The following is a 144,179-nucleotide window of genomic DNA, read 5'->3' on the forward strand; positions in this document are numbered from 1 at the left end:
TACTGTCATCTACCAACATTTGCTTATTTCCGATCTGATGAAGAAGGGCAACCTTTGAAAGCTAATCAAGAATGTATTAAGTTATGTCCAATAAAAAAGGTATCTTATTTTCTTTTCCATGTTTTATTTCTGTTGATTACCTTTAAATTTTTTTGAATAGATGTTCACGTGCTAATTTTCCCATTACTGTGTGGCCATTAGAGTTGGACCCTACTGCCTTTATTTTGTAGACAGTAAAGACTCACGTGGTAACAACGTGCACTAATCAGTTAGCTTGCGGAAATGTAGCTACACCAAATGATTAGCACAGAACACTACTTCTCTCTGCCCCCAGCCCTTCCTCAGAACTAAAAAATAAAATGTATTTTTTAGAGAGTGAATAGCATGCGCACATGAAAAATTGCTACGGGATAGCTAAGGAGCTCTTTTACTAAGCTGTGGTTGGGCTAATGCACAGGTAAAAAGCGCCAAATTGATCCTACTGCAGAGGTAGCGTGGGCACCCTGCAGTAGTTTTGAAGTTGGCACGCACAGTTTCCCATGGTAGAAAATAATGTTCTATTTTCTATCGCAGGGGGCATTCTCGGCAGTAATCGGCAGCATGGCCACATTGTCGCATGTTGCTTGACTACCACAGGAGTGGCGCGTGAGCCCTTATTGCCAAGTAAATAGGTGGCATTAAGGGCTCAGGAAGTAAATAGCTATGTTCTATTTTTCATTTTAGCGCTCGGCCATTTACTACCCCATTAAAAAAAAGACCTTTTTCCCAGCCACAGTAAAAAATGGCCCAGCGTGCGCAATTTCAAGTACTCACACTAGCACAGGCCACTTTTTACTGTGGCTTAGTAAAAGGACCCCTGAATGTGCTCCATGATGCACCTTTTTAAGTTGCTGTAAGCATGCTTAAGTGCTTACCACAATTTAGTAAAAGGGCCTTTTTATTCGTTAATATATTTATTCATTGTATTATTGGTATTTATTTTTATTAATATCACCACATATAATAATTATCTCGCATGATTTTGACTAGATTTCAACTTGTTTTTTATATATGTATTTTGGTTTATGTTTTCTGTACATGTGTTTATACAGACTCCTGACACAGACATTATGTGAAACATAGCTATGTTAATAAACTTCATTTTCTCAAACTCTTCTTGTGGCTGCTTTGCTTCTCTTTGTAGGTAATAAGCAAAGCACAGCAGCTTTACAAAACAGCTTTGAATAATAATTTTGTAGTTCAGATCATCTTTTTAGTTTTTAGCTCTAGGTGCTATCAGCATTTTCAGATAATTCCCCAAACAGTGGCCATGAGTAAATGAGAGAGATGGTGATTTATATAAATGCAGAAGGAATGTTTATAAGAAAAGATGGTTTACTGCTTAGTAGCCTATTGCTGTGACCATTAGACCAGCACTTACTCGTCCCAGTCCTCAGGGCATACCCAGCCAGTTAGGTTTTCCATATATCCACAATGAATATGCATGAGATAGATTTGCATACCAAGGAGGTAGTGTAGACAATTTTATCTCATGCATATTCATTGTAGACATGTTGAAAACCTAACTGGTTCAGTATGCCCTGAGTACTGGGTTGAGAACCACTGCATTAGACCATTACCTTGCAAGTATAGATATAGAAGCAGAAAAATGTAGGGAGATAAAGACCATATGGCCTATCCAATCTGCCCATCCATGCCATCTACTCTCCCTATCACTCCCTTAGAGATCCTATGTACTTGCCCCATGCTTTCTTGAATTCAGATACAGTTTTTATCTTCACCACATCCACCAGGAAGCCATTTCACGAATGCACCACCCTTTCCATGAAGAAGTATTTCCTCAGGTTACTTCTGAGTTTGTCTCCTTTCACCTTCATCCTATGTCCACTCATTCCAGAGCTTTCTTTTAATAGAAAGAGACTCGCCTCCTGTGCATTTATTCCATGTAGGCATTTAAATGTCTCTTTCATATTTCCCCTTTCCTGCCCTTCTTCCAAAATATACATATTGATATCTTGAAGTCTGTTCCCATACGCTTTGTGACAAAGACCTCTGACCATTTTATTAGCCGCCCTATAGACCAGCTCCATCCCGTTTATATCTTTTTAAAGGTTCATTTTCCAGAATTGTATGCAATATTCTAAATGAGATCTTACCAGAGTCTTATATAGGGGCATCATCAGCTCCTTTTCCTACTGGTCATTTCTCTCCATATGTGCCCAAGCATCCTTCTAACTTTCATCATCACTTTTTCTACCTGTTTGACCACCTTAAAGTCATCACATACGACCACACCCAAGTACCACTCCTCTTTCATGTATAAAAGTTCTTCTCCCCCTAAATTGTACCATTGTTTCAGGTTTTTGCAGCCTAAATGCATGACCCTGTATTTTTTAGCATTAAATCTTAGCTGTCAAATTCTGGACCATTCTTCAACCTTTGTTAGGTCCTTCCTCATGTTATCCACACCAATGTGTTAAATGTTTCAGACAAATCCATCTACTTGCTCCCATGATATAACTGAATTCTATTATTCTGTCTCACTGTATTTTTAAATGTATGCTACATTGAACCCAAGTTTGGGATAATGTGCGATATAAATGTAAAAAAAAAAGCCCCTTACTTCTAATAATCTTTTTGCTATTGTTTTCAATAGTGTTTGCTATTCTTTTGGTGAACCAGTGTGGTGGCAATCTCTACCTACTAGCTTCAGCCCATATAACGGGCTCACCCCATCTCCTGTTTTATCTAACCTCTATGGTAAAAAGGGTGGAGGAAGTGTGGGTGCAGGGAAGAGGGAAAAAAAGATTGGTAAGGGGATCATACATGGAGGAGTGGGAAAGGGAAAGGGGAAATAGAGTACATGGGATAGAAGGGGATGGAGAGGAGAGGGGTACATGCTTAATTTTGTATTAAGAACAGTACAGAAGAAAATGATTTATCTTTACTGCTTATAGAATCTGGCTTTCTAGGGAGGGAGTCAAGGTAACTTTGGCATGGCAAGAGCAGGACAGGTTGGGGGTTGAGGCGGAGGAGATTACTTGAGGCGGGGATGGGCGGGGACAGATTAGATTCCGGTGATGACAGGCGGGGATGGGTTAGATTTCTGTCTCCATGCAACTCTTTATTCCTTCTTTCACTAATATACCTGAAAAAAAATTCTTGTCTCCCTTCCTTACATTTCTAGCCATTGGTCCTTCCACTTGTGCTTTTGCCAGACGTATATCTCTCTTGGCTTCTTTCAGTTTCATCTGGTATTCCTCTCTGTGTTCTTCTTCTTTAGTTTTTCTATATTTCATGAACACCAACTCTTTTGTCTTTATTTTTTCAGCCACTTGCTTGGAGAACCATATCGGTTTCCTTTTCTTCTTGTTTTTATTTGCTCTTCTCACATAAAGACCAGTGACATATTTATAGCCATAGGCGCCGACTCCGTGGGTGCTGTGGGTGCTCAAGCACCCCCAATAATTTGGCAGTGGCACGTGACAACGGTGACGTGACAGCTCCCTCCCTGCACTGTCCGTTCCGACTCCTGACTCCTTGCCCTGCTGGCTGCACCGCTGTCTGTGCTGTCCGTCATAGGCGCCCCGTATAAGAGGCTTGGGAAGACTAAGCCTCTCCAGCCCGCCCCGCCCCGCCGCCGCCCCACCGCCGCCGTACCTTTAAATATTATAGTTTTGCTGGAGTCGCGGGCAGCCGGCATTGAAGACATCGGCAGGCTTATGCCGGTTCCAACAGCCTTCCCTTCCCTCGTTGCAAGTCGGATGATGGCTCCGCCCTCTTCTGACGTATTTCCTGTTTCTACGAGGGCGGAGCCATCATCCGACTTGCAACGAGGGAAGGGAAGGCTGTTGGAACCGGCATAAGCCTGCCAATGTCTTCAATGCCGGCTGCCCGCGACTCCAGCAAAACTATAATATTTAAAGGTACGGGGGGGGGGGGGGGCGGAAGGAAACAGGGCAGACGGGAGAGGAGAGGAGGGTTGCTGCACATGGTGGAGGAAGGGGAGAGGAGGGTTGCTGGATGGAGGGAAGCGGAGAGGAGGGTTGCTGGACATGGTGGAAGAAGGGGAGAGGAGAGGGCAGGGGAGAGGAGGGTTGCTGGATGGAGGGAAGGGGAGAGGAGGGTTGCTGGACATGGTGGAAGAAGGGGAGAGGAGGGTTGCTGGATATGGTGGAAGAAGGGGAGAGGAGGGTTGCTGGATGGAGGGAAGGGGAGAGGAGGGTTGCTGGACATGGTGGAAGAAGGGGAGAGGAGGGTTGCTGGATGGAGGGAAGGGGAGAGGAGGGTTGCTGGACATGGTGGAAGAAGGGGAGAGGAGAGGGCAGGGGAGAGGAGGGTTGCTGGATGGAGGGAAGGGGAGAGGAGGGTTGCTGGACATGGTGGAAGAAGGGGAGAGGAGAGGGCAGGGGAGAGGAGAGTTGCTGGATGGAGGGAAGGGGAGAGGAGGGTTGCTGGACATGGAGGGGGAGGGAGGAGTGAGGAACGAGATGAGATAACAGAAAAGGAAGAGAGTAGAAAAACTGCACATGGATGAAGAAAATAGGCAAAAGCTGGATCCACTGGACAGTCAAGTTTGCGGAGGACCCAGCTTTTACTTATGGATGTAGGACAAGAAATGAAGAAGAAAGGCGGAAAGTAAACGAATAAATGGAAAGGAAGCCCTGGAAACGGAGTTAAGAGGACAGATAGCAGCAGAATCGGATACTGGGCCAGCACAATCAGAAAAACAAAGTCACCAGACAACAAAGGTAGAAAAGATCATTTTATTTTCATTATAGTGTTTGGAATATGTCCACTTTGAGAATTAGGTGTTCAACATTAAAAGTTGATTTACTTATTTATGACATTTTATCCCATATTAAACATGAATTAGGGTGTTTTGTGGCTCTACATGAGAATTGTGATATTATGATCCCTTGTTTCAATATTGTTGACGGTCTGCATTTTCCGTATGGGTGGTATATTGGTGTATTAGGTTCTGCCCAGTGTAATATTTATGGTACAGTAAGGTTCAGAGTGTGTTTTTGCACAAAGTTGTGCATAGTGTTTTGCAGTTGAGCGATTGTGGTTAGTATATGCTTTGAGCAACCACTTTATTCTTTGACATATGATACATAGCTAATATCTAAATTTAATAAAAGGTATTAATTGTGACATTTATTTTTTTTTTCTGTGTGTGATCAGACAAATATGGATTTAAGCCCCACCCCTAACCCCGCCCCCTTTAGCCTCCCCAAACAGTTGGGCCACCGATCGCCTATGCTGTCCGTCCACCCACTCGCTCCGCCTCCTACCTGGCTCCTTCCTTCAATGCTCCGGACTGACTCTCTGTGTGCAGATACTGCCTTCGTTCGCCATCGGAAGCTTTCCCTCTGGCTCTGCTCTTTCCGGTTCCGCATAGGTGGGATGATCAATCAATCATCACCATGCTGCAACAGAGAGGCAGAGCACAGAGGAGCTTCCGGTCCCGAAGCGGAGCCACCGTCGCGAAGCCGAAGAAGCCCGAACTTAGGCAGTGGTGGGGTGGGCCGGTGGCACCGCGTGTGACGGCGTGATCATGTCCTCGGTCCTCCTGTCCTATCTCTTCCGAGTCCCGGGCCGGCTCCCGCTCCAGTCCCTGATGCTCCCTGCCATGGCCCGCCCTGCACAGCTTCATTGTTCAACTTCCTGTCCCGCATAGGCGGGAATCGCGGGATGCTGCAGCCTGCAGACAGCAGAGGGAGAGCTCGGGAGCATGAAGGCAGCTGCTGTGTGGTCAGTGGTGTGCTTACTAGCGGTCCGGATTGAAGGGCAGAGACTGAGAGTGAGCCAGAGAGGACGAGGTACAGGGAAAGGTGCCAGCCCAGCCCCAGATGACGTAGGTAAGGTTATTTATTTAGGTGTGTAGACATATAAATCTGCATTACAGTGTGTTAAGCCTAAAGCTTAATGTAGTTCAGTAGAAGGGCCCCCTAGTCTAATTAGCTTGTACAAAGGTGGTTATTGGTGAATTTATTATAAAAGAATAACAGTAAGTTTGCTGATTCATAATCCAGTGTGAGCATTTGAACCCAATAATTTCACAGAACCCATATCCCTGTGGTGCTGGTGAGGCTGGAATTCGCAGTGCTTTCTCAGGAGGGAGCCTGGAACTGGGAGGGATGGAGGGGGGGGGGGGGGGCTGGAATGTGGGGGGAGGGGGGAGGAGAGGGTGCGGGGGTGCGGTGGGGAATGCACCACCTGTAAAAAAAAAATTTCAGCACCCCCAATCATTTTGAAAAGTTGGCTCCTATGTTTTTAGCTCCTTTCAGCCTGGACCACTGCCTTTCCACTTCTCGTATGTCCTCCCAGCCCATCAACTCTCTTCAGGTACCCAGAAGGATCTGGGAATTTGTTCTTACCCCTTCCTCCAAGACCTCCTTCAGGAGAATATCTCCAAATGCATTAGGTTTACACATGACATGATAATAACAAACATTACCCCTAAGAGTAGGTTCCTGGGATATGATCTCAGGTCCAGATGCACTAACTGCACAGTAAAAGCTCTTCCCTTAATAATCCCCAGTTGTTGCTTAGCGATTCTGAAAAAAACTGGCTTTCATGAAGGAAATCGCATGCAAATGAGCTGCTCACTCTTAGCTCATTCGCATGCGATTTCCTTCCTAGGGGGGGAAGCCAGTAGGTCAGCTGAGCATGCGCAGAGCAGCCAAGTGTTAAGCGTGGCTGCTCTGCGCATGCCACAAACGGCTTCATACACGCAGACAAGCTGCGAGTATAATAGCCGTCTACAGCCTTTTTTTTGTTTACCTTGATCCTGTTTAAAATGCTTCTGCAAGACGCATCTTGTAGCCATGCTTCACCTCCTTTCCCAGGAAGGCTCCAATATCAATTGCCACAGAAGTGCCTGTCAATCACAGCACATTTAGCTGACACCGGTGACACTGGTGTCAGCTAAACTTGCTGTGATTGGCTGAGAGAGACCAGCTGGAACGGCTCTAAAAGAAAAATCAAGTGCTCTTTCAAGCTGCTGGACATCGGGAGGAACAAGAACCAACAGAACAACTTCCTTGCACCAGCAACAGACGATCTGTAGCTCACAGCAGCCCCAGCCAGACATTATCGAGAGGCAAAGACCTCCTGTCAGATTTTCCACGGTAAAGGTAGGGACTGCTTTTGTGCATGGGGTCAGAAAATGGCTAAGCATCGCCTTGCATGCACATTATAATAGTAATTAGCTCATTATAATAGCTATTAGCTCATTTGCATTCTGTTTTTGTTAGGTGCTACTGTGACAGGAAAACGGCTCGGAGAACCCTTTTGTGCACGTCTCATTTTACTACTCGCTCGCTAAACCGGCTAGAACTAGCTTAAAAACCACGTTGCTGGCTCATTAGGTTTAGTACATCTGGCCCTCAGTGTCTCATGTTTACTACCAAATTTTCTCCTTCCGTGTATATAATCTAGTGCTCTTGATGAACTGTAACCAGGTGAGAAGGTTATTTATTGTACTTAGTTTTATTTAAAAAAAAAAAAAAAAGAGACACAGAGACAAAGTAAAAATATATCTGGAAACCAGCATGTCCACAAAGTTACTGCAATATTGATTGATTAGGTTGTTCATACTGGAATAAGACAAATATCTTATTTCCAAATGTATCCCCATGGTAGCATGCTAACTGTGTGCATCATAACTGTATATATCCTGAAAACTGAAATTTCATTAAAAATAATCAGAAGATACAAAACCTGAACATTAACATGTCACTCAATTTCTTTCTCTTTGCTCCTCTCACTTCATAATCTTATCCTTTCCCATCTCTATTCCTTTAATCTTCCTGAGAACACATGAAACATTCTAAATGATACCAATTTGTATTTTGTTATTTAGCTGAACTAATGTCAGGCACCTAAAAAATGTAACATGATCCTAATTCAGGTTTTAAGATATATCCTGTGTGTGGTTATTGTTATTCTGCAATAACTTTTCAGAGAAGCTTGCTACATGTTTATAATTTTCTTCTTAAAGTTGACTTAGAGGGGCATAATTGAACGGCGCCGGCCAAATAGCTGGCCGGCCATCTTCGGGGCCAGCGCCGCAAGGGGGCGGAGCCAACTGTATTTTCGAAATACGTTTGGAGCCAGCTAAATCGATCGCTGGGTGTAGAGGAGATGGCTTGCTTCGTTTTTCAGCCATAATGGAAACCGGGCCCGGCCATCTCAAACCCGGCAAAATGCAAGGCATTTTGTTGTGGGAGGAGCCAGCATTTGTAGTGCACTGGCCCCCCTCACATGCCAGGACACCAACCGGGCACCCAAGGGGGCACTTCTAAAAAGTAAAAAAAATAATAATAATAATAACAATAGCTCCCAGGTACATAGCTCCCTTACCTTGTGTGCTGAGCCCCCCAAATCCCCCCCAAAACCCACTACCCACAACTTTACAACACTACCAAAGCACTAAGGGGTGAAGGGGGGCACCTACATGTGGGTACAGTGGGTTTTGGGGGGGGGGGGTTGGAGGGCTCCCATTTACCACCACAAGGGTAACAGGTAGGGGGGATGGGCCTGGGTCCACCTGCCTGAAGTGCACAGCACCCACTAAAAACTGCTCCAGGGACTTGTATTCTGCTGTCAGGGAGCTGGGTATGACATTTCAGGCTGGCATAGAGGCTGGCAAAAAAGTTTTTTTTGGGGGTGGGAGGGGGTTGGTGACCACTGGGGGAGTAAGGAGAGGTCATCCCCGATTCCCTCCGGTGGTCATTTGGTCAGTTGGGGCCCCTTTTTGAAGCTTGGTCGTGAAAAAAAAGGGACCAAGTAAAGTCAGCGAAATGCTCGTCAAGCTTGGCTTTTTTTTTCCATTATCAGGCAAAGCCTGCCATCTCGTGAGCACGCCCCTGTCCCACCCCCGTCCTGCCTTCACTACCCTACCGACAAGCCCCCTTGAAGTTTTGCCGGCTCCGTGATGGAAAGCAGTTGGCGCCGGCCAAAATTGGTTTTCAATTATACCGATTTGGCCGGGTTCAGGAGATCGCCGCCCATCTCCCGGTTTGTGTCGGAAGATGGCTGGGGATCTCTTTCGAAAATGAGCTGGATAGAGCACACTTGAGATTGAACCTTGGTTTTCACTAAAAATCTACTTATATGCTGAAGTTACCTATGAGAGATATTTATCAGTATTGTTGTGAAAATCTTACGCTGCCAGCATCTGTCAGGGGTTTCACTCAATTAAAGGAGGTTGCCTGGACAATTACCCCTCCCCCATTACCCCCTCCCCCTCCTTTACAAATCCATGTTAGCAGTTACTGGTGTGGTAATGCCAGGGCTTTCTTAGAGGGGCTACTTGGGGGTACTGAGTACCGGCATCTTTTCTATTGTCTGCTAAAATGACCCATGGTCCCCAAGTTTTAATGAAAGAGCTCAGGGTCTACACAACATTTCTGCCTTGTCATAGATTCTACGACTGGTTGCAGGGAGCCTGGCTATTGAGGGGTGGGTTCCTCAGTGATCACCCCACCCCTGAAGGATGGCCTGTCAGTTGAGTAGTGGCACCTTTTTTGCTAGAAATAAAGCACTGGGTAATGCTGACACAGCCCATTGAAAGTGAATAACTGTGTCGGCATTGCTGTGCAGTAGCTGCTAAAGCGGCTTTGTAAAAGGCAGGGGCGTAGCCACGGGTGGGCCCGGGTGGGCCTGGGCCCACCCAATTTCGGGTCAGGCCCGCCCAGCAGCAAAGTTCCTGACGGCGATTCCAGTCGCAGCGATTCCCACACGCTGCCTGCCAGTGCCGGCTGCCGCTCAATCTCCTTGCGCTACTAAGCGCTAGCCCGGAAGTCTCTCCTCTACAGGAGAGACTTCCGGGTTAGCGCTTAGTAGCGCAAGGAGATTGTTAAGCGGCAGCCGGCAGGCAGAGTGTGGGAATTGCTGCGACTGGAATCGCCGTCAGGAGCTTTGCTGCTGGGTGGCCCTGCAAGGAGGGTGAGATGCTGCAGCTGCACGGGGGGGGGGGGGGGGGGGGGAAGATGTTGCATGGGGGAGGGAAGACGGGAGGACACAGCAGCTGCACAGGGGGAAGGGAAGATGGAAAGAAAGATGCTGCACAGGGGGGAGGGAAGATGGAAAGATGAGGCTTGGTTGGTGGGTGAGGGAGATGCAGCAAAGGGGTGGAGGGTTGAGAAAGGGAGAAGTCTTGGCTGTGCATGAGGTGGAGGGGAGGGAGACATGCTACATACAGAGGGGATAGGTAGGGAGGGGGAGAAATGGTAGGCATAGGGGTGGAGAGGAGGGAGAAATGGTGGGTATAGTGGTGGAGGGAGGGCGGAGCAGAGAAAATTTTGTGCCCACCCACTTTGGGCTCAGGCCCACCCAAAACTGGCTGTCTGGCTACGCCACTGGTAAAAGGGGGAGTTAGTTTGTAAAAAAAAACCTCAGTCTCGATAGAAGATGCTTGTTCTATCTCTATGTCAAACCAGTCTCTTACCTTCTTTTGTTTCTCCCTCCTCAAAATGCTGGCTGTGACTCAATATTGCCAGAGGCAGTTCATTGTAATAAAAAGTTTCTGTCTGTTACACAGTTGGAGAACTCTAACTTTGCATTCAGTAGCTGTATTATACTTGCCATGTGTGTTTTTTTTTTTTTTTTAAAATATTGCATAAACAGATACTAGTAGCTGTGTTTTTTGTTTAAACAACAGTATCTCCGAAGCCCTTTGGCTTTTAAACTATTCTATTTCTCTACCAAAGAAATAAGTGCTGATTTATGATGGAAATGTTTCTAGAAATGTTGCCAACTAGGATCACATGATGACCTTAATTTGAAAAACAACCTTCCTTGTTCTATATAGTGCAACAAAAGTTAGTCGCTAATTCGGCAGGTAGCTTCCATGTTACAAGTATATGTGTAAGTGCACTAAGGCACTATTCCATAATTTGGGCCTAAGGGGGGATTCATCAAGCAGCATTATGGCCTTAACACGTCTTAAGGGAATTAGCGTGCGCTAAAGGCTAAAACTCATAGGTATAGAATGGGCTTGTATCATTTAGCGCATGATAATTCACTTAGGGGCCCTTTTACTAAGCTGCGTTAAAAAGGGCCTTGCACTAGTGGTGGAGGCTGTTTTTTTACCGCAGCAGGTAAAAAGGCTAAAAAAAACCATGGCTATGCGGTAAGATTACTCTTACCAGATGACCAGATGGCCTGGATTGGCCGCTGTCGTGGACAGGATGCTGGGCTTGATGGACCCTTGGTCTTTTCCCAGTATGGCGTTACTTATGTACTTATGTGGGGGGAGCACTTACCGCCACCCATTGAGGTGGCGGTAAGTGCTCCCATGCTAACCCGGTGGTACCACCACTTAGTAAAAGGGCCCCTTAATGTGCGTTAAGGCCATAACACCACTTGATGAATTCGCCCTTAAGTGTTCTAGCATGTAACTGTATGGGAGTGTTCTTGTAGGAGGGGCAGGGGCAGGCTTAAGTGTATTGCCAAGCCATGCACAACTATTAGAATAATGTCGGTTGCATGCACAGGATACCATATTTAGATATGCATCAGTGGCGTACCGAGGGCAGGGTGGTAGGGACGGTCTGCCCCGGATGCACGCTGCTAGGTGGGTGCAGAAAGCAGCTGCACGGCTTTCGTCTCCGCTGGTTCCCTGCTCCCTCTGCCACGGAAAAGGAATGTTCCAGGGCAGAGGGAGCAGGGAACCAGCGGAACCGACAGCTGCGAGGCTGCTCCCAGCTGGCTGTCGGAGTTTATGTGGGTCTTAGCTGAAAGTATGACGCAGCATGAAGCAGGTTCCCTTACACCCTCCAATCCTCTCCCTCTCCCCGGTCCCAATTCCCTTCCCCCTGATGACAGGAATCTTTTGACCAGGCCCTCACCACCTGCACAGGGGGCGCCGGTATCCATTTTGAGAAAGGAACCACATTTAGCAGGAGCGAGTGGGCAACTCTCCTGCTCATAGGACCCTCTCGATCATGAGAGATTGAAAAGGTAGACCCAAGTAGGCCTATAGGATGGTGGAGGGCCTTAGGAGATTTTTGGGTGGGAGGAGAAAGCTGATTGTGGAGGGAGAGGGGGGGGGGTGCTAGAAGCCCAGATGCCATTACCCAGAAGCTAAGTGGGCATCAGCCAATATTCAGATCAGTGCCTAGTCATCCCAGCAGCTAAAGTTAGGACAGCTTTTTTGCTGTCCTAAGTTTAGCCACTAAAGCTGTCCTAACTTTAGCCATTTTCTAAACCATTTGTCAGTGAGAATATCACTGCTCAAGCTCCACCCACAGACCACCCTAGCACTAATCAGAGAGAGCAGGGGTAGAAGTACTGCTGAATATCAGCAGGTAGGCAGGTACACATGATTTAACCTGGTGGTAAAATCATTTTGAATATCAGATCTCCAATTTCCGACACAAGTACACCCTAGACAAATTATTCCATAAGCAGATTGTTTTCATTTGAAAGCAGACCAGGGATATGGTGCAGTTAGCCCATAAAGGTCTGTAGGACAGGCTCAGGAAGTTCTGATGTTTTTAGCTGCTCTGAATATATTAGCAATCTGTAGCATTTTGTTAGTATCATTCTTGTTACCATCACTGAAGTCCTAGTTGCTGGATCTGGTTGTCATGACATCCGCCAGCACTACAATGTATTAGAGATATGTACACTGGAAAATTTTGTTTTGCTTGGATTTTTTTTTCACATTTTTCATTTTGCTGTACTGCATGCTACTTTGCCACAGCACTCACTAAAATTAACCTGAACTGCCAAAATGGGGGGGGGGGGGGGGGGGGGGGGGGGGGTTAGGGGGACCCTCCACCCTCCTAGATGGGACCATCCTCTGTAGCCCCCCTGGAGCCCCTCAGATCACCCTCCCTCCCCCCTCCTCCAGTTGTGTGTTCTCACTAAAAGAGGTAAGAGTGATCCCAGTATCGCCTGACACATTGGTGTCATACTAACTCTTATGGAGTGTCTGCTGCCTGAATCTGGCACCATTTTGAAATTACAATGACAGGTCAGAATGACTTTGAGATCATTTCTTCCTTCTTTGGCCTTACTGATGGGGTAAGAGACAGGGAAGGATGGAGTCATAGCTGGGCCTGATAGAGGAAGATGGAATGACAACAAACCTGGTGAAGCTTAGGTTTATTTTTTTGTGACAGGCTTCTGTTTCGTGGGGAGGGGGAGACTAGGGACTAGCAGCATATTTAGTAAAAAGAAATGAAACACAAATGACAATTTTATCTTTTTTTTTTTTTTTTTGCTTCATTGTCAAAAGAAAAGGGAATAGGAAATTCTTCTTATTCTGTTTCAAATGAAAGCACATCCCTTTCATGGATTGCTGGCAAGTTAAAAAGGGCAAGAGCATAGAGACAGGTTATTCTCAACATACATTGCTGATTCATTCATGAATGTTTTAGAGTAAATAACAGTGAACATGTGCAGCTTTGAAGATACAGAAGAATCAGTTGCACATAAAAAATAGATTTGATCCCACCGATGTTCAACTGTTTCTGGTAACCGGCATTGAATATCTGGGTTTTTCAATGCCGGCTAGCACCTGACTGGTTAAATCAATATTCAGACTTAACCAGCCATGGCTTAGCAGGCAAATATAAGCCTGCTTTTTATGTGGCCTTATTTGGCCGCTAATCCTGGTCAGTTAAGTTCCTGTAATAAAAAGGATTTTGGAGATTGCTTTTCAACTCTCAGCCTTGACCAACAAGTGCACTCGGGGTCTGTATTTGTGATTAGAAGTAATTCTGTTTACAAATGATTGTTTAACTTTGTTTGTGTGAAAATAAGTTGGAATGTAGAAGATAAGACACAGCTCTAATTAATTTGGTATGTGAAGGGGGAGGTGGAGCCTGTTTCTAGTTCAGACTGGCCACCTGGACTGAGAAACATGTGACCACATTCCCACAGTAAGGCTTGTTTACCTAAACAGAGAAATTCTCAAGCATTCTGTAATTTTCCTTAGCTCTGAACATGAGTTCTAAGCCTAATAAAAAGGGGAGTTTTTTTCAGTGAAATGGGGAGCTCGTCTGTGAGTAATGTACATACTGTGTAGAGAACCATGTTTCCTGGTCAAAGAAACTCCTGGCTTTCGCTGTGAAACCGCTAATAAGAAAATAGCGTTGGAGACTGCCTTGAAACAGCAATTTAGTGAAACACGGATCTATGTCGGTGACATTGGGTCTCCATCATGTATCGTTTACTGTGGCTGAAAAGCTAAGTATTCATTTGGAGTTTAAAGACAACAATAAGGGTGGAGAAACTAAAATAAATGATATAACTGAATATTATAAAGAAACTGAACATTATAAAGAAAAAATAAATAAAAATAAAAAATTTGGATTGATGAAGATTGCGGTACTGCCTCTTTAAATATGCTTGGCTCATAATAATCACTAGCCACTATAGAGGCAGGTACGCTGATCTGATGATCCTATTAAAGCGCTTTGACTATCTAGACCGTCGTGATACAACAAGGAAGTGTTTCATGTGAAGCTGAGTATAGTGAGATTCATTGATTTATATATTCCTATGGGCATCTTTACCATTTAGCATGCTCCTATTTTTAACACGCGACTAAAAACGCCAGCGCACCTACGTAAAAGACCCCCTTAAACCTTCATTTTCAATAAGCACTAATTTAGACTGTGAGCCCTTCAGGTGCTGAAAAAAACTTACTGTACATGTATATAACTTGCATTGAAGTAATGAGAAGTATATGAAACCCAAAGCCTCCCTATACTTACCAATATTATCACAATTATTATAGCAGTTTACAATATTAAGAATGTGTTAACAGAGAACCTTCTGTTTTTCAGTAACATGTAAAACTGGACAGAAATGCAATATAAATACATCCCTTCAATATGTTTGTCTTGTAAGGGTCTGCTTTGCGGAGGCTTTTCTCCCACTTTGTGTCTGGTAAAATAGTAAATGAGACCCCAAGAGATTTATTCAGTAAAGACTTCCATAGGCACAGAAAGAAAAAAAAAAGCAGCAAAGCCCTAAACCTCTGACAACGCTGACTGCTTTCTCAGTGATACAGTTTTAAAATTATTGAAAATATGTAGTTTAGAAATCGTAAGACAATTTATCAGAATTTTGCATTGCCCTTTTTATAAACTTCTGAATAAAGAGTAGTTCTTCTCTGGCATTTTTCAAGTTCCCATGAGTCATTTGAAAAGGTCAATCCCTTATTCACCTCTGGATATTGGCGATGATATTGAGCTTAATGTGAGGAGATATATAGATGTCAACCCATAGCGGCTGTCAAACTAGTTTAATCCTCATTAAGTTGCACTGCTAATTCAGCATGTTCAAAGCAACAGGAGCACAATGGAAAATGTCACCTTATGTCTTCAGAGGACTTTAAATGGCATGCTAGTTCTTGGTACAAGTCAATGATGTACTTGATTCTCTCTGTTTCCCTAGAGCATACATCATTTACAAAGATCAGTAGGGTCACTGAAGGTTTGTTAGCAACTCTTCAGAATTAGAAAGAGTGTAAAGGGTACCTGATGAAGGTAAAAGCCTGGCAAGTCAAAAATAATGATGTCATGTATCTGGCTCTGGTTTCATATCATAATTTTTTTTTCAGTAATTGTCAACAAGTGTAGAGACTATGAGCCCATTTTAAGAAAGTGCCCAGTTATGTAGCAAATCAGCTAAAAAATGCACTATAAGAGGGAAATATTATCACAAACTGCCTAGGGCATTAGGGCAGGAAGGCACCTATTTAAGCCTGTGTATGAAAGACATGGAGGGGCATGTTCGAAAGGGACGTCCAAGTTGCAATTTGGACATCCTTGCAAAACAGTGAAATCCAGGGGTGGGGAAACCCATATTTTCGAAACAAGATGGACGTCCATCTTTCGTTTTGAAAATACTGTCTGAGATGTACAAAACCTTAAATTCAGATGTCCCTAGACAAGAATGTTTCTGACTTTCGGCGATTTTTGAAACCAAGGATTTCCATGTGAAAAAATGTCCTAATGCAAGCCATTTGGGCGTGGGAGGAGCCAACATTTGTAGTTCACTGTTCCCCCTGACATGCCAGGACAGCAACCGGGCACCCTAGGGGGCACTGCAGTGGATTTCATAAATTGCTCCGAGGTACATAGCTCCCTTACCTTGTGTGCTGAGACCCCCAAAACCCACTACCCCCAACTGCACAGCACTACCATAGCCGTTATGGGTGAAGGGGGCACCTTGATGTGGGTACAGTGGGGTTGTGGTAGGTTATGCAGAGCTTGCTGTTTCCTCCACAAATGTAACAAGTAGTGGGGGTATGGGCCTGGGTCCGCCTGTCTGAACTGCACTGCAGTACCCACTAAAACTACACCAAGGACCTGCATGTGCTGTCATGGACCTGAGTATGACTTCTGAGGCTGGCATAGAGGCTGGCATGACCTATTTTTAAAGATGTTTTTTGAGGGTGGAAGGGGGTTAGTGACCACTGGGGGCGTAACGGGAGGTCATCCCCGATTCTCTCCGGTAGGCACCTTTTTGTGCCTTATTCGTAATAAAAACATGTCCGGGTGAAAACGTCTAAGTGTTCGTCAGGGACGTCCTTGTTTTTTTCGATTATGGGTCAAGGACGTCCAAGTGTAAGGCACGCCCAAGCCCCGCCTTCGCTACGCCTTCGACACGCCCCATTGAACTTTGGCCATCCTTACGACGGAGTGCAGTTGGAGACATCCTAAATAGGGTTTCGATTATACTGATTTGGACGTCTCTGGGAGAAGGACGTCCATCTTCCGATTTATGTCAAAAGATGGATGTCCTTCTCTTTTGAAAATGAGCCCAATGGTCACCTGATATTCAGGGCTATTTAGCCAATTATCTCTCACTGAATATTTCCATTGACCTTTTAGTGCATTGCCAGCTAAGGGGTCCTTTTACTAAGCTGCAGTAAAAGGGGGCCTGTGTTGGCATCAGCACATGTTTTTGACACGTGCTGAGGCCCCCATTTACCGTAGTGGGTAAAAGGCTGTTTTAAGAAATGGCCATGTAGCAAGTGAAGCATTTGCCGTGTGGCCATTTTGGGGGGAAGCACTTACCGCCACCCATTGAGGTGGTGGTAAGGGCTCACGTGCTAACCTGGCGGTAACTGGGCAGTGCACTGCACTGCCCAATTACCGCCGGTACACACCTGCGCTACAAAAATAAAATTGTAGCACCAGAAATGGAGTGCACTGGGGGTGGGAACTACTGCCGGGCTGCTGCCAAAAATAAACCGGATAGTCAATGTCAGTCACTGGAAACGACCCAGCATTGAATATTCAGGCTCAGCGTTGACCGCGGGAGGCAGCCTGGCTAACTAATAATGCCTAGATTTTGGGTGATGTCATTTACACCTGCTTGGGTTCAGACCCAACAGTTAGCACTAATGATGACTCTGCTCATGCTCCAACTAAATTCCATCCCATACATTTTTACTGTTCTGTGAGGGGCCATTTTTTAAAGCTATGCTAGTACATGGGCTTAGTGTGTCCTAATGTAGGACATTCTCACATGCTAAGCCCATATCTAGCACAGCCGTAAATTTGACCTTTTTCAATTGCATCTTTATCTGGTCGTGTGCTGCCACAGAAAAATATTTAGCTCAGCAGCACTTACTGCCTCCTGATTAGGAAGCACTAAGGGCCCCTATGTTAAGTTATCATTGTTCAGTTTGGGTCCTTTTTCCAAGCTGCAGCAAATGGGGGGGGGGGGGCTGTGGTGGCGTTGACATGTGGATTTGCCGCGCACTGAGGCCTCTTTTTACCACAGCGGGTAAAATGTTGTTTTTGACCCCAAAAAAGAAATGGATCTGTGCTAATCACGGGATTGGCATACAACCATTGGGTGACGATAAGGGCTCCCATGCTAACCCGATAGTAACTGGTCAGCACACAGTGCTGCCCGATTACCGCTGGGTAAGTCCCGGCGCTACAAAAATATTTTTGGCTTGCTGGAAATAGCATGTGTTCAGGGTGGGAACTACCACCAAGCTCCTGTGGTAGCCTGGCAGTAGTCCCAATTTGGCATGCAGCAAAGTAGCAGTAACTCTTTTGCCGCTTTGTAAAAGGCCCCCTTTGTGAGCTAATGTCAGCGCACTGGCTGAATAATCTTTCCACACCCATTCTCCACTACCCACATACATTTTTACAATACTGCATGGTTAACGCACATGAATGGCAAAATTAGCGGAAAACGCTGTACCTCATCCTGCATTAGGCCTTTTTCCCTGCATTAAGCATGTGTTACCATTTAACACAGTTTAATAACAGGACCTCTTAGTTACTTGCTTGTGAATCCCACCCATAATCTGCCCTCTGTGTAAGAGATGTGCAGTGGTGTGCTGGAGGGGGCTCGCATCGGCTTGCGAGAGCCATTTTTTAAGTTTTTAAGAATTTTGGGAGCTGGTTGTTAAAGTAGCCCCCCCCCCCCATGGCTTGTTTAACAACCGGCTCCCCAAAACAACCCTTGCCCCCTCCTGAACTCCTTTTTACTGTGCTGGAGGGGATACCGAGCCCAACCAGCCAAATAAACAGACTGCTGCCACTCCATGCTGCTTGTTTCTGGCTCTGAACAGCATGCTGGGACTTCTCAAGCACTGAGCATATGTGAGAAGTCCCGGCTTGCTGCTCAGAGCCAGAAAGAAGCAGCGGGGAACTATGGCAGTCTATTTGACTGGCGAGGCTCGGCATTCCTGCCAGCAAAGGTATGCCTAATGCACCTGCATGGCGGAGGGGGTGGGGAGATGAAAGGAATGATTTCCCCTCCCCCAAATTGCAGGGCTAGCTATGCCTGAAGAGAGATTCCATTGTTAAAAATTTACCAGCATACCACTGGAGATGTGTGTATTTAGGGGGGGGGTCTTTTACAAAGGCGCGCTGGCATTTTTAGCACTCGCTAATGATTAGCGCATGCTAAATGCTAGTGATGCTTATAGGCATATATGAATATCTCTAGCATTCAGCACATGCATATTAATGAACACGCTAAAAACACTAGCACGCCTTTGAAAAAGGACCCCCAGAGAATAGCGCGTAGGTGGAATTTTGGTATATATGGGCCTATGTGCCACTATTCTTTTATGTATGTAAGTGAACTGTAATTGTGAATGCTTTATAGCATTTCTCTGTATACGACTGAATATAATACTGTAAGTTGCATTAAAAATGGGAAGCCCTGGAGAATTATGATCATAGGCTGAATTTGAGACTTTCACATTTTCCCAAGTCTCCAGTACTTTCCCCTTTGAAGAATGTCAAAAAATATCTAAGAGAAATCTTGCAGATCCCTACTGAAAATTTACCCACCAATTGTGAAGGCTTTTTATGTTGACTCTGGAACTCCAGGAGCTAGGAAGGCAAGTGGACAAGGAGATGAGGCTAGTTTCGATCTTACAGGCTTTTTGGAAAGCTCATTCCCTGTGATATCTAAAGCAACTTTGATAGCCTCTTTTGCCCTGGAATATGATCAAAATTGGATTCTTCATTTCTATTTTCGATTTAAAGAAGTGAGGTTTCTGGGTCATTCAGTTTTGACATTTCTTTTTTTTTTTTTAGTTCCAATATATTTTTTTATTTATTTTATAAAGAGATAACAAGGCTAACTAAAAACACAATTAGCCTGTATAACAACATAACAGGAAGGAAGCATCGTATACATGTTCAAGAACAAAATTGGGTAATGATTATTGACATAACATAACATAGCATAATGGTCACAGATGATTACAGTGTATCATTGCTTTGCATGGTTATTATTATGAATTTGGTCATATAAAGGAGTCCATATTTTATTATATTTAATAGTTGCGTTGAGTTTTTCAGCTATTCATATTTAGCTATAATGCATACAGAATTCCACCATGTTAAATAAGTTGCTTTGGATAAGTCTTTTCAACAAAAGAAACTAGATCTTAAAGCTTGATGTAAGAGAATATCCAAAAGTTGTGCTTTACGTTTTCCTCATCTGTTAGTCTTGTCTCTTGCAGGTAGTCAACATCCACCCTGTGATGTTTCAGAGCTGATAATATTTTAGTATGCTTCATTGGGGTGGATATCCCTCCGACATTCCATGTTGCTATATACAGCGCACCACTAGCCATCAGACTGAACCACCAATCTGCATAAGGTGCGGGTATGGAGAGAGCCTAATTTGCATATTGTCCCAACCTCTAACCCAGTTTTTTCCCTTTTATGAAGTAGAGGAACCAGAAGGCTCCATAACTGAGAGCACTTGTACTTTACCCAAGGAAAGAGGCTGCTGGATCAATTGGTACGTAACAACCAATTAGTGGCACTATTTGGCTTTAATTAGAATTTATGTGCACAACTTTCTAGGCATATTCTATAACGCAGTGCACATAAATTCTAATACACACAGCTGAAAAGAGGGCATATGCCATGGGCGTGGAATAGGTGGGTTGTGGGTGTTTCAAAAAAACTACGTGCAGTATTATGGAATATACTCGATCTGCACCTAAGTTAGGCTCAGGTATTTAGGCCTAGTTTTAGTTGGCCTAAATAGGTGCACCTAATTTTTAGGCACAAGAACAGTTTGTGAGTGCATTCTATAAACTATGCCTAACTTTAGGCTTAGTTTATAGAATTGCGTTAGCTGTGTGGTTTTATGGCACTGATTTTTAAGGAGTCATATACAGAATTTCCCCCCCAAGTTTATAGAATATCATCAGTTATAATGCCGTTGTATCGCTCCATGGTGCGACCGCACCTGGAGTATTGTGTTCAGTACTGGTCTCCGTATCTCAAAAAAGATATAGTAGAATTGGAAAAGGTACAGCGAAGGGCGACGAAAATGATAGTGGGGATGGGACGACTTTCCTATGAAGAGAGGCTGAGAAGGCTAGGGCTTTTCAGCTTGGAGAAGAGACGGCTGAGGGGAGATATGATAGAAGTGTATAAAATAATGAGTGGAATGGATCGGGTGGATGTGAAGCGACTGTTCACGCTATCCAAAAATAATAGGACTAGAGGGCATGAGTTGAAGCTACAGTGTGGTAAATTTAAAACGAATCGGAGAAAATTTTTCTTCACCCAACGTGTAATTAGACTCTGGAATTCGTTGCCGGAGAACGTGGTACGGGCGGTTAGCTTGACGGAGTTTAAAAAGGGGTTAGATAGATTCCTAAAGGACAAGTCCATAGACCGCTATTAAATGGACTTGGAAAAATTCCGCATTTTTAGGTATAACTTGTCTGGAATGTTTTTACGTTTGGGGAGCGTGCCAGGTGCCCTTGACCTGGATTGGCCACTGTCGGTGACAGGATGCTGGGCTAGATGGACCTTTGGTCTTTCCCAGTATGGCACTACTTATGTACTTATGTACTTAGTTACACATGCAACTGACAGTATTTAGATGCAAGCATTTACAAATGCTCACGCCTAAAGTTTGGTGCTCAAATATTGACTTATTCTAATATTCTATAATTGTTTCAGTGTTCTAGAATACTTGCTTAGTGCTCATGATTTTTGCTTCTATCTTTTAGTGCAGTGTAAGTATACACTGTCCTACTGGTATTGTTCCATTTTTTCTGGTATTGGGACAGAGGAGCTCAGTGCTACCAAAAGATCTTGATTGTGATTAAGAGATTTATGGCCAGAAAAAAAAGTACAAAAAGTATGCAACAAGTTTGATGGCCCTGTTTAAAAATAGCATGTCTTTTGACCAAGGTCTTAAATTCTTCTCATTTCGAGAAGGGAGAAAGATCCATGAAAAAGTGCAAATAAAATCTTCTACAAACACTGCTACAGGACTTCTGACATTAAGGACTAAACTAAAGTTCAAATAGTAACAGATTACAGCAAATCGCTGGGGTGCTGAGCAGCTTATTTTGGGTCTTCTCAAACCATTCCTTCTACTTCATTAGCTCCTCAAAATGAATGTCAGGATTTCTTAGTCCATGTCATCCTATTCCTGGCAATGAGGTTAATGAGCACTCACTGTAGATAGAAAAGAGCTTTTTCTTTTAAGTCTCTTTTTCAACACAGTTTTCTAGTTCAAGTATATTATCACGACCAAACCAAAGGAGATTAATTCAAAAAAAAATGTACTTTATTCACTGTGCTGTCACATTCATCATGACCTCTTTAAATTACTCAGCCCAGTGTGGAAATCAAAGAAACTCTGCAATCTTTTAGCAAATTTTAATGTTGAATACTGAAGTTTTCAATGCTTTACCAACTGTGGACAATATGTGCTAGGAATTACTGATACAAGATTCTAACCAGTATGACAGAAAAGGAGAAATTTGGGTAAATGAAAATATTTGGTAATAATTCGGGGGCCCCTTTACTAAAGTGTGGTAGATTTTTGCATTTTTCGTGCATTAGGTGCAAGCATTAGTGCACGGTAAGTGCAAAGACTGTGAAATAAGCCCCTAATTCTGTAAACTTGCATGCACAGTTGCATGCTTATTCCCGGATTCTATATAGGTCGCCAAAGTTTTGGCATGGATCCCAGATCCACGTGTGAACTAATTAGCTAATGAACCATTACCAGTCAATAATTGGTGTTAATTGGCACTCATTTGGGTTATGCACAGATCTGCCCTGTGATCTATTCTATAACATACACACCTAGATTTTATAGTGCAACTCAAAAGGGATGTGGCCATGGATGGATCAAAGAGTGTTCCCAGAAGTTAGGTGCAATGTTCTAGACCAGAGGTAGGCAACTCCGGTCCTTGAGAGCCGCAGGCAGGTCAGGTTTTCAGGATATCCACAATGAATATGCAGGAGATAGATTTGCATACCATGGAGGCAGTGCTTGCAAATCTATCTCCTGCATATTCATTGTGGATATCCTGAAAACCTGACCTGCCTGCGGCTCTCGAGGACCGGAGTTGCCTACCCCTGTTATAGACTATCAATTGCACACCCAACTGCCATAAATTGGATGCCGTTCTTTAACAGGCAGTATTTTCAAATCTCTTTACTGGAACCCACTCATCAAGATAATATCCACTTTAACAGGTCCAGATTAACTCCCCACTTTAACCACACATATATATCAAAAGATTTTCAAAATTAGCATCTCTTGCCTCAGTAGTGCACTAACTTCTTCATCGTCTTAATTATTTCTTTTATAAATGTATATTAAATATTTGTAAAGATAAGTACTTTAATATACATTTATAAAAGAAATAATTAAGCCAATGAAGAAGTTAGTGCTGTGGGGATTACCCTAAAAATCATTGTGGGACAATTATGCACTACTGAGGCAAAAGATGCTAATTTTGAAAATCTTTTGATAAATATATGTGTGGTTAAAGTGGGGAGTTAATCTGGACCTGTTAAAGTGGATATTATATAAATTGGATGCCAACATTTATACCAGATTTTGGCAGGCATAAATGCTGATGCCTAAAGTTAGTGATGGGGATATCCTGAAAAAGTTGTACAGCTGGCATATAGAAGAGCCAAATATAATAACAGACAACTTCTATTACAAGCAAGTTCTCAGGAGGATGATTTAACAAAAATACAAATATGTGTTCTTAAACACACACAACAATCCAGCAAAGTGTTACAAATTTTGAAAGAGTTCTGGACTATTGTTCAAACCCTCCCAATTTTTGCAGACACAAGGATCAGGTTTGCGTTTAGTAGGGGGCGCAATTTAAAAGAATTATTATGTCCATCAAAATGATCTAATGACGATTCCACCGGGGCAAATTTTGAAGGGCATAAAAAATGTAATGCCTGTGTGATCTGATGATTGAAACTACTACTTTCACACATCCGTCAACTAAAGAAATTTATGAATTGAAGATCAATACCACAAGCAAATCGGAGTTCGTAGTTTATTGCATCATTTGTCCATGCAATAAAATTTATGTTGGTCAAACTACAAGGACATTTTTCGTCAGACTTGTGGAACATAAAAGTGCGATTAAAACTGTTAAAAGCACCTCCCCTTTAGCACTACATTGTGAGGAATACGGACACCAGTTTAACACCCTTTGCTGTCTGGTATTACAGCAGATCTTTGGACATAGCAGCTCACTGAAACGCCGAGCCTTACTTCGTAAAGAACAGAAGTGGATCTTTAAATTGAAAGCTTCTGTACCTAATGGGTTAAATTCTAAGATCGAATGGGTCCATTTTCTATAGTCATGATGTTTTTTAAGTGACTCCTTTTCTAAGATAGATGGTAACGTTAGTAGGAGGGATTTAGAGCATGACGGATCACGTCAAAAGTCCTTTAATAAACCCGCCATTTTCCAAGAACAGCGTCTCATTTGCGACCGCCGGCAAGATTGAGCGGAGGTAGGCACACTGTTGTTGATAAGAAAATTACAATAGTTTGGTTCTTAATACGATGTTATCCTTGATTTTCAGAATACTTGGTCTGTGATCCTGAAGCAGAAGCAATTCGAAACGCTGGCCTGTCGTTGATCACAGTCAACGTTCGCAGAAAGGCATTGAGCCCAAGATTACCAAGCTAAGTTTGAAAGCGTTTGTTACAATTTACTTGTATAAAATACTTTTACAAGTTCCATTTTGGAGGTTTTTTAGCCGATGATGAGGAAGTCCAACTCCGACTAAACTACATGTTGTAGTGAAGCAGGAGTTTGCTCGAGGCTTTTTCCTCCTTACACACATGTGTGCAATATTCATTTAGCAACAAAAAGAAGTGGAAAAAGAAACCAACTTCAAGAGATCAGTCCAAACACCAGGATAAGATGCTCCAAATACAGCTTTATTTGGACCTTACACGGTCCGTGTTTCGGCTTTAAAAAGCCTTCATCAGGGGTCTACAAAATAACATATATATAGTAAATGAATTTAAAATCAAAACAGACAACATTTAAAAATATATACATTAAAAAAATATATATACATAAAAAACACAATAAATTTAATGTTTATATTGATAAAATCAATTGATGAATTTGTTAAAAATATTATAACAAATATGGTAATAATTGAATTTAAATATCATCATAGATTAAGCACACTAACTATATAGATAGTAGGGGAAAAGAATAGATAAAAGCAAATAAAGAGACAAAAAGAGAAGAACCTCTGTAACATAACATGCCTCAAAATTGGTACATCTAATAATCACTAAAATAATATATTACATTTGTCAACTGTTTGTAAAAATATATGTTTGTAAAAAAAATATGTATATAAAAATATAAATATTCAGCAGAACAATAACATCCAAATGGCGAAGGAAAATGATGTAATAAGGTATTCCTTTGTTCCTACATAACATTCCTAGTTTGTAGTAAGCTAACATAAGAAGTAAACCTTCCCATGTTAATAACAGAAATACACTTCCATTTCATATGGATCTGATTATTTCATTAGTGGGTCAAATTCAGCCCATATTATGCACAGACCATGTAACATAACGGGTGATCCAACCCATAGTAATAACTCAGAGGTGCGTAAAGAAATGAAAATGTCAAAACATTTTGGCGCCAAAAGGTTTCCTTTTAAATAGTGTGGAACAAAAACGTGGCCAGATCTAATAGGATATGCATAGTCTCCAAAAGCTTGATTGGCAGACATAATAGTAAGTAAAATTTGAATCGCCAACCATTTTGAAATCGTCAGTACGAGACAGTATACCTCCCCTGATCAAGGTATGTTTAATTTTTGCATTTTTATGGTGTGTTACTTTCTTCTTCTTTTATACAATTTTTTATACATTTCTTTACACACCTCTGAGTTATTACTATGGGTTGCCACTGTACCCACATATAGGTGCCCCCTTCACCCATAAGGGCTATGGTAGTGGTGTACAGTTGGGGATAGTGGGTCTTGGGTGGGTTTTGGGGGCTTAGCAGACAAGATAAGGGAGCAGTGGTGAGATGTGCACCTGGGAGCATTTTATGAAGTCCACTGTTGCTTCCCTGGGATGTTAGGGGGACTAGTCTACTAAAATGCTGGCATGCCCCTCTATATATTCAAGGTGCGGGCTTGGAATTACTGCAGGCAATGGAGAAGGGAGGCGGTGATGTTCTGAGCAGTTCAGGTATTTGCAAAGAGGCAACATTGATCTTAACCATACCTTGGAATGTAGCCAGGGGAAATGCTTAGTAATTTGGTTTTTAAAGTCCAGTACCTAATATTTAACAGGCACTTCTATTCATTAAAGACATGCATCAGATGGATGTGTTTCACTCCTGTAAAATTATTTCGAAGTTTTACTGCTAAGGAAGCTTCAGCAAGATAACAGAGCTTTAGAGATAGTGTACATTATAGATATGAACATTAACTCACAAGTTATAGTGGTGGTTTCAATTAGCAGTTTCTGATCCTGGTGTCCTTTGTTCCAATTGATGCAGATCTCTGGAGGTTTTTCAGTTGCACATCCAGCTTATTTCACAAGCAAAGAGAGTCAAAGATCAAAGGCTTCCAGCAATAGAGAAACAAATGGCTGTACATAGCACTTCTATGTGATTTTCTTTGGAAACTTAATGCAGAGGGGGGTTGATAGTTGACTTTAGTTTTAAGGAATCTAACAGATTCAGAATTGTAGAAATATAGTTAAATAAAACTTTAACTGAGAGATTGTAGGTATGAACTTTATAGTTTCTGGTTCTGATATCCTTGGATGGTCCAATTGATGCAGGTTGCTGTAGGCTTTTTCTTTGTTGTCCAGGAGGAGGGTTAGATGTAAATATAGATCCAGCACCAATCACAGGGCATGAGGAAAGTTATTTGTAATATGAAAGGAAGATATCTCATATCCCTTCTTCTCAATTCACTTCATTGACTCCCTGTTTCCATATACAATTCATACTGATTTACAAGTGTGGTCATTCTACAGATCCTCAGCATCTCTGCTGTCTTATCTGTCCCGTTCCCTCCCACTCAGCTCATCAGGTAAGTCTCTCTTATCTGTACTCTTCTCCTCCACTACCAACTTCAGACTCTATTTCTTCCATGATGTTGCACTGTATACCTGGAATAGATTTCCTGAGTTGGCACATCATGCTTTGTCACTGTTAAAAAATCCAGGCTAAAAGTTTACCTTTTTGAGGCCGCTTTTAACTACTAACCTTAAATTCACCTGCTTAATACTCATAATAAATGTAACTCCCTATTGTTTTTTTTTGTTAAATTTGTACCCCGCGCTTTCCCACTCATGGCAGGCTCAATGCAGCAGACAATGGAGGGTTAAGTGACTTGCCCAGAGTCACAAGGAGCTGCCTGTGCTGGGAATCAAACTCAGTTCCTCAGGACCAAAGTCCACCACCCTAACCACTAGGCCACTCCTCCACTATTGTGCAATAGTGTGCTCTGTTCTTGCTCAATGTTGTGCACAATGACAATCCTGCCACTGAAAGGAAAAAAAAAATTAAAAACCCCTGAATGAAGAAAAATATCCCAGAATGAACACAGGAAACTAAAGAAAATAAAAGTTTTTGTCATTTACAGCCTATTAAATATACATTAGTGTTGGTGTATGCCCCTGTGTGTCTTGGGCTGTTGATAAAGCAGACAGCTCCCTCTGTTTTTCTGTTACTGCTCTTTTGGAATCTCACCTTGTTGGAGATTTGGCACACACATGTATTTATATTTCAATGGGAATTTTTATGTAGCTGTGTCCCGATGAAAATATTTCTCTAAATTTATCAATGAATGTATCTCTGTAATTTCACTTTTTACTTTATCTTCTAAATTACCCTTTTATCCACAGTTCATTCTTAAATATATATTCTGCTTTTGATTCTTTTATATTTTGCATTCTACTTTCATATTGATCTTTTTTTTTTCCATTTTGACTAAGCTATATAGACCATTTTGGCTAAAATCCATACATTTATGCCAACCATGCCAGCCCCAAACTGCTGTTAAATGAATGGTATAAAACAGGACCAGCGATGTGAATACATGACCATTGTTTCAGCTTGAAACGTTGCTGCAAGGCTTATTAATCCTTTCTGTGAGTCTGTAGACAAGTCAGGAGGCAGTTTTCAAGATGTGATTCATCATGTCATATAATTCTTGCTCTGTAGCCCAGAGCTAGAAAGAACTGGTGATCTATATTCTTCATTCTATACTGTAGGGAACCTTGGTTTTAAATCAGCAACTTTTGCTAAGCCTTCAGAAAAAAACAGTCTGCCTGTTCATTGATCCTTAAAGATGGGCTGAAGTGTTAAGACATGCAATTTATATATATATATTTTATCATAAGGCCTTTGCCTGTCTCTTTGTCATCTGCACAGGCACACAGACACAGGAGAAGAAGAAATGCTTCACAGCTTAGCAATGCAAAGCAAAAAAATATCCACTAGGGATGACCAAAAAGGAATGGGACTAGAAGTTGATGTTGCTACTTCATCTTCGCAACAACAAGAAGAGGGTCCAAAGCACAAACCAAAATCCAAATAGCAAAGAAAGAAGTACCAGGGGCCTTCACAAGCAGGACAAAAACCTTTTATTCTATATATCCAAACTATATACCATAGGCGCGATATGGGCCGAGTTTCGGCACGAAGCGCCTGCCTCAGGGGTCATTCAATATTAATCGTCTGAACTTGTGACACCCACTGATAGCTGAATTCCAAATAAAACTTAAACCAAGTCCGCGCAAAATAGCATGTATGATCTACCTGTACTTACACTTAGAATGACATAGACGCTGCGATCCTGTGTACAGCAAGCAGGTAGATCAGGGCCTTGTGTCATCCTCAGAAATGGGGCAGAATGGCTGTGACTGAATTTTATTATTATTACAAAGCAGTGCACCTCCATATATTGATGGAGTGGTTTTCCCGCTCCACCAAGGTGTGGGTGAGGATGGAACAGTCTTGGATGGGCTCCTTTCCATTATGGGTGGTTCCTTGGCTCCCATTTTCAGAAATATTAGCTTGCATTCAAAGGGTACCCACTAGTATGGCGGGCCCTCTCAGGACCTGGTATGCTTTTAGGCAAAACATTTTCCCAGAGTGCTCTTGTTTATTGCAGACGTCTATTTGGTATGCCCTGAGTTTTGGGCCTGGGTATCTGGATGGGACGTTTTGCCAACAGAAGGCTCAGGGTCTTTTGACTTTGGGGCAAGTTCAGGAGGAGGGGGAATTCCTTTCCTAACAAGACCTGAAGGAGGAATATAGATTACCCGCCCCTCAGATATTTCATTATTGGCAGCTCAGAAATGACATCTCTTACACAGCATGTAAAGAGATTGGTTTGGATGAGACACTCTTAGAGAGAGCTATGATGGGAGGTGGGGGTAGGGGTTGTATCTCCTGCATATATCAGGCACTGATTTTGACTTCTTCCCCCCTCGATTATTTTATTTATTTTTATTTTAGTTACATTTGTACCCCACGCTTTCCCACTCATGGCAGGCTCAATGTGGCTTACATATACAGGTACTTATTTGTACCTGGGGCAATGGAGGGTTAAGTGACTTGCCCAGAGTCACAGGGAGCTGTGCCTCAAGTGGGAATTGAACTCTGTTCCTCAGTTCCCCAGGACCAGAGTCTACTACCCTAACCACTAGGCCACTCCTCCACTCACCTTCAGTGTTGAGAGCAAGACCTGGGGTGGGTTATGAGCGGATGAAATGGGAAATTAATTTTAAATATGTATTTAACATTTCAGTGAGCACTATGTTACTTCAAAATGGGCATAAATGTTATAACATTTGTATTATACTATGTAATGCCTTCAGCAAATATTTAAAAATGGCAATGGCCTATGTTGGTGGAACTGTGGTCATACTGGGAACATGTTTCATATTTGGTGGACTTGCCCTCTCATTCAAACTTACTGGTTAGCCATCAGTGGATCTTGAGAATACCATATCCAATGAAGGCAGATTATTGTCTCCTACATCATAAACCTGTGGGGATTAAGCCTTATCAACACAGATTTGCTGCACACCTGTTTACTGCTGCCCGCTTCGCACTGACAGCAACCTGGAAGAAACCAGTGACCTCGGGTTTTGGATATGCTCCGGCACAAGCTGGATTACTTTTGCCTGATGTTGGAGTTGACGGCCGTAAAGAATGGACACCTTGCTAAATTTCATCGTATTTGGAATTGCTATCAAACCTGGAAGTCTGGCACACCTGGCTGACTTATGTAAGGGTCCTTTTGTGGTACCTGTTGTGGATCCCTTTGGCATATTGAACTACACTTCGGGATCTTCAGATCAAAGCAAAAAAATCAAGTACAAGATCAAACTAAACCCAGCCTTCCCCCACCCCCCCCCCTGCTGTTCTGCTTTAGCTTCCCCAAAGAGCCATGTGAGGATCACACCTGTGATACACAGATTCTGAATATAAATATTTACCTGGAATGGAATGTCAAGAAATTGTGAATAAGCATTTTATTCCTATGGGAGAATATTACAGTTTACCCATTATAGATTTACCCCTTTAAAATAAACTGATGACTTTCATCTTGAAGTGATCATTGCTAATTTCAGTTCCAAGACATTACAGTTCTAACTTTTTAAAATATATTTTCTGGTTTCTAAGCTGCCCAGCTTTCAATAGCTCTGCAATAACTGGACTTTATTAATGTTAAATTACCATGCAGTTTATAATGAATTAGGGCTATGCAGTTTATTCTTTTTATAGCATGATCAGAAGCCTTCACCAGCATTTAGGTTGTTCAACTGAATGAAGCAAAATGATTAAAGGGGGCTGAGGGGAGGGGGTGTTTCTTAGAAGTTAATAACCCTGCTTGAGAGTGGACACTAAATTAGGGGAAGAAATAACCAGCCTTAATAGAATTATTGATGCTGCAATTGAGCTCTATATTAGTTTTCCTACCACATTATTACAGTCAGTCTGCAAAATGTTACAGATGAATCGATGGTGGTTAGTGAAACCAGTACATTAGTCATAGTGGAAACCTCCTGTTAATGGCAGCTGATGAGGTGTCACTTAACTACCATGACAAGAGTCCCTTAAAATAAATGAGCAGGAAGTTGAAGACAATCCCTTTTTCTCCTGCTTTTGGTTTCTGTGTTAGATTTTGAAACTTACTTTTTCCAAATATAAGCTCAGGGTGAGTTATCATTTCCTTTCCCAAATGGACATACAATCTAAGTCAGTGGTATTCAGTCCTAGACCTTGAGAGCCACCAAAGGTCAGGTTTTCAAGATATTCCTAAAGAATATGTATGAAGTAGGTTTGCATGCATGTTATCTCCATTGTATGCAAATCTGTCTCATGCATATTCATGAGGAATATACTGAAAATCTGAGGCGGAGCCTGCAGGGCTGTGGAATGGCTACCTGAGCTTGCTGCTTTCCCTACCCACATCATATTTATGCTAACAGCTCCTTGATTCTTCTGAATTTTTTGGTACCTTCATAGTTCCATGTCTACTGGTAAGCAAAATAAAATCAAAATGGCTTTTGGAGCCCAAGGAGGTGGGAAGCAACCAAAACAAAATCTCCCCACTCCACTGAAGATGGTGTCACCGAGGGAGCTGCAGGAGATTGTTGACCTGATAATGGCAGAACTGGGAATTATTAAATCCATGATACAAGATAGCTCTCAGATTTACAAGAGATGGTGAACATGGCAGTATAACTCACTGTGAGTGTGGAGAGAGCTTCTCAAGTTGAGGTGCAGGTCTCTGTGCTTGAAGATGATGTGCAGCAATGGCGGATGGATCACGAGGCCCTTGTGCCACTGTGTAAAGAGTTGATGGATGCTAATAATCAAAGTCGCTGTAATAATATCACGATTTTAGGCCTTATTTTCAGGGAGATACTCCAGTGTCATTCATGGAAGAGTTTTTACCAAAATTATTACAGCTTAACTTTAAATATCCTTTTGAGGTGGAGCGGGACCATTGGATTCTGAAGTGGCGTTTCTAGCACGAGACACACGTGCAGCCTTTCATTTTAAAAGTGCTCTGTCACAATCAAGTTCTGGATATTTTCACCAAAGCGAAGGTTATGCCTAATCTCCAGTGGAATGGAGCATCTATCAGAATTGTTCCAGATTTTGAACATCAAATGGCACAGTTACGGAAGCAATTGTTGTCTTTGCTTTTACAGTTGAAGCAATTGGGTGCTCAATATGTAATTTGACTTGGTTACATTGTTTCTCTACTGTTGCATAATGTGTGCTTGTATTTGATTTGATGTTTGGGTGGGTTGGGAGGGAGGGATGGAGTTTGGATTTTGTTTCTTTGTCTGTTGCACAGTTTCAGTATTTTGCCTTTACTGATATGAGTGCATACTGTTGTGTTCTTTTATTATATGTATGTAATAAATTCCTTTAACTAAAGAGAACTTAAAGGAATATACTGAAAATGTGACCCATTGGTAGCCCTCAAGGACTGGGAATGAATACCATTGGTCTAAATTGAACCTGAGACAATCATCTACAGAGGATTACCCTGTTGGTATGTCAAGATGGGAGCTTAGAATATCTTTTCCAGAAACAGAGGGAGCAATTGGGGAAAGAGACACATACTACAAACTCTGAGAGGGAATAGGACAAAGGAAGATCTAGAAGACAAGCTTACCAGGAGTTGAGTTGGACCCAGAATGGGCTGGAAGAAGTGAGATACTCCCTCTTAAGGAGTGAGTATCAGGATTATGCTATACTAGTAGAGTATGGAAAATCCTGGATTGTGAGACTCAGATGAAATCAGAAGAGATAATGCAGTGTTGAAAAATTATTTTAGGGATAGCAACACATTTTTGGATGGGGAAGGGGGTCAAACAAGCCATTCTTTGGCCCCACACCCAAGCTCATAAATTGTTGATGCTGTTATGGACAAAATATTGGTTAGGATTGTCCCAGTGGTCTGTCCCATTCTGCTGCCTAGGCATTATTTAATCTAATATAATTGAATTTAACTCAGCACTAATATTTTGTTTTTAACAAAAACATTCTGGTTCAAGAAAATTAGAATATAAATAAAATCAAACATAGAAAATAAAATGGTTAGCACAATACAAACAAATGTATACATAATAGACAATTCATAACAATCAAGTCCAAACCTTCTTTCCTGCCCAGTTCACAAACTTTCAACCAACAATGAAAACAATTCAAACCAATACAAGTCAAAATCACCATTTCTGAAGCTCCATCCTAGAACAGAAAACAGTAGAGCTGCAAAATCTTCAGGTACAATGTACAGATAGTTTGTCTTTGAAAATTGCCCACAAGGCGTATGGGCTATGTGTCCATGACTTTGCACCTGTAATTTGTGTGAGTTAAAGCTTTGCTGTAAACTAATGCACATTAATTTGAAAATCAAGTGTGTGTTTCCCTAATCTACCCTCTCCCTGTATCCTGGGAATGCTTTCCCTTAGTTCAGTTACAAGTACAGAAGTCAGTGTATATAGCTCCAAAGAGAATGTTAAATTTCAGCCAGCCCAGTTTACCTAGGTAAATGACTTTCAAAATAGTCTTCCCCATGGTTCACCTCATGGCTTTTTTTTTTGGCTGGTATTTTTATTGCCCTGTATTAGTTTCAGAAATTAAGAAGGGGTAGGGTTGGATTGGGAACAAATAGGTTTTTTTCTTTCTATGATAAGTTCCATGCAGCCTTACCCCTATTGCTACTATTCTCTGAATGCTGGCAAGCAAGGGAGGAATTGAAGTAGGAAGCAAAAGGTTGTTTACTGCTGAATGAGATTTAGGAACAGCAAAAAAAAAGAAAAAAAAAGGAGGGGGACACAATGCTTTCACAGTAAATCAAGGGAAACAAAGGAGTGGACTTGAAATGTTCTAAGATCAATCAGACAAAAATGAAGTCCAAATTTCTTAATATGTATTCTTGGTGTTTTGTCTAAAATTTTTGCCAGTAAATTGCCAACCTGAAGCCTACCATTGATTTTTATCACAAGCCTGGTGGTTTTGCATAGGTGCATTTTGTCAGTTCCTAACACTATTGACCCCTGAGGAAGGCTTTATGCTGAAACATGGCACGTGTTGGGTCCAGATGTTTTACGCCTGTGGCTGGTCAAGAGTGTACAAGTATTATTGAAGAATAAAGAGCTTTTAAGTTTGGACTTCATTTTTGCCTGAATGAGTTCTAGAGATGTTAGCCTTCATGGGAACATCTTTTGACCTAGGAAATAATAGAGATGATGAAATTTGTGTGATTCAGGAAGATACTGAAAATGTAGGGGCCTTTTTATCAAAGGGTGGAAGGGCTAGTGTCAGCTTGGCGCATGGTGTATCAGCCCTACCGCTGGACTTGCCCAGGAACCCTTGGTATTTCTGGGCTAGAAAATAAACTTTTTATTTTCTAATGCCAGGGGTGTGCCTGGCAGTAATCAGGCAGCACCCCATGCTGCCAGATTACCGCAGGGTTACTGCCGGAGCCCTCACTGCATCCTAAATAGGAGACAGTAAGGGTTGCAGCAGTAAATGGCTGCATGGCAATTTTTAAATTACCGTACAGCCATTTAATGCCTCGTTAGGAACAAGGTGGCCTCAGCGCATGGCAAACCCACTCGTTAATGCCACCGTGGGTCACCTTTTACTGCTGTGTGGTAAAAGGGCCTCTTAGTTGTTTAAATAATTGGAAGAATTTTATGGTATGCATAATGAAGTAGAAAAGGGTTAAGAGATGCAATACTTATGTACTTATGTAACTCAGATGTTGCCTGAATTACTGATGTTTTTAATTTTTTGTCTTGGTGAAGTCATTGCTTTAAAAATATAGGTTTTCTAGAGAATCCCAGTGCAGGTCTACAAAATCCTGAATGGTATAAAGACTAGGGGACACTTAAGAAGTTACATGGAAATACTTTTAAAACAAATAGGAGGAAATATTTTTTTTTCACTCAATGAATAGTTAAACTCTGGAACTCTTTGTCAGAGGATGTAGTAACAATGGATAGAGTATCTGGGTTTTAAAAAAAGGTTTGGACAAGTTCCTGGAGGAAAAGTCCATAGTCTGCCATTGAGACAGACATGAGGAAGCTACTGCTTGCCTTGGGATAGATAACATGGAATATTGCTCCTATTTGGGTTTCTGCCAGGTACTTGTAACCTGGATTGGTCACTGTTGGAAACAGGATTCTGGGCTAGATGGACCATTGGTCTGACCAGGTATGGCTATTCTTATGCTTAGATTGCAGCCTTTATTTTAAAAGAGCCCTATTTGTGTTTTCAAATACTCTGACCAAACCAAGTGAAATTTGGAGTGGAGTAAAGTGAACCCTATATCAGTTTTGGGTCACTAATTAACACCATTATAGGGTTCCTAGTGTGATGAATATGTGTTCAAAAGAATACCATGAGCCAATAAATTTCAAGTATGTACCGTCCACATTATAACTATTAGAAATAATGACTGCAGTCTTTAGTCGGTCCAAGCAACCCCCAAGTTTCCAAAACCACAATCAAACATGGGCAGAATATCCAATAGTAATAGATGCACTTAAGTCTAAGCGCCTTCCATTTGTGTTTTTTTGACATGCATAAACCAGCATTTAGACATATAGATTGCACCCATTCAGAAATTAGAGAGCAGATTCCAGGTGGAGGAAGCTATGATTATCTTGTCACTCAAATATTTAGGCCCAATGCCATGGAAAGTCTTAAAAATCAAAGACAGCATTTTAAAATGAATCCTGTACTCCAAAAGGAACCAATCCAGGGCCTAAAGTAATACGGTGATTCTGTCCTTAGTCTTAACATATGTCATACTCTTGTAGCAAAATTTAAATTTAATTAAATTAATCATATAATAATTTCACATACTCTGGCCATCAGATTGTTTGGAACTGAGCTGAGGACAAAAATCTCCTTATCACAGTATATGGAAAGAGTGGATCAAATTAGGACATTTCTTCTTACAAACATATTCATACATTTCTGATTTAAATCTTGCTATCTCTGACCCACTTTGACATGCATAGCAAATAGGAGAGAAGAGAACATTCCACAGATGTGCTGTGCCTTCAGTTCTTCAGGCCTTCTTTACAAGGAAGAATTGAAATGTGTATGTGCCATACTCTACAAGGGATAGGGGAGGGCAGAAGAAAGAGGGCTGTAAATAATATATATTCAATTCATTTTTGCCTTTGGTGTGACAGAATCAAAAAGGTTAGCATAAGCAAATTACTTTGCCCAATGAAAATTAATGGCATCCTTGAGCAAATGCTATTAGTCGAGGTCTCATTGTGAAAAGATGATATCTAAAATATTCAGTGTACTCAAATGAAGGTCAAAAAATGCATTTATTTGAAGGGCATAGAATGAGGGGATCACAAGTGAAATAAGATCAGATATGTAAGAGGCTGAATGATGCTGAAAACCTCATAATCCATTGATTACCTGCATGAATGAGTCCCCTAACAGGCCTGCTCCTAATGACAGAACCCGTTAGGCTAGCTTTATGGGTTTTCAGTTCTTATACAGACAGCTGAAGAGGCCAAAAAATGAAATGCAGTGCTAATATGATCTTATTCATCTGTGCAGCCATCCTGAAATGTCCCCTAGGAAGCATGGCAGAGGTTCTCGAAATTTACTACGAGTTCTCATTAGTTTTTTGAGCTTTTCTGTATAGTGAATTTGTATTTTGTCTTGAGATTTATTATCTGGTCAGGGTCTTGGGATTTCCTTCAATCCATCTGATTCATCAAAACTGTTAAACAATGCTTGACATCTTATGAGAAGCACTTCTGAAAAACAAAGACAATACCATTCTGTTTTTTTTACTAGAGATCTCAAGGGGTAGTCTCAAATTATAATTCTTAGAGTCAGGTCAGGCAATACAATAAACTTGGTATAGACCTAGAGGGCTCTATTTAAACCTTTTACATGCAACATCCAGCTATTATTTGGGTTTTGTTCATGTATTTTTCAGTAGCAGCTCAAGGTAAGTTATACTCAGGTACTTACAGTATTTCCTTGTCCCTGAAGGACTCACATTTAAGGTCTGTACTTGAGGCAATGCAGAATTAAGGGGTCCTTTTACCAAGCTGCAGGAAAAAGGGCCCTGCGGTAGCAGCAGGGGCCATTTTTCCTGCAAACTAGGACCCTTTTTATCGCAGTGGGTAAAAAGCACCAAAAACGAAATGGCCACATAGTAAGAAAACTCTTACCGTGTGGCCATGTAGTGGAGAGCCCTTACCGCCAGCCATTGAGGTGGTGGTAAGGGCTCCCATGGTAACCCTGCAGTAACTGGGCAGTGCACGACGATGACTGATTACTGCCGGGCTACTTCCGCACTAACCATTTCCTGGGGGAGTTTCCCCTGGAATTGGTGTGCTCTCAACCCAGAATTATCCCTGGCGGCTGTGTTGGGCAGCGGTAGTCCCAGAATAGCACGCGGTAAGTCTGTGTTGGGCTTACTGCCACTCTGTAAAAGGGCCCTTAAGTGACTTGCCCAAGATCACAGGGAGCAGCACTGGGATTTGAAGCAGGAACTCCTGGATGTCAAGGCTGGTGCTCTTACCACTATGCCAGGGCCGGTCAAACCCGGTAAGCAGGGTAAGCGCCGCAGGGGGGTGCCTGCCTTCAAGGGTGCCACTGCGGTGCTGCACCGCCATACCGCACCACCCTTGGTGCTTTAAATCTTTAATTTACCTCCGTTCCAGCAGCCGCATCATTTGAAAGCCCTGCCCCGTCTCTAGCCTTCCCTCCCTTCATGAGTTTGTTCCGCAGTCCCGCCTTCTGATGTCATTTCCTTGAGGGTGGGACTGCAGAATGAACTCACAAAGGGAGGGAAGGCTAGAGATGGGGCAAGGCTTTCAAATGACGCAGCTGCTGGAATGGAGGTAAATTAAAGATTTAAAGCACCAAGGGCGGTGGGGGATGGGGCGAAGGAGAATCGCTGGACAGGGGCAGGGTGGGAGAAGAAAAAAAGGAGATGCTGGGGGGGGGGGGGGGGGGGGCGGGTGCCAGAGGGGAGGCGCGCGGGTGCCAACTCATAGTCTGCAGGGGGGCGCCAGAGACCCTAGGACCAGCCCTGCACTATGCTACTCCTCCACTCCTACAGCTTTTTCACTAGACATGCCCAGATCAGTCACACTAATCAAATATCAGCAGTAACATCAAAATGCTTCAGAACACTATGGAAACTGAGAAGAATAAGAGACTATTTCCCTAGACAATCTTTCCGAATACTGTTAAAAAAACCCGACACTATTGCAACTAGACTATTGCAATGCAACATACGTAGGGTGCAAGGAAAACACACTAAAATCACTGCAAACAGTTCAAAACATGGCAGCAAGACTGATTTCAAGAAAACGAAATATGAAAGAGGAACCCCACCACCTGAAACACTACATTGGCTACAAGTCAAGGCAAGACTATTTTTCAATGCGCGCACCCTAATTTTCAAGATACTATTCGGAATGGCACCCGAATATATGCTTAACATGATCGAATTATCCTCAAGAAATGCCAGCCCAGAAGACAGAAACTACCTACTCCTATATCTACCCAACTGCAAAAACACTATCTACAAAACTATCTATACAGCAGGATTTAGCTACCTGGGTTCCAGATGGTGACACTCAATACCAAAAACCATAAGAAGCATCATAAATCTCCTCCAATTCAGAAAAGAAATGAAAACCTACCTCTTCAAAAAATTCTACAGCTATTCTCAAAGATATTGTTGCCTTCCTTTCAAATCTACTTCTTCAAAAACTATAGGGTTCTTTTACTAAGCTACGTTAGGGCCCACATGCACTCAATGTGCGCCAATTCTGAGCTACCTCCCGGCTACCATGTCTGCCGGGTGGTAATTTCATTTTTGGCGTATGTCCTCAATGCACGCCAGAAAAATTTTATATTTTCTGGTGCACGGCGCTACCGGGCGGTAAAAGGCATTTGACACGTGTAGACCCTTACCGCCTGGTTAACGCATGAGACCTTACCACTAAGTCAATGTCTGGCAGTAAGGTCTGAGACCCAAAATGGACGTATGTCAATTTTTATTTTGCTGCACATCCATTTTTGGCCAAAATAAAAAAATGGCATTTTTATTGGTGCACAGCAAAATGATTCTGCGTGTGTCCAAAACACATGCCTACACTACAGCGGACCATTTTTCAGTACACCTTAGTAAAAGGATCCCTATATGAATAAACATCACCAAAACTGTACAACTGAACACAAAAACTACCATTATCTTTTCCACTTCAAATCTATCTCTTCAAAAATTCTATGAATAACCACACGAACTATAGATGTCATCTCAAGATTGCACAACACTATTGTAACTCCATCAAAATGTAAATTGTAAGCCACTTTGAACTGAAACTTGTTTTTGGATAATAGTAGGATACAAGAATGCATAAATAAATAAATAGTATGCTGTACAAAGCATTTTACCCCATAGACATGTCCAGGGTAATTTTACAGTAGGTCCTGTTGGTTAAGTGTTCACCTGGAATTTGGGCCACATAACTGTGCATCTTTGTTTTATAAACTAAGAGGTGAGAGGTGCCCATTTTATAAAATACTAGTAAAAAAGGCCCGTTTCTGGAACGAATGAAACGGGCGCTAGCAAGGTTTTCCTGGGAGTGTGTATGTTTGAGAGAGAGAGCCAGAGTGAATGTGCGGGTGTGTGACAGAATGAGACTGTCTGTGTGACAGTGTGTGTGTGAGAATGAGAGTGTGTGACAGGGCCCCCTCCCCTGTTCCTAATGCCCCTCACCCCGTTCCCTCCCCTCCTTTTCCTCCTCCTTCCCACACTTTGGATTCCTTAAGGCTTTCAAAAGTCTATGTACCCCCGTGGCCCTAACGCCCAGTATCCGGATACCCCACCACTTTCCTCCTCACCCCCCCCCCCAAGATGTAATACTTTCACGTCCTTCATTTTTTTAAAAAAGTGTCCTATCTACCCTGTGTACAAATGCCCAGCATTCAGATTGTGTTCCTCTCGTAAATTTTCATTTCTTTCATTCATTCAGAACTTGCCCCCCCCTGAACACTTTTGGTTCCTTCAGTCTTTTAAAACTGTCCTATGTACCCTGTGTGCTAATGGCCAGCATTGAGATTGTTTTCCTGTCCCAAATTTGCATGTCTTTCAGTCATTCACAACTCCCCCCCTCTCCAGTTTAACACTTTCGTTTCCTTCAGTCTTTTAAAACTCTCCTATCTACCCTGTGTCCTAATGGCCAGCATTCAGATTGTTTTCCTTTCCCAAATGTTCATGTCTTTCAGTCGTTCAGAACTCCCCCCCCTCCCCCCATTTAACACTTTTGGTTCCTTCAGTCTTTTAAAACTCTCCTATCAACCCTGTGTCCTAATGGCCAGCACTCAGATTGTTTTGCTTTGCCAAATTGTCTGTCACTGAGGTCAGTGCGTGCCTGCCTAGCAGGCCACTTCCGGCAGGCACGGTCCCAAGCACATCCTGTTGGAGGTGAGAATTATTATATAGGAAGTGAATCTCTTGCAAATATGTGAGTACAGATTTATGCACGCACATTTTTACATGATATGTGCACTAAGGTGCATGCATGTGGATAATCACAAAATGACTTCCAAAGCTCACAATTTTGGTAAACCATATCCTGACTTGAAGGTTCCAGAAGGTTTTTTTCTACCCAGGGCAAAAGGAGAGACCAGGAAAACATGAGCTGGGCCTGTTCACAAATACTCTGGCATTGTAATCAAAGTATATCCTTCCTCACAGACGTAAGAGCGTACAGGAGATACATTCAGAAGCCACAGCCATAGGTATAGGGAAGAGGGAGTAAGAGGAGGTACTTACCCCCCTCCCAGATTTCTTAGCCACTCATTGCTGTCTGCTAGTGCTGCTATTCCCCTGTAATTGAGCATTCTATTGAGTAGCATAAAAAATTACTTTGCCCCCCGCTTCAGAGAAATTCCTCCCTACATTACTGGTCACAGCTTAGCCACAGAGTGTGTGGAAGGGGCCTGGAGAGTGCCAGAAAGATTAAGGCTATTGATTATGGGCTAAGTTGTAGTACTAGATGAAACCACAATCCTACATAGGCACAGAACTGGCAGATATGCCCACTATGCCATTGGCACATTCCTGGTGTCTTATCCAGCACTAAAACAAGATTGTAATAGCCAGGAGGTGCTAAATGAGTGGGTTGCAACAATGAGTAGCTATATAAGAATCTTACCACAATATCCCCTGGATTCTATATATGGTGACTAAAGTTATGTGTGCAATCAGCATGTGTAGCTGATTTGCAGGCATAACTTAATTGATTGACAAGCCAATCAGTGCTGATAATTGAATGTTAACAAGCAATTATTGGTACTAATTGGACTAATTAGAATTTATGCACGCTGTTCACTAAGCGTATTCTATAAGGTAGTTGTCAGGATTGCTGAGATGTCAGGATTGATAGACATACTTAGATTAATATGAAACCAGCTTCTGATAGCTCCCCCCCCCCCCTCAGGAATCCCTGAGGATGGCAGATGGACCAAATGTTGCCCAGCTGCCTGCTAGCCCTTTGTTTCTCAAGTACCCCTAATTAACACACCTTTGTCCTCTTTGGGCATCTGGGACCAGAGCTCTCTGAGAACAATGAAAGCCAGACAGATAGGCTCCAAAACTAGGGACTTCAAAGATTAAACTTGTGAAAGTACTCACCTTCCTTATATCAGGAAATTAAACTGAAGTTTACAAAGGAAATAGCAGATAACAAAGGCTGGGAAGAAAAGAAGTTATTTGATCCCTCTCTGGTCCTGTTAGGTATATAAAAGTCAGAGCACATGGCTCTGCTCTCTTCTTCTTCTTTCTCTACACACCCCCATCTTTAGTCACCATAGCACATGGCTCTGCACTTCTCTTTCTTTCTCTGCATACCCCCATCTTTAGCCCCCAGAGCACCTGGCTCTACTCCTCCCTTCTCCTTCAGCCCTACTCCAAGGCTTTCTCTCTTTTTCCTCTGATCACCCCTATCCTTACTTTTCTCTCATTGATTCCCATCTAAACACAAACACAGTTACAGCATTGCAATATTTATCTGTACTAAGTGCTGTGAACCTATATATGTAAATACAATATACTTTCTATATATATCCAAACCTGTGTGGATTGTGGATTGTTGGGAACCCACTGCCTCTACGGACTGGACCTGGGACCATACCTAGACAACAAATGCTGACAGTAGTCAACATAAATTCTACCATGCAAATCTCCAAACGGGGTGTGGCCATGGGAGGAGCATGGCAGGTCATGGACATTCCTACAATTTATGCATAGTGTTATAGAATATGCCTTATCTGCACCTAAATTAGGCGTGGGTATTTATACCAGGTTTTATTTGACATAAATGGCCATGGCTATATTTAGTTGCAGGAACAACCGCTAAGCATGTTCTATAAACCGCATCTAACTTTAGGTGAGGTTTATAGAATTCTGCTATGCAAGTGTTTTTTCAGCGCTGATTTTTTAGGCATTATGGACCAGATTCTATATATTATGTCTAAAAAATTGGCGTTGAAATGAAATTCACATAGGCGCATTCTATACTTTATAGAATAAGCCTAAATTTCCAATGGCTTATAGAATACGCTGAGTGCCGGACCATGCAACTAAATCTAGTTACAGTCAATTACACCAAGTAAAACTTGGTGTAAATCCCAACACTTAAATTAGGCACAGAGCAGGTGTTTTCTATAACAACAAGCACAGATTTTAGAAACACCCATGCCCATTCCATGCCCATAACCATGCCCAATTTTCAACTATGCAACTTATATTTACACACACCACATTACAGAATACGCTTAGTAAGTAGTGCACATACATTCTAATTAATGACAATTAGTGTTGTTAATTGGTTGTTAACATCTAATTACCTGCATTGATCAGTTTGTTAACTAATTCAGTTATGCACATTGTTATGGAATACGCTTCGATTTCCACACAGAAACTTTGGCGCAATATATTGAATCCCAGGGTATATATAGAATTTGGTCCTATATTCTCAACCATCCCCAAGATGGCACTGTCTATACAGTGCATCCATGCCCAGCCTATTCCCTTCAAATAAGTATACCTAATCCACAACCTATCCTGAGAGGAGAACATTGCAAATTAAGGTAGTTTTTGCCCTGACTTTTTTTTTTTTTTAACATCAGTTGCTCTGCCTGATTTATTTAAAAAGACAGTGTTTGGTTCCTGTAATTTTATATTTCATTGTTAACTGTTGGATTTCTTTCTGTACCTTTCTTTTTACCTCCACTTCAAAGAGTATAATTAGCCTCTGTATAGATCCACTCATTACTCAGCTTAATTGAAATTGATAGATGTGTTTGCTGTTGCTTGGTAGAGAAATCAAGAAAGTCAATAAGTCACATTTTAGTTATCTGTGTACAGTTCTGGAGATTGCACCTTCAAAAAAATGTAAACAGGATGGAGTTGGTCCAGAGAGTGCTACTACAGTTCTCAGTGGTCTTTGTCATAAAGCATATAGGGTCAGACTTAAATATCTCAATATGTGTATTTTGGAAGAAAGACGGGAGAGGAGAGAAATGATAGAGACATTTAAATACCTCTGTGGCATAAATGGAAAGGAGTGAATCTCTTTTAATTGAAAGAAGCTCTGGAATGAGAGAGCATAGGCTAAGGGTGGTATATGCATGGAATGACCTCCTGGTAGGTGTGGTGGAGATGAAGTATGTATCTAAAGTCAAGAAAATGTGGGGCAAGTACAAAAGATCTTGGAAGGAGAGGAAGGAATAGTAGATGGTATAGATGGACAGACATGATAGGCCATATGGTCATTATCTGCTAACATTTTCTCTGATAAGATCCTTGATAGGCTTTTCCAGTGGTATCCTATTGAAAGACATAACCATTGACTGACTGAAGGGATGGGTTGATATTTTTCCTGATGTGATAGAGACTGTGTTGAGAACCTTCATTTAAGCAGAAAAAAGAAAGGACCATACATTCTATTAAGGGATCAGGGAAGGGACACAACTTTTTGATGGGTGTCTGGGACATGCAAGCAAGATGGGAATAAGGCCAACTAACATGGCTTGAAGGATATTCTTTAACTAAAATGAATTTTCTCTCTCTTTCTTTTTCTCTCCAATTACAGGCAGCAAGGCTGAATATGTGTTCATGGTTATGCACCAGTGCTAGCACTTAACTTTAAATGTTGGCTGGCCCAGCTGAATATCAGTCCCAAATTTGTTATTTTTCACAAAGCTGTTATCATGTCTTCTTTGTTTCATGGGAGCTCAAATCAATTGTGACCGAAAGCAGGTGATAGGCTATGTACATTGAAGGGCTGAGAGTTGAATCTCCTGTGTCTTTTCATACAGAATCTTCTCAAGGAAACTCCCATCCATGCTCAAACTCACCTCTAGTGTACTTCTAGGATGTTCCTAACGGATGTGCAGAAGCTCAGGCAGCTGGGAAAAACTTATTCTAGCATTTGACAGTTAAGGAACGCACTCCAAAGGTGAAAGTTAGGCTGAGTAGTAGTTGGTAAGTCTTGTCCAGGTCCTGGCACTCCCATGTATTCTTGTTATGTTAGGGAACAGGGGTTGCCTAAGAAATAAGATGGGAGAGTTAGAATATATTGCACTAAATGAAAAAACGGTGACAAAAACTGAATGCAATAATCAAGATGAGGTCACACCATGGAGCGATACAGGGGCATTATATTATTCTTCGTCTTATTTAACATCCCTTTCCTAATAATTCCTAGCATCCAGTTTGCATTTGTGGCACACTGGGCCAAAATATTTAGCATATTATCTACAATGATACCTAGATCTTTTTCTTGGGTGCTGGATTATTTTTCTCACTTTGCATTTGTATACATTAAATTTAATCTACCATTTGGATTCCAAGTCTTCCAATTTCCTAAGGTCTTCACAGTCCACGTGTGTTTTAACAATCTTGAATAATTTTGTGTCATTTGCAAACGTAATCACCTCACCTGTCATTCTGATTTCCAGATCATTTATAAATATGTTAAATAGCACCGGTCCCAGTACAGGTCCCTGTGGCACTTCACTATTCACCCTCCTCCATTGAGAGAAATGGCCATTTAACCCTACCTTCTATTTTCTGTCCAATAACCAATTCCTAATCCACAACAGAACATTGCCTCCTATCCCATGACTCTAATTTTCTTAGGAGTCTCTCATGAGGAACTTTGTCATAATCTTTCTGAAAATCTAGATATACTACATCAACTAACTCGCTTTTATTGACACGTTTATTCACTCATTCAAAGAAATGAACAAATTGGTGAGGCAAAACTTCCCTTGGTTGTATCCATGCTGACTCTGACCCATTAAACTACTTTTATCTATGTGTTCCGTAATTTTATTCTTTATAATAGTTTCAAATATTTTGCCCAGCACTGAAGTCAGGGCTTACTGTTCTGTAATTTCCCAGATCACACATGGAAACCCTTTTTAAAAATCAGCATTATATTGGCCACCTTCCAATCTTAAGGTACTATTTATGATTTTAATGATAGATTACAGATTACTAACAGTAGACAGGGATGGCGGGGAGGAAAGACAGAGGAAGGAGTTGCACACGGATGTAGGGGAAGGGTGAGAGAAGAAATTATACTTGGACATCCTGCTGAATATTTATCCCTCCTAGTTTTACCTTTGGGGGAAAGTTGTCAGAAATAAGAGATGTTTCTGAGAGAGAGAGAGAGAGAGAGAGAGAGAGAGTGAGAGAGAGAGAGAGAGAGAGAGAGAGAACATATTGCTTGCATTAATACATCAGCACTTCAATAATACAACAAACACTCAACAGGTTAAAAAAAAAAGGTTTTTTATTGTCCTCTCATTTGTTTCAGGCTGTACAGACCTCTGGCCATCTTTCTATCTGTTTAGAAAGGGGTTCTTTAACCAACTCCTCAATCAGCAGAACATTCAAAGGACTGTATTAGCACCGTAATCCTTTTTCAGATTTACAGGAATTTATGGCAAACGTCTATTGTCTCTCTACTTGCCTACATCAACCAGCTCTCAGTGTGCTGCTGGATCCTTCTCTAATTACTGAAACACCCATGTGTGGCCTTAGGCTTCAGCAATACGAAAACCAAACAAACATTATTAAAAATCTGGCCTCTGGCAACATCCCTGTTGGAAATCCTGGCTCAGATGACAGGACAGAGTAGTATAGGATGGCATATCCAAACTCATAGCATTCACATACATGAAAAAGTTTTACAAAACAACAAAATAAGAGACATGTGTTTTCTTATTCCCCTGGATTTGCCTGTTTTCTGCTTTGTTGTATGCCTATTTTGTATCAAAATGTCTGGTAGAGAATGACACGGGGAGGGGGACCCACAGTAACCACGGGGATGGGGGATAGATTCCATGGGGATGGGGCGGGGATGGGGACAGAGCCCTTGAGGACGGGGACAAACTTTGTCCCCGTGTCACTTTCTACTTTGAAGCCTGTTAATGAACTGGATGTTATTTATGTTTGATTGATGTAGACAATATTTTTATTTTTTGGAAAAACAAGCAACCATGCTGGCCACAGCTAGCAAAATTTGCATGGTGGATCCTGTACATCCTTCTACCTGCACATTTTCTAAGAAGACATTTTCTATTGCAGGAGGGACTGTGGAAGGCAGAAGAGCTAGACTGAATCCTGAGGTTATTGATGACTTCTTATTCATCCACAGATTAAAAAATCATAGGGCAAATTTTTCTTCCACTAGGGCATACAGAGCGGGTTGTATTTTGTACTCCTGGACATTTTAACAGGGTGGGTTAGGATTCCTTGGGATAGTAGAAGTCAGCTATTGTTGGGGTTGGAAGGGTAGAGGGTGGTGGTGGTGGTGGTGGTGGGGTTATTATAGTTGCTCATTGTTATTATTGTTTTCTATTTGTAATTTATACACAACAGTTGCACAGCATATTGTTCTTTTTTTATACTTTAACAAAAAGATTTACATATAAAATCATTAGTGTTCGAGGTTTCTGCAGTTGAGGACAGAGCCCATGGGGATGGGGACAGAACCTGCGGGGACGGGATGGGGATGGAGGCAGAACCACAGGGACGGGAACAAATTTTATCCCCGTGTCATTCTCTAATGTCTGGTTCAGAAAGGGATTTTCTACCCATTTACCAACTTTAAAGGAACAATCTTAGACCTTAATTTCCCAACAGAATTTTGCAGAGTTCTGCTGTAATGACTTCCTCCTTTCAGTATTAGTGGAGCATGTCATGAAGCACTGCTCCTTTTCTGTCTTCTATTTCTAGCTTTTGGAGAGTTTTATTCTAAGCTATTGCCAGAGTAAATGGAAAATGATTTAAGGGAGGGAAATATGAAGCCTTTTCTGTATATCCTGTTTTATAGGAAGAAAAGGCCTTTTGTAAAATTGCATGCCTGCATACTCAGACTGCTCCTGTAACAACAAAATAGTCAATAAAACCCAAATAAAACTAAAATTCCCACAAAAAATGAAAATGTTCTGGCTGTATGTCCCTATTATTTATAAACACACAATTTATAAATGACACGTGAAGGCATATTTTCAAAGTACTTAGACTTACAAAGTTATACAGAGGGGCATTTTTGATATAACGACTAAATGGCATCAGAGAAATTTATGGGAAAATATCCAAAGTCAAAGGTCCATAATTGAAAAAAATAGATAAATGGTTTGAGAGATTTCAAAATACTGCAAATATACATCTACAACTAGTACATCCTGGAAGCGAGGCGAGAAACGTCTCCACTGTTCGAAAATATACCAAGTAAAACTTCCAACTGAAAACGTCAGTGAGATGTTCCTTTGGTAGCGCCTAGGTGTTCCCGTGACATTCAACACATCTATATATAACATTGCACGTGGAAGAATGTCTCACACTGTGTAAACATGTCCCTCCATAGAGAGCCAAATTACTTTATAGAGGAGACACAACTCCTGGTCCACCTGTGCCTGAGGCACAGGAGGCTGTTTTCCAAATACCATCACCACCTACCCCCTAGAAATGTCTCCCTGTGAGTCTGGAGACAGATCAGAGATACCCTGGCAAGGTAAGTGTCAGCATTGCCCCCCTGGAGCACAGCAGCATTCATGTACTGTATTCTGGTTGCAATACCTGTAATTGCTATCTCATCAATGCAATGTGTTGCAGTATTTCCCATTCAGCATTAATTGCATTTCTAAATGTGGCAACAGAGAAATAAGGAACTGAGAGTTAAAAAGGCATTGCTGAAATCTGAATGTATGCCCCCCCCCCCCCAATCATGCCAACCATAATGAGGGACTGCACAGACCTACACCCATTCCTCCCTTATCCTGTCCACCACTTTTATAGTGCTGGGAACGTTGACAGCACCTTCCTAAAATACAGCCAGATGGCCACTTACACACCATCCCCACATCCATGCACATGCTGCACAGAGAGGCCAATATGCCACCCCCGTCCCCATGGCCACCTCAGCTCACATTCCACCTTTTCCCGTGTAATGCATAGCCCCTCCCTCCACCAGGGCCCCATACCCCCCATCTGCCTGTTACCATCTTTCACAGCCTATGTGATGAGCATTGCACAACTGCTATGAAAACATAATAATGTAAGGGAAGGCATCTGAACCCTGTCTGTACCAGCTTATGTGTTGAAGGCAGTTTGGAGTGCACCGGGAGGCTGAATCACTCTGGTGCCAGTACTGGTGAATCCAGTGTGAAAACCTAGTGCTGATCCGGTGCATGATGGAGTACCACAACCAGAGCACACCTATAACACCGCTCCCAAATCAAGGGCTGGGAATACATCTAACCTCCTTAGAATGAGCTCACAAACCTTATGTGTGTTGGACCCAATCCACAACCTATAAGATGACATAGAAAGGAACAAGGGAGGGGGAACCCTTTGCTCACACAACAACCTTCTTAGCACAATGCAGCCATAACATCAGGACAAATAAAACAGTTACTACAAACACCCACTGTGGGAGTCAAACACATAACTCTGAATTCAGAGTAGCCCCTCTGATCACATTGCTTCCAGGGTTCCCTACTATGTCATCTCATTGTTGCAACCAGGTAACAACAACTGACCACAGCTGTCCCTGCCGCCCATCAGCTAGCTGAACCATTATGCAAGACATGCAGGATGTCCTGATCTTACCTGCCAACTGTTTCCACACACAGTAAGCCCTCTAGCTGTCTCCCAGCCAGGTAAAAACCAGCCAGCCATCCACCAGACAAGCGAAGACCAGCTAACCATCCACCAGGCAGGCGAAGACCAGCCAGTTGTCTACTAGCTAGGTGAAGACCAGCCAGCCATCCACTAGCCAGATGAAGCCCAGCCAGCCATCAACCATGAACACTGGAGGCTGGTGGATATGAAGGCTGTGGACTGGGAGGTACCACACATCCCACCCAAGAGGAGAACCAAGGGAAAGAGGAAGAACAGGCCCACCCATCTGCAGGAAGTCCCAGCTGGGAAGGCCAGGGATCCAGCCTCCTGCCCTAGCCATGAGGACCCACATTTGCAGCTCTTGCAGCAAGTTGCTACAACATAGATTGCTATGTTGCAGGAGCTGCAGGCCCAGCACCTGATTCTGGGCCAAATGTTGGCATGGTTCCAGAGGCTGGCAGTGGAGTGCAGGCCCCTTCAATGAGAAATATGAACATTATCCCTTCCCCTGATGTTTTTGGGATTAGTTAGAAAATGTTGACTATAAATCTTATATATCGTTTGGCATACAAAGGTCTGTGTCTCCACTTTGTCCAATATGTGTGGATACACTGATATGCAAGGCTGATGGGTGCTTTGGTGCCACCACTACTACGCAAGCCTGGGGAAAGGGAGACTGCATAATGGTGGTGGTGGTGGTGGGGGGGGGTTGGAACACAGGACTGCAATCTCTCTTACCACTCCCTTGTGGCAGGTCATAGCTATAGGCCATCATGGAGTGGGGCCTTTCCCAAGCAAAAGCTTCAGGCCAGATATTGGCCTGCTAGGTCCTGGGGGCAGGGCAGCCCCTCTGTTAGCAAGGAGATGGGCGAGATACCTGTCAGCGAAACATGTGCAGGGAATGTTGCTGCTGCATGCACGTGTCTTCAGATAGATCCCTGGCCCAGCTCATCCCGAAAAGGGGGGGGGGGGGGCAGACAGTAGCTGGCTTCTTAAATCTGCTGGGGAGAGGATCCACTACCACCAGATAACCTACACCCATCAGCTCAGCCAGTGTCACCCTGGGGATTTGAGGAAGGTCTGGAATGTTGAAGCTTTAAAGAAAATGACCCCTTACTGTTGGTACAGTGACCTGGACATAGCAATACAAAGCAGGTCACAGTATGGGGCAGACTGTTCACCTACTTCACCATAGAACTCTATAGTCATCTGTGCCCTGGGGTGGGGGTGGAGTGGGGGCATCAACTTTTGCTACAATACCTATGTTGCCACCAGATATGTGGTGTCAGCAAATGCTGGAGTCGATGGGGCTACATGGTCTGTGACAAAAGCTTTGGTGGCTACCTGGCCATGCTGGATAGTGGAATCTGGTTTGCATCACAGGTATCCTGTGCGGATTACGGTAAACTGGCGGATGACTGGAACAAAGAGCTCCCATTTCAGTTACAGCCATCCAAGCTTCAGGCATTTATTCTTTCTATTCCTAAGCGCACACCTAATGCTCTTCAATGTGAACTTCTTTACAAATTTGCACTCCAGTTATACTTTTCTCCATGCTGCTCGAGCTGGACTGCACACGACTGGACACTGTTCAAAATGTGACCTCCCTGATGCTACATTAGGCCATACATTTTGGTCTTACTTAACAGTTTTTGAGTGACCTTCTCGATGGTTTTCACAGATTATGGACCTTTGAATGTTCAATGCCTGCCAGCACTGTTGTTTGATGAGTATATATTTGATGGGCCTGTACAACAGGAATGTAAAGATTATCTATGCCTGGTGATTTTGATGGGTCTCAAAACCATATTATTTTCTTGGCTGTCTCCTGGGGCGCCCTCTTGTCAGCATTGGCTCTCTTATATGATTTACTAAAGGTGAATGGATGGACTCCAAATGCATGATTTTTCCAATGCACTGGGAAAATGTTTCTGTCATGTTTTGGAGCCCTTTTAGCAGACCCTTACTTCTGAGGCCAGAAGTTGGTTGCTTAATTGTTGAATTAATCTTCACTACCTGTTTTATTTTTTCTTCATTGCATATTTGCTCATCTAACGTCTTATTATTTGTCATTTACAGGACCATTCTTGAGGAGTGGGGGGAGGGGGGCTTGAAAAAGTTGCTGGAAGTAATATGTCTATGACTTTTGCTTTGTCTTTGGGTTTGTAATCTTATTTGTCACTATTTTTGGTTGAAATAATAAAAATGATGTAAACACATATAGGTGCCCTGCTGTGGCCAGGTAGAGGGCCACATATACTGAAGTGGGTTACAGTTAGCCTACTTGAAACATTTCCCTGTCTGTTCCTTACAAGAGACCTGCCCCATAAACCCCCATGATCCTGCAGCCCAACACCCTTTTGCCACATGTCATAGAGCTGTACACATTAAAGATATGTTGTCTTGCACTAGCAACCCACCTGGTACCAACCAGCAGATATGGCTAGGCTGTGTCTAGACTATAGTTTAATCTCTGTTTCACATGTTTCCTTACCCACAAACAACTTGGCTGAGCACCTTGAAAGACATGCAAACAGCTGCATCATATTTAGATATTAACATTTCTACAGCAATGGTATACGTTGGTGAGGAGGGAAGAAAAATCAACCCTGTACAACTGTGGGGGATATAAACATGGGGCAGGAGTCAAAGGAACCATTAGACACATGTTTATTTTATCACAATTGTTAACAGTCTGGTACTAAGCAGCAGGGGAGATGCCCATATGAACAAATAGCCTCAATCTGGGATCAGCAGGACACAGGCCAGGGGAATAGTGTACGCACCAGGCCGGAGCCACCTGCAGGGGATGAAGAGCAGGAACTGGATACCCCCCCCTTCCGGAATATGTTGGGTCTGTGAGAGGCCCCACCTCTGGCCAGATTTAAAATGGGTTGCAGGATTGGAGAGAAGGTTCAAAATTGCACAACTATAGAGGATTGTAGGAGTGTGTTCACTGCTCTGGGAATGACAGGCAGTACATACATATGGTCCCCCCTGACCCTTGGAATGGGTGGGCACCTGAGAAAAAGGGAATGGGGTTCACCACACAAACAGGGATGGAGCCTACTGGGGAAACATATAAGGTACAAAACAGGAGCCAAGTCAACAGATGTAGACCCATGTGCAGCCTGTAAAGATAGACATATAAAACAGAAGAACAGGCATAAGATAGGGACCCCTTTACCCTGATTCCAGTAGAGAAATTGGTGCATAGATCCATTCCCAGGGCCTCTTCCCTTACTCCCCCCCCCTCCTTGCAGGCAGCCACAACTGGGTGTGTCTAGTTGAGAGCAAGACATTTGTACATAGGCTGGAAACAGTTGGTATCAGTATCACAGTCCACTGTATCACAGTATCACATTCTACAGCGTCAGAGTCCACTGCTGTCCCTTGTGTTTCTGTTGACCAGTTCCAGTGCTCTATCCTGTCCTGCATCCAGGTCCTGCAAAAAGCAAGGAGTCCTTGATTAGCAGATACATAGGGCAGAACATGTCTCAGGTCTGCTTCCTAGCAGAAGGGGAAGGTTGGAATGAGAGGTCTGTGTTTACCTGCAGAATATGGCAAAAGCTGAATCCATCTGGTTCAAGGCTTTCTAGGTGCAGCTGGCTGATTTTAAGGGGAGAGAATGGAAGGCAACAGTGTCAGGTAAGGAAAGTTCAAGGCAGAATGAAAAGCCACCTCCCACCTTGGTACCATTATAGGAAGCTGGAGTTTCCAAAGCAGATTCTAAATAACAGCTACAGCAATCTCCTTAAACATTTATGCATATGGGTCATAATCAAATGCAAATATCTATATCACTAACAATCTCCTAAAACATTTTCTGTTGTGGATCATAAATGAAAAAAAACAAAATGTCCATCTCCAAAATGTCTAGTCCTGCCCTAGATGTTCCCAGGGGCGTATTTAAATGTTCATCTCAGGATTTTCAACTTTTCACACACCATACTGAGAATGGCATTCAACCACGAGGAAAATTTCACTGATGGTGAAATTGAACTTCTGGTAAAGGAGATAGCCAAAAGGAACTCCAATCTATTTACCCCTAAGGGCCAGAGGCTGGCAGCCATCACAAAGGTCCCTCACAGCCTCCCACTCTCTTGAGGCTGTGAGGGACCCCATCAATTCAGTCTACCACTATAACTGTGAAATGGAAGACTGCAAGCAAAAGTGGTGGCAGTTAAAGCGGGAGGTGAGGCACAAGGCTGGAGCAAACAGCACAGAGCAGCACACCATCAACCTTACTTCCCTGGAGTGGATGGTGCATAGCCTCCTGCTCCAGGAGGGGATCCATGAGATTGAGAGACAGGACACTTCAGCACAGCCTGAGGAGTCAGGTAAGTTTTGGCCCAGGAAGCTGTGTTGTCTGTTGTGATTCACTCTCTCTTCCATAAGTGGGTCAGTGTGGGGTTCTTCTCTGGGAGGTAAGTGGGGGAGGGGGTAAGAAGGCACACCAGAAGTCATGCTGAAAGGCTGGTTATCAGGGGCCATGACCCAAAATACCAACATGGAGTAGCAGTTTGTCAGCAGGTGGGGGGCTCAGATAGGTGGGTGAAGACCTCGGTACTTGTTATAGTTTGGAGTCTCCTTTCGCTTCCTCCACCTTGACCCATCACCAACAATTGCATATCTGCTTTCCACACCTCTGTGCTCTTGTCACTATACCCTCTGCACCCCTTCCACAGTCCTTCTATGTCTACCTACCTACCTACCTGTGTTGCTTTTTGGTACATTGATCTCTGAGGTAGACAATGCTCCATAACACTTGGCTCCAGCAGTGTTGCATCTAGATGTACATCTTTGAGTTGGGTGACAGTGACATTCCTCACCATCTGTGGGCTGGATGTGCACATGTAGGGGTATGTACATGAATGCTGCAAAACAGTGGCAGGTTAGGTAGAGAAACAAACAAACACATGTCCTTCATTTTCCCTATGCAGGAGATGACACAGACTCAGAAGTCGAGGCAGGCCCTAGAGGCCATCAGCCCAAAGCATCCTCAAAGGCAAGTTGAAGAGACATCAACTGTGGCAGCATCACCCATACATGAGGCCAGGGGAGGTGAAGAGCAGGTAGGAGATGAGACCTTCCAGAGGCAGGTGGAAGTGGCTGAGGCTGCAGTACTGGATCCCACCCCCAAAGCCTTTGCTGATGTGCCCCATGAGGGTGAAGAGCCACAAGAGGAGGCACAGTAGGCCCATCACAGACCTTCTAGGCAGAGATGGTAGCTGCTGTGACTCACTAACCAGCTCCTTAGCCACAACGTGCAGCTTGGTGATTATCGCAGCCAGAAGTTGAATCTGCTCTGGGAGAAGGTAGAGGCACAAAGAGAATGTGGCCAACTGCTCAGAAGGTTAACATAACCAGCTAAGTTGCAACACCGTGCCAACTCCATCACTGGAATGCCCACAAAATAGCTGGTTTCGGCTTGGGTGCTAACCGGGCATTTTCAGTGGCACTATCCAATTAAGTACTGCTAAAAGTGCCTGGTTAGCCCCGGATAGGCAGGTTAAACAGCCAGGAGCCTTTTTGAATATTGGGCCTGTAAATTGTTTGCCCTTGCAGTGTTCTCAGCCTTCTCCAAATTAAAGTGCATGTTAACAGAATCTTTTATTGTTGAGATTGAGGCAGCTTGAATTGAGGAAACTTGCATTTATAAATGTAGTAAATGTTTATCCAAATGAGAACAGCTGTTATCGACACTTGCAAATTTCTCTACTGTCTCTAAAGAGAAAGTTGCCATCTGTGCAGATGAGAATTTAAACATCCCTTCTACTAGGTTAATTGCTAACCATAGATCTTTCAATGTTATCTCTTGAGTAGATACATTGCCACTGGGAAATTATGGGATCTCTATAAGAGTTATAGCTTTCGGCATTGGAGCAATGTCCAATCTCCCTTCCTTATCAAAATGGCAATTAGGGGTTGATGTTACACACAGCTCAAGCTCAGATCTACTCCCAAGGATTTCTGGAAGAGGAGGAGGAGTTTGTTTCATGGATCTTAAAGAACCTCCAGGAAGGGATCCAGTAGTCAGAGCAGGCCTTTCTCCCACATTAGTGGGAGTCAAATGTTTGTCTATAACTCTACCAAGTTGTGCAGCAGTGGGTTGTGGTTTGCCTTTGTTTCACCATCTCCTATAGACTGGTAAAGTAAAGCTATTTACTTGAATTCAGATGACCACTTGTGCAAGAATATTAAAACTGTTTCAATGCTGTTCTGGCAGTACTCCAAGAGGCACCCAAGGGGCATAGTGTACCCCTTAGGTCACATCCTGCGGCTGTGTGCCACAGCACAATAGACCAGTAAGTCCACTCGATGATGACAGAGAAAGGTGCCAGATACACTGTCTGCTCACACGTCATGCCAGAAACTCTGGGACTTCACACTGTCTGTAGTCCATGCTCTTTCCCAAGTCTCCACAGCACTGCTGGGTTATTCTAGACTGGTAAGTCCCTTCGATGACATCAGAGGAAAGTGCCTGATAGACAGCATGCTCATGTGGCACACCAGAACCTCCAGGACTTCATATTATCAATAGTCTATACTTTTCCCCCAACATTTTTAGGACTTATCACTTAGGTTTCCTTTTATAAAATTCCCCCAATTTTGTTTATGGAACTATCAAATTGAGCCTGATTTTTTTTTTAAATTAATAAAAACAAACAAAAACATTGTCTGTATTTGTGATAGCTGGATAAATCTTATGACATATTTGTAATGGAACCCACTCACAACTGATCCAATTGGTGTTCCCCACCCACCACATCTCCCTAATCTGTCATACTGTGAGAGACTGAATGTCCATCAAACCCAGCATCTTGTTTCTAACAGTGTCCAGCCTGGGTCACAAGTACATGGCAAGATTCCAAAGAGTAACACAGATTTTATGCTATTTATCCTAGAAATATGCAGTAGATTTCTCAAAGTCCACCTTAATAATGGCTTATGGATTTTCTTTTATGAAATTATCCAAGCCTTTTTAAAACTCTGCTAAGCTAACTGCTTTCATTGCATTCTCTGGCAATGCATGCCAGAGTTTAATTACATATTGAGTGAAGAAATATCTTGTGCATCACCCAGCTATTACAACACATACAACCTGGCCAATTTGCTATTCAGGCTCGTCATTGAAAGTCTGTGCTGTCTGGATAATTTCTGGATTTGCATTGACTCTGCCCTTGGACCGCTCTGGCACTAATTGGATAGTACCATGGTGGTTTGCCCGAGTATTCAACAACTCTGTCCAGTTAAGGTAAGTACCACTAAATATCTGGGTTTGACTCAGTCACCATGATTTAACTGGGTAGGAGCATCATCTGTTCAGTTAAATAGTTTTAAAAATCGGCAGAGCAAGATGGCGGCACCAACAGCTCGTTAATGACTCCCCTGAATTTGTTGGTGTTATCCTCTTTTCCTCGTTTTTGAACTTTTTCTTCTTACCTGGAAAGGTTATGCCTCATACTAAGAGGAAAGGAACCGATAGAGCCGGAGTTCAGCCGGCTCTGACTTCAACGCCGACCCAACAAACGCTGGAGAGTTTCATTATGAGGCAATCCACTAGTGAAGTGATTGGAAACCCCGCTGATCTGTCGGCACAAGGAGAAGCCGGGATCTTGTCCCCTCCGACGCTCATACCACCTCCGCAACCGGCTATACTCGGCTGTGATGCCGGATCCCTATCCCGCAAAGATGAGAAAAGGGCGGTATGTCTGAACCCTGTAGCCGAGCCGATAGCCGAGGCCCTTTTTACAACTGAGGCCGGCGGTCTTGCTATGGCGCAAAGACCGGGAACAACTGTGAAGGTAACGCTGGAGGCTATATGGGAATCACTCCAGCGTTTGGATCAAGCTGTGATGAGCTCCACGAGCAAAATAGAAACTTTAGTAAATAATGTTCAGGACTTAAATGTTTCATTTGCATCGATGAAGGTGGAGATTAATGAAAAAATAATATCCTTGAATGAAGAAAATGTAAAATTGAAAGAAATTTCTACTACACTTATAAAGGATAATGCACTGATTCACAATAGACTGGAACACTTTGAAAACTACAACCGAAGGTTAAACCTTCGATTGTTGAATTTTTCTTATACTTCAGTGTATTCTCTGTTTGAATTATTCAAACGATATTTAATTGAGAACTTAAAATTTTCCCCTGAAAATATTCCGCCTCTAAATAAAATATTTTTTCTACCAATAAAGAAAGAAAGAGAAGAGTTACATACACAAAAACAAGGAGAACTGAATGTTTCAGAACTGCTGGAAATTTCACTAACATCATCCTTAGTGGAGAGACAAACTTTATTGGTATCATTTGTTTTCCAGCAGGATCTTGATTCTGTGTGGAAAATGGCTTTAAAAAACTTACAAGTACCCTTTTATGGTGGAAAAATCTGGGTATTCCCAGACGTAACAAAACAGACCCAAGCAAGGAGAAAAGATTTTTTGGCATTACGGACTGCTACTTTGGCTTTGGGAGCTACATTTAATCTAAACTATCCATGCAAGTGTAATGTTAAATATTTGGGTGTTAAATATCTTTTCTTTATGCCTGAGCATTTAAAACAATTTATCGAGCAAAAAAAATATTATAATGTTATCGGGAGCCAAACAAATTGATCCAGGATTAATGAATTAGAATTAATTTGGTGGATAATTGTGTTAAGCTTTACTTATATGGTCTGTGCCAGAGCCGGTGGTGGGAGGCGGGGATAGTGCTGGGCAGACTTATACGGTCTGTGCCAGAGCCGGTGGTTGGGAGGCGGGGCTAGTGCTGGACAGACTTATACTGTCTGTGCCTTGAAGAGCACAGGTACAAATCAAAGTAGGGTATACACAAAAGTAGCACACATGAGTTGTCTTGTTGGGCAGACTGGATGGACTGTGCAGGTCTTTTTCTGCTGTCATCTACTATGTAATGCTCTATTTGAAATAATCTTATCTCCTGAGTTTAAATGGCTCTAACCCCCCAATTGGTGGTCTAATACAAGATATGATAAAAAGGAAATGTGTGATAGATTAAGGGACTATATTTTCTTTTCTTGTAAAGTATTGTTTTTCTTTTTTTTTTCCTTTTTACTTAATGATTTGATTTCTTGGTATTATGTATTCTGTTTTTCTTACTCAAGTGTTATGCTTGTAAAAACTTGAAATGAATAAATATAAATAAATAACATAGTTTAAAAAATCAACTCCAATCAATTCCTGCCTAACGTCTCATGCTTTATCTTCATATGCCCACCTTCCAGCTGTCACATGGAAACAGATAAACTTTAATTTATCTCAGTTTTTATGCTCTCCTCATGGCAGTATCTCATCCTGATGCACTGATCAGATAATCCCCATAAGAACCAAGAATTTTGAATCAGCAGCCACTCCCTATTTAGTTAAACTTGTGGCCTAACCAACTCTTTGGAGGCTGTAAGAGCAGCAGTCTGGAATAAGTGAAATCTCTCTCTCCTGGTTGGAGGGTAGGCCATCCTAACCTCCTTTCACTACATATACACATGCTGAAGGTAAATGCTAAAGAAAGCCCATAATAGAGAGATGATGAGTCCCAGAAGAGAGATGCTTTGGGGATAAACTAGGAGTGGCCTAGTGGTTAGAGCACCAGTCTTGAAATCCCAAGGTGGCCAGTTCAAATCCCACCATTGCCCCTTGTGATCTTGGGCAAGCCACCTATCCCTCTGTTGCCACAGGTACAAACAGATTGTGAGGCTTCCTGGGACAGAGGAATATCTGGTGTACCTGACTGTAACTCACCTTGAGCTACTGCTGAAAAAGGTGTGAGTAAAATTCAAAATAAATAATACTTTCTCTTTAGATTTTGACATTAACCGTATGTAGGGAAAAAAATAGCAGCTCAATCAGAGTTTCCACACAGTGTACCACCTAGCAAGGTACCATCTTGGAACCCCTGATCAACAGGGTTTTATAAAGTGAGAAATTTCTAAATATTTCAGGTATCTGTTGTTAGTATAAAAATCGCACTAATTGGTACTTGTAACTAGTTTGATTCTGGTAAGCCATCTGAAAAAACAAAAAGAAAAATAAATGCTGAATAGGTGATTGGCACACCATTTCTGCTTTCTTTTCTCCTTTTAGGCATAACATAAAAACAAAATGTTCCCAAATGTAGCTGTCATTCTTGATCACATGCACCAAAGGAGGTATTTTTCCAAGCAGGAAAACATTTGTTAAAGCACTTCTTGTGTCAGGATTATACACTAGAGAAACCTGTCTGTCAGTTAACTTTTCTTTGCCAAGTTTTGAGGATAAAACAGCAGTAATTCTGTGAAACAATGGAAAAAAAAAGAATGATGGGGCTACTTGTTTGTAAAGATAAAGTAGAAAATCATTATTTACAGTTATAAAATGGGTGAATAAAATTTAAGAAAAACAATGGAGCAATTCTATAAAATAAGCACTAACACTGATGCATTTGTTAGAATACTAATCAGAAGGCAGAAAACGCGTTTCAAATGTGATAGAGCATTATTCCAACAGATTCAAGATAACACAAAGACTGACATGAATCATGCTTCGTCAATGGGCTGCATCAGGGGTCACAGTGCTCCGGTCAATCATATATAACACTTGTTCTTAAAGAGAAAAACGCAACCAGTAACAATTGTAAACAACTGCTGGGCATGCTTCAGGTTCCATTGGACTCCATGGGAATATCCTCAGGCTCAGCTTCAATTGAGGGCTCTGCCATATCCATGGTTTCTAGACCAGGCCAATGGAGACAGAATCTGAGCCTGATCTGGAACCCATGGATATGGCAGAGCCCTTAATTGAAGCTGAGCCAGAGGATATATCTATGGAGTCCTAGGGAACCTGAAGCATGCATAGCGGTTGTTTATGAGTGTTCCTGGGTGCTTGTCTTCTCTTTAAGAACAAGTGTTATATGAATGACCAGACCATTTTGGCCACTGATGCAGCCCATTGATAGGGCAAAATGTGATTCATGTCAGGCTTTGAGTTATCTTTACTTTGTTGGAATAAAGCTCTACCACATTTGAGATGTGTTTTCTGCCTTCTGATTGGACTGCTTGGTGCTGCTTGCAGATTAGTTTACTCTCCTTTATTTTATCTTATGCGCTAGAATACTGGCATAGATTCCCACATTTACACCATCTTTATACATGGTGTAAATGATGGTGCCTAAATAATGTCACATTTTCATGTAACCTATTGTCCCCTGGATCCTTTTCTCTCGAGTTGGTTGAAGATACCTTCTTTGGGACTATTACCTCTCCTTATTTTCTACTGACCCCCCCCCCCCCCCCCACACTTGAAGAGGGTGCCCTATAGTCATGGCCAGTTACCTCAAGCTTGCTGCAATACGATGAGGTGGTTCAGAGTCACTAAGCTCGTGCACTTGACCTGAGGCTAGTGCAGGGAATAAACTAAATTACAGAATTTAAAAAAAATTAAAAAGAGGGACACACACCGGTATTGTTTCATTAAAACTGTATTTCTTTGAAGTAAAAAAGTTAAAGTTGTAAAATGTAACAATAGAATGTCAGTGACAAAACAATATTTTCAAATAACCAAATTATTTTACTAGTGACTTTACAAGAACCCACTTCATGAAGACATAGAGGGGCATTTTCAAACATGGACACCCATATGTAAGGACGGTGCCACGAAGGGGCGGGGAAACCTATATTAGCAAAACAACATGGGCGTCCATCTTTCGTTTTGATAATACAGTCAGGGATGCCCAAATCTCAACATTTAGGTCAACCTTAGAGATTGTCGGCCTAAATGTTGAGATCGTCAACCTTAGAGATGGTTGTCCCCAGTTTTCGGCGATAATGGAAACCGAGGACGCCCATCTCAAAAATGACCAAATCCAAGCCCCTTGGTTGTAGGAGGAGCCAGCATTCTTGGTGCACTGGTCCCCCTTACATGCCAGGACACCAACCGGGCACCCTAGGGGGCACTGCAGTGGACTTCAGAAATAGCTCCCAGGTACTTAGCTCCCTTACCTTGGGTGCTGAGCCCCCCAAACCCCCCCAAACCCCACTCCCCACAACTGTACACCATTACCATAGCCCTTAGGTATGAAGGGGGGGCACCTACATGTGGGTACAGTGGGTTTTGGGTGTGTTTTGGAGGGCTCACATTTACCACCACAAGTGTAACAGGTGGAGGGTGTGGGATGGGCCTGGGTCCGCCTGCCTGAAGTGCACTGCACCCACTAAACACTGCTCCAGGTACCTGCATACTGCTGTGATGGAGCTGGGTATGATATTTGAGGCTGGCATAGAGGCTGGCAAAAAATGTTTTTTCATAATTGTTTTTTGGGTGGGAGGGGGTTGGTGACCACTGGGGTAGTGAGAGGAGGTCATCCCCGATTCCCTCTGATGGTCATCTGGTAAGTTTGGGCACCTTTTCGAGGCTTGGTCGTGAAAAAAAAGGGACCAAGTAAAGTCGACCAAATGCTCGTGAGGGACGCCCTTCTTTTTTCCATTATCGGCCGAGGACGCCCATCTGTTAACCACACCTCCGTCCCGCCTTCAGTATACTTCCGTCACGCCCCTGGGAACTTTGGTCGTCCCCGTGACAGAAAGCAGTTGAGGACGCCCAAAATCAATTTTCGATTATGCTGAATTGGGCGACCCCGAGAGAAGGATGCCCATCTCCCGATTTGTGTCAGAAGATGGGCATCCTTCCCTTTTGAAAATAAGCCTGATAAGCATTTACCAAGGAACAATTCCAATCAGATAAATATTTATCAGTTATGTTGTCTCTCTAATCCCACAAATTCTTAAACTTTCTTCTTCCCCTTTTCAAGAAAATGATTCTTTGTGATATTTTTATTTTGCAGGCCACCCCAGCATTCTCCTCTGAAAACTGCACTTCAGCATTTAAGGTAAGTAAAATTTAAGTAAGCTTTTCAAACACCGCAAAGTCCCATTTCTCACACATGCAAGTATTCACTTAGCTGGAATCTGTCTTGACTTAGGTTTTGGTCTTTCTTGAAAAGGTGGGACCTTTTGTTTCACACCGCTCCAATGTTGTCTCTGGAATGTTGACCTACTACTGTTAATAAACACAACTCAAAAAGCGAGTCTAAATCCCTGTCTTATCCAGATACACTTTCTATTTGGAAAAGGGAATCCCTTGGGCTTCTAGCTATTTAAAATCAAAACAAAACTGAAAACACAGATTCTGAATTGAGGAATCTATCTTTTTAATTATTTACCTAAACTAGGAAGGGTACAGGTTTTCTTTCTGGATGCTTGCACACTTTGCTTTCACATCCACACTTATGCCATTTAATCTTTGTATTACACCTTTCACTCAGGCTATATGGACCCAATTTCAGTATAATAGTATTAGAAGAAATATTTTTTAAAATCAAACCACTTCCCAGGTTTCTCACTTCAACCTTTCAATATCACCTTTTTAAGAAAACAACACAGTCACTCACTACTATTTCACTTAGCTTCTTTGAAGCTTTAACCCTCACTGTCACAAAGAGCTCACAAACATGCACTCACTCACTCAGACATCTTCAGCTCCTCTCACCACAACCTCAGCTGCTGTTGCCAGGAGAGACAGAGACTTGGAGTCACCAGCTGATCTCCAGTGGCCAATCATAATACTGTTCACAAACCTTTTAAATGTATGGAACTTAACTGTAAGGTCCAATGTCTCCATTTTGATCACATTAAAATCAATGAGAAAAGGTCATTTTTGTCAAATTTAACACATTATCCTCAAAAATTATCTTTAAAAACATGTTCTCTGAGAGATCATTAAATGCCATATTTCATATTTTTCTCATAAATTTAGCTCCACAAAAACAGGCAATACATTTTCTCAAATCATTACCCCCAAATCCCCCCAAAAGCCACAGATGTCCCCTCCAAAAATATTTAATAACATCTCGAGTATACTTCCAAATAATTCCTGTCCAAGAAAACCAATTTTAAAAGCCAGAATTACCCCAAATCTAAATCTTCTCATTTCCCCTAAGAAATGATTTATGCCAAAAATTTTAAAACACTACCCCACCACAAGCAGTTCTTAGAAGCCCATAACCACAAAATAATTTCACTAAAAATGAACCCCTAAGCTCCCAGCCTAACGCATTCCAAATTCATATGCAGATGATTTTTTTTTTACTCATACGTTACACAGATCTGCATTTAATTGATTTAACACCAATTCAAGAGTGTCTTCATGAGGTTGCTAGGTGGCCTAATGAACATAATCTTGTTCTTAATCCAGACAATATAACCACACTCGGATCTACTTCACTAAAATTAAGAGATAACTCACACCACAACAGTGAAGATTCAACAACGTTCTCTTTTGAGGGAGGAAAGGGATCTCATCATACTGTGGCAGCTGGAACACACATTTCTTAGAAGCTTCTAAGAAATGTGTGTTCCAGTTGCCACAGTATGATGAGATCCCTTTCCTCCCTTAATCCAGACAAGACAATAGTCATTTTGATCACAATCTCTAAACGAGTAGGATTGTAAACAGTCCACTACCCTACAGTCTAATGCAAACATATATGGCTCATGACATGGTACTTAGAACACACTAGTATATAATATTTTGAATGTTGTTCAGAGTTTTTTTTTTTAAACAAATAATGCTTTTTAATCTTGTAATATCTATAGAGGTAGTTGTCAGCATACTACAATTTATAAAGATGGTAATTATTTAACTTGTCATTTTTAAAGGACAGAATTCTGTTGTTGTACACCAAGCTTCTTAGTTGTTATAACCCAGTTGGTGAGTTTTTCTAAATCCATCATCTTTTATTACACTCTTTCATATTGATACAATTTCTTTTGAAAGGCACTGTATAAAAGATGATTTATTCACATCATTGGAGGTAATACACACTTTTTTCCTAGTTCATAAATTTCCAAATTATTTTTTGGGATTTATTTAATTTTTCCCAAGTTATATAACACTTTAGAGAACAATCAATATGCATGTTCACTTTATCAAAGTATACTTTTCTTGGGTTCATCCAAAGATATATTTTCTCAAACATTCTTTCACTTTTACATAGCTCCCTTACCTTGTGTGCTGAGCCCCCCAACCCCCTCCCAAAACCCACTACCCAAAAATGTACACCACTACCATAGCCCTTACAGATGAAGGGGGCACCTAGATGTGAGTACAGTGGGTTTGTGGTGGATATTGAAGGGCTCACATTTACCACCACAAGTGTAAATGGTAGGGGGGATGGGCCTGGGTCCACCTGCCTGAAGTGCACTGCACCCACTAAAATTGCTCCAGGTACCTGCATACTGTTGTGATGGACCTGAGTATGACATTTGAGGCTGGCATAAAGGCTGGCACAAAATATTTTTTAAGAGTTTTTTTGAGTGTGGGAGGAGGTTAGTGACCACTGGGGGAGTAAGAGGATGTGATACCCAATTCTCTCCGGTGGTCATCTGGTCAGTTTGGGCACCTTTTGGTGGTTTGTTCATAAGAAAAACAGGACCAGGTAAAATCATCCATGTGCTCATCAGGGACGCCCTTTTTTCCATTATAGGTCGAGGACGCCCATGTGTTAGGCACACCCAAGTCATGCCTTTGCTATGCCTCCGACACGTCCCTGGGAACTTTGGTTGTCCCCGCGACGGAAAGCAGTTGGAGACGCCCAAAATTGGCTTTCGATTATGCTGATTTGGGCGACCCTGTGAGAAGGACGCCCATCTTCCGATTTGTGTCGAAAGATGGGCGTCCTCTTTCAAAAATGAGCCTGTTAATCACTAGTATACTTCCTCACTAAGACAATTCATCACTGGGATGCTTCATCACTGAGACATTTCATGAGCTAGACATTTCATATCTGAGACATTTTAATGATATTAAAGTCATATTTGAAAATAATGGTCCCCCCATGCAGAAAGGAATTTTAGAGGTTAAATGTTAGTATATTAAATAAGATGGAAATGATTAAATGCTGTCTTTACCAGGTGCAGGAAACTGTTATTAGACATAAGCATGTTTGGAAGAAAACAGGAAAGTGAATACAATGTATGCAGATGTCTGAGCATATAGATAAAGTATGGAATAATGTATGATAGTTCCACATTCCTATAAATGTTAGATTTTTCCTGGAACCACTAGCAGTGTTGGAACATACCCTGGATCTCCTGAACTTGCAGATATAAGCAGAATCAAGCCAATTTTTCAAAGTTTGTGTCCCATGATTTGTGATATAACCAGTTAATTTATGACAATGCATTCTTAATAAAAGAGCAGAGGACCTGAGGGATTTTGAGGCAATTCTGGGTGAGCTCACTGTCATTATCTGGGACCCTCAGGCTTTCTCTCAAAGACTTATGTTTTTTATTAGTGGTATGTGTGTATTTTCTATCCTTTGGCCTTCTAGAGATGGAGTAAAGAGCCGGGTATGTTGCCTGCTCCGGAGGGGTCTTAGGCAATCAATTTCATCAACAAGACACTTCATCATTAGGGAATTTTATCAGTGAGACATGTCATCAACTGGACATTTTATTAATGAGACATTTCATCACCGAGAAACTTCATAACTGGGACATTTCATCACCAAGACACCATCAATGGGACACTTTGTCACTGAAACAATTTATCACGGGGCTATTTCATCACTGAGATACTTTATTACTGGGACACAACATCACTGAGACAATTCATCACTGGGATACTTCATTACTGAGACATTTCATCATTGTGGCACTTTATCACTGGGACACTTCATCATTGAGACATTATTCAGTAATAGTATCAGGGCACGCTCATGTCATTACAAAATTGCCATTCCTTATGCTGCACAGGGGTACTGCTTTATGGATTTACCACCTTTATGTCCTGTTTACCTAAATTCATGTAGTGATAGCATAGCTCCTTATTTAACAGCAATAAGAGGCCCAAGGTAATGTGGAGGGGCATAATCGAACGCGAACGCCCATCTCCATGGGCGTCTATGTCCGAAAACGGGTATGTGAAGAGGCGGGACAGACCCATATTATCGAAAAAGATGGGCATCCATCTTTCGTTTCGAAAATACAGTTTGGACAGACCAAATGCCATGGATTTGGTCCCTTCTGAGATGGGCGTTTTTTTTTTTTTTTTTTGCGATAATGGAAACTAAAAACGTCCAGCTCAGAAACGTCCCAATCCAAGCCATTTGGTCGTGGGAGGGACAAATGTACAACACTACCATAGCTCTTAGGGGTGAAGAGGGCAACTACATGTGGGTACAGTGGGTTTTAGAGGCCTCCCATTTACCACCACAAGTGTTACGGGTAGGGGGGAAGGGCCTGGGTCTGCCTGCCTGAAGTGCACTGCAGTACCCACTAAAAGTGCTCCAGGGACAGGACTTATTGCTGGTGTATAACCTTGGCACAGCAGTTGACACCTGAAGACTAATCTTGCTGAAAACGTCCTTTATTTGAATAAGCACCTTTACTCACAGTTAACTGCAGATCAGAGGTTGTGCCCCACTGGCAGTGGTGTGCTGGAGCAGGCTCTCACAGGCTCGCAAGAGCCGGTTGTTAAGTTTTTAAGAATTTTGGGAGCCGGTTGTTAAAGTAGGGGCCTCCATGGCTACTTTAACAACTGGCTTCCAAAATGTGGGCTTGGGCCCCCTGCTGAATTCTCTGTTACTTTGCTGGTGGGGATGCTGAGCCCTGCCAGCCAAGTAAATAGACTGCTGCTGCTCCCAGCTCCTTGTTTCCAGCTCTGAGCAGCAGGCTAGGACTTCTCCAGCATGTGTGAGAAGTTTCAGCATGCTGCTCAGAGCAAGACGTTGGGAGTGGTGGCAGTCCATTTATTGGTTGCTAGCAAAGGTATGCCTAGCGTGCCCACACGAAGGGAGGGAGGAGAGAGAAGCAAGCGTTGCTTCCCCCCCCTCCACCCGGCCACCCCTGACCCTTTCAACTGCAGAGCTGGCTACATCCGGAGAAAGAGCCTGTTGTTAAAAATTTACCAGCACACCCCTGCCCACTGGCAATGAGTTTTGCTGGTACTGAAATTAGCAGTAGGTCCGAGCTGGCAGAATGGTGTACAATGCCCTCTTTCAGCAACATTCAAGGTAAGAACTAAGTGCTGTAACGTGGCTAACACATGAAAGGGATCTAAAAGTGTCTTACACAAATGGCCACTACCTCATGGACTACCGGAAACAAAACAGGGCACACTCTGACCCAGTAAGCAGAGGGGAAAGCACCATGGGAGTAGAGCTTACCAACTACCAACATCGTGAGCATTTAACACAAGCTAGTGGAATCACGGAGCCCAATACCCTACACCCACCACAATGCATTGCTGATGTGACTCTGCAGTGCCCTTAACAGAAAAGGTGTCACACTCACCCGAGCCCCACATCAGAACCAGGGAAAGCCTGTCAGAGGATAGAACACATTACGCTGTCATGGAGGTGGGTACAGCATTTGAGGCTGGCATACAGGCTGGGAAAAAAAGTTTGTAAAGTGGGTTTTTGTTGGTGGGAGGGGGTTAGTGACCACTGGGGGAGTCATAGGAGGTCATCCCCGATTCCCTCCAGTGGTCATCTGGTCAGTTGGGGCACTTTTTTGGGACTTGGACCTGAAAAAAAAGGGTCCAAATAAAGCGGACCAAATTCTCATCAAAAACGCCCTTCTTGTTTTGATTATCAGCTAAAGACGTCCATCTCTCCTTGGCCGATAACCACGCCCCAGTCCCGCCTTCGCCACGCCTCCGACACACCCCAGTGATCTTTGTTCATCTCTGTGACGGACTGCAGTTGAGGACGCCAAAAATCAGGTTTCGATTATACCAATTTGGGCGCCCACGAGAAACGGACGCCCATCTCCCTATTTGGGTCGAAATATGGGCGTCTTTCTCTTTCAAAAATAAGCTGGATAGGGAACAGAAGTAGGTTAGAGAATATATACATTTTTGCTATAGTTAGAACATTTCTGTGTCCTGTGCTCTCTAGCAGGATAGATTCTCCTTTCCCCTTTTGTTGAACGGGGTGAAGTAGGAGGAAAACCACACTGCTGCTTCTGTACATCATTTCTGACATCTCAGTTTCTCTCCCTTTTAAAAAAATATATGCCCTGTGTCATCACATCATCTGCACCTTTCTAGTCATATCTATGTCACGCAGAGTTCATTCAAAAGTGAAAAAATAATGAGAGCTCCCTCCTTGCCTACCCAGTGATCCTTCACCATCCTGTCACCTCTGAAAAATAAAGAAAAGGAACAGGGATCCAGATTTTCCATGTCATCTAGTCAACCACTTTTCAAATGTGTGGGAAACTGCAGTCACATAACTTCAGACTCCAAAACTCTTAGATGTACCTGTAAATGAAAAATGACAGCAGAATGAATTGACTGTCAACACTTCAAAAGCTGCTGAATGTCAGCAGCTCAGTCCTCTTGTTAAAGGGGGAATGACTTTAGGGTGTTGGAAACATTTTTTTTTTTAATGTACATGGTTAAATTACGTCCTTGTATTTCTGTGTCTCAGTATGTAATGTCCCTTGACTGGCTGCTGTATGTGCTTCCTGGCACTCATATCATATAATTTTGTAGCAGAGAACCAGGTTGTATCTGGATATTTAAGCAAGATAAAAACAAATATAAAGAGCAAGAAGCCTACTGGAAGTTGCAGACAAAATATATTTCAAGAGAGAGAGAGAGAGAGAGAGAGAGAGAGAGAGAGAGAGATGTATTATGTATTTCCCTTTCTAGTTTCTGGCAACAGGGAGATCCTTTTGTTAAGAAAGACTTCTACCTGTTCTCATTTACAATTTTTTTCTTATCCATTGTCATAAGTCATCTACATAGGCCCTTCTACTAAATTGCGGTAAAAATTGCAGTTACTACGGCTTTATGCGGGGTTTTACTGCACAGTAGTTGCAAATTTTATGTGACACCTTTTTTGATGTGTTCCCACTATTTTTATTGCAGGCTGTGCATTAATGTTCCCATTAGCATGCTTCCACACTCACTCTCCGCCCATGCCACAACCCTAAGGAAACAGATCTGGAAAATGTAACACATGGTTTAATGCAGGGAAACAGGCCCACTGCTGCAAAATCCCTTAAAGTGGCAGCACAATAACCTGTTTCTGCATATTAACCACATGTTAAGGACATAATACCCTTTAGTAAAAGGGTCCCTTTGTGTTTCCTCTAAGGATAAATGGTATATCTCTATACAAGTCCTTATTGTTAACTAACAGGCCGAGTATGGGACTGTTCTCACATACTATAAATCAGGGGCATAGCTAGGAGGGGCCACGGGGGCATGGGCCCCCACAGATTAAGCCCTGGCCCCCTCTACATTTGACCCCTCCAGCTGCCGCCTGCCGCCCCTCCCCCATCGCTGCCACCACCGCCCCTCCCCTGTCGCCGCTGCCGCCAGGTACCTTTGCTGGTGGGGGTCCCCAACCCCTGCCAGCTGAAGAGTCTTCTTCAGTGCTGGTCAACTCCGGCGCCTTCACTGATGATCTGTTTCTGACTCCTGATGTCCTGCATGCATGTCCTGCACAGGGCTACATACAGGACGTGCACACAGGACGTCAGGAGTTAGAAACAGATCATCAGTGAAGGCGCCTGAGTCGATCGGCGCTGAAGAAGACTCTTCGGCTGGCAGGGGTTGGGGACCTCTGCCAGCAAAGGTACCTGGAGGCGGTGACGGGGAGGGTCGGCAGTGGCGGGAAGGCATGCAGACAGAAACTTTGCAGCCAGCACGCGCTCTGCACGCAAGGTGGAAAGTTTGCACGCGCTTCGGGTCCAGTGCGAGTGAGAATGAGGGAAAACCTCTGCGCCTCCGCCTTTCCATTACACAGTGAAACAGAGCAGCAGCAGGAGTGCACGCACCCACCCGCACAATAAGCTCCTTGAAGCATCGGCCAGTATCCATGAGGAGAAGCTCCCGGCTCTGTGAGGTTGCTCCAGGCTCTCCCAGCAGAAACAGCAATAGCGCCTCTGCCTCCTTTCTGCCTTTTTTTTTAGGGGAGGGGGCTGGAGGAAGGATCCCTCCTTGGCCACCGCTTTCTAATCACAGTGCTGCCTACCGGGAGAGACCCCAAACTCGCTCTGTCAGCGGCGGCGGAGGGGTTCCAAAGTGGCGGGGAACGGGGGTCGGCGGTGGGCTAAACAGTGCCCCCCCCACCTCGGCCTCTGGACCCCCCTACTGTCGAGGTCTGGCTATGCCCCTGCTGTAAATCAGACAAGGTGGCCTCTGGCTGGGCAGTGAACACAAACTGCTTTGGATCCTTGAAAATGCTAAGTGAAAAATTGCAGTCAGAATCAATCTTAGATTTAACAGGTGGATTAAAAACTGTTAAAAGATAGAAAACAGACAATAGGGTTAATTGGTCAGTATTCTCAATGGAGAAGGGTAGTTAGTGGGGTTCCCCAGGGGTCTGTGCTGGGACCACTGCTTTTTAACATATTTATAAATGATCTAGAGATGGGAATAACTACTGAGGTAATTCAATTTGCTGATGACACAAAGTTATTCAAAGTTCTTAAATTGCAAGAGGATTGTGAAAATTACAAGAAGACCTTACGAGACTGGAAGACTGAGCAAGTGCAAAGTGATGCATGTGGGAAAGAGGAACCTGAAATATAGGTACAAGGTTCCACATTAGGAGTCACCGACCAGGAAAGGAATCTAGGTGTCATTGTTGATGATACGTTGAAACACTCTGCTCAGTGTGTTGCTTTGGCTAAGTAAGAAAATAGAATGTTAGGTATTATTAGGAAAGGAATGGAAAACAAAAAATGAGGACATTATAATGCCTTTGTATCGCTCCATGGTGCAACCACACCTTGAATACTGTGTGTAATTCTGGTCACTGCATCTCTAAAAATGTATAGTGGAATTACAAAAGGTACAGAGAAGGGCGACAAAAATGATAAAGGGGATGGGACGACTTCCCAATGATGAAAGGCTAAAGCAGCTAGGGCTGTTCAACATGGAGAAAAGATGGCTGATAGAGGTCTATAATGTAATGAGTTGAGTGGAATGGGTAGAGGTGAATCGCTTGTTTACTCTTTCCAAAAATACTAGGACTAGGGGGCCACAATGAAGCTACAAAGTAGTAAACTTAAAACAAATCGAAGAAAATATTTCTTCACTCAACGTGTAATTAAACTCTGGAATTTGTTGACAGAGAATGTAGTAAAAGCAGTTAGTTTAGTGGGGTTTAAAAAAGGTTTGGATAACTTCCTAAAAGAAAAGTCCATAAGCCTTTATTAAGATGGAGTTGGGGAAAATCCACTGCTTATTTCTGGGATAAGCAGCATAAAATGTATGTATTGTACTGTTTTGCAATCTTGCCAGGTACTTGTGACCTGGATTGGCCACTGTTGGAAACAGGATGCTGGCCTTGATGGACCTTCGGTCTGTCCCAGTATGGCAACACTTACGTTCTTACCTGCAAACTTAGCTGTCTAAACATTATCCACCCTGTATGTGGGTTAGAGTACATAAAGCACACAGTACAACAATGTGTATGCTGTTACCAGCATGTGGATGAAGGAAAATTCTCTGGATGAGGTTGGGACAGAGTCTAAACGATATGAATGTGTTTACATTGTTTAAGTTTATATATATCAACTGCATAATCCTGACAAATTTCAGCCTCAGGATTAATTACATCTTTAAAAAATGAGAAATATTTTTCAGTAAAAAAGTAATTAACCCCAGACATCACATACCCCACTTTAGGTACCTTTTAGAACATGAAAACCATCAAAGTGAAAAAAAATTTGCATATTCCCATTCTACTGACCCTACAGTACACAAAAGTTTCAAACATGAAAGTTGCCCAAATTTACCTGTCCAAAGATTTACAGCCTTTATCGCTGTTATTTGTAACCCCACTCTTAGTACCTTTTAGGGGTCACATATGTATACTAGGGGGAGAGAGAGAGAGAACAAGAGCAATGGAGAGGACAGACCATGTTGAGAGAGAGAGAGAGAGAGACAGACAAAGCGAGAGAGAGACAGAAACAGAGAGAGAGAGAGAGAGAGGACAGACCATGTTGAGAGAGAGAGAGAGAGAGAACAAAGGCAATGGAGAGGACAGACCATGTTGAGAGAGAGAGAGAGAGAGAGAGAGAGAGACAGACAGACAGACAGACAGACAGAACAAGGGCAATGGAGAGGACAGACCATGGAGAGAGACAGAGACAGAGAGGTTCAGAGAGAGACCAAGGACAGTGGAGAGGACAGACCATGTTGAGAGAGAGAGAGAGAGAGAGAGAGAGAGAGAGAGAGAGAGAGAGAGACACAGAGACCAGAAGCAGCTGCTTTGGGAGAGTGAGTCCAGCCAGTCAAGAAGATAGTCAGTCACTACCTATTAGAAGCTGTGAAAGGATCCAAAATCTGAGGGAAACCAGCAAGCTAAGACCCTTGATGAGCCTTTGTGAGAATGAATGAGTGATTGGGTACTAGAGATTCGTATGCCAAAAAATGTGTGCTGCTTAGTATTTGTCCCTAGACCATGTTCAGTTAGTCTTCATAAACAAATTATTCATGTATTCATCCCATTTGTTCCTATTCAAGTCGGAGGCAAAACTGTGTTACAATGCAGCAGTTGTGCTTGCCATTCATTTTCAATCAAACCTGCTTCATACTTTCCAGCAGTGATTTGTGACAAAGACAACAGCAATGACAGGCTATCAAGAATATCACAAATACCACACAACACCAGAAAAAGAGGTAAAGGAAACAACAGACAGCGCAGGAAGGCTACTAGAAACCACTATCAGAAGGAGAAAGGGCACAAAGAATGGAATGAACATCTGAAGTGAGTGTAAGATCACCAAAATTGGCAGAAATTAGACCAATATTGGCAGATAGACTCCAGGGCATTAGCAGAGGGGTAAAGGTAGAACAAAGCTGACTAGACAACCCTAAAATAATGTGATGGGTCAATACAGTGCAAACATTGGCTGGAAGGCACAGGTACATAAGGGGGCCAATGCTGCACATAGACTGGCTGTGAGACCTTAAAACTCCTAAAGAGTGCCAACACAGTAGCAAGAAAGGCTGGAATGCCTCAAAACACTAAAAGAGTACTTAGGTTGGCTGCAAAGCCCTAAAACAGCTGGAGAGTAACAATGAGCTTAAAATGCCGTCTTCGGTGCTTCAATGTAGAAATCAGCAAGAGTTTTTATGCTGCACTAATGAGGTCTACACAGCGATCCTATTATACTAATTTGATTAGCAACCATCTAAAAAATTCTATTCTCTCTTCTATGACTTGTCTCTGAGACAGCAGTGCTCTTTCAGATAGGCACACAGCTGAGAGACTAGCTCAGTATTTCATCTCTAAGGTATCTGCACTGTAAGAATCCTTCCAGCCTCTAAATCTTTCTCAAACTTTGAAGACAGTCGAGACTGACAATAGCTTGTCTTCTGCTGATAATCTTCCCTCTAATAAGGTTTTGCATACCTTTTTGTTTCTCACTATTGGCAACAGTTTTGATTGCCTACTTTGTCCATTTATCTTCTGTCATTTCTTTTTTGTTTGTTTCTGTAATTTTATTTTATTTTTTATTAAGGAACCAAGCATATACAAAATTCACAACATAGCTAAGATACCCCCAAACAATACAAGTTCCCCTCTCTATAACTCCTCCCCCTACACCCAAAACTTCCTTCTTTCCCCCTCACAATCAATTTGTCCACAATGAGGGGTGCATCATGGCTCTTCAGTGTCCTCTCCATGTCATGGAAAAATAACAGGCTGTACTGTAATGATGAGCTACATCTTTTTGTGATAAGAAAAAAGAATCCTTGGGGAGAAATTCAGATGGTGTGTTGTTAGACATGTAAACTAAGTACGATAAAACATTTTAATTGCGGTTAATAAAATTAATCGACCATGGTGCCTTACCCTTTCCTCCTTTTCCTTTCTGGCACAGGGTGCCATTACATTCTCCTTCTTCTTCTTCTTCCCTTCCTCTTCATGACTCCATCCTTTCCCCTGAACCCTGATTGGCTGCCTAGCGGGATCTCCTGATTGGCTTTTTTTGCCATGGAGCCAATGAGGAGGACTGCTATTGGGCAGCCGGGTGGCTATCAGCACACTCCTCACTGTGAGACACTCCTGCTGCTATTGCCCGTCTGCCATTGCTGCTTGCTGCCCCGGTCTGCATTGCTGCTGCTACTGCTGCTTGCCCATCGCTGCCTGCCCTGCTGTCCTGCTGCAGGCCACCCGCCTGCTTGTTGCTGCCTGGCTGCAGCCACAAGTGGTGAGTGATGTCAGTCCCCTTGTTCTCCTCCCCACGTCTGTAGATTAGTGGTCCCAGTCCTCTTCTTCTCCCCTCTGTGTGGTCCAGCAGTCTCAGTCCCCTTTCTCCCCATGTGGTCTAGCAGTCCCGTTCCCTTACCCCCACATGTGTTTTAGCAGTCCCAGTTCCCTTCCCCCCCATGTGGTCTAGTAGTCCCTGTCTTCTTTCTCCCCCCCCCCATGAGGCTGGACCTCCCTTCTCCCTCCCCCACGAGGTCCTGCCTTTGGTCCTGGTCCCCTACACCTAACTGCTTCCTGCCTGGTTTGTGACCCAGATTAGGAATGCATGCATACAGGCAGTCTATTGGTGGGGGGGGGGGGGGGGGGGGGGCAGGAGAGAAGAGAGAGATGCAGTCACACAGCCTGTGCGACTGTATCTGTTCCCCATGTCTTTCCCCTCCCTCTGCAGACTGCCTACCTGCCTGATCTGATTCACAGACCAAGCATGTGGCACAAAGTCTGGAGAGGGGGTGAGGATTGGGGGTCTGGAAGACAATATTGTTTGAAATGTTTCTATCTTCCTGTTTTTTTTTTAAATCACACAATTAATCGCAAGATTATAATTTTTAATCACATGATTAATTGTGATTAAAATTCTAAATTGAAATGCATCCCTAATTTAAACTAGAGGGTGGGAGTGGCAATAGGAAGCAAATGAATTAAGAACGTGTACCCCAGCAAAAACACGACAGCAATGGAGAAGGTAATGTCAATATAAAAAACCATCTAAACTCTCAACACATGGAAAGCAATGAGCATAAATGCTCAGTCTAAGTAAAAAGGTTCAAGATTTGCAAGCCCTGATGATTGAAGAAGACTTGGATATTGTTGCTATAACATAGAGAACGACACAGGGGCAAACTTTGTCCCTGTCCCGTCCCCATGGGCTCTGTCTCCATCCCCACCCATCCCTGCAGGTTCTGTCTCCATCCCCGGATCATCCCTGCAGGCCCTGTCTCCGTCTCCACCCTGTCCCTACAGGTTCTGTCCCCCGTCCCCGCTCCATCCCCATGGGCTCTGTCCTCATCTGCAGAAGCCTCAAACAATTATGATTTTATATTTAAATCTTTTTATTAAAGTATAAAAAAAGAACAATATGCTGTGCAACCATTGTGTATAAATTACAAATAGAAAACAATAACAGTGAGCAGCTATAATAACCCTCCTCACCACCACCCTCTACCCTTGCAACCCCAACAATAGCTGATTACTACCTCAAGGAGTCCTAATCCACCCTGTTAAAATGTCCAGGGGTACAAAATACAACCCGTTCTGTATGCCCTAGAGGGGAGAAATATGCCCTATGTAGCAGTGTTATGATTTTTTAATCTGCTGATGAATAAGAAGTCATCAACAATCTCAGGATTCAGTCTAGCTCGCCTGTCTTCCATAGTCCTTCCTGTAATAGCAGCATGTACAGGATTCCCCATGCAAAATTTGCTAGTTGTGGCCAGCATGTTTGCTTGTTTTTCCAAGAAATAAAAATATTGTTATCTGGATCGCTCAAACATAAATAACAGTCCAGTTCATGAACAGGCTTCAAAGTAGAAAATGACAAAAGGACAAAGTTTGTCCCCATCCCCACCCCTTCCCCGTGGGCAATGTCCCCGTCCCCGCCTCATCCCCGTGGGATCTGTCCCCATCCCCATCTCTGCGGTTACTGTAGGTCCCCATCCCCGTGTCATTCTCTGCTATAACAGAGACATGGTGATGCAACCATACCGGGCTATAATCTTTTTAGGAGTGATAGGGAGGCCCTAAGAGGTGGAGAAGTAGCACTGTATGTGAAAAATATTAGAGCGGCTGAAATACAGGGAACCTGGGGAACAGAAGAAGTTATATGGATAATTCTGGAAAGAGAGATGGAACCTGTATCCACATGGGTGCTATCTACAGACCTCTGGCATCTGGCGATAAGGGCTCCCGCACTAACCCAGAGGTAACCGGGCAGTGCAATTAAGGATAGGAACTCTGTGAAAGAGAAGAGGAATGGTGAACAAGCAAACAGTTAATAGGTGGAAAATCACCCAGTTGGACTAAGATCACATCAGAGTGTGCCAGAGAAGAAATGGTTAATAACTTATAAAGAAATTAATTACAGCAAATGAAAGCAATTTCATCCCTACACTTGAAAGAACTGTTAACTGAAAAGTGTGAGAAAAAGGGGGGAGGGGGGCATGCTTGAACAATTAAACTCTGGAATTCGTTGCTAGAGAATGTGGTAAAGGCGGTTAGCTTAGCGGAGTTTAAAAAAGGTTTGGACGGTTTCCTAAAGGAAAAGTCCATAGACCATTATTAAATGGACTTGGGGAAAATCCACTATTTCTGGGATAAGCAGTATAAAATGTTTTGTACATTTTTGGGATCTTGCCGGGTATTTGTGACCTGGATTGGCAACTGTTGGAAACAGGATGCTGGGCTCAATGGACCTTTGGTCTTTCCCAGTATGGCTATACTTATGTACTTATGTAAGTGGTGGGTTTCCTTGACCTCTAGCCAAACCTCAGTTACTGTTTGAATGTCTAAGGAATACTATGGGAACACATCACAGACCAAAACACCCTTATTACACAAAGAACGAACAGTTATCACCTACCTGAAATGAGGGAGAAGATGGTATGAGACTGTATGGACAGTTGCACCAGGGTTGTGGGTAACCAATTTCATAGAAGGGTATATCCAAGCAAAAAGATATCATGGCTGTTGACCAATCAGATACAGTTTGGGTAGACCTCCCATCAAAACGGGGGGGGGGGGGGGGGGGGGGCGGAGAGATGAAAAAGAAATAAATCTGGGAATAAAAGAAGGAATACAAAACTTGGAAAATTTGGAGACCCATTCAACATGTGCTCGAAGAAGTACAAGGAGCAGGACATGCTCCTTAAGTGTGCTTCTTTGGCACATGCCAAAGGCATACATCAGTGGCAGTTCAATGCCACAAGCAGTGTAGTTATGTGCCCAGTCAAAGGGGACACCTTTCGTTTCAAGAGGTCAAGATGTGAGGCCAGCGGTGTCAGCATCATCAGTGATCAAACTCTTGATAAACCAGAAAAAGAAAAGAACAAGAAAACTTTCACATCAAGAGGTCAAGGGTTGGGGTTGACAGTGAATAAACAGCATCAATGATCAATCTAAAACCAGAAAAACAAAAGAACAAGGACAGTAAGTAAAAAATACAAATATAATAACCACAAAGCAATAAATAGAAATAGTACTGCAAGCAGCTTGATTATATGCCCAGTGAAAGAGATCATTCTTTGCAATGAAAGGTCATGGAGTGGTGCTAGCAGCAAGTTAGTAGCATCAGTAATCAAACTTTATATCAAGAGGTCAAGGGTTGGGGCTGACAGTGAATCAACAGCATCAATAATCAAACTATAACCAGAAAAAACAAAAGAACGAGGACAGTAAGTAAAGAATACAAATATAATAACCATAACCTCACTCTTGAGAGCCAAATAAATTCCGTAACAAAGAAAATGTTCTACTCAATGTGGAAACTTAAACGTGTAAAACCTTTCTTACTTAGGAAAATATTTCAAAACTTAATACAATCAATGGTTCTAAGCCATGCAGATTATTGCAATGAAATCTATGCGGGATGTAAAGAACAACTTACAAAAAAACTTCAGAACGCCCAAAACACTGTGGCCAGGCTCATATTTGGTAAAACATGCTTCAAAAGTGCCATACCCCTCCAAGAAAAACTACATTGGCTCCCAATCAAAGAACAGATCACCTTCAAATCTACACCCTGGTCCACAAAATTATCTATGGTGTAGTCCCAGGTTACATGATAGACCTTATAGATCTACCAACCAGAAACAGATCCAGATCATCTCGTACATACCTAAACCTCCATTACCCAAATTGCAAAGGACTCAAATACAAAACAACCTATGCATCAAGTTTCTCCTACATAAGCGCACAAATATGGAACGCACTCCCAAAAGCTGTGAAAACAATTCACGAGCACTTAAACTTCAGAAAATCGCTAAAAAACAACCTCTTCAAAAGGGTCTACCCTACTGATCCAACGAAAATCCCCACATCCGGCCACACAACTATACCAAAGAACAAACTGACAATAAACAACCCCCCTCCATTCAACCATACTGGAGCCGGGAAAACAACTACATTTTTCGAACACCCTTGTATCTGCTCTATAGCGGATTGGCAAACGCCTTTACGGTACTGTGTAAGCCACATTGAGCCTGCAAATAGGTGGGAAAATGTGGGGTACAAATGCAACAAATAAATAAATAAATAACCACAAAACAGATTTATAGATCTCATTTCATAGGGCTTCCAATGCATACTCAGCACTGATTTGGTAGCCTTTCTTTAGGCTATTTCAGTTCTATTTATAATTTAGTAAGTCCTCCAGAACTGGGCAGAACACTCTAGATGGACTCATTAACGATCTGTAAGGTGGCATCATTATTTACTCTTTTCTAGTAGATATACCTCTCCATATTGTTAGGACTCTGAAAGGAGTCCAGTTCCAGTCATGCTGAGACCGGGGCAGGGAAGAGGTTTTCCTTTGAAATGTAATGATTCTTCTTCACTAATCCCTTCTAGACAAAAGGTTCACCCTCTAGTGGTCAAACCCCAGTGAAAACACTAGTTAGGGAGAGAAACTACCAGTCCCAGAAACCACTGGGGCATCAGCAGGACTCTCAGGAACTGGAGGGAGGGGTGAATGATTGGGGAATGAGTTTGGATCCAGGGAATGAGCAGCAGCTGGGGGAACCCAGGGTGGAGGAGGAGATGGAATGGGATATAGAGGAAGGAGGAGAAGAGAAAGAGGAGGAGTTCATGGAGGTTGGAGGGCTTGCTCAAACTTCCTCAGGAAAGGTAAAGGCTCTGGTGGCGGGAGTGTGGCCCAAGCTGGTTATACTTGGAGAGGAGAAAATAATCCAGTGGGGAAGCCACTGGTGGAAGAAGCTAACCCATAAACTATCTAAGGGTAGAAGATAGTGCTGATGAGGGGAGGCTACAATTGGGAGCAAGACAAAGATTTGCTGTTTGTGATATTCTGAGTTAAGATTGGACTGTGTTAATAAGCTGAATGTGGAAAACTGAACTGACTCTTGCATTGTTGATGAGGAAACTGCTTGAAGATTAAGACTGTATTAAAAGGTGCTGAGAAAATAAAGACCTGTGTTTTTCAAGAACTATAAGACTGTTGAAGTTTTGTGTGTCCCGGTCGTGAGCTGATCCTGGGCGCAGGTCAGCTGGGGAGTGGCTAAACCAGGACAAGCAGTGCAGTGAGGAGGTGGTTTGGAGCCCATACCAGGGAAACAGTCAGCCAAGCTAAGCAGGATTAGCTCTGGCCACCATGTGGAAGGGAGACCCAGCTCACAATATGCACCTGTAACTGCTGGTTGGAGGCAGTATTCTAATTTGTACTTCTGGTTCTTGGGTTCTCAATATTGGTCAAGCAGATGTTGTAATGGACCTTCAAGGTGCTGCCTTCACTGGATATAGTTGAGCCAAAGTTGACTCAAATGTAAAATCCCGAAGAACCAATTCAAACTGAGAACAATATCCGTAGTTCCACACATTTGTTTATTCATAAAAGCAAACTTTTAAAAAAAGTTCATATCCACAGGTAATTTATGATAAAGCTGTCACATCCAATTGCACTATGAAATAGCAGTTCTCATATCATCTATAGAGAAGGTAATAAACTTTTAGCATCATATAAGGGGTCTCACAACTCAAGAGCTAAAATTCTTACCACCCCGGGCATATTTGAATGTCTCTTCTCAATTCTTTTCCTCACTCAATTCACAACAAATATTATTATCATCATTAATATTATTATTTGGAATAGTACATGCCAGATATTCCAGATCTGTAGAGAGATGCTTAAACGGACGATCCATATTCCTGAGATGGCACCCGTAAACAGAGAGTGCACATTTAGATATATGTGTTTTCCATGAACAAAAAGCTTTTCATTTCTATTACAGTTACTGAATTCATTGGCGTTGCATAGTGAACAGCCTCTGTCAAAAGGAAGCTATTCCCTGTACAGAAACATTTGTTAAATGGGAAATATAAGTGCAGATGTGTTTGCTAATGGCTTTTATGAGCACAGCTATTTGTCTGGTCTCGCTGAAGCTGTGACTTAGGGCGCCACTGAAATGAGAGCTGCAGGCAAGCTCTGTGGCAGGATTGTCCTCAGACCTCAAGATATATTGCTAAGATGCAGACGCACATGAAAAATGACTGGCTTTTTGTTACAAACAATCTGCAAAGTGATTTAACATGCCCCCCTGTTTTGAAGGGTGATCTTGTTCTCAGCAGTCTCCTGTAATATGGCAAGCAAGTGCATTTGGTGCTATGATAAGAAACACACTATGGAGGCAGAGAATAAGTTGTAGCAGGCAGTCTTCTGTGAATGCTGTTCAGAGAGTCTGAGGAAAACTGATGGGATTATTTCAGTCTGGTTGTGAGGCCCTAAGACTGCATTGGTCCAGGGCTGTTAACATGGGAGTGCTAGCTAGTTCATTTGCAGATGGAGATCTAAGACAATAGGCTAGTTAAAAGAATGAATCTTTAATGTACTAATGATCAAAGAGTGCATTTTCCAATGCTTAATTTGATCGTAGGTGCATAAAAGAAAAAAAAAGTTACTTGTATAACTCAGTGCTATGAGTGGAATAAGGACTGTTATCTTCCTAAAATGTGCGCATGTCACTGCATGCATAAATTTGTCCCACACTAAAATAAATGGGCATACCCGAGCCCATAAAATGTACCTATATAAGCTGAAACTTTGAGTTATCTGTGTAAATGATATGCTGCCTATGTATAAATTTTAAGAAACCCTATACCCATTATTCACAAGGCACAGGGATAATATGATGAAGAGATCTTTTCCTCTTCAAGTTTGGCTTAACTATTAGGTAAACTAGGCTGTTGCCTAGGGTAGCCTTGTCTGAGGGGCCGCTAGGAGCAGCTGTGTTCAAGTCACAGAAACAAATCCTCAGAGCCTCACAAATGCAAAGAACCATCAGCGTGTACTTTTACTCACAGGGAGGGTGAGCAACATTCAAGTAGACCATTTACCTGAAAATTGCCTCACTGTGTAAATATACACTCCCCCCCCCCCCCACACCCGATATTCAGCTGGCGGCAGGCAAAGCTTTGACTGCTTGCTGCCGACGTTCACGCTGGATATTCAATGCTGGGTTGCTTCTTATGACCAGCATTGAATATCAGGATTTTTCAACACCAGCTAGCGCGTGACTGGTTAAAAGTCAGCATTCAGACTTAACGGGCTATGGCTTAGTGGGCAAAGATAAGCCTGCTATTAATGTGACCTTATATGGCCAGTAAGTCTGGTCGGTTAATTTCGAATATCAGGATTTAACTGTTCATGCCCACGGAATGCCCCCATCATTGCTGGCTTTTTTTCAGCACTAACCTGGTATTTTCAGTGGCAATAACTGGTTAAACGCCACTGAAAATGATTGGTTAACCACCAAGATGTGAGTTAACTAGTCAGCAGCCATTCCCAGCTGATTAACTCATTTTCAATATCAGCCAGACAGTATATAGAACAAAATATTATAGGCCCGATATTCAGCCGGCAGCGATCAGCATTTTGATGAATGCCGCTGGTGCTAAACCTGGGAATTCAAAGCTGGGCCATGTCCAGGGACCAGCATTGAATTTCCGTGTTTGGTTACCACATAAAGGTAGGATTGATTTTTATGTGGTCCTATTTATGCAGTTAACTTGGCCAGTTAAGTTCGGAATATCAGCAATTAACTGGCCAAGTGCTGACTCTGCCCCTGGAATGCCCCCCCCCCTCCCCAAAATGACTGGTTAGCCCCAAACAGGCAATTTAAGTATCCAGGAGCTGTTTCTGGTTGGTTAAATCACATTGAATCAATCCCTATGTCTCTTTCGCACAGGATTGTACAGGGAAAGGTTTGGTTGGAGTAATCATGATTATTGAATTTAATTATCAAAACCTCATGAGGGAGAGGAGCTAGGGGCCGGACAGTTAATGGGGAGGGGAGGGGAAGATTTATCCAGGTCCCTAATATTCTTGTGCTGGTCTTGTTCCATTTGCCCTTTCAGTTTGCTTGAACTCTTGGCCCAGTTAGCTCTGCCAGTGCTGGGAAAATCTGTCACTGAGGAACATTGGCTCAAAAAGCACCATGAAGAGCATGGGAGGTACAAGGCAGCATGCCTGAAGAAAAGCCACAGCATACAATTTGCGATGCAAATTTATTGGTCATTTGCCTTACAGTTGCAAAAAGAGAGTAGATCCAAATTCAATATATAAAATGATGCCTTTATTTAAAAATACCCAACGTGGTCCATGTTTCGCCCATGCATGGGCTGCATCAGAGGTTACACTAGTAAAAATGACCAAACAAAAAGGAATTTTAAAAACATACAAGGATAAAGTAATATATAACACACATCACATAAAAGTGTATGGGATCCATGTGATAACTGATGTGCACAATGTACATAAAAACATAACATCTACAAAGAGTTTCATGCAATCAATTCAAATCATAAAACTAAATACAACATTACTGTTTAAAACATACAAAAAATCCCCTAATTCGATAAATAATTAAATAATAACACATAAATACATAATTCAAGCATTCTGATTGGTGTGTTCTCTATGGGGTCCTTTTACTAAGGTGCGCCGAAAAGTGGCCTGCTCTGGTGTAGACGCGTGTATTAGACGCGTACAGGTCCATTTTTTAGTGCACATGCAAAAAAGGACTTTGGGGGGGGGGGGGGCAAAAATGGATGTGCGGCAAAATGAAAATTGGCGCACGTCCGTTTTGGCCCTGAGACCTTACTGCCACTCATTCACTTAGCGGTAAGGTCTCACACATTAACTGGGTGGTAATTGTCAGCACATGTACAATGCCGATTTCTGCCTGGTTAGCGCCACGTGCCGGAAAATGAGATATATTTTCTGGCGTGCGTAGTGGGCGCATGTAAAAAATGAAATTACTGCCCAGGCCATGTGGTAGCTGGGTGGTAGTTTCAAATTGGTGTGCGTTGGGCGCACATAGGCACCGATATGGCTTTGCAAAAGGGCCCCTATGAGTCTAAAATAGATTTTAAAGTACTGCTAGGGTGTATAATGCAAGCAACATGTGATTCAAATCATTCAAAAGAAGATGAAAGGCAAATATTTATATGTACAGCATTGTCTGCGGAATCTTCTGAGCAGGCAGGTCAGAAATTTTAAAATGTATATATATATATATATATATATATATATATATATATATATATATATATATATAAAATAAAAGTTTTAGGCCACTCTAGCAGGAGGAGCCTGCGAGCCAGCAGCCAATGCCTCAGCAGCCAATGCCTCAAGACTGCAGAGACAGTGCCTGCCGGTGCCGCGCTTTTTTTTTTTTTTTTTTAAACATTTCTCGTCCTTAGCGCTGTTAGCGCTTCTTCTTTTTTGTAGCGCCGGCCCTGCTGCTCAACAGGAAAAGCAGCAGTGGCCGGCAATGGGGGCTGGCGCTGGCATGCAGGGCGGGCCTCGTCGAAGAAAAGAGGGAAAACATGGAAGGATGGGGAGAAAAAGAGGGAAAACAGATGGAAGGATGGGGAGAAAGAGGGAAAACATGGAAGGATGGGGAGAAAAGAGGGAAAACAGATGGAAGGATGGCAGAGAATGAGGGAAAACATGGAAGGATGGGGAGAAAGAGGGAAACATGGAAGGATGGGGAGAATGAGGGAAAACATGGAAGGATGGGGAGAAAGAGGGAAAACTTGGAAGGATGGGGAGAAAAGAGGGAAAACAGATGGAAGGATGGCAGAGAATGAGGGAAAACATGGAAGGATGGGGAGAAAAGAGGGAAAACAGATGGAAGGATGGCAGAGAATGAGGGAAAACATGGAAGGATGGGGAGAAAGAGGGAAAACATGGAAGGATGGGGAGAAAAGATAGAAAACAGATGGAAGGATGGGGAGAGAAAGAGGGAAAACGGATGGATGGGGAGAGAGACTCTGGATGGAAGGATGGGGAGAGAAAGGGGAGAGACTGGAAGGATGCAGAGAAAGGTGAGAGACTGGAAGGATGTGGAGAGAGAAGGGACACTGAACAGAAAAGGGTAGAGTGATACAGAGACACTGGTTAGAAAGAGGGAGAGAGACATTAGATGGAAGGATCAGGAGAGAGGATAGATGGATGGAAGGATGGGGAGAGAAAGAGGGAAGACGCTGGATGGAAGGGTAGGGAGAAAGAGGTGACACTGGACGGAAGGATGCAGAAAGAAAGAGGGGAGACTACTGGAAGGATGGGGAGAGAGAGGGGAGACTGGAAGGATGGGGAGAGAAAGAAGAGAGCTGCTGGATGGAAAAGGAGAGTAGTGAAAGACTGGAGAATAAGAGGAAGGGGCATGGGGAGAACAAGGGTGAGAAAAAGATGAAAAGCCATAAGTAGATGAAGGAAATTAAAGAATGGATAGTAAGAATGAATTAAATCAGGACAGAGAGAGAGAGGCAGAAAAATATTGAAGAAAGCAAAGAAAAAGGAGAGAAAAATGAGAAATGGCCAGGAAACCGTGGCAGAAGAGTTAAGCGAAAACGAAGGAAAGCAGAATCTAGAGACTGGGAGCGACACAATGAGAAAAAGTAAATGGCCATACAAGAAAGGTAAAGAATATAATTTTATTTTTAATTTAGGATAAAGTAATATGGTACCTGTGTTAATGAAGTTTCAGAGACCAATACTTCCCTTAGGTCAGGCGAGGATACCGTAACAGCATTATACTGACCTGAGGCAGGAGGTTTTGGCCTCTGAAAGCTCATTGAAAAGGGTGTTAGGCTATTAAATAAATTTTCTGAAATCTGATGCACTGAAAAGCAGCACTTTACCCTGTGTGACAAATGCATCTGATTAGCGTGACTAAATTTTGCTGGGGGAGGGGGGTAGAGAGAAAATTTTGTGCCCACCCACTTTGGGTTCAGGCCCATCCAAAATTGGCAGTCTGGCTACACCACTGGTGTGGATGAGGGTTTTGGTAGAGTGCTCGGAAAGAAAGGGGTGGATTTTACGGATGTTGTAAAGAAAGAAACGACAGGTTTTGGCGATCTGCTGGATATGAGCAGAGAAGGAGAGAGAAGAGTCAAAGATGACCCCAAGGTTTCGAGCTGAGGAGACAGGGAGAATGAGAGAGCCATCAACAGAAATAGAAAACGGGGGGAGTGGGGAGCAGGGCCGTGCCTAGGGTCTCTGGCGCCCCCCTGCAGCCTATCAGTTGGTGGCGGTGGCGGCGCCCCCCCCCCCCGTGAAAATGATCGCTCACCACTTGCCACACTGACAGGAATTGTCAGCAATATTCTTAGAAACAAATTGCTATACATTGCAAAATAAGATAGCAGATGTAAATTCTCAAAGTGGACATATTCCAAACACTAAAATGAAAATAAAATGATATTTTTCTACCTTTGTTGTCTGGTGACTTTCTTTTTCTGATCATGCTGGCTCAGTATCTGATTCTGCTGCTATCTGTCCTCTTAACTCCGTTTCCAGGGCTTCCTTTCCATTTATTTCTTTCCTTTCCTCCTTTCTTCTTCATTTCTGGTCCTCAGCTTCTGCCTATTTTCTTCATCCATGTGCAGTTTTTCTCCTCTCTTCCTTTTCCCTCATTTCTTCTCCTTCATCTCTCTTCCCTCCCCTCTATGTCCAGCAATTTCTCCTCTCTCCCTGAGCCCTGCCCTCCCAATCCATGCCCATCCATGCTCCTCTGTCCCCTGCCCCCTCCATTCATCCTTTTCCAACAATTCCCCTCTCTCCCTGAGCCCTGCCCTCCCAATCCATGCCCATCCATGCTCCTCTGTCACCTGCCCCCTCCATTCATCCCTATCCAGCAATTCCCCTCTCTACCTGAGCCCTGCCCTGCAATCCATATCCATCCATGCCCATCTGTCCCCTCCATTCATCCCTATCCAGCAATTCCCCTCTCCCTGCCCTCCCAATCCATGCTCATCCATGCTCCTCTGTCCCCTGCCTCCTCCATTCATCCCTTTCCAGCAATTCCCCTCTCTCCCTGAGCCCTGCCCTGAAATCCATATCCATCCATGCCCATCTGTCCCCTCCATTCATTCCTATCCAGCAATTCCCCTCTCTCCCTGAGCCCTGCCCTCCCAATCCATGCCCATCCATGCTCCTCTGTCCCCTGCCCCCTCCATTCATCCTTTTCCAGCAATTCCCCTCTCTCCCTTCCATGACCCCCCCTCGCATCCATGCTCCTCTCTCTCCCATGTCCCAGCCTGGCCCGCCCTCTTCTCCCCCCCCCTTCGCATCCATGCCCCCCCTTCGCATCCTTGCTGTCATTTCTCCCCTGCCCTCCCGCTCCCATTGTTCAACTGCCCACCCTCTTCTCTTCCCCCAACATCCCTTTTCTTTTTTTTTTTCTTTTTAAATTTACCTCCGTGGCGGCGGTTCCGGCAGCGCAGCGTCAGGGAAAGAGGCGGCGCTCCCGACGTCTAGCCTTCCCTTCGCTGTGTTCCGCCTTCTTCTGACGTCATCCTTGACGTCAGAAGAAGGCGGAACACAGCGAAGGGAAGGCTAGAGATGTCGGGAGCGCCGCCTCCTTCCCTGACGCTGCGCTGCCGGAACCGCCGCCACGGAGGTAAATTTAAAAAGAAAAAAAAAAGAAAAGGGATGTTGGGGGAGGGCGAGCGAGGTGAGCATGGTGCGGCGGCACCCCCCAGAGGGAAGCGCCCCCCTGCCATGCTTACCTCGCTTACCGGGTTAGCACGGCCCTGGTGGGGAGGTGGGTTTGGGGGGAAAAATGAGAAGCTCAGTTTTGGTCATGTTTAATTTCAGGTGGCCTTGAGACATCCAGACAGCAATGTCAGACAAGCACGCTGAAATTTTGGTTTGGATGCAAGGTGAGATATCAGGGGTAGAAAGGTAGATTTGGGAGTCATCAGCATAGAGATGGTAGGAAAAGCCATGGGATGAGATTAATGAATCAAGGGAAGAAGTGTAGATAGAAAAGAGGAGGGGACCAAGAACAGAACCCTGAGGTACGCCGACAGGCAGAGGGATAGAAGTAGAAGAGGATCCACCAGAGTGAACACTAAAGGTGCAGAGGAAGAGGTAGGAAGAGAACCAGGAAAGGACAGAGCCCTGGAATCCAAGTGAGGACAGGGTATCGAGAAGTATGCTGTGATCAGCAGTGTCAAAAGCAGCGGAAAGATCAAGAAGAATGAGGATGGAATATTGACCTCTGGATTTAGCCAGTAATAGGTCATTGGAGACTTTAGTAAGCGCAGTTTTGGTTGAGTGGAGAGGGCGAAAACCAGATTGTAGTGGGTCAAGAATAGCATGTGAGGAGAGAAAATCAAGGCAGTGGCGGCGAATAGTACGCTCAAGTAATTTGGAGAGAAAGGGAAGGAGGGAGATGGGTTGGTAATTAGAGGGTCAAGTAGGGTCGAGTGAAGGCTTCTTAAGGAGAGCATGTTTAAAGGCAGCAGGGATAGTCGCAGTGGAAAGTGAGAGGTTGAGAATGTGACAGATAAAAGGAATAAGAGCAGGAGAGATGGCATTAAGAAGGTGGGTGGGAATGGGATCAGAGGAACAGGTGGTACATTTTGAGGAAGAAAGGAGAAGTGTACTTTCCTCAATAGTAACTTCAGGAAAGGAGGAAAGGGAATGAAGGGAAGGAGAGAGAGGGGAACGGACTAGTGGAGGGAGAGGTGGCGAGGTAGAGAATGCAAGGTTTATTTTTTGAACCTTGTCGTGAAAGAATTCAGCAAGGGTCTGAGGAGATAATGAAGGGGGAGTTGGGGGAGGGGGCACCTTGAAGAGAGAGTTCAATGTGGTGAAGAGAAGTCGAGGGTTAGAGCCAAGAGAGTTAGTCAGTTGGATATAATAATCCTGTTTGGCGCGTAAAAGAGCAGATTGGAAGGAGGTCAGCATGAATTTAAAGTGTAAGAAATCAGCAAGGGCCCGAGATTTCCGCCAGAGGTGTTCGGAGGAGCGGGTACAGGAACGTAGGTAGCGGATATTAGAAGTCAGCCAAGGTTGGGGTTTTGTACGCCTTATAGGGCAGGTCATCAAAAGTGCAAGAGTGTCTAAGGCAGATGATAGAATATTGTTGTAAGAAGAAACAGCCTCGTTGACAGACGTGGATGGTGCCACAGTCGAGAGGAGGTTTGAAACATGGGAGGATAGAGATGAAGGGTCAATACCATGAAGATTCCTAGATAAATTAGATAAGATAGGACGGGACTGGGAGGGAGGAGATTTAATTGTGAAAGTTATAAGATGGTGATCAGAGAGGGGAAGATCAGAGGCAAGGAAACTAGAGGGTGAACAGTTAGAGGAGAAGATAAGATCAAGACAGTGACCATTTTGATGAGTGGGGGAGGTGGAGCATAGTTGGAGATTAAAGGAGGATGTTAAAGCGAGTAACTTGGAAATATAAGAGTTCGAAGGATCATTAGCAGGAATATTAAAGTCACCAAGGATGAGAGAGGGGGAGGAAGGATCATGGAAGAAGGCAAGCCAGGCATCAAAGTCACTGAGAAAGGATGAAAGGGACTTATCAGGGGGACGATAAATGATCGCTATTCGAAGAGGCAGAGGAGAGAAAAGGCGGATAAAGTGGATTTCAAAGGAGGAAAAACAGTGAGATTGAGGTGGAAGAAGGGGTTGAAATCTGGAGGAGGGAAAGAGAAGTAGTCCAACACCGCCCCCGCAACCAGCAGGGCGAGGAGTATGTGAAAAATGATAACCGCCATGGCAGAGGGCTGCGACTGAAGCAGAGTCATCAGGGCAGAGCCAGGTTTCTTTTATTGATGGACGTGACGCGAGATAAAGAGGTCCTGGATATAGGGGAGTTTGTTACAGATAGAGCGGGCATTCCATAGGGCGCAAGAGAAGGGCAGAGAAGAGGAGGGGAGTAGAGGAATAGAGATGAGGTTAGAGAGGTTGCGGTGAGAACTGTAGAGTTGGGATAATAGTTGGTGAGGAGGGCCAGGATTGGGATTGATATCACCGGCTGAGAGTAAGAGAAGGAGTAAAAGAGAGCGAAGGAGAGTAGGAGAGGTGTGGCCATGAAGGCGTCAAAGGCAAGAGGTATTTAGGTGGAATGGGGAGGGCAAAATGGAGGGAAGAAAGAGACGGAGATTAAAAGCCAAGAGGGAGTCCAAGATGGCCGCGGTCTGAGACGCGCTACCAGACGCGCCTCCTTTTCTTCTTATTAACTCGGCAAAGCAGGTTCCTTACCTGTCCCATGCTATGGGAAAACGGCGAGGCAAAGTCAGGGAGAATCCCTCTCTCCATGATGGGGTAAACCAGCTTCGTCAGACGAAAATAGAGGATTATGGAGTCGCGAAGGGTCCCGGGAGAAATATTTCTCCGCTCGAGGATGTTGGCGCCTCGGCGCTCTCCGACAGTGTAGACGGGGTTTCCTTGAGCCCCGTCGAACGTGAGGCTCCCCCGCAACCAGGAAGCCAGAGTCTCCGTCAGAGCCCTTGTACTCCAGCCGAGAATGGACTTCGGAGAGACCAGGGAGGGAGCCTTTCAGAGACAAGTTTAGATCCGGTTGCTGCCAGTCTTGAAAATCCGAAAGGGTCATCGTCTCCTGTGCTGTTACCACAGACAGTGAGTATTTTGGAGCAGGCGGCTAAAGCACCCCTTCCTGAGTTTCAAACGGGGAATTTGAAAAAACCAGCCTTAGTGACTTTAGACTCACTTTGGGACTTGACTTTTACAACACAAACTTCCCTGCAATCTTTAGTAGTTAAGAACGCAGTAGTAATAAAGACTTTATCTGAAACTGCATTATCTTTATTGGAAAAGACTGATTCTCAAACCATGGAAGTAAAAGCTCTTGCTGAAAGAACTTCTAAATTGGAACTGGTGGGTCAGACATTCCTTAAAGACAAGAACTATACTTCTAGAAGGTTGGAACATCTTGAAAATCAGTCTCGAAGATTAAATTTAAGATTTATAAATTTTCCTAGCTCACCTTTGATTCCACCGGTACAAATGGTGAAGAAATATCTTGTTGAAATTTTGGGTATGTCAGACTCCTCTTTGCCACCTATAACTCGAGCTTTTTATCTACAAACTGATACACCTCGTGTAACAGGAGCAATATCTCAGGATGGCAGAGAGATGAATCTGACTGCCTTCTTGGAATCATCTTTGGAGGTTGTGACAAAGAGGGCAACCTTATTGGTTTCATTTGCTTTGGAACTAGATAGGGATGCAGTATTGAGACTTTCACTCAGACATTTAGATTCAAGTTTTTTGGGGTCTAAAATAAGAATTTACCCGGATTTATCGAGAGAAACCCAAAGGAGACGCAAGGCCTTTTTGGCTTTGCGTACAAGAACTGTGGCTATAGGAGCTAGTTTCCTATTGAAATTTCCTTGCATATGCAGAATTATTTTTCAGTCAAAACAATTTCAATTCTTTGACCCCAATCAGCTGGAGGAATTTCTAGTTAGCAGGGAGGAAGTAAATGTAAAGGTATAGTCCCATATGTTCACTGTTTATCGAGCTAGGAGGAATTACCCGGGATGAGTGCATCATTTATTGTTTATTTCCTATACATTTTCTTTTAGATTATAGTATATAATCTTCCATCTTGGACCATTTTCTTTAACTAGTGGTCGATATTTAAGTTGAACATTTTGCCTTGAATTTAATGTAATTGTGAAAATTTCTGATTTGTGTATTATCAAGCATTATTGTGATTTATGTTTGTTAAAATTCAATAAAATAAGTTAAAATAAAAAAAAATAAAAGCCAAGAGGGAGGAAGAGGGTAAGAGAGAAGGTGAGGTGATGAAGTCGATAGTTGGGCAGTGAGTTCCTGTAGTGGAGAGAGGTAGGGGGTGAGGGAAAAGATTAGGAAGGGACAGGGCTAGGAAGAGAATGTGAATAGGGGCCATAAACGACTGAGGTACTTTAGCAACTGGGAAGAAGATTAGATGTAAAGAGAAAAAATGCCCCGCGCGCCGCACCTAGAGCGGAGGCCCTGAGTGGATCGGAGTGGACCTGGGTGTCACCCCGGAGAAGGCTGTAAGGATATGCAGATGAGCTGCAAGTCCTCCACAGCACCTGAAAGGCAGCTGGTGGTAGAGCTGGGCACCTCTCAGCTGAGGAAAGGCTTACCAGGGGTTAGGCCGAAGCCAGCATTCCTCCCCCTGAGGGTCGCCTGATCCATGCTCCAATAGTTGTGCACATCATCCTTTGCTGGGGCTCCCTTTTCCTATGTGGGGCAGGAAACTCATTCCTTACCAGGTAAAGTATTTGTTGGAAGACAGGAAGTAGGGGTGGAGCAATAAAAATAAATAGTGGAACTTTGGAGTAAGAACTAGTTACGTTAGATCTATGGGCAGGTGTAAAAGCGGGTGTGTAAATGTTAGGAACGTCAATACCATGTTAAGCTAATATTCTATAATGGAACTTGGGCACTGATGTATCCTGATAGATTTAGGGGTTCTTTTACTAAAGGGTTGCCATGAGGCAACCTGGATTATCCATCAGCCCAACGTGAGAGCCGGCTATAGTTTCACCTCCAGTGCGCACTATTTCCGGCACTAAGGAAAATAGGTCCCTAATTTTTACTGCAGCAGTTACCTGGCAGTAATCGGGCTGTGCCATGTGCTGCCTGGTTACCGCTGGGTTAGCGCGGGAGACCTTACTGCCACCTCAATGGGTGGCAGTAAGCGCTCCCTTCAAAATGGCAGTATGGCAAGTGCAAACTTACTGCATAGCCATTTCTTTTTTCCGCCTTTTTACCCGCTGCAGTAAAATAGGATTCTGCAAGTGGCAGAAGCTTGTGCTACCTCTAGCGTGGGGCCCCTTTTACTGCAGTTTGGTAAAAGGGTCCTTGGTTCCTATTGTATGTCTTTGGGTGCCTAAATGGATGCACCTAGTCGTATAAGTGCATCCTTTGTGTGTGTGTGCATATGTTTTTTTTAAACATATGCACACCTTTCAAATATTTGGAAGGTATTAATCCGCAAACAAACCTTTTCCGTAGATGGGAAGGCGGTAGAACTATAGGACATGAAATGACATTGAAGGGGGGCAGACTCAAGAAAAATGTCAGGAAGTATTTTTTCACAGAGAGAGTGGTGGATACTTAGAATGCTCTCCCGTGGGAGGTGGTGGAGATGAAAACGGTAACGGATTTCAAACATGCGTGGGATAAACATAAAGGAATCCTGTTCAGAAGGAATGGATCCTCAGAAGCTTAGCGGAGATTGGGTGGTAGAGCCGGTGGGGGAGGCGGGTCTGGTGGTTGGGAGGTGGGGCTAGTGCTGGGCAGACTTCTACAGTCTGTGCCCTGAAAATGGCAGATACAAATCAAGGTCAGCTATACACATAAAGTAGCACATATGAGTTTATCTTGTTGGGCAGACTTGATAGACCGTACAGGTCTTTCTCTGCCATCATCTACTATGTTACTCACGTTACTATGACCAGGAAATTGTGGTAGAAGGGCAGGGAGAAAATAAGGGAGGAGAACCATGAACTACTTTGTTTTATATAGTCACACATCTAGACTTGCAGCTGGAGAAAGATCTACAATCAAAAAGTATTAGGCTACATTTAACTTCATAAATTATTTTAATAGAAGTTCCGCTGGGAACAATCTTCCTCTCTGTTGAGAAAACCTTGGGACTGAAAACACCAATTTTTGTAACTGTAAAATAATAATTTCACTTTATTTAGACCTTCACCTCATTTTTTACCTCATGCTGTATAAAGTACTGCAGTGATATTCACTGCTTACAGGTCTCTCCCCAAAGGAATGAAATGTCAGGGTTGAAATGTTGTCAACTCCATATGTAAAATAAGGGCCAGTCAATTACTTAATTGAAATTAACTTTTTAATGTAATTATCAAGCTATCTTTAAACAGCATTAAGTATGCTTGTAACATTCATAAGTATGTATGACAACCTTTCCTGATCCAGGGCTGAATTCAGGGATGTAGTCAAATCATATAAAATGATGCGCTTACACTTATAAATTTAATCAGCATCAAGGAAGACTCTTTAAATATAACCATGGATAATGGATAAGTTTGAGCCTGTGTATAAATTGCTTTTTTGCATGTCTAAAATAGTGTGGCCACTGGCCAGCTGTCCTCATACAGGATTTTAAAAAAAATGTAATTAACCTGATAACCAAGAAAAATTGTTTCATCTTGGAAGGTTCTCCTCTAAAGGAATCTGTTGGAAAATTAGCTGCAGTGCCACATTAATTGCACACTTGTAATCCTTTTGAATTGTTGATGATGCAGAAGAAAAAGCACATTTATTTGAAAGGCAGGCATTGAGTGGTTTAGAGGATGTGTGGATTGAAACACTAATAAATGCACAGCAGAAGTAATTAATTTGAGGAAATGGTTTATCGCAGTTTAGCAAATATGTTTACGCTTTTGTAATTGTCAAAGAAATTCATTCCTTCTTTCCTGGTATAGAATATTGTACTAAAGATCCCATGGTTATATAACTGTTTCTGCAATTCCTAACTGTAAATACATATAAACAACAATTAAAATAACAAATTGCATGTTTTATTAGATCATAGAATGAAATGCACAGTAATTAACTGATAAATTAACTGAGACTATTGAAATATTCGTGGAAATTAGCCATATTCAGTTGACAGAAGGACTCAGTTGGTGATCTCAAATTAGTTCCCATCACAGTTGGCATTAACTTTCAAATTCTTATTGTCTATGGCTAAATAGTTTTTGTAGCAATCCATAGAAAGAATGAAAACTCCAGCACAAAACCTTCCACAATTGCAGTTAAGAATGTCTGTAGATAACGCTCATGTTAATATTGCTTCCAACAAGTGTTGTCATATGCATAAAGCTATCTAAACTGAAGGGGGTAAACATATTTGATGCCAGGCATTGAGTTTACAAGTGACAGATGACATGATAGTCTGGGATTGTCATTCTTTATGATTTTGAGCAGACAAGGCTTAGAGTTAGGGCTCTTTCTAGAGCTACTCCCATGCTGAGGAATTGTGGAGCCTTCTGGAAAAAGATGAAAAGCTTGGCTGTTCCTTTAATAGAGAGACATCTGTGAGGAAGCAGTGGGCTATGTCATTGTGAGTTTCTGCTGCCGGAAATTATGGAGTAATGAAGGGAAAGATGGTGAAATAGAGGGGTAAGGGGAGGGAATAATGTAATGTACATTTTCTCTATCAGTTTACACTGCTTTAAGGGGTCCTTTTACAAAGGCGTACTGAAAAATGGCTTGTGGTAGTGTATTCTTGGGTTTTGGGTGTGTGCCGATCCATTTTTTAGTGCGCCTGTAAAAAAGGCCTCTTTTTTTGACAAAAATAGATGTGCGGCAAAATCAAAATTGCTGCGTGCCCATTTTGGGTCTGAGACTTTACCGCAAGCCATAGACCTAGCAGTAAAGAATCTGGGTGGTAATGACCTACACACATCAAAATGCCACTTGGTGCACGTCCTTTACGTGCACCAGAAAATAAAAAATATTTTTCATATGCACATAGTGGATGCGTGCCAAAATTGAAATTACCACAAGGGCCACGCAGTAACTGAGTGGTAACTCCAATTTGGCGTGCGTTAAGCGTGAGTAGGCGCCTACTCGGATTAGTAAATGGGGCCCTATATGTTTATTACATAAGAACATAAAAGATATGCTGAGTCAGACCAAGGTCCATCAGTCCTGGCATCCTGTCTCCAACAGTGGCCAATGCAGGTCATAAGAATCCATTAGTTCCCAAATGTAGATCTATTTCCCATAGTTAATTTCCAGGGATGACCAATGGCTCTCCCAAGTCTACCTGGTTAATAAGTTTTAATGGGATTTTACTCCAGGAACATTTTCAATCCCTCTATGTTGGGTACCTTGACCACATGCCCCAGCTTAAGTATATGATGCATGGGGAAGGGGGGAAGCTTTCTACAATTTGTTTTCAATTTTCTGGTCATTAGTTTCATGGAGTTTCCTCTTCTTTTCATGTTGTTTGACAGCTTAGACAACAGTTCCCCATTTAATCATTCCACCCTTCTCACAATTTTATAAACTTCTATCATATCCATTCTTGATCATATTTTCTTCAAACTGAAAAGCCATAACCTGGTTTAGACTCGCTACACAGGAGAGGTAATCCATCCCTTTTATCATTTTTAAACCCTTCTCTGAACCTTTTCTAGCTGCATTATATCCTTTCTATTGTTGGTTCAACCAGAACTGCACAAGTACTCAGGGTGCAAATACACAAGGACCTATACAGAGGCATAATCCAACCAATATTTAAAACCATTTAGCCAGGCAGGAATGGTTCTGGGACAGTTAAATGGTACTTAACCGGCTATCAGGAAATATTCAGTGGGAGATAGCCGGCTATCTCCCACTGAATATCACCAGTTAGTGCTTACAGATTGCTGGTTATATTGTGCAATATAACCGGCTATCTGCTGATACTCAGTGCATCACTGGGTAAGATTGGTGGCCAAATTAGGCTGCCGAAATAGCAGGCCTATCTTTAGCTGGTTTCTACTTAACCAGCCAGTGCAGAATCTCGGTCAGTTCAGTTGATACCAGCCAAAATACACCCGAATATTCAATGCCAGTCACTGGAAATGGCCCAACATTGAATATCCCCGGGTTTGGCGATAACTGTGGGACGTAGCCCGGCTTCTTCCCACAGTCTGAATATTGGCCCAAATGATATTCTCAGTTTTGTCATCCATCTCTTTCCAGATAATCTATAACATTCTATTTGTTTTTTTAGCAGCTGCACAATGACTTCAAGATATTTTCCTTGGCTGGTGACTCCTAACTCAGAATACAGCAATTTGTACTTGAGGTTGGGATTATCTTTCCCTATGAGCATCAACTTCTACTTGTCCACATTAAATTTCATTTGCATTAAGATGGTCAGTTTCCTCACAATCCTCTGCTGTTTTAGGGGCCTTTTTACTAAGGTGCGTAGCGTGTTATGAGACTTTCCTGTGTGCTAAGCCCAAATTTACCTCAGCATTAAAGTCAGGCATTTTCTTTTTTTTGTTGTTTTTTGTTTTTTTGTTTGCAAGTTGTGTGCTAATGTTCCCATTAGTATGCAGAACTTCCAAAAAAATTAAGCCTGCATTATCCTGTTGGCAAATGTGAACACACTAGTTGTATAACATGGGGATGCCCAATCTCTGCCCATGACCCGTCTCCTCTAAAAATATTTTTAAATAGTTAAAGCACTCTTTGGGGGAAATTCTATACATGGTGCTCAAAATTTGGTTAAAAAAAATCAGCACTGAATGGTATTCAATACAGGCATTCTGAGATCGGCACCCTTTATAGAATAGCGTATAGCCCAAGGATCCACGCTCAACTGTGGGTGTGAAAAGTTACATCAACTGAAACCAGGTGTAAATCCTAGTGTACAAGTTATCTCCCACTGAATATTCACGGTTAGGACCTGATATGCTGTTTAACTGGTCAGCAGCCGTGTCTGGTTAAATAGCTTTGAACATCCTAAAGGACAAGTCCATAAACCGCTACTAAACGGACTTGGAAAAATCCAAAATTCCAGGAATAACATGTATAGAATGTTTGTACATTTGGGAAGCTTGCCAGGTGCCCTTGGCCTGGATTGGCCGCTGTCGTGGACAGGATGCTGGGCTCGATGGACCCTTGGTCTTTTCCCAGTATGGCATTACTTATGTACTTATGTACTTATCAGGGGATTTGTATTCGACAGGCCAGAAGACAGGGGAATAGTATATATAGAGTGGGAACATAGAGGCCTTGTCCAGCACACTACCCCCCGTCCCTTACAGGCGCATGACCCTCCCACTGGATCCAGAGAGGCCCCCAAAGGCAACTGCCACTAACAACAAGTACTACTGCTACTACTACATATCATTTTTATAGCACTACAAGATGTATGCACTGCTGTACACTTGAACATGAAGAGACAATCCCTACTGGACAGAGCCTTCAATCTAATTAGGACAGGCAAACAGGACAAATAAGAGATAAGGGAATTACTAAGGTGGCAAACAAGCTGATTCTATGTGGCCCCAGCAACAGCTATAGGGACTCAAACTGCTAAGACAGGGGCCCTGGCCTCAGGTTCTACCGAACATGAAGACCAGGACAAGGATTAAGGTACAGGATGCTGGACATTCTCAGCCTCAACCCTGGGAATGGGTGGCATATGGCCCAAGCTAAATGTGGCCTATCCCACAAATGGAGATGTGGAGGACTGCAAAAAGAAAAGGAGCCAGTTGAAGAGTGATGTGAAGTGCAAAGCTGGAGACAACCTGCTGGATGTGGACCCTGTGTACCTCACTTCTGAAGAGCACATGGTGCACAGACCCATTCTCGTGGACTCCATCCCCCCAGCTTCTCAGGCAGGTAGCCAAAATGGGCTTACCAAATGCTAAATCGGGACTACCGCTGACCCAACATGGCCACTGGTGGTAGTTCCACCCTAATCGCGCACCATTTCCGGGGGAAAAAGAAAACCATTGGAAATGGCTTGCGCAGCGGTAACTCTACTACTACTACTACTACTATTTAGCATTTCTATAGCGCTACAAGGCGTACGCAGCGCTGCACAAACATAGAAGAAAGACAGTCCCTGGCATCAGGCATCACCGCGCACAAACTGGTTACCACCTGGTTACCGTGGGATCCTTTATCGCCACCTCAGAATTCTATTACTGCATGGCTATATTTGTCTGGGGGCTTTTTATTCGCTGTGGTAAAAAGGGCCCTGACTCACGGAGAAAATGCAGGACCCTTTTTCCCGCAATTTAGTAAAAGGACCCCTTAGGTACTTGCTAGTGCTTAACACAAGTTATGAAAAATGCCCCCAAATCACCAGTTTCTAAACATTAAAAGAAAGAAAATGGCTTCTTTTAAAAAGTAGGAACAACCACAGATACTAAGTTGATGGCGTTAATTTTCTTTGGCTCACTAACTAAACTTAAACCTAGTTTCAAGCTTCTATAAGAATCAACAGTCTTGGTCCGCCAAGTTTGCCACTGCTGACAAAGCTTATGTGCCTCTCTCTCTCTTTTGTTTTCTGAATTCTGCTCCAGATGGCTGATTTTTGGAGACATCTTTTTTATTTATTTTTTGCTCTGAGCTAAAAGTAAGTAAACACAGTGTGATAAAGATCATGGTGAAAAACAAAGCAAACTGGACCCAAAAATAACCCTGGGAAATTCATGCAGAATATAGATAATCTCACACAGATTTGATGAACCAAATATATTTAACATAAAGAGGAAATTCACTGTTCCTTGACCGTATCTTTATCCTATTTCCAAATGTCAACAAAACCCTGGCTAGCATGCTTCAGGGTAAAATGACTACATCCTGTTTTCTTCTTTCTGAGAATATAACAATGAAAGAAAAAGGGCTGTTGCACCCAGGCTGACAAAATTTCTCACATCACCTGTTGGTTGTACAATCTATTTTCTTCTTATTGTCTCTTCTTTCGTCTTTACATCTCCTTTGTCTTTTTTTTTCTCTTCATATCATTCTTATATTCCATCTATTGCATTTATTTTGTCTCATTTTGCATTAAAGGGTCCTTTTACTAAGCCGCATAAGCGTCTACGTGCACCCAAAGTGCGCCAAAATGGAGTTACTGCTCGACTACCACGTGGCTCTTGCAGTAATTTCATTTTTTGGCGCGCGCCCAATATGCGCGTCTGAAAAATATTTTTTGTTTTTGGGTGCGCATAACGGATGCGTGCCAAGTGGCATTTGGTGCGCATAGGTCATTACTGCCCAGTTACCGCGTGAGTCTTTACTACTAGGTCAATGGCTGGCAGTAAGGTCTCAGACCCAAAATGGATGCGCGGCAATTTTCATTTTGCATGTCTATTTTCGGGGAAAAAAGGCCTTTTTTACAGGTGCGCTAAAAAGTGGATCGGCGTGTGCCCAAAACCCGCACCTACACTACCGTAAGCCATTTTTCAGCGCACCTTTGTAAAAGGACCCCTAATTTTTTCTTATTCAACTGTATTTACCATCTTCCCCCCCTCTAGCAACTAGTACCCCTGCCTCTATGACTCCATCCTCCAATATTTTTTCCTTTCTTCCATCCTTTTCTTTCTTCTCATCCTTCCACAATTTGCATTCCTTCCTCTCTACCTCCCCTTCTATTTCCTTCCATAACCCTACTCCTTCCTAATTCCTTCTCCCTTTCTCAACTGATGGTCAATACCCAGCCATCACCCTCCTTCATCATACTACCTTTATACTCCCTTTGCTGTCTTCCAGTGCCCCACCATCCCCAGCTCCACCTATAAGATCCCCACAATAGTCCTTGACCTGCCAGTCTCACCCCAGTCTTCACAGTGGCCCTCAGATCTCCAGTCAATATTTAATCCTGAGGGCTCTCTTTTCTCTATTTCATCCTCTAATCTTCCATCTCTCATCTCCCAGGGAAATATTTAAGATTGCCAAATGGGTCAGCTTTGCACATGCAATGATAGCAATAAACCTTTTCTCACTACAATTTGGTTTTATAAATATAAAATGTGTTTTATATATATAGTGATAACTATACGTCCTGCCCTGAGATGAAGAAGTCACTGGGGGGAGGGGGGCGCTCCCAATGAAAAACCTGGGTAATGACCTGAAAGGGGCCACTAGAGGGAGCTCCATCTTACAGATGACAGCCAAGAGCTAGAAGGCTGGAGGGAAATGGTTTGCCTTTTATAGGATTAAGTGTAGGAGGGTCCATCACAGAATGGAAGAGGTCATTTCCCTTTTAACTGGTGGACCTAGTTGAGAAGGTTCTAGGCCCTTCTAGACACATGAGGGGGGGGGGGGCAGAAAGAGGTGGGGAAGCTATTAGTAGCCCCATTAAAAGGCACTTCCTAGAAGGAGGAGGAGGAATTCAGATGGGAAGGAGGCCTTGAAGAAGGATGGAGTCCAGTGGTTAATCGGAGAAGGTGATTGGAATGGGCTGTGAATCCCAGAGCACGGACCTCAAAGAAGAATTTAGAAAAGCTGGACCAAAGAAGGTACTTACCTGAAAGACTCAATGAAAGAAGTGTTTTCTCAATGCATCTTGTCATAAATGTCAGTGTGTTGAAAATACTGGATTAGCATGAGACTTGAACTAACAGCCGTGGGGTGGAGGACAGGACTGTAAGTTTATGGTGTGTGAAAGTCTTGTCCGAGGGTAGGTGGCTGTTGGTCTTGGACCCCAAAGCTCTATAAAAGGGGTTCAGTCTTATACTGCATGTTAAAAGACAATTTATTTTGTTACATTTGTACCCCGCGCTTTCCCACTCATGGCAGGCTCAATGCGGCTTACATGGGGCAATGGAGGGTTAAGTGACTTGCCCAGAGTCACAAGGAGCTGCCTGTGCCTGAAGTGGGAATCAAACTCGTTCCTCAGTTCCCCAGGACCAAAGTCCACCACCCACAATTATGGGTGAGGAGCGGCAAACGGAGTGGCAAACCCCGCTTCTGAGTTTGGAAGAGGCTGATTGTTGGTGGAATTTGCATAAGGCTGAGGAAGGAGTAGAGCCTCATTTGTTTATTCCTCCAGAGCCAGCAAACCAAGGATGTTTTCCAGTCCAGGGTCGTCTAAAGGCAGAAAGATCAGCAGACATGATGAGCACAAGGAGGAGGAACGGTCAATTAAGTCACCCTAAGTTAGGGGGCCTTTTTACAGAGCGGTGGTAAGCCCAGCGTGGGCTTACCGCTCGTTCTTCCGAGACTACCGTTGGCCCAATGCAGCCACCGGTAGTAGTCCTGCCTCGAGCGCGCATCATTTCAAGGGGTTAAAGAAAATCCCTGGAAATGGCTTGCACTGCAGTATCCTGCACACTGCGTGGTTACTGCCAGGTTAGCATGGGAGCCCTTATCGCTACCTCAATGGGTGGTGGTAAGAGCTCCCCGTCGCATGGCCATGTAGTAGGAGTTCTCTTAATGCATGGCCATGTGTGCCTGGGGTATTACCCACTGCGGTAAAAAGGGCCTTGGTGTGCGGGAAAAACAGCTCCTGCCACTAGCGCAGGGACCTTTTTCCTGCAGCTTGGTAAAAGGACCCTTTAGAGAGGGTCCTGTAGACAAGACCCTGCGAGTACGTAACTTTGTCAAAGCATCTGTCTCTGAGCAATTTCTCAGAGGCAAAGTTTTTTTGGATATCTCTGTAAGTGATCTGACTGAGTCTTGGGGTCCTAATTAAAGGTCAGATTGGAGAGATCTCATCACAGTTTGCTACCAGGAGTGGGGCCTGAAGAACCAACACGCTGCAGACTGGCTACAATGAGGACTACAGAGAACCAGGGAATGCACACCAGGTATCAGCTGTCTGAGGAGGAGGTCATAATCCCAACTGACTCCCCAGGGAGAGAACAGATCTGGTGGAGCAGGTTATCGGCCACAACGAGCTAATGATTTTAATTTTATTTATTTTTTTGCTCCCATTTATGACTGATAATCTGAAATAATTGGTTAGAATAACTAATCACTTATTAATCTATAATGCTACAGAAATACAACATCTTTTAATGTCCTTTTCTTGATTACAATGCTTTGCAAGTTGCTATTTTAAATGCTAAACAAACATATTATGCTTTTGCTTTTTCTTTTTCCTTGGAGGATTTTAATACTGCAGTTGATAGACTGAGTAGAAACCATTATTTTTTTCAGTTCACACCATTTGCAGTACACATTTCAAGCCTGAGATGCCAGGAAAGAGAAGGGATTGGAAAAAAGTCCAATGATTGTCAAAAGTTTGTGTAATAGTGGCATAGCAGCCTTGTCATTTCTGAAAGAGAAAAAGGCCCTTTTACTAAGCTGCGGTAGGCTCTACGTGCATTCAGCATGTGCCCAAATGAGACTACCGCCAGGCCAGCATGTCACCTGGTGGTAATTTCAGATTTGGGATGCGCCCATAATGTCTGGATGAATTATTTATTTATTTCTGTTTCTGGCAGTAATCGGCAGTTAGCACGCGCCGACTGGTCACTGGGTGTGTAGCGTGTGAGCCCTTACCACTAGATCAATGGGTGGCGTTAAGGGCTCAGGCCAGTTTTAGGCGTGTTCTGGTTTCAGTTTTACCGCATGCCCTTTTCTCGTCACATTAAAAAAAACCCACCTTTTTTGCAGACACGGTAAAAACTGACTCAGCATGTGCCTAATACATGCGCCATACTACCGCAGGGCACTTTTTACTGTGGCTTCATAAAAGGACCCCAAAGTTCGTATGGAAGAAGGTAAACCGAAAATGGACAAACCATGAGGTTTATGGAATATATCATATGATATAAGAAAAAACCTCTTAGAGGTTCTGGTGGCACTGCTGACAGACTTGTTCAACAGATTTGGGGATGAAGACTGGTGTAGGGCAGATGCGGACTCTTTATAAAAGTGATAACAGAGAGAAGGTTGGAAATTGTAGGCTCATTAGTTTAACTTCAGTGGTGGGAAAATTAATGGATTATGTTCAGAAGGAAAGGATTGTGAAATATTTTTTTACCAGTGGGAGAGTGCATCAGAAAAATTGGATTAATTTCTTTGATTAAGTGACCAGAAAATTAGATCACAGGCACTTGCTGGGTGCAGTTTAGTTGGATTTCAACAAAACATTTGGCATTGTACTACACAGAAGACTCATAAATAAACTGGGCAGCATGGAGATGGCCCCCAAGGAGGTGGACTAGATTAAAAATAGTTGAAATGAGAGCTGATAGAGGGTAGTGGTAAATGGAATTCACTTGGGGTAGGGAGGAAGGTTATTAGTGACAGGCTTTAGGGACTGGTCCTGGGGCCAGACTTCTTCAATATCTTTGTAAGTGTTATTAAAGCAATGGCAGTGCAGGGGGCTTGGAGAAAGGAGGAAGCAACATGGAAGTCTAAATCCTTTTTTTTCCTACCAGGTGTTCTGGTCCCTCCTTGTTCAGGCTAGATCTGCCTATTGAGTGCACATATTAACTCTGTGGAGAACCATCCTTGAGCATTGCTCTCCTTGGTGGAAAAAGTTTGTTCTAAGCAGGACTCATAAACTAACCAGCCTCAATTCTTTCAAGATGATTACTAGCAATACCTTAAGAGTAAGAAGTTCTTCAAGGCCCTTTAAGTGAGAGGCTCTCCTTTTATAACTTTTATTCCTCTTACCCAACTTGGATTTCAAAAACTGCTAGCTTTTGTTCAACCTTTTGGATTCCCTCTTGATGAGGTCCCTACTTGGCTTCTTAAGGAGTGTGGATTTTCTCTAGCACCTATTCTTATTGATCTGATTAACTCTAGCCTGACTTATACATTGAGTTCTTCACTTGGAAACACTCCATAATTTGTCCTCATCTCAAGTAACAAGGCCTTGATACCTCCTTCCCTGCCAATGTTTGGTCTATTTCCACTAACTTTTTAACCATCCACAAATTCTATCTCTATTCTGCTTGAAGACATTGTTATTCTTTTGGTATTCTTATTGACAGTTGTGCTTTATACGGGTTTTTTAAAGCTATTTTTGAAAAAAAAAAAAGCCCAAGTAAAAAACATAGAAAATCAAACTATTGGGATGTTGGTGGGTCCAGCATATTTAGTAAACTGGTCCCCTAGACATCCCAAGAGAGCAGTAGGGCACCCTAGGGAGCACTACAGTGGATTTCAAATAAATGCTCCAAGGTACACATCTCACCATTGCTCCCTTATTTTGTCTGCTGAACTCCCCAAATCTTACTACCCCCCAACTGTACACCACTACAATAGCCCTTATGGGTGAAGGGGGCACCTATATGTGGATTTCTAGTGAGTTTTAGAGGGATCCGAGTTTCCACCATAATTGTAAGAGGTAGAGGGAGGTATGGGCCTGAGCCTACCTCTCTGCAGTGCATTGCACCCACCACTAGATTACTCCAGGGACCTGCATGCTGCTCTAATGGACCTGAGGCTGGCATAAATGCTGGTAAGTAATGTTTTTAATGACATTTTTGGGGGGTGGGGGGTGGTCAGTGACCACTGGGTGAGTAAGGGGAGGTCATCCCTGATTCCCTCTCTGGTCATTTAGGGCACCTTTTGTGCCTTATTCATTATAAAAACAGGTTTAGCTTAAAACAGTTTTATTTTCTTCTATTATGGTTGAAAAATGTCCACATGTTAGGAAAGCCCAAATCCCGCCCTTAACATATCCCAGCATGCCCCCTTGAGACAAATAGTATAGAACAATGTTTGAAAAATAGGTTTCAAACATACCGATTGGAACTTTTTTGTGAAAAAAACCATCCAAATACTGCTTTATGCCACTCTTTTTTTTTCTCTTTCAAAAATGAGTCTCTAACTTCTTTGCGGGTTACATATAAAGACACTAGACAAACCAGAAATTACAGCATAACATTATCATCAATTAAAACTAATACATTCATTTCCTTCGATAATTCTGAAACAACTGTGCTTTAAGCAGATGTCTAAAATGCACGTAGCTTGATGCCTGACCTATCAAAGAAAAAATTTCCTTGCCTATTTTAGCAGCCTGGTAATAAACAGCCAGAGACAGCAATGTATCTAACAGAGAACATTCATTTTGATCTAGTAAAGGCAACAAATTTATAGAGCACAACATTTTTATAGAAAATCTCACATTTTATATTAAAAATGTTAAAAATGGTGGACCAAACAGATTTCCAGGAAGAAAATACATGTGTGCAGTCATACAGCAAATATTTAATAGAAACTAGCTCCATTTTTACAGGACCAACAGTTTTTAGACATAGAAGGATCTATATAGTGTGATCTAATAGGTGTCCAGTATGATCTGTGAGATAAAAAGAAACATAGATTGGGTTAAAGAAGAGGATCTGGAGAGCAAAAACTGGTAAGCCAAAATGTATCCCATTCATTATCTTGAAGAATATAATCCAGATCTTTCTCCTAAATTTTTCTTAGTCCTCTCAGATTATTATAGTTTAAGGATTTGAGTAATCTATAGAAATCAGAAGCAGAGCGACCTAGGGCATTGAATTGTTTACAATAAGATAATAAATCAGGCACATCTTTTAGATGTTGTAAAGATAAACCCAAGAAGGTTTAATTGCTTTCCTATGCACAGTCGTCATCTTATTTATTTATTTGTAGCATTTATATCCCGCTCTTTCCTGCTCAATAGCAGGTTCAGTGTGGCTTACAATGTCTGGGTACAAAATATCCCTGAGATAACATAGTTAGGACAAGAGGAAGAGATGTGGGGGGAAGGATTGAGGTGTGGATAATGTTGGTGGTGTGGATTAGTTTGGATAGGCCTGTTTGAAGAGTTAGGTTTTCAGCAGCTTTTGGAAGGGTAGGTGTTCGTTGGTTGTTCTGATGTATCTTGGTATGGCGTTCCAGAGTTGGCTACCTATAATGGAGAAGTTGGATGCGTAGTAGGTTTTGTATTTGAGACCTTTGCAAATAGGAAGGTGAAGATTAAGATATGTTCGAGAAGATTTGGACCCGTTCCTGGCTGGAAGGTCGATCAGATTGGACATGTAACTTGGAGATTCTCCGTGGAGGATTTTGTGGATCAGTGTGTGGACTTTGAAGTTTATTCGTTCTTTGATAAGGAGCCAGTGGAGTTTTTCATGGAGTGGTGTTGCGTTTTCAAATCGTGATTTACCAAAAATGAGTCTGGCTGCCGTGTTTTGGATGGTTTGGAGTTTTTTCAGGATTTGCGTTTTGCAACCAATGAAGATGCTGTTGCAGTAGTCAGCGTGGGTGAGTACTGTGGATTGTACTAAATTGCGGAAAGATACACTTGAAGTACATTACTTTGTATGGCGGCAATCTCCACCTTCTGGTTCAGGCCAGATAATGGGACAAACATGCTTTCACCATTTCCTGTCAATTAAACCTCCTTGGATAAACCAGATTTCTCTAACACAACATAAACTGTAGCCATTTATAAAACTGAGAGCTAGGTAAGTCAAATTTTGCCTGTAAATCTGTGAAAGTCTTCCAAGAAATAGAGTTAACAAGGGCGCCTAAATCCCATATACCAGATATCTGCCAGGAGATTTTCCTCTTCTCTATCAATAAATGGTGATTGTGCCATATGGAGTAATAAAGTGATTTTCACCAAGGCGTTTCTAGAGCACAATCTAAATCTTTAAGGATTTTATAAGTGGTTTGAATTATAGGATTAGAAGTACATGAGGAGGGAAGTGACCATGCCTGGAGTTCTAGAAAGTAGAACAGATGCTAATAAAACCTTTTCAATATGTGGCCAATGTGGAAAAGAGTCAGAATGTATTGTGCCAGCCACGTAGCACCTTGTCATAGTAAGAAGACCTTATGGTATATTAACAGATCTGGGAAATTAACACCTCCTTTTGTTTTGGGAGCCTTTATTTTGATAAAAAAGATTATAGAGGGTTTACCAGCCCAGATTAACTTTACTAATAGTTGTTCTAGAGAGGTGTGAAGGGAACATAAAAGGGAACATATTTAGGATATACAGTATTTCATCATTTTCAAAGAGTCCAGTCTACCCCACCAGGACAGGTGTAATGGTGACCAGGAGATCAACAGCACTTTGACTTTGGCATTGATTTTTCTATATTAATATAACGCCCCTGGCCTGGGTGCTCCTGGATTTGTGGTATGACCTGGTTGGAGCCTCCCGAGGGCAGTTTCCTTCAGTCCCTTACTTTCTTGGCACTCGATGCCTCCACCTGGGGAAAGAAGCGTTAGCAGACGGTATCATCCTCTTCTCCCCCAGAAAATAAGCCCAAAATGCAGGCTCCAAATAAACTGTAGGGAACAAGACTGACTGTTAGATTGGCAGGCTTGATAGACACTCATATTCTCTGAAGTCAAATGAACACGCTGAAGTCAGCAGCTCATGTAAACTCAACCAGTTTATTGCTGGTTGGGAAAAGCTAAGAAAGATATGGAACTGGGCAGAATTGCTTGGCCTTTTAGTAGTCCGCCATTTGAGAATTTGGTGATTTCTCTTTTGATGTAATCCCAAAAAAGGAGCTGGCAAAGTACCACCTCATTCATAATCTATCTTATCCATGGGGTCATAGTGTCAATTATTTTATTGATCTAAATTTATGTTCAGTTCAGCACACTTCTTTCAATCAGGCATTATAGCTTTTTTTGAACACAAAAATCCTGGAGCTTTGATGGCAAAAGCAGATATAGAGGTGTTTTTTTGGTTATTGCCTACTCATCCAACCTCCATTCTATCTCTTGGACTTATAATTGAAGAAAATACTTACTTTGATAAGTGCATGCTGATGGGCTACTCAGTTGTGTGCCTATTTTGAGTTTTTTTTCATCATTTTACATTGGGTAGTTCAGCAATGATCAAATTGTGCACTATCTGGATGATTTTCTGTTTGTGGGTTCAGCTAAGGAAGCAGATTGTATTCATTTGATAGAAGGCCTTTAGTGTGTGTCTGCTGAACTGGGTGTACTGCTAGCCTTGGACAAGTCACAAGGGCCAACTCAGTTTCTTACAGTTTTGGATATAAAGTTGGATTCAGTTAAGATGGAATCTAGACTACTCTAGGACAAGGTGGACAAGTTGAGAGCTGCAACTGAAGAAGCCTTCAGTGTGAAGAAGCTTATCTTGTATCAGTCACTAATTGGGCAGTTCAGTTTTGTGTCTAGGATTATCCCGATGGGGAGAGTATTTGTTAGACATCTGGCCAGGCTTATTGCAGGGATTCAACTGAAACATCATTCTGTGAGGATTCCTTTTAAAGGAAAGGAAGATTTATGCATTTGGAATTCATTTTTAACTCAGTTTAATGAGGTTTGGGTTTGGCACAAGGGCGGCAGTGGCTTCTTCTTGGGATTTGGAATTATCCTCTGATGCTTCAGGTAGGGGGGAGGTTGGAATATATTTCAATGAGGCATTTCATATGAAATTTACCGATTTAGTTTGTGACTGTCTAACCTGGAGTGATTTGGGGTTGAGAATGATTGATTTGATATTGGGGATGGCTTGTTATGTAAGTTGAACCTGTATTTGGTTTTAAGGTAATTGAATAAAGCTGTGGCTACTTTATGCCACAAGCACAGAGTCATTGTGTTTATTTCTAAGAATTGATTTGTGAATGGTTTGGTAAGCGAATGCCTATGTTATGCCCAAAACTAAAATGTGCCCCTCCCTGCTTCTGCTGCTGCTGCTGTGTTCTCAAAAGAAGAGGTGCTTTAGAAGAAAAATTACAAAGAAAAAAGAAGAAAAAGGTGTCACACACATATAATAATAATAATAATAATAATAATAACACCCCTTAGAAAGTCTCTCAACAAAAGGGGGTTGCACACTCACTTTTACTGTGGAACAGCACCAAAATAGAAAAATAGATCATCAGCTTTTGAGCTGTCCTAAATTAACCTGTTTAGCTATGTGAGTGCTGACACCAAATAATGCCAGCACCTGCCTTACCCCAGGCTTCTCCCTAGTGCCGCCTCCTGTACCACCCCTGACCTGCCCATTTTTTATGGTACAAATGATTTTTATTGCAAAACAATTAGAAAGACAAGACATAAATAGCAAGAACCATTAACAGCAAATATAAACCCTCCCAACACCCCCCCATCCCTCTCCCTGCCCTCTCCCCCTTGTGAACTAATTACAGTCAAACCATTGGGCTATACATTCAACAAGTGGCTTCGGGGCACAGGGGGAAACGTGTGCCAATATCTACTCCAAATACGCTGAAACCTGAATCCAGCGGAAGAGTCCATATCATTAATAGCGAGGCGCTCTAGTTTCAGCAGGGAGGTCATCTGTGCATGCAATTGATGAAGTGTTGGGGCGCAGGAAGACAGCCAATATATCAATATAGATTTATTTGCCATTAAAATAGCTTGCTTTACAAAGTCCTTCATTTCAGCTGCCACTAGAGGAGTAAAAGTGGTATGATGAAATAAGAGCAAGGGCTCAAGATGGATTCCACAGGACCAAAGAAAACACACCTCCATTAGCAGCCTACACCAAAAGGAGAAAATGCGTGAACAGCTCCAAAACATGTATCCTAGAGATACTGCAGAGACGTGACACTTTAAGGCACTTCCCCCAAAATGGAAATGCCCATGTGTTACACCTTTCAAGGGTTCACATAAAGTCAGAAGACAAACTTGTATTGTAATTTCCACATGCAGACATCATCAAGTGATGAATTCCAAGTGCATATGCTTTATAAAACTCAGAAGATAGGCAGCTGGATAAGTCTGTGCTCCAAATGACTGTGTATCGATTGTAATCCAATTCAACAACAGTCCCAAAAGGACACTTAAAAGGATGCCAAGCATCCAGCAACCATTCAAAGCTGAAAACGTCATCACACAATACAATCACTACTTGATCAAAGAAACACTGCCCAATGTAAAGTAGAATTCAATCCACAGGTATGTAGGCCATTTATATGTTACCTAATATTTATACTGCATACCTATGTTTTATTTGAAGTCCATTGTTATTTTATTGTTAAAGATATTGACATCTATTTTAATAAATTTTTATGCTATTTTTTATGTTGATATATATGATTTATACATTGTTTTGTTACAGTGTTGTTATTTGACCTCTGAGGCAGGCGGGGTGGTTCCACTGAAACATGGCCCCGTGCCGGGTCATTTGTTGGTGTCAATAAAGGTTTTTTTTCCTGGACTTTTATCCATCTGGGATCTTCTTTGATATGACCTGCTACTTGTGTTACATTCTTTACTTTCTCCTGCTCCTATTGGATATTTGTAGAAATATTCTCCTGTTGCTGCTTTCCAATGACGTAAATGATGTCATCAGAGTTGAGAAGAGCCGAGGATAAACAATATGAGCTTAGAAATGCTCATAAATATATTTTTAAAAAATGTATAAAAACATTATAAACCGTAAGAAGATGGATTAAACTATGCCAAACTTCAAAATTAATTATACATTACCTTTTAAATGCATAATATTAATACGTGCATAATAAATAGTATACATAAACAACAGATGCACAACTAGCATTAATATTCTAAATAGAGCTGAATGTATGCATGGCCATCTTCTGATGTTTAAAATAAAGATGCCCTTTTTTAGTTAAAGAATCACAAAAATACCGAATGATCTGATTCTAAGTTGAGACCATTTGCCGTCACAGTATTATACTTAAATATAAATCTCTGTTCTTCTTGAAACAGTAATATATTGATATCTCCTCCTCTCCAATGAACTTGAATCTCATGTATTTCCAGAAAACACAAATCATCAAAACTGTGTTGTTTAGCAACCATATGTTCAAGTGGTTTGTCCATCATTTTCCTTTTCACAGCACTTCTATGTTCTATAATGCATCTATTGAAAGATCTCACAGTGTTACCAATATATAAAAGTTTGCACGGACATATCACCACATAAATAACTTGTTCAGTTTAGCAGTTTGAAAAATGTTTTAACTCATGTTTTTCTCCTTTCTATTAAAGTTTGTACTATTGTGCCAACCTTCAAGGACCTTTTGTGCCTTGCTTTGTTTCTTTTGGATTTGTATACTTTTGGATCCTCTCTTCTGCTGCTTAACATGACATACAGGGGTCCTTTTACTAAGGTGTGCTGAAAAATGGCCTGTAAAAAATGCCTTTTTAAAATGTTTGCCGAAAATAGACATGCGGCAAAATCAAAATTGGTGCACGTCCATTTTGGGTCTGAGACCTTACTGCCAGCCATTGAGTTAGCGGTAAGGTCTCATGCATTAACCGGGTGGTAATGACCTACACGTGTAGAAAGCCACTGCTACGTTTGTCAAAAAATTAAAAATATTTTTTGTACGTGCATAGTGGAGGCACCAAAAATTGAATCACCGCAAGGGCCACGTGGTAGCCGGGCGGTAACTCCATTTTGATGTGCATTGGGTGCACTTCACCCAATGCATAATTAAACTGTGGAATTCGTTGCCGCAGAACGTGGTGAAGGCGGTTAGCTTAGCACAGTTTAAAAAGGGGTTAGACGGACAAGTCCATAAACCACTACTAAATGGACTTGGGAAAAATCCACAATTCTAGGAATAGCATGTATAGAATGTTTGTACGTTTGGGAAGCTTGCCAGGTGCCCTTGGCCTGGATTGGCCGCTATCGTGGACAGGATGCTGGGCTCGATGGACCCTTGGTCTTTTCCCAGTGTGGCATTACTTATGTACACAGCTTAGTAACAGGGACCTACAGTGTGCTGTGGGTGTTTGTACAACCCCAATATTGAGCAAACTCTTTGACTTTGTCCACAGAGGGGCAATTTCCATTGGGTTTAGCACCCTCAAGAACTTTGAAAGTTGGCTCCTTTGAACAAGGATAGTGTCTTAAGATAGTATCTCTTTTGTTCTTTTGGGGCGCAGGCAATGCTGATGGTGCTAAAATGTCCTTTAGATTTCTATGAAGCTCATTTTCAAAACAGAAAAACATCCAAAAGGTGGCATAATTCTGCATTTGGATGTTTTTCTCACAAAAACGTCCGAATTGGTATTTTTCAAAACCAATTTTTAGATGGTTTTCTATGAAGTCTGTCAGAACTGCATTCAAATCACAAGGGGGCATGTCAGGGGCGTGTTAAGGGTGAGATCTGGGTGTTTGGACATTTTTCAGCCATAATGGAACAAAACAAACCGTTCCAAGATGTTTTGAGCTAGACCTGTCTTTATGATGAATAGGGTACAAAAAGGTGCCCTAAATGACCACTGGAGGGAATCAGGGGTGACCTTCCCTTACTCCCCCAGTGGTTACTAACCCCTTCCCACACCCAAAAAATATGATTAAAAACATGACTTGCCAGCCTCAGATGTTATACTTAGGTCCATTAGAACAGCATGCAGGTCCCTGGAGTAGTCTAGTGGTGGGTGCAGTGTACTGCAAACAGGTAGAACCAGGCCCATACCTCCCCCTACCTGTTACACTTGTGCAAGAAACTGTGAGCCTTCAAAAACTCACCAGAATCCCACTGTACCCACATATAGGGGCCCCCTTCATCCATAAGAGCTATGGTAGTGGTGTACAGTTGGGGGTAGTGGGTTTTGAGGGGCTCAGCAGACAAGATAAGGGAGCAATGATGAGATGTGTACCTGGGTGCATTTTATGAAGTCCACTGCTGTGCCCCCTAGGGTGCCCTATTGCTTTCCTGGGATGTCTAGGGGACCAGTTTACTCAAAATGCTGGCTCCTCCTACATCCCAATGGCTTGATTTTGTGCATTTTGCACTTGGATGTTTTTTGTTTGAAAATGGACCAAAAAACAAAACGTTCAAATCACAAAACCTTGTTCAAAACAGTATTTTTTTGGGGAAAAAAAAAACGTTTTTCTTTTTGGAAAATGACCTATTTTCATATTCAGATTTTTGACATTATTTGCAAAAAGTCCAAAGTTAGACTTAGATGTCAATTGAAAATGCCCCTCTATACCTCTTAAAAGCTACATGTCTTTGTAAATGGTGGTACTGCTTGAATGATAGAAAAACACACTAAGCACTATTCTATAAACAGCATTCAAAGTTACGCACTGTTTATAGAATAGCACTTTGCACTGAGACACATGCCTAATTTTAAGCACGAGGAATCACACCAACTAAATTAAGCATAGATCCTCCTTATTCTATAACAGTGCGTATAAATTGCAGGAAAGCCCCTGATCTGCCCATAACTCTCCCATGGCCATGCCTCTTTTTTGGAGTCACGTGTAGTCACCATATGGATCCCAATCTGTTAATATGCATGCATAAATTTAAATTAAGCCCAATTAGCACTGATAATTGATTATTTTGGCCCAATTGTCAGTGCTAATTACTACTACTACTATTTATCATTTCTATAGCGCTACTAGACGTACACAGCGCTGTACACTTGAACATGAAGAGACAGTCCCTACTTGACAGAGCTTACAATCTAATTAGGACAGACAAACAAGACAAACAAGAGATAAGGGAATATTAAAGTGAGGATGATAAATAAGGGTTCTGAACAAGTGAATAAGGGTTAGGAGTTAAAAGCAGCATCAAAAAGGTGGGCTTTTAGCTAATTGGCTTGTTATTCAATTAAATTATGCATGTAAATTGTGTGTGTGCCCAAAATTTGCAAGCACAATTCTGAGCACCATGCATAGAATTCTGGGGATAATGTTATGGGACAAATGATAATACAAAAAATGCATACTACCCTTCCGGAAACTACTGAAGACTTACCTCTTCAAACAAGCCAACTCCACAACACTAGTATTACCTAAATACCAATCCTTTCCCCACTTCTCTTACTATTGACCTACTCTATGTAACAATGTCATCTCTGATACTTTCCAGCTTATAATCGAAAGTGATCGCCAGCCATCTTCCGACAGAAATCGGGAGATGGCTGGCGATTTCTTAAAAGCGGCGAAATCGGTATAATCGAAAATGGCATTTTTGACAGCATTGCCGCTTTCCCGTCGCTTCGCCGGCGAAAGTTTAAGGGGGCGTGTCGGTAGATTAGTGAAGGCGGGACATGGGCGGGCATGGGCGTGGCTACCAGATGGCCAGCTTTCGCTGATGATGGAAAAAAAAAGCGGCGTTAAGCAGTATTTCGCCGGCTTTACTTGGTCCTTTTATTTTCACGACCAAGCCTCAAAGAGGTGCCCCAACTGACCAGATGACCACTGGAGGGAATGGGGTATGACCTCCCCATACTCCCCCAGTGGTCACCAATCCCCTTCCAAACTAAAAAAATAAAACTAAAAACCTTTTTTGCCAGCCTGTATGCCAGCCTCAAATGCCATACCCACCTCCATGACAGCAGAATGTGTTGTATCCTCCGACAGCCTTTCCCTGGTTGCGATGTGGCTCTCGGGTGAGTGTGACACCTTTTCTGTTAGGTGCCCTGCAGAGTCACATTAGCAATGCATTGTGGTGGTTGTAGGGTACTGGGCTCTACTCCCATGGTACTTTTCCCCCCTGCTAACTGGGTCAGAGTGTGCCCTGTTTTGTTTCCTGTTGTAGTCCATGCGGTAGTGGCCATTTTTGTAAGCCAGTTTTAGTTCCCTTTCCTGTGTTACCCACGTTAGAGAACGTAGTTCTTACCTTGTATGGTGCTGAAAGAGCATTGTACACCATTGTGCCAGCTCTGACCTACTGCTAATCTTAGTACCAGGAGACTCTTTGCCAGTGGGGCACAACCTCTGATCTGCAGTTAACTGTGAGTAAACGTGGTTATTTCAAGAAAGGACTTTTTCAGAGAGATTAGTCTTCAGGTGTGAACCGGTGTGCCAAAGTTATACAGCAGCAATAAGTCCTAGAGGCTGTATGCAGGTCCCTGGAACAATTTTAGTGGGTGCAGTACATTTGTGGGTAGTGGGTTTTGGGGGGGGGGGGGGTTGGGGGGCTCAGCTCCCAAAGTAAGGGAGCTATGCATGTGGGAGCTTTTCTGAAGTCCACCACAGTGACCCCTAGGGTGGCTGGTTGGTGTCCTGGCATGTCAGGGGGGCCAGTGCACTAAAAATGCAGGTGGCCATTTCCTGGGGATCCCCTACTGCCTCCTATTTAGGAAACAGTAGGGACTTCCCAGGGGCGTAGCCAGACTTTGGCGGGAGGGGGATCCAGAGCCCTAGGTGAGGGGGCACATTTTAGCCCCCCCCCCAGTGCCATCGACCCCCCAGCCATTATCGACCCCCCCGCCACCGCAGTTCCCCCCGCCATTGCTGACCCCCCCCCCCCGCCGGCACCAACTTTGACAACCCCTGCTGACGACCCTCTCGACCCCCCCCTCCTGCCGCCAACCCTCCCCTGCTGTCGCCTACCTTTGCTGGTGGGGGGACCCCAATTCCCGCCAGCCGAGGTCCTCTTCTTCCCGCGAAGGCTTCGTTCTGTTTCTGACGTCCTGCACGTTGTACATGCAGGACGTCAGACTTACAGAAACAGAACGAAGCCTGGCTGATCTGCAGAATGAAGCCTTCTCGGGAAGAAGAGGACCTCCTCGGCTGGCGGGGATTGGGGTCCCCCACCAGCAAAGGTAGCCCATGGTGACAGCAGGGGAGGGTTGGCGGTGGGAGGGGGGTCTAGAGGGTCACCAGCAGGGGGTCCAGGGCCAAATCTATGGGGGCCCAGGCCCCCCTGGCCCCACGTAGCTATGCACTGGGACTTCCATGCTAACCTAGCAGGAACTGGGCAATGTACAGCGCTGCCCGATTACTACAGGTAAACCCCTGGTGGAAAAAAATTAAAAATAACTTCTGGTGTGCTGGAAATGGTAGACGGTGGGGGCGGCAGTTCCGCCAGCTTCCGTAGTGAGCCAGCAGTAGTGCCGGAATGGCGTGTGACAAAGCGGTGGTAGCTCTACCACTGCTTTGTAAAAGGGCCCCTAAGTTTGTAACATATGATGTCTTGTATGGATGCTCTAGGTTTTCCTATCATATTAATAGGCTTCCTCTTATACGGTCTAGATTTTGTATTATTTTATTGTGTTTTATGAGTTGTAAACCACTTGGTAAAAACAGCGATATTGTGTATCTGAATTTTCAAAAGGCATTTGACAAAGTACCTCATGAAAAACTCATAGGGTAGGAAGTAGTGTTCTATTGTGGATTAAATACTGGTTAAAATACAACAGAGAGTAGGGTTAAGTGGTCAGAATTCTCAGTGCAGAAGGGTAGATAGTGGAGTGCTGGGACTGCTACTTTTTAACATATTTATACATGATCAAGAGATGGGAGTAACTGGTGAGGTAATTACATATGTTGATAACACAAAGTTAAATCACAAGAGGATTGTAAAAAATTACAAGAGGATCTTATGAGACAGGGCATCCAAATGGCAGATGACGTTTAATGTGAGCAAGTGCAAAGTGATGCATGTGGGAAAGAGGAACCTGGACTTATGTAATTAGGAGTCACTGACCAGGAAAGGGATCTAGGTGTCATCGTTGATGATATATTGAAACCCTCTGCCCCTCCGAAGGGACACCAACTTGTAGTGGTGGAGGGGCTTCTGTGTTTCAATGACTCAGAGGCAGTGACGTTCCTAGGGGGACTGACACCTGGGGCGGATCGCCGATGCGCCCCACCCCCCTTGATGCAGCTTGATCCCCCTCCCGGCGAAAGGACACCCCCCGCGAAAGAACCCCCCCGGGTGCACACCACTGGGGAGGGTGCCGCGCGCGCCTGTCCTTCCTTCATTCCATGCTCCCTCTGCCCCGGAACAGGAAGTAACCTGTTCCGGGGCAGAGGGAGCATGGAACAAAGGAAGGACAGGTGCGCACGGCACCCCCCCCAGCGGCGTGCACCCGGGGTGGACTGCACCCACCGCCCCCCCCCCCCTAGGAACGCCACTGCTCAGAGGGCTACGCTGAAGGGTTACCCATATCAGACAGGCCTCTGAGGAGAAACCAGACAAAGAGTGTCCCAAACTTGGAGAGTGGTAAGATAGCGACCTGAAATTCGTATGCCCAACGGCCCAGCCGGCCTCTGAAGTTTCGTCTTCTTTATGTAAATTTCCTCTCTCTAATTGCAGTTACCTTAACTGAGAGGAAGGGGACAACCGGCGGTCAGCCGCCAATGGCCAGCGTTTTGTCCCCTGAGCAGCAAGTGTGGAACTACTGCGCGACGAACTGCCCACAGATGAAAGGGTTTGCAAGTCCTTTGATTAGCGCCGGCGAAGGAGCGTCGACACTCTTGGACCTGGAAAAAACAACTCTATCACTCCCGAATTATTCAACCACCATGTCCAAAGGAGTGGAGGAGTGAGTTAGAGGCATATGCTGAAACGGAGGACGTTTACAGCAGAACCCGAATCGGTGGAACCACTCCTAAACACCTAAGAGAAATCAACTTGAAGTTTTTGGCTCCCATGGAGGTTACATTGAATACCATCTGGAAGGCACTTCGGGACCTAATGGTGGCAGTAAATAATTTTGTTTCAGATATAATTTTATTAGAGAGTTACATGGACAATTTAACTGAACCCTTTGAGAGTGAAAAATTGATATAACAAATGATTCTATACGAGCAAGAAGAGGTTATGGTTTTGAAAATGATAATAGACCAGAAACTTTGAATAATAAAATGAATATTATTATAGATGATTAATATCAAGATTATTGTTTTTCCCAGAGTTCCGGGTATGACTCCTAAAGTTTTCATCAGAAATATTTCCTCAATTATTACTTTAAAAGGAGTGAAGCCTGTGAAAACTGGGATGACTTTAATCAGTGGGGATTTGAATTAGAGATTTAAGTATATGTATTGTTAAATAACTTCTGGTTTTTAAAAGAGAAAGAATGTAATCAGATGTATTATTTCTAACTAATATTGAACAATAAGTATGTTTTCAATGAAATGATTTGACTATACACCGTATTGGCCTTGAAGAAGCCAACCAGATGATCAATGTGGAATAATGAATTAGATGAGTAATATCTGGGGATAATCAGGTTAATACCACATTTTTTTTCTGTTTACTGTTTAATTGATCTCCTTGTCTTGTTTCACTCTCCCTATTTAGTGGTCTAAGGAAGAGAATAGAATTACCTGACTGAAATAATTCCTATATATTACTTTCTCTGTATTTCCAGCAAGTTGTTTTATCATTTGTAAAAATTTAAATGGTTATAAATAAATAAATAAAAAAGAAACCCTCTGCTCAGTGTGTGGCGGCTGCTAAGAAAGCAAATAGAATGTTAGGAATTATTAAGAAATGAATGGAAAACAAAAATGTATCTCTCCGTGGTGTGACCACACCTTGAATACTGTGTTCAGTTCTGGTCACCACATCTACAGTTATAGCAGAATTAGAAAAGGTACAGAAAAGGGCGATGAAAATGATAAAGGGGATGGGACAGCATCCCTGTGAGGAAAAGCTAAAGAGGCCTCGGCTCTTTAGCTTGGAGAAAAGATGGCTGAGGGGAGATATAATATATAAAATAATGAATGGAATAGAATGGGTAGACGTGAATCGCTTGTTTACTCTTTCCAAAAATACTAGGACTAGGGGCACACAATTAAGCTACAAAGTAGCAAATTTAAAACAAACCGTAGAAAATATTTCTTCAGTCAACGTGTAATTAAACTCTGAATTTGTTGCTAGATAATGTGGTAAAAGCATTTAACAGGGTTGGATAATTTCTTAAAAGAAAAGTATATAAGCATATTTGTAGGATAAGGAGCATAAAATCTGTTTTATTGTTTTGGGATCTTGCCAGGTACTTGTGACCTAGATTGACCAGTGTTGGAAATAGGATACTGGGCTAGATGGACCTTTGGTCTGTCCCAGTATGACAACGCTTATGTTTTATTATGTTATGAATACAGAAAAAAATTGTTGTTAGGATCACTACAAGATTTTGGAAGACACCCATCTTAGGGGTCCTTTTACAAAGCCATGGTAAAAAGTGGCCTGTAGTACTGTGGGCACATCTATTAGGCATGCGCTGGTCCATTCTTTACCGCAGCTGGGAAAAAGGATAGTTTGTAATGGGTCGGAAAATGGACCTGCGCTAATATTAAAACTAGCGCACGCCTATTTATGACCTGAGCCTTTACCGCCACCCATTGACCTAGCAGTAAGAGCTCACATGCTACCCATATGGTAACCATGCAGCATGCAGTTACTGCTGTAAAAGCCCCCCCCCCTCCCCGGTAGAAAATAGAAAATTATTTTCTACTGTAGGATTCGGTGCATGCCAAAATCAGAATTATCACTGGGTGCATGTGCTACCCCAGCGGTAGTGACAATTGGGCATGTGCTACCCGCCCGTTGGCTCTCCCGCACCTTTGTAAAAGGGTCCCTTAGTGAGATGGAAATGCCAAAGTAAAATAATAGGTTTTCAGCTCTGCTTTAAATTTCTGAACAATTATTCTGCATGAAGATATTTAGGGAGTGTACTCACAAGCTAGGAGCTACCACTCAGAAGCAAGAACATCGTGTATGATCCAGCTGGATTTTAAAGTGGGAATATACTATAAGGAGAGCTAGCTGGGATGAAAACAGAGTGTGTCCCGGGATATATGGATGGAATAAGTAAATTAAAAGAATTTGCAGAGATCCAGAGTAGAATGCCTGAAATGCAATAATAAGAATTGAGAATGGAATATGAAAAGCCACTGGCAACCAAAGCTGATTGTAAAGTAGCAGAATAACCCTACTAAATTGTGTAGCACCAACCATTATTTTGACAAACAGATGTGTTCTATACCAATTGAAGTTTTATGATATTATCCTGAGGCAATCCATGATAAATAGAATTGCAGTAATCCAGGCAGGTCAGGACTAAGGATTCAAGAAGTAACCTTAGAGACTTCAGGGCTAGAGATGTGTGGATTAAATGTGAGGGAATGTATCCAGAGATACCAAAAACATACTTTATTAATTTATTTATCATTTTACTTAATTATATTCACATTTATCACATAAATGTAAGGAAAAACAGAAATTAATATAAAGGAAAAAGAAAACATTTTCTCTCATCAATATATATTATATAATTGTCCACAATTGGGAGATCCAAGATCAGGAAAACAATCTCAAAGAAAATAAGAAAAACTCAAAATGGTTAATCTTACAATTCACATTTTCTGAGGGAGGAAGGTTAATTGGTAATTGCAGCCGGTACAGTGGTAACTAAAGGAAGTTTCTGCAGAGGGTTGTTCATCTGTTCTTTCAGCTCCACAAACTCTTGTAATTTCTTAGGTTCAACAAATAAGTAATAAGGAAATAAAACACAAGGGAATCGCCCAAAAACATACTTTTACATACCAACTCAGCTCCTTGAATTTTGATTAATCCCAAGTCAGGGGTAAAACTACACCACGTACAAAGAACAGCCTCTGTTTTAGAGGGATTGAGTTTCATCCCGAAATAACCAATCTGCAATGCCGTGCAGCTTGGCTGAGAGATCACAAAGAAAACCAGGTGAGAAAGATTAACAGTTGAATATCATCTAGATAAATATAAAAGCGTAGACCCAATGACTGTACAAGTAGGTCAAGAGAAATAGAAAGATATTAGTGTATAAGCCCCTACACTGATTCTTGACGGACACCTCATACAGAAGCATGTTCTTCATCCAAGGCAATCCAGGTTTAGAACCAGATATAGCACTGAATCCTTGCATACAGGAATGTTGGATGCAATTCGGTTACATGTAATTCTAGGAAGATAGTTATTCTGGCTTTGTTGGAACTTACAGCCACCTTCAACTACTTAGATCATTCCCTCTCTGATGCATGTTTACATGACATAGAAATCACTGTTGTGCTTCCCTGATTTGAGTCTTATCTACAGAATTGCAGTTTTGTAATGGCTTCTGGAGATACTCTATCTATTGAGAATACATTTTAGCTTATGGACTACTTCAAAGCTCTTTGTTGGCTCCCACCCTTTTTAATATCTTGTTGGTCCCTCATTTGACTCTAATTTGGTTATTAAACTGTAGTCCATATGCATATGCTGACTATGCTGACTATGCAGATGTATGCTGTAAATATACCAATATATATTGCTCCTTTTGAGAATTGCTTGGCTGTGGTCTCTGACTGGCTCCACACTCAAACTATTGCTTAATGTAAACAAGTATGAGGCCATTTGATTTGCTCATGTCTGCCGTTTTCACCTCTTGCATCTGCTCTTTGAGGTGTATCCTTAAATCTACAGATCTCTGTTAGAACTCTAGGGCTTTTAATAGACTCTGTTCTTTCATTTGGTCCCCAAATATCTGTGGTGGTTCAATCTTCCTTTTTTTGCTCCTCATAGAATTAGAATTCTTGAGGTTCAATTTACTAAGCTACGTAGGCACCTTATATATTTATTTATTTATTTGTTACATTTATACCCCGCACTTTCCCACTCCTCAGCAGGTTCAATGCAGCGGAGGGAGGGAGGGAGTGCTTATCCCTCCCTCCTCCAACCTCGAGGTAGGCCATGGGGGTGTGCCAGTGTGGGGTGGAGGGCTAGCAGTCCCACTGAACTACCATGGTCTTTTTAGTGTTTGGGGGGAGGGGCGGGCTTAGATTTAACAGGTCCAGGGAGAAAATCCCAGACCTGTCATACCTCTTCTGTTGGTCTCCCCCATTCCTCCCTTGCTGGCAAACCCTAACACCAGCTCTAAGTTGGCATAGAGTTTACAGCGGGAGCAGCATCCTTGTTTGGTGCACTACCCACTGATCATAAGGGAGGAATGGGGGAGACCCTTGTTTGTATGCATTTGCATGCAATTAGCAGTCAGAGCCAATGAGCGTGTTGTTTCACGCACATGCCGGCTCTGATCCTGGGGCACAGGCAAATGTAGGTGCTAATGACCCGCGTTTGCTTCTGATCATCGGCCTGTTAGGTGTGGATTGACCTAATTCTATAAGAACATAAGAATAGCCATACTGGGTCAGACCAATGGTCCATCTACCCCAGTATCCTGCTTTAAACAGTGCCAATCCAGGTCACAAGTACCTGGCAAAAACCCAATTAGTCAAAATAAAAAAAAAAAACAGGGAAAGAAAGTGTTTCCATAGGCAAACTCACACAAAATGAAAAGAAGAAACACTATATACTGTGACAAATGCTGCAAAACTGAGTTCCTCGAAACCAACTGAAGCACAGTAGCATCAGATATCCACATGATAACTGGCCAATGGGTCTCTTATAGCTTTTGGCTATTCCAAACCTCAGCATCTAAACAATATCAATCATTTGCCAAAATATGCTTCTAATACAAGAAAATGCCATAAGGCTAGACCAACAAAAACATCTGTACCGTTATTAAATTTAATCTTCAATATAGAAAAAAATTACTTTTGTACTACTCAAAAATATTGTATACAAAAATTAAACAGACTTCAATCTAAGAAAATGACCACTTATTTGCATCTCCGATTGCGTTGTTTGAACACGGTGGTTCCACTAGTGAAATCACAGCGACCAGTGTTAACCACCCCGGTTGCAGGTTCTTTGGGACCAAAATGCCAGAGACATTACAAGTTGGTGTCGGGTGTTTGATCTCAATCCAACACGGTGTATGCAATCAGAGATGCAGATAATAGGATATCTGATGTTACTGTGCTTCAGTTGACTTTGAGGAACTCAGTTTTGCAGCATTTGTCACACAATCCTGCTTATAATCGAACGAGATAAACGCCCATGGAAATAGACATTTTCGTTCGATTATGCCCCTCCACATATAGTGTTCCTCCAGAAACTCAATTAGTAGCAACACTCCATGCTACCAATCCCGGGGCAAGCTGTGCCTTCTTCCATTTCCATCTCTATAACAGACTATGGGCTTTTCCTCCAGGAACTTGTCCAAAACTTTTGTAAATCCAGATACATTAACTGCTGTTACCATATCAATTTTTCCATTCAAACCTACCTGCACAACTTTTGGGAATGCCTCTGACATGCCCCTAGCCACGTCCCCTTTTCAGATATACACTATTAAAGTTTCGCATTAATCTTTATACATTAGAGCATGGCAAGATGCATTTGCAACTGCCAATCAAAGTCAATTAACTCCAATAATTTGTTGGTAGCACTCAATTATTGCTAGTTAAGGGGCCCCTTAACAAAGTGGTGGTAGGGCTACTGCATGTGTAGAGCATGCCAAATCGATACTACCACCCTGCTTGTGCACCCACCTGGCAGTAATTTCAAAGTTGGTGTGTTCCATTCCCGGCGGTTTACGGCAGCACAGCCACATTGGTGGGTGATGTATGAGTACCATGTGTGTAGCGCGTGAGCTCTTACCGCTAGATCAATGGGTGGTGCTAAGAGCTCAGGCAGTAAATGTGCACATACTACTTTTAATTTTACCGCACGGCCATTTACTGCCCCCATTAAAAAAAGCTTTTTTTCCCAGTCCCGGTAAAAACTGGCCCAGCACATGCCAAAAACATATGTCTACACTATTGCAGGCAAAAGGACCCCTGAGGGCTTGTTAATTAGTTGTACACACATCTTGGGTGTGCACCCACAATTCAGAGCACAACTTTCAGCGCAATATGTAGAATCCAGAGGCGCATGTGCTACTTAAGCACCTAACTCATTACTCACTCATACCTCCTCCTTCCAGAATACTCCCCTTTGGGTGCAGCATTTTTCACTTTATGGCTTAATCAAAGGAAAAAAGCAACACTGGGCCTTCAAGACTAGGACAACAGGAGTACTTTATTAGCCAAAGACCCGACATGGGCCGTGTTTCAGTGCCAACAAGGCACCTGCCTCAGGGGTCAAATCTGATGGGGAGAAATGAAAAAATAGACTTTTACTTCAGCAGATTTAGCCCATACGCAGCAGAGCTTTAGGAGTGTTAACTCCCATTTTTTTGTTCTCTCTCTCTCTCTCTCTTTCACACAGACTCTTGAATAAAAGATTCAATTACTCTCTCTTCTTTAACTTCCAAACAAAAATGATGTTTACTTACAGTTTCTTCAGATAACTATTTACATCATACTTGCAGTAGACATGGTAAAACTACTGAATACAAAAATTCTGTCAGTTGGTTATCATACAGCTTGAAGAGAGATTGCTAACACCATCTTATGCTGACACAGACTGACTCACTTTTAGAGCAACTAGAGTGACTCAGACACACCCACAAGACATTACACTATATCCAATGACATCATAGCTCATAGAATTGTTGACAGTTAATGCATGCAGCACTTGTCTTTCACATATTCCTACAAATCGTAGATATAATGGCGTACAGATATCGAGGCTGTGACAAGGCTACAGCCCAGAGGTACAAAATGAAACAACAAAATCCTGAACTACGTCTCCCAGAATGCATTGCCCGTCCCAGAAAAGGGAGCCCCAGGGATAGACAAAGATGGGTACATACCAACTCTGACCACAAGAGGGAGGGAGAAGGAAGAACCACAGTTCCCTGGCTCCGTAATCAATACATGATGCCTCCCACCTGTAGAGGGAAGGGTGGGGTGAGAAGCAGGTGGAGGAGGGGGTTAAGGCGGCGGAGCAAGAAGCAGAAGGAGGATGGAATGGGAGCTGGAGAGCCCTGAGGAAGGTAGCACCTAAAGGGGGAAAGCAATGTGTTTAAAAATTTTGATTTAAAACCTGTTGTAAGGAAGAAGCCTGTTTTGATTTGAACTGTTTGCTGTGGGGGAAGGGCAGAGGATTGGAAGAGTTATAAACCTGGTTCCCCAGCTGCTCCTGTTTGTTGTGTAAGAACTGTAGGAGCTGGAAACCCTGGTTGGACAGGAGGGAACAATTTTGCTTTGGGCCAGCACAGCTTGGGATACGTACTTTGGGGCCAGCACTGCTTGTGATACGTACTGTGAAAAGGAAGTATTTCCAAAGGGGACTATTGCAGCCCTCAAGAACGGTCAGAGACTTTGGATTGCTGGGTGAGGGGCAGCACTACCCTGCCTGGGGCAGTCCTAACCCCAGGGCTGGACTGAAGCTTTTGTTTGTAACTTGGAAACAAAAATAAAAAGAAAAGAATATTTGAAAGTATCTGCTGGTGGCAATTTGTGGGGCTTGGATTAATCCCGGGGAGGAGACTTCCTTCCTCCCCCTACTGGCGTAGCGGTCCCTTTTACAAGGCGCAGATGTCTTAAGGACAATCAAGATGACTTGCATATATTCCACTATAGCGCGAAAGATCGCCAAGGGCGCTGGCTCCAGCAAAGAGCCTTCTCCTGTGTAATCCGGACATCCAACAAGCATTTACTTTTTCAGATTACACAGGAGAAGGCTCTTTGCTGGAGCCAGCGCCCTTGGCGATCTTTCGCACTATAGCGGAATATATGCAAGTCATCTTGATTGTCCTTAAGACATCTGCTCCTCGACATCTGTAAGCCATTATATCTACGATTTGACCCCTGAGGCAGGTGCTTTGTTGGCACCGAAACACGGCCCGTGTCGGGTCTTTGGCTAATAAAGTACTCCTGTTGTCCTAGTCTTGAAGGCCCAGTGTTGCTTTTTTCCTTTGGTTTCTCTGACTGTATACTGTATTACCCTCTCTGTCTGTATTTCACTTCATGGCTTATGAATGCAAATATAACCCCCTACCTTTATAAAATGACTTGCATCACATATTGTAACCCTCTGTACATGTAAACATATGCAATTTCTACTGCATATTTGACACATTAGCTTTACACAACTTGTCTCTTCTCAACAAAAGCTCAGATTATGTATGTGAGGAGCAAAAAACAAATTATACATTTATAATTTGTTTTTTGCTCCTCACATAAATAATCTGAGCTTTTGTTGAGAAAAGACAAGTTGTGTTTTCCACTATCAGTTGTTTTGGTATTCAGCCTATTATACTGGATTTTGTTTTCTTCATTTTTTGATTTTTGCTTTCACATTAGCTTTATAAAATCACCCTCTTTATATCTAATGGGGAAAATGGAAAATGCATTGTCTTTGTGCCTTAAAGAGGATGTCTTGATGTTCACAAGCAATTAAGCACAGTCCTTTATGTCTACTCTAAATTGATTCGATAAATATTCTGCATGAGCAAACATTTTATTTGTTGCATAAGTTTCCTTTATGCATGAACCAATTAATAGCAATTAATGATATTAATTTGCTCTCTGTTCAAGCTATGGAACTCTGTGTTCTTTTTGGTGATAGGTCTTTTAATTTAGATATCCAGGGGGAATAGAAAACTCTTGCAGCAGTATTTATAAGGAAGTTGATCTGCTCCTGATGCTCACAGGAACTAGCTGGTGTTTCAGCAGAAAAGTGGGTGCTTTATCTCTTCACTAATGTGGCTTGCAGACAACAGATATGTTTTTCAGTTATAACCAATGCTTATAAAATTGCTGGTCTGTACTTTGGTAGGTATTAAAGATTAGATATATAAATACAGCAATAAAAATGGAGTAATGTAACCAAGGCACAGAGTGTCTCCAAGAGACTGATTAGAACAGTAGAGTCTCAATTATCCGACCTCCGCTAATCTGACCATCCAGCATATCTCCTCCCAGTGACATCATCGTGTTGCTCTTAAGAAGTGTGTGGCTTCTCGTCCTGTTTTCCAGCTTCATATGTTGCAAGGAAACCATGTTTTTGATCTGAGATCGTTTTTCTCTGCAAGGGAACCATGCAATACAGCTGATACTCCTTCATGCACCCCTCAAACGAGTTTAGATTGTAAGCTCCTTTGAGCAGGGACCGTCCTTCTTTGTTTAATTTGTACAGCACTGCGTAACCCTAGTAGCGCTCTAGAAATGTTAAGTAGTAGTAGTAGTAGTAGTAGTTAAGAAGCGCATGGCTTCTCTTCCTCTTTGTGGTTTTAGCCCATGCTTCTACGCATGAATTTTTAGATCTGGGTCCCTTCTTTTGCAGCGAGGGAACCATTTTTTGATTTGGGGACCATGCTTTCCATTATTTTTTGACCTGGGACCCCCTTGTTTGGCGAGGGAACCGTGTTAAGCTGAGACCTTGCTTTTTATAACATTACAGCATGGCAGTAATTTTTGGACCTGGGACGCCACTTGTGCAGCAAGGGAACCGTAGAAAAACTTTAAAGCTGAGTCCTTGCTTTTATAGTATGGCAACAATTTTTGGACCTTCCTTTTAGAGCATGGTAGCAATTGTTTTTTACCTGGGACACCATTTTTGCAGCAAGAGAACCACTGAAGATATTTCTAGCTGAGACCTTGCTTTTACAGCATGGTAGCAATGTTTGGCCAGTGAAAAGAGGAAAAAAAGTTGTTTTGTCTATAAAGCAGAAACATTCACAGAGGAACTGCTAAAGAAAGTGAACATTAAAGATGTTCCATCTATGGAACCATTTTTGATCTGAGACCGTGCTTTTGCAGAAAGATTGGAGATGGCATGCAGCGCTAGCCCCCAGATTCTATTTATGACATTTAGATTCCACATGGAGATATGTGCACAACTTTAATTGGTGTAACAAGGTAATCAGTGTTTTTAACAGCAAACAAGCAATAACAAGCACTAATTGGCAATAATTACAATTTATGCGTGGAAATCGCTCTGTATTCTATAAAGAACTACACCTAAATTGCAAAGCGCGCAGCTAGAAATAAACACGCATAGCTTAAAAGGGGCATGCTTATGAGTGTATTTATGGGCATTTCATGAGTGTTTCAAAATTTCCACGCATAAGTGTGCCTAAATCTACATGCATGGATTTACACCAGGTTTTTATTGGCGTAAATGGACACATGTAGATACAGGCACTACAGTATCAACTAAGCGCATTCTGTACACCGCACCTAAATCAGTATAGAATACATTTAATTTCACATGAACTTTTTAGGTACCATATATAGAATCTGGCCCTATGTGACTCGAGAGCCTGCTTTTCCTGTCAAGGAACCATTTTTGATGTGTGGCTGTGCTTTTGCAGAAATGGAACCATGGTAAGATTCTTGTGCACAATCAGTTTTATGCAGTACCGTACGTACACTTACTGTATTCCTGTTTGTTCATTTACATTTGCACAGTGTGTTTTTTCTAGCAAAAAAGGTGTCGGTACTCAAATGATAGGCCACCCTTCAGGGGTGGGGTGATCACTGAGGTACCCACCCCACAATAGCCAGGCCCCTTGCAATCAGTCACAGAATCTATGTCAAGGCAGAATTGGTGTGTAGAGCCTGAGCTCTTCCATTAAAACTCGGGGTCCATGGGTCAATTTTAGCAGACAATGGAAAAGGTGCCAGTACTCAGTACCCCCAAGTACCCCCTCAAAAAAAGCCCTTCATTTGCAGCACTTTCTTTATTCTTATTCTCATTCTGAGATCTGGAAGGCTTCCGGTTTTAGTTGTATTGCCTTGATTTCTGCTTCACACTTGGTTTAACTGGAGAAGACAACACAATGATCTTAAGAAACGGGGCTCTGCTTGGTTCTATATTTCCATACTGTATATACAGTTGATAAATATGATTTCCCTTGCTCGGTACTGTACCTGTACAGTATTTCTATTCACATTGCCTGTTGTACAATTGCTGTGCTGTGTTGTATACTTCTCTGTATTTGTGCTCAAATTGCACACTATATAATTTTTTCATTGCTGATTATTGTTAATAAACAACATTGTTAAATGAAAGATACCCTTTTCTTCATGCATAAAGTATATTTTCCATGCATTGTGAGGGGTTACCATTGTTTTCCATATTGTCTGACTTTTCACTTATCCGATACCGGGCCAGTCCCAGTTACATCAGATAATCAAGACTCTACTGTAAATGCAACAATTTAGATCAGTACTAAAGTCCTAGAACTGAGATCAGATGAGCAAAGGAAAAAAAAAAAGCAACACTTGTGCTCTTCTTCTGAAATGTTATGTTATACAGTTCATATAAGAAATGAATTTAAGACAAGTGGATATTTGTATCATATTAATTACTGTTACTGTAAGAATGATGATAATGAAATTAATTTTAAAAGCCACTTATGTGAAATCAACAGAGGTTTATGTGTAGAAATGTCTGCTTTTGGAATTGCTTTGGTTATATGAAGGTAATGTCACAAATATTTTCCCCAAAATACTGTTTTATTTATTTTTTTATTTGTAACATTTGTATCCCACATTTTCCCAACAATTTGCAGGCTCAATGTGGCTTACATTTGCCGTAATGGCGGTTGCCATTTCCGGGTAATAGAATTACAAATGGTAATGTGTTAAGTTGCATACATACATGATAACATACATGTAACATAACATACCTGAACAGATCATGGTATAGATATATATCATGTGCATATATATGTTAAGGAAGAATAAATTATGGTAATACATGAATGTTCCTGAGTACGAAATTGGGTTATATCATTCTTTAGGTCATCGACTATGGACAGACCATATTCGACATAGAGATTGAAGTGGTTATGCTTTTATTCATTAGTGGTAAGGAGGTTGATCAGTCAAGTGATAAGATTTCAATTATGTCTATGTCGTGTAAAGTCTTATATATATCAAAAGGTCTCTTATAACTGGTTTTCAAACCCAGTCCTCAGGGCACACCTAGCCAGTTTAGGCTTAGCCTAACTATTTAAGACAGAGGTTCTCAACCCAGTCCTTGGAGCTCACGTAGCCAGTCAGATTTTCAGGGTATCCACAATGAATATGCATGAGATAGATTTGCATGCATTGCCTCCATTGTATGCTGATCTATTTCATGCATATTCATTGTTGATACCCTGAAAATCTGACTGGCTACCTGAGCTCCAAGGACTGGGTTGAGAACTTCTGTCTTAAATAGTTAGGCTAAGTCTAAAAGTATACAGGGTGGAAGCTGGTGCATACTTGTAAAGTATGCATCCTCAGGGGTGAGTTTGGATGTAACATGAGCAGATTTATGAATTTTGTGCATGTAGTTTACTCACTAGCAAGAACAGATGTCATTGCCTATGATCTAGGCACTATTTCTGCAGGGTTTGTGCAAAACGTATGAAGATTCAAAGGTGTACATCGCCATCATTTTAGAAGCTATCCTCGAGATTCTATATATCACACCTTAATTTCTGTGCAGAATCCGAAGCGTATTCTATAACAGTGTGAGTAACTTAATTGGTTAACTAGCTAATCAGCGCTGTCAATTGGATGTTAACAAGTAATTATTAGCACTGTTTCAGCAGACGCAGCTGCCTGCTTCAGGGGGTTTGGGAGTTGCTTTATCATCCTCTACTCCTGCATTGGCAGCTGGCTGCTTCTCACCCCCACAGTCTGGCATCTCTCTTTCTCTCACACATTAATTCTCTCCCTCCTGCTACCCAGCATCTCTCACTCTCCTTGGGTACTGGAGAGAGTATCCAGAGTCGAAGACCCAGAGGCCCCAACTGGCGGTAGACAGGCCAACTGTACGGGCACAGCACAGGAGCTCTGAAAGCAGCCAACCCCATAATGGGCCTTGGCAAGCTGCAGCAGGAGCCAGCAGAAGCACTGGAGCAGCCTCCCATGACAGGCTTTGGCTGGGCTGAGACCAGAATCAACTGAAGCACTGGGGCAGCCTTATCCCAAGGCGGTCTTCAGCTGAGCTGAGGCAGGATCAGACTGAGGCAGTGAAGCAGCCTTATCCCAAGGTGGTCTTAGGCTGGGCTGACTTCATTTGAGACAGGAACAACCTAGAGCAGGAACAGCCTTATCCCAAGACGGGCTTTGGCTGAGACAGGAACAGACTGAAGCAGAAACAGCCTTATCCCAATATGGGCTTCAGGGGGTTTGGGAGTTGCCATTGAAGCCAAACCCATGCCACCAGGGGAAGAAGGGAAGGGATTCTATTCCAGGTACTTCCTTGTACCCCAAAAGATGGCGGGGGGGGGGGGGGGGGGGGTATTGTCTCATCTTAGCCCTGAGGCCCCTGAACAAATTCCTGGTCAATGAAAAGTTCAGGATAACTTCCCTGGGTACCCTTGTCCTCATGATTCAGAAAAAGAAAATTGACTATGCTCCTTAAATGATGCTTATACCCACATTTTGATGCTTCTCAGATTTAAAGTAGGAAATACCATTACCAGTAACACATTCTGCCTTTTGGCCTTGCATCAGCTCCCCGGGTCTTTACCAAGTGTCTAGCTCTAGCGGTAGTCATAGCATTGCTATTCAGACTGGGAATATATGTTTTTCCTTACCTGGATGGTTGGCTAGTCAAGAGCACATCACAGGAAGTGGCACAGTAATCCATGCAGAGAACTATACAAGTGCTACTAGGGTTCATTATAAACTACCTGTCCCATCTGCACTTAGTAAAGCAATTGGAGTACATAGGAGCCCTGCTAGATACAGTGCAAACTCGGGCTTTTCTGCCTCAAGGAAGGGCAGATGCCTTGATTGAGCTTGCCTCACAGGTCTGCAGCAGCAAGCAGGTCACTGTTTGGCAGTTGTTGAGATTGCTAGGCCACATGGCCTCGACAGTGTACATCACTCCCATTGTATATCTCCAGCTGCAGAGGGCCCAATGGACATAAGATATAAGACATAAGCATCGCCATACTGGGACAGACCAAAGGTCCATCTAGTCCAGCACCCTGTCTCCGACAGTGGCCAATCCAGGACACAATCACCCAACAAGATCCACGGAGCAAAGGAATAGTGGAATAGTGGATTTTTCCCTACGTCCATTTAATAACATTCTATGGCCTTTTCCTTCAGGAAGCCGTCCAAACCTTTCTTAAACTCTGCTAAGCTAACCGCCTTAACTACATTCTCTGGCAACGAATTCCAGCGTTGAATTATGCAATGAGTAAAGAAAAATTTTCTCTTATTTGTTTTAAACTTACTGCACCCCAGCTTCATCGGATGCCCCCTTGACCTAGTATTTTTGGAAAGCGTAAACAGATGCTCCATATCTATCTTTTCCACTCCACTCATTATTTTATATACCTCTATCATATCACCCCTCAGCCGCCTTTTCTCCAAGCTGAAGAGCCCCAGCCGCTTTAGCCTTTCCTCATAGAAAAGTCGCCCCATCCCTTTAATCATCTTTGTTACCCTTCTCTGCACCTTTTCTAATTCCACTATATCTTTTTTGAGGTGCGGCAACCAGAATTGAACACTACTCTAGGTGCGGTCGCACCATGGACCGATACAGTGGCATTATAATATCCTCATTTTTGTTTTCCATCCCTTTCCTAATAATACCTAACTTTCTATCTGCTTTCTTAGCCACAGCAGCACACTGAGCAGAAGATTTCAACGTATCATCAATAATGACTCCCAAGTCCCTTTCTCGTTCTGTGACTTCTAACGCTGAAGCTTGCATGATATAGCTATAGTTTGGGTTCCTCTTTCCCACATGCATCACTTTGCACTTGCTCACATTGAACGTCATCTGCCATTTAGATGCCCAGTCTCCTAGTCTCGCAATATCTTCTTGCAACTTTTCACAATCTTCCCGCGATTTGACAACTTTAAACAACTTTGTGTCATCAGCAAATTTGATAACCTCACTACTATAGTTACCCCCACTTCCGGGTCATTTATAAAAATGTTAAAAAGCAACAGTCCCAGCATAGATCCCTGAGGGACCCCACTAACTACCCTTCTCCATTGCGAATAGTGACCGTTTAACCCTACTCTCTGTTTCCTGTCTTTCAACCAGTTTTTAATCCATAACAATACATTACCTCCAATTCCATAACACTCTAATTTCCTCTGGAGCCTTTTATGAGGGACTTTGTCAAACGCTTTCTGAAAATCCAGATACACAATATCCACCGGCTCACCTTTGTCGACATGTTTGTTTACCCCTTCAAAGAAATGCAGTAGATTGGTGAGGCAAGACTTCCCTTCACTAAATCCATGCTGACTTTGTCTCAAGCCACAAGAAATCTGGAAGATGCCATCCGAGTCCTTCCAGAGCTATTTCACGCCCTACTCTGGTGGACAATTTGGTCGAATTTGATCATGAGACTACCATTTCAAATCTCACCGCCTCAGAAGGTGTTGAAAATGGATGCATCCAATCTCAGATGGGGATTTCATGTAGACAGTCTTCACATCCAGGAGACATGGTCTGCTCAGGAGATAGATCTTCACATCAAACTCCTGGAGCTAAAGGTTATTTGGAACGCTCTAAAGGATTTCAGAGATAGGCTGCCGAACCAAGTTGTTCTCCTTCAAACCGACAACCAGGTCATGATGTACTGTGTGAACAAGCAGGGTGAGGGGGATGTGGCAGTGAGCCATCCTTCATGGGATAGTTCTGCAGGCCATGTACATGGCTGGCAAGGAGAACAGCCTGGCGGACAGACTGAGCAGAGTGATGTAACCTCACAAGTGATTTCTCAGGATGAGCATAGCCCACAAGATTTTCCAAACTTGGGATTTTTTTTTTTGCCTCTCATTTAAACAACAAAGTCCCTCAGATCTGTATCAGGCTCAGATCACATGACAGACTAGCATTGGATGCCTTTCTCCTTCATTGGGGAAAGGGCCTTCTGTATGCATATCCTTCCATACCTCTCATAGAGCAGACTTTGCTGAAACTCAAGCAAGATCAGGGAAATATGATCCTTAGTACCTCATACTGGCTGAAACAAATCTGGTTCCCAAATTTTCTTGAGTTGTCCTTTGAAAAACTGTGGAGATATCGGCTTGTTTTTAAACTCTCATCTTGCAGAACTACAGGTTTCTTCTTCACCCCAACCTCCAGTCCCTAGCCCTCATGGTGTGGATGCTGAGAATGTAGAATTTCAGATCTTGAATCTACCTCAGGGTGTCTCCAGAATCTTGCTCACTTCCAGGCAAGATTCTTCAGGGGATGCTATTCTTTTAAATGGAGGATGTTTGCTGTCTGGTGTGAGGGCAAGGTCTTAGATCCTCGTATTTCCCCTTCACAAAAACTAAAAACCTCTTACACCTCTCTTAGTCTGGTCTGAAAACCAACTCTGTAAGGGTATACACCTCAGTGCAATCAGTGCTTACCATCTACAAGCAGACTTAAGCGCATCTCTGTACAGTCTCTTTTTGTTCAATTCATGAGAGGTTTGCTATTGACAAAACCCCTGTCAAAACTCCTACTATGTCATGGATCTCACCATCATTCTTGCCCAGCTGATGAAAGCTCCTTGACCCATTTGACTCTTGTTATCTGAAATATCTGACCTGGAAAGTTGTGTTTTTAGTGGTGGTCACTTCAGCTCACAGATTCAGTGAGCTTCAGGCCCTAGTAGCTGATCCACCTTACACAAAGTTTCATCACAACAGAGTAGTTCTTTGCACGCATCCTAAGTTCTTTCCTAAGGAGGTGTCAGAGTTCCATCTTAACCAGTCAATTGTTCTGCCAACATTTTTCCCCAAACCTCATTCCCATCCTGGAAAAAGTGCACTGCATGTCTTAGACTCCAAGCGAGCCTTGACCTTCTATCTGGAGCGGACTAAAGCCTACAGACAGTCCACCCAGTTTTTTGTTTCTTTTGATCCAAACAGGATGGGGGTAGCCATTGGCAAATACACACTTTCCAAATGACTAGCAGATTGCATCTCCTTCGCTTATGTCCAGAGTGGGCTGACTCTTGAGGGTCATGTCATGGCTCATAATGTCAGAGTCATGGCTACTTTGGTAGTTCACTTGAGATCGGCGTCCACTGAGGAGATTTGCAGACCTATGATATGATCTTCAGTCCACACATTCACATCATGCTTCTGCCTTGAGCAGGATACCGAAATGACAACCAGTTTGGACAGACAGTCCTGCCGAATTTGTTTGCTGTCTAGAATTCAACTCCATTCTCCTAGGTCCAATTTTGTTGTGTTCTAGGCTGCACCTTCACAACCAGTTTGTATATAGTAACAGGTTAATTGACTTCAAGGCCTCAGCGTTTCAAGTCCCTATTTTCCTAGTGTTATTGTTTTTTGTAAGTCTTATAGCTAGGGATTTCCTCATGAGGAAAACATGTGGCCTGCTTGTCCTTGGAGAAAGCAAAGTTACTCACCTGTAGCAGGTGTTCTCTGAGGACATCAGTCAAAGTATTCTCACATACCCTCACAGATCCCCTAGGAGATGTTATCTTCTTTAACTATGTCATTTTACTGATGGATTAGTGCTCATGCATTGGGCGAGAAGAGACCAGTGAATTCGAACTGAGACACTGTTAGAACTTTCTTAAGTAATACTTGCTAGGCAGCATCAATACTGAGCTGTGTCGTATGATGTCACCCCCATGTGAGAATAATTGGAATATTGTTCTCAGAGAACACCTGTTACAGGTAAGTAACTTTGCATTACAGAAGCCCAAATGACATGCATTTCAATATGGTATATATCATTCAGTGCAAAAAGTGTGAAGAAGGAAATGGTATTTCAAGCGGACGAGTGGGAGAAACTTACTGACTTCACGGTAAACCTGGAGGACATAATGGGGCAGTTCGGCAAACTGAAGAGTAGCAAATCTCCTGGACCGGATGGTATTCATCCTAGAGTACTGATAGAACTGAAAAACGAGCTTGCGGAGCTACTGCTAGTGATATGCAACTTATCCTTAAAATCGAGCGTGGTACCGGAAGATTGGAGGGTGGCCAATGTAACGCCCATTTTAAAAAAAGGCTCCAGGGGAGATCCGGGAAATTATAGACCTGTGAGTCTGACGTCGGTGCCTGGGAAAATGGTAGAGGCTATTATTAAAAACAAAATTACAGAGCACATCCGAGGACATGGATTACTGAGACCAAGTCAGCATGGCTTTTGTGTGGGGAAATCTTGCCTGACCAATTTACTTCAATTCTTTGAAGGAGTGAACAAACATGTGGACAAAGGGGAGTCAGTTGATATTGTGTATCTGGATTTTCAAAAGGCGTTTGACAAGGTACCTCATGAAAGGCTACAGAGGAAATTGGAGGGTCATGGGATAGGAAGGAAATGTCCTATTGTGGATTAAAAACTGGTGAAGGATAGGAAAACAGAGAGTGGGGTTAAATGGGCAGTATTCACAATGGAGAAGGGTAGTTAGTGGGGTTCCTCAGGGGTCCGTGCTAGGACCGCTGCTTTTTAATATATTTATAAATGATTTAGAGATGGGAGTAACTAGCGAGGTAATTAAATTTGCTGATGACACAAAGTTATTCAAAGTCGTTAAATCGCGACAGGATTGTGAAAAATTACAAGAGGACCTTACGAGACTGGGAGACTGGGCGGCTAAATGGCAGATGATGTTTAATGTGAGCAAGTGCAAGGTGATGCATGTGGGGAAAAAAGAACCCGAATTATAGCTACGTCATGCAAGGTTCCACGTTAGGAGTTATCGGACCAAGAAAGGGGATCTGGGTGTCGTCGTCGATAACACACTGAAACCTTCTGCTCAGTGTGCTGCTGCGGCTAGAGAAAGCGAATAGAATGTTGGGTATTATTAGGAAAGGTATGGAAAACAGGTGTGAGGATGTTATAATGCCGTTGTATCGCTCCATGGTGCGAACCGCACCTTGAGTATTGTGTTCAATTCTGGTCGCCGCATCTCAAGAAAGATATAGTAGAATTGGAAAAGGTGGCAGCGAAGGCGACTAAAATGATAGCGGGGATGGGACAACTTCCCTATGAAGAAAGACTAAGGAGGCTAGGGCTATACAGCTTGGAGAAGAGACGGCTGAGGGAGACATGATAGAGGTATATAAAATAATGAGTGGAGTGGAACAGGTGGATGTGAAGCGTCTGTTCACAGCTTTCCAAAAATACTAGGACTAGGGGGCATGCGATGAAACTACAGTGTAGTAAATTTAAAACAAATCGGAGAAAATTTTTCTTCACCCAACGTGTAATTAAACTCTGGAATTCGTTGCCGGAGAAAGTGGTGAAGGCGGTTAGCTTAGCAGAGTTTAAAAAGGGGTTGGACGGTTCCTAAAGGACAAGTCCATAAACCGCTACTAACGGACTGGGAAAATCCAAAATTCCAGGAATAACATGTATAGAATGTTTGTACGTTTGGGAAGCTTGCCAGGTGCCGTTGGCCTGGATTGGCCGCTGTCGTGGACAGGATGCTGGGGCTCGATGGACCCTTGTCCTTTTCCCAGTATGGCATTACTTATGTACTTATAAGGGTGCTATATTGGAGAAACAAGCCAGATGCTAAAGATGAGACTCAATTATATAGACAGACTATTAAATATTCCAATGCCAACCAGGATGTCACCTCTGTGGGACAGCACTTTACAAACCAGAACGCTACATCAATGGTTTTATGGTAAGATAATCCAGGAACATAAGACCTTTGAAGTCAAAATGATGAAATACTTTGACATCCAACAGACAGGATTTAATAGGATCTGGAGTTTCTATCCCACATAAACCATAAACTATACTGCTTTGTCACCCTTTTATCAGCCATCTATCCTCTCATGTCTCTCACCCACTCAGTTCCCCTTTTTGTCACCTAATCACCCCACCCTCTTCCTGTGAGACTATCACTGGAATGCTTTTGTGTTTTCACTATATATTCTGATATTGTCATCATTTGCTTATTTCTGATCTGAAGAAGAGTTACCTTCAAAGCTAATCGAAAATGCATTGTTAATCCAATAAAAAAGGTATCATCTTATTTTCTTTCTATGTTTTTGATTTATTTCAATTTATTATTCTTTAAAGAGGACTAGCATGGCTACCTCACCACTTTACTTGCTATGACATCCACATTCAATTTTGGACATTAAAAAAAAAAGTCCAATAATTCAGTGCCAAAACATGATCATTTTTGGACCAGAACCTGTTATAGATGTTTTTGTGATCAGTGTATCTTCTTTCTTCTAGGGCCATTTTCAAACAAAAAAGGTACAAAGAAAAATGCACAAAAACAAGCCATCGGGATGTCTGAGGACCAGCAGTCCTACTAGACTGGCCACACAGACCATCCCAGCAGGAGTAGTGGGGCAGTCCTAGGGAGCACTGCAGTGAACTTCACCCCCATAAAAAGGTCCCAGGTACACATCACATTTAACCTCCATTATATTGTATGGTAAGCCCTTCAGGTATAGTAAAAAAATGCAGTGTATCCAACTGTACACCACTACAATAGCCCCTCTATGCCCTGCAAGTGTCACCTATAATGGGGTTCAGTAGGTAATTTTGTGGTTTTTGTGGTGCTCCATTTTCCCACCACATGTGTACGTAGTTAGAGTGAGGATATGGGCCTGGGTCCCCTTCGCTACAGTCCACTGTACCAAACTACTAGGCTACCTCCAGGATCTGCCTTGATTGGAGTGGAAGAGTGGCCTAGTGGTTTAGGGTGGTGGCTTGGGCTGGGGAACTGAGTTCAATCCCACTTCAGGCACAGGCAGCTCCTTGTGACTCTGGGCAAGCCTTAACCCTCCATTACCCCAGGTACAAATAAGTACCTGTGTTACAATAGTAAGCCACATTGAGCCTACCATGAGTGGGAAAGCATGGGGTCCAAATGTAATAAAAAATGATGTAAGAGGAATGGCCATTATATCTGCAACTGTTATAGAGCCTGGTGTATACTGTCACTTTCACCTCTTAGGGGGGTTAGTAACCACTGAGGGATTGGGGGGGGGGGAGTCATGCCTCTATCCCTTTAGTGGTCATTGGTCAGTTGGGCACTTCTCTGGCACCATAGTCATTATTGAAACGGTCTGCTAAAAGTCCTATTTTTGCTTGGGATGTTTTTACAATGTTCCATTATCGTTCGACAAATGTTCAAATCTTAAACCCACCCTAGTCCCACTCAAAACACACCTCTAACATGCCTTGTAAGATTTAGATGAACTGTATAGAAAAAAGTCTTAAAACTGAGTTTTGAAAATAGTGATTTGTACACGTTTATGAAAAAAATAGTGCATCTGTCGCTCTGTGTCATTTTTTTGATTTTTTTTTTTCAAAACCATAATCCCCTTAATCTACAAAAAGTAACTAATTTGAAGAAAACAAAATAGAATTCAATCTACCCTACAATAATATGTTCTAAACCTATACTAAGAGTATTCAATTATAGGAACATATATAACCCCACTTGAGTTATATCCTAAACATGTCTAATTGTGTAGGATCAGGAAAACAGAATTCTTCCCTTGCCAGACAATCAAACTGAGAAAAGAAATAGTGCCCAAAGCACTATGCAAACTCTAATTCAAGAAATGCTTCCTTCTCAGTTGAGTGGATCTAGCCACATCAGGAAACATCTGAATTCTGTGATCGCAAAATGAAGAATATTTTGAAGTACAATTTGAGAGCCATAAATTTATGATCCATTAGAGAATGTAAAAAAGAGGGTTGCCCTTGTTTTAATATCATTACAACTTTTAAGGAAATTATTCAAATCTAAACTAGCTCCACCTATGGAGTCAAGACCACCCTCAATAGGATTCTCCACACGGAAGCTCTGAGAAATGTATAACACTGAGCAATTGCTATTTCTTCAAATGAAGGAATTTTTAGCACCTCCTTAAAATATTTACTCAACAAATCTTTGATGAAAACAATCTTTCTTTGAGGAAAATTCAAAATCTCAGGTTTTGGAGCTCAGAGAGTTTTCTAGCCTCTCCTTTGCATACCACAATGTGAATCTAACTTTAATAGCTGTAACTCCTGAAGCCTGAAGAGTAGAAATCTCTTTTCCATTAAGGCAGACTTAGGGGGGTCCTTTTACTAAGCTGCAGTAAAAGGGGCCCTTCAGTAGTGGTGGTGCCTGGATTTACTGAGCACTGAGGCCCCTTTTCCTGTAGCAGGTAAAAGAGAAGAAAAATAATGGCTGTGCGATCAGTATGGGCATGCCACATTGCCATTTTGGGGAGGAGATCTTACTCATTGAGGTGGTGGTAAGGGCTCCACACTATCCCGGTGGTATCTCCCTGTGGTAAAAATTAACAAAAATTTCCAATCACGTCAGAAATGCCATGCCCTCAGGTGGGAACTATCACCAGTGGCCATGTTGGCTTGCGGTAGTTCTATTATGCCATGCAGCATGCCCGTTGCCAGTGTGCAAACCTTTAGTAACAGGGCTTCTTAGTGTTCATATCCTTTGGTTTTTGAACAGTTTCTTGAGTAAAAGGTACACAGCTGCTGAACCTGAGATCTAATCAGGGTTTAGTCCTTTGACCATAAGAAACATAAGCAATGCCAATATCCATCAAGCCCAGTATCCTGTTTCCAACAGTGGTCCAATCCAGGTCTGAACTTGATATGGGAACCTCAGGTGAAGGAATTGTAAAGAGATATTTTTTATTAATGCATAATCTCAGGCAGGTTAGAGATATTTCACACACGAGCATTTTAGACTGATAGTTCAGGCCCTGATTCTAGCCAAGCTGGACTATTATAATTACAATTTATTTGGGCTTCCCAAGAACCTATTAAGAAAAATGCAGTCAATGTAAAACACGATGATAGGTTATTATGGTTTGAAAAAGTTTGATAGGGTGTCTTTTTGTAAGTCCAGTTTCTTTGGTTGCTTATACAGGCAAGAATAATTTTAAGCTTTGTTGTTTGTCTTTAAAATCATTTCAGGGATTTTCTCTGGCTTTATATGTTTCCTCTGATTTCAGCTTTATATTCAGGCCATAGTACTAGAATATCATTTCCATCTTATAAAGGATTTTGCTCAAAGAGAATTTTCTCAGCTTATGCTTGTATCAAGCAGCGAAGCCCTGGAATATTTTGCCAATATCTGTGATTTGCATTTCTTGTTATTCTTTGTTTTGCAACCTAAAAACTATTATATTCAGGAAATATGTATTATTATGCTAGACTGCTGTATTATTGTCTAGTCTTGCTTTGTACTGATATTAATTAGCTCAGTTGGGCACATAGTTATTTTAGCTCTATATTGTATTTTCTAAGTTATTATTACTGGTCTTACTGTAATCCCACTCAACATTCATGGGTGTGAGCAGAATATAAGCCTCTAGGTAAAGTAAAGTCAAGTCAAGTCACAAGTCCTGGCAACGATCCCAAAATAGTAAAACAGATTTTATGCTGCTTATCCTAGAAATAAGCAGTGGATTTTCCCAAGTCCATCTCTAATAATGGTTTATGGGCTTTTCTTTTAGGGAATTATTCCAACCTTGTTAAAACCCTGCTAAAATAACTGCCTTTACTACATTCTCTGGCAACAAATTCCAGAGTTTAATTAATTATGTATATGTTTATTTACAGTATGCCAACGCTGGCTTCAACGTGGTTTACAATAAACACAAATAAGCTGTAATGAAAGAAGCAAAGAGAGGGGAAAAAAAAACTTATAGATGGCAAGGTATGCAATCCCAAAGAGGTGAGTTTTCAGAGTCGAGTCTTGAACATTGCATATGGGGGCACATGATGGAGGTGTACAGGGAGGAAGTTTCAGAGCTTTGGTCCAGCATAGCTGATAGCCGTGGAAGTGGGAATGTCAAGACGGATTGGGCAGATGGAGGAACCATCCAAAGCAACCAAATTACAGAGGAGTGGAATGGCCTAGATGGGGTGTAGGGGATGAGTAGATGAACAAAATAACTTGGTGCTGAGGTAAGATGGGATTTCAATACAAGGGCAAAAAGTTTGAACTGGATTCAAGCAGAAAAGGGGCAACCAATGTTCTGACCAGAGAAGGGAGGGGGTACATGATCAAAAGGTTTGGAATGGTGAAGTAGATGAACTGCAGTGGTTTGAACCAGCTGAGATACTTGAAAGATGAGAAAGGAAGACCCACATACAAAAAATAAAAGTAGTCCAGATGCATACCAAACTAAGTTGAAGACAGTGGAGAACACGGAGGGACAAAAAAATGCGAATAGAAACGAATTCACTGAAGGGAAAAGAAGGAAGTCCTAAGAACAGCATTAATTTGTACTTTAAAGGTGAAGTGACTGTCAAGTGATCACCCAGAATTTTATTGAATCCCTGAATTCCAGGGGCTGTTTATCAATAATAGGAAAAAAGTAGAGCTGTATGAGTGGAGTCTGGGAGATCAGTGGTATAAGGAATGGGGAAGTGAATGGTGTTTTGGAAAGCCATAGGGGACTTTTTCTGGACACATATAAGGTCAGCTAAATCGGAACAAGCAGGGGGAATATAATAGAGAATCTGAACATCATCAACATAGCAAAAATTGAGACAGTGACTGGATTCGATCAAAGTGAGGAGTGAGGCCAGAAAGTCATTGAACAATGTAGGGGTCAATATAGAACTTTTGTGTACACTGGAATCAGCAGAAAAAGTAAAAGATTGTGCTTTGCGATGGACAATTTGGCATATATGATTGGAAAGGTAGCTTTGAAAAGCACTGCAAGACTGTACCAGGCATTTCAACAGACTGCAGACATCCAAGAAGAAGAGTGTGGTCCACGAGATTGAAGGCTGAAGACAAGTTGACTGAAATATTACTATTGAGAACGTTGGTCAAGAGAAGTTCAAATGATATCATGCAATGCCACTAGTAGGTTTCTGCCACTATGCTTTTTTCTGAAACCAGACTGTTGAGGGCAAGCGAATTGTCTAAAAAATGATGAAAGTTGTTGATGCGCTATCCTTTCCAAGACTTTGGAGAGGAAAATAGGGGTAGAGATCGGTCTGTAATTACCAGGGTCAGTAGGATCAAGATTTGGTTTCTTAAAGAGTGATATGATTAACGCATGTTTCCTGACACTAGGGACCCGATCAAGCATAAGACAGTCTTGTACCAGATGTAAGAGAAGGGGAAGGATATGGAGCACACGACATTTAAATAAGTGGGCCGGCCAAGGGTTCAAGGCAGAGCAAGAGAATATTTTTGAGACTGGTGAGAGAGGGTGTGATGAAAGATGATCAGGAGGAGGAGGAGTGAGGGGACAGTAGGTCATCAGCACTGGAGTGAGAGACACAAGGGAGATTGGGCACAGAATGGGAGAAAGCGATGGAAAAAGTCACATAGAGGTCATGGTCTTTATCTGCCAGAAGGATCCAAAAAATAAGTTGGGGGTATCAGAGGGGGGCAAACAAATCCAAAAAGTTGAATAAGAGTCCAAGATTTATTGGCTGATTCAAGGATGTGACGAGAAGAAGTAGTCTTTTTGATTACAGAGGAGAGCCAAATATTGTTGATAGTGAGAGTGGAAGAGGAGAGAGGACACAGGTGAGAGATGCTTGTGCCAAGCATGCTCCAGGCTGCAAAGCTAACTTTAAGAACCAAGGCACATGGTTAGGGTGTTTGTGGGACAGAGGGGCGAAGAGGAAAGACACTATCAGGGGCACATAAGAGAGAAAACATTTTTGAATTTGAGGAGATACAGGGTCTGTGGTGGAGAACTGCAAAAGGGAGGGAAGGAGATCAGGAAGTAACGAAAGAATTTCATCAGTCAGCGGACACCAGGGTGGAGGGGTCATGGAAGAGGGGGTGGGGGAAAACAGTTAGAGCTGAAAGGTAAGAAGGACAATATCAGACCAAGGTTGTCATTGTGTAGAAATTGGAGAAGGACAAAGAGAGGATAGGGAATAAGATAAAATCAGTTTAAGAGTATTGCCACCATTATGTGTCGGGAAGGAGACATGTTGGATAAGGCCAAGTTGCTTTGTGAAGGAATGAAAGGACATATAGGGGTCAAAAGCAGGTAGGTTGAAATTGGCCATGATAAGAAGATAAAAAAGGACATTGGACTCAGAGAAGAATGCAGACAGCTCACTCAGAGGCTGAAGAATGGGGGAGGAAAATGAGCTTAATGAAATGCAAGAGCACTGGAATAAATGAAGGCAACACCACCACCCCTGGGGCTTGGCAAGGAGAATGTGTGTAGGCAAAGCCAGGAAGGGAGACCTCAAGAACGGTGGATGCATCTCCAAGCCTAAGCCATGTCTGTGTATGACAGAGAATGTTCAGGCTATTTGATCATATGAGGTCAGAAATGAGTGTCCTTGTGCCACAGGAAGCATGCATTTAATAGACCGATTCTCAGAAAGGAAGAAGAGACAGAGACAGGAGTTTCAACTAGAGGCATCAGTGATACTGAGATGAGTGTGTAATTCTGGGGTAGGGGTCAGAATAAAGGGAGAGATCAATGGCTCCAGAGAACATGAATTGCTGACATACCTGAGGTGAAGGAAGGTCCTGGACACAAAGAACTTGGGGGATGCAGCAATGAAATAAGTGGAAGGAAACACAGTAGGCTGAAGGTTTAATAAGGATACATACTGGAGGCACCAAAGGAAGCACCCCAAGGAATATCCAAGGAGCAAATCCTGCTATATGGATGCACACCTTCAGTGCACACATGTGATGCAAGCACCTTGGTAGGGTAGGGTGCAAATAGGTTAGGGGTAGTGACATCACCTTTTGCAGCAGAAATGGAAGGGTCAAAATCAGGAAGATAACAGCAGCAGAAACCAGATGGTACAGTGCCTGAGAAAACCAAAAACAGCATAAGCAAAGCAGAGACAGCAGTATTGAGTGAAGAAATATTTTCTCCACTTTGTTTTACATTTATTTTAGTATCTTAATTGCATACTCCCTAGTCCTTGTATTTTTAGAAAAAGTAAACAAGCGATTCACGTCTACCTGTTCCATTCCATCATATCTCCCCTCAGTCATCTCTTCTCCAAGCTGAAAAGCCCTAGGCTCTTTAGCCTTTTCTCATAGGGAAG

This window comes from Microcaecilia unicolor, chromosome 2 (assembly GCF_901765095.1).
Source record: "Microcaecilia unicolor chromosome 2, aMicUni1.1, whole genome shotgun sequence".
Taxonomy (NCBI): Eukaryota; Metazoa; Chordata; class Amphibia; order Gymnophiona; family Siphonopidae; genus Microcaecilia; species Microcaecilia unicolor.